Below are 122,614 nucleotides of genomic sequence, written 5' to 3' on the forward strand. Positions count from 1 at the left end.
TTTAAAGATACAGTGTACCCCCATCGGTGTAATAATGAAATTAAATATGTTTCAAACAAGCAACATCTAGTTAGATACAATCTACACTGCCTTGAACCTCCTTGCTAAAATGAAGTTTTTCAGAGAAACTATTGCAGTCGGTGCGCACAACTGAACTAACATCCAAATATGCAAGGCAAAGGATCCTACAATGTCAGAGAGTGATAAAGACTGACGATCTAGTGCTAGAATATCTCACATATGTCATTTCTGTGCACGGATGGGCACAACTGGAGAGCAACTGAATTGTTCAGTACCTTGGAGATGAAATGAAAGTTTGAAATGAGGAAATAATTTGCCAAATCACACTGATCAACATTTCGTTTCCTAATTAGGGAATTAATGACTCCCCTTTTAAGAGTTCTTCGCATGTGACCAAGTAGAAGCGACAAGTTAATTAGCTTTAGCAAATATTTTTTCTTAAATAGGTTTAATTTTCTCAGGCAGGAGTTTAGTGAAAGCATTACTGCTTCTGAAGAAATGTGAAGCTCAGTCGCTGGCAGGATCCTAGTCTGGTTTGCTTGCTGTATTGGAAAGGATTCTAACAGTATTCTTATTTTCAGTTACAATGTAAAAGTATGTTAATCCATCTAAGTCTGTAATTAAAAAGGCAATCTTTTTTCAATTTGAAAACCCTTAATTTATCAATGCGTCAGCTTGTTACTGTGTTAATTTGTTTATGTAGTTATTTTCTTTGTAGCTTGAGAGACTACATATATTTAAAACGATACATTTTCAGTAATACAATATCAATGTCTGACACAAAAACTATATGATCATATCTACAGTGTATCAGGGTGAAAGTGGACAGCTTCTACAATTTTGAAGAGTTAAAACTGGAACAAAAGACAGTTGATTTATATTATTCCATTTTCTGTTATTACTGTATGTATATACATATTGACATAATGTGTGATGCAATGATAAGAGATAACAGCTCTAAAAAGGCAGAAAATAAACACACAACCAAAATGATGAACACCACAGAACAATGTAAAGATGAGAGAAAAGAGCCAAAGCTCAACTCTTGCTCTTAACTAGAATGAAAAATCTTTGTTGTAAAATTTAAGCACAAGAGCACGGTTAGATAAAAATCTTGTCTGTTTGTTCAGGTAATTAAATCTTTTTGAATCATTTGCTTCAAAGGTTACATTGTTGCGTTTAAAGTTTTGCAAAGGTTTGATAATTGATAAAACACATCCTGAATTTTCTCAGTGTGAAGCGTTCTGGGGCCCTTAGAAAATGTCAGGTTTATGAGGTGTGAAGAATCGCTCAGGTGTGAGAAACCATGTGTTAATTTTATTTCTGCTAAAGTTTAAAGTTATCAAAACTACTTACTTTAAATACATAAACTAAAACTGAGGGAGTGTTTTCTCTCACATTTCTTCCTCTTCTGTTTCTACTTGTTTTCTTTCAGTACTGAAAGCCATTAAAAATCAAAGAAAATGCCATACTATTTAAATGCTAATATTTTTTTCAAGTTGAAGAACAAACCACAACTGCAGTTTTTCACAATGTTCGCAAAAACTCCAAATGTTGAATCAAAATCAAATAAGCCACTGTTTAAAGAAATTCTGTGTTCTGTCCTTGGTTGGAGCCTCACTTTTGCTTCATCAACCTCGCAGAACTCATGGCCGAGTCCTTGGGTGGTATGCAGGCTTTAGCCCTTAAATGAGACTGTTCAGCCTAAAAGCCTCTCCTGATGCATACAGCCAATTAGATGAAAATGTCAAGTGGTTTGTGATAGAGGACTATGGCTTCCTACCTGTTCACTGTGTGAGGAGTCAGTCTCTAACCACTGGTTCAGCTTGTTTATTACTGGTGCACTGTTGCTGTTATTTTATTACTAAAACGGTCCATTTTTGTTATGTCAGCTGACCAAACACGTCTTTCATGCGTGCATCACTAATAATACTGTTTGTATTCGAAAATGTACACTTTCCATTCAGCTAGCATACAGTAGATTGACCAAAAATTACAGTAAATATATTTATAATCTTACAAAAGATTTGTATTTTAAATAAATGCTGTTCTTTTGAACTTTATGTTCATTAAAGAATCCTGATAAAAATGTATCATGATGATATCCACACAGAAATTAAGCAGCACAGCTGTTTTCAACACAAATAAATCAAATAAATCAAATACTGACCCGAACATTTGAACAGCAGTGTATTTTTAAGACAGAAGGGATGCTGTGTTGGCCAATTCGGAGGAAGGGTTGTGCTTATCTTTAATTGTATATTAAGTAGCAAATTAATGGATAGTTTTCATAGTGTAGGGAATGGAAGAGAAAGCGTAACTCCCTGGTGGTCCTACTCCTATCAGTTTATTCCTCAATACTGCTGATCACAGGAAAACCAGACTGACTGTTGAATCTGTTGAATCAGCAAATCTAGACCTTCACAATTTGGTTTAATGTTGTAGACGTGTCTGATAACACTTACAACACCTTCAAGGAAACTAATGGGTTTCTCTTTCACACTTAGCTGTGCATGCATGGCCATACAACGACGCATTACTAAATGCTTGAACTCTTTAGTGTGTCATGTCACAGGGTTTGCTGCACTACACAATAGACATTGTGTGTGTTTATGTGCAGGAGGCCGTCAACACACTTCTATGTTGTGTGTGGTTGAGATGTGTGTGTTCCTTACCTTTAAAGGGATAAAAAAAAATTCAATTCTGTTGTCATTTTACTCAACTCCCATGTTGTTCAAAACCTGCATGACTTGCTTTCTTGTGGATCACAAAAGGAATTTTTGAAAAATATCCTGCACACTCTTTCTTATAAATAAAAGCGAATAAGAACTAGGGCTGTAGAAATTTGGCTAAAAAAAACTTTTTCTTAAACTATGTGACCTGTGCTCTATATTACAAGTCTTCTGAAACTATGTTAGAGCTTTGTGTGAGAATGAATGAAATTCAATTCATTATTGCTTGATAAAAGCATGTCACTAGATTGTTTTCAATAATGCTGTCCCGTAGTACAATTAAAGGGTAAGTTCACCCCAAAATGAAAATTAGCCCATGATTTACTCACCCTCAAGGCATTCTAGGTTTGACTTTTTTCTTTCAGACTAATCCAACTGGAGTTATTTTAAAAAATTATCCTAGCTCTTTCAAGCTTTATAATGGCAGTGGGCAGGTGTTTCTGTTAAACAGTTGCACTAACTGTCATACGCGGAAGCCATTCCTGGCGGATGTCGTAGGATGTATGTGTAGCGCATGCACCGCTCATCTTATTGGACTTTATTGGACTTCTGTTGGAATGTTAAACAAAAACACCCGCCCACTTTCATTATAAAGCTAGGAAAAGCCTTACTTTTTAAAATAACTCTAATTGAATTTGTCTGAAAGAAGAAAGTCAAACCTAGGATGCCTTGAGGGTGAGTAAATCATGGTCTAATTTTCATTTTTGGGTGAGCTAACCCTTTAATGTATACCCACATGAGAAAAATTTTCTCTGATAATACTACAGCAATCATAAGTTATAAGCTGTTTAGAATTAAAACTAGCAATGATAGATTCATGAAATAATCATTCAAACAGGTTTTGAAATTGTTCTTGATACAGTATGATTAATTTGGAAAGTTCATTAATAAATCACATAAGTTGTTTATTTTGTTTAAAAATCTTATAAATGTATGAGGTGGCAAGGGGGGCCTTTTACCCCACACACAGGGTAAGAGGCTCACCAGCATGGGGTAAAAAGCACACAATATTGATACAAATACTTTAGCTAAAATAAAAAAAATAAAAAATAAATAAAAAAAATGTTGTTTTTTTTTTAATAATGAAAATACTTGTTTAATGAAAATACTTGTTCAAAAATACTTGTTTACAGCAGTAACAAAAAATATATATTTTATTATATGATATGATTAATAGCATGTTTTTTTAAATGTAATGGTTTCATTCTAAACATAACATATGATATTTACAATGTGAATCTAACAATGCCATGTCAACAAATGAAAAAATCAGCATTACATTAATTATCATGTTAATTATTGTGCCTTTTAGCCCCAAAAGCAGGGGTGCTTTTTACCCGAAATACCATACTTTTACATATTGTTTCGTTATTTAAAAATTGTTGCTTTAATTATCTTAACTAAAAATCATTAAGCAGACTTTTGTCTCAAGATATATTTAAGAATTTGTCTTATTTGATCCCCTGCTGTTTTAGTATGTTTGCCCACTGACAAAGAAATTATTATTTTAATGGTATCATTATTTGAACAGTGAGAGACAGAATAACAACAAAAAAATCCAGAAAAATGCATTTCAAGCTATAAATTGATTTGCATTTTAATGAGTGAATAAGTATTTGACCCCTTTGCAAAACATAACTTAGTACTTAGTGGCCTTGTTGGCAATCACAGAGGTTAGATGTTTCTTGTAGTTGGCCACCAGGTTTTTCTCAGGAGGGATTTTGTCCCACTCCTCTTTGCAGATCCTCTCTAAGTCATTAAGGTTTCGAGGCTGATGTCTGGCAACTCGAACCTTCAGCTCCCTCCACACATTTTCTATGGGATTAAAGTCTGGAGACTGGCTAGGCCACTCCAGGACCTTAATGTGCTTCATCTTGAGCCACTGTTTTGTTGCCTTGGCTGTGTGTTCTGGGTAATTGTCACGCTGAAATACCAATCCACGACCCATTCTCAATGCCCTGGCTGAGGTTCTCACCCAAGATTTGATGGTACATAGCCCTGTCCATCGTCCTTTTGATGCGGTGCAGGTCAAAGGCTGTATTCCTCCTCCTCCACTGGCAGACGGGCCTGTACATGTGCTTTCTTGAGCAGGGGAGGATTTCAGTCCTTCACGGTGTTGTGTTACCAATTGTATTCTTTTTGACTATGGTCCCAGCCGCCTTGAGATCATTGACAAGATCCTCCCATGTAGTTCTGGGCTGATTCCTCACCGTTCTCATGATCACTGACATCCTTGGACAGCTCTTTGGTCTTGGCCATGGTGGAGAGTTTGGAATCTGATTGACTGACTGCTTTCATGGACAAGTGTCTTTTATACAGGTAACAACTGAGATTAGGAACACTCCCCCTTTTATGCCAGTGCTCCTAATTTCAGCTCAGTACCTGTATAAAAGACACCAGGGAGCCAGAAATATTGCTAATTGATAGGAGATCAAATACTTATCAGTAATATTTATACTTATCAGTAATATAACATAATAGTTTTGCATATACTGTGTCAGTCTCAACACAAAGCTCTCATTTGGCTACTGAATCCACTTTTATAATCTTTTCTTTTTATCTTTTTATCATCATTCACTTTAATTATATTAAAAAGACTGGCCAGGATGTTGATTTAGGATGTTAGCCAGCACAGCAAAATAAGTGTGCTTCTTTAAAGCACGACAGAAGATAATTACAACATAATTTAAAATGTACTTTAAAGTAAAGCTTTTAATTTGACATTAAGGGCTTTTTCTAAAAGTCTATTTAAACTTAGACATGAAAGTGTACTCTAAGTACACTTAAGTGGCCTTTTAATTAACATTCTATTATCAAGTACATTAAAAAAAAAATAAATTTAAAGTACACTACAAGTGCACATTCAGTACAATTAAGCTCGCTTCTTTTTTCCACAAGGGAACTCTCCATTATTTTAATATCCAGCAGAGTTTTCGCCACATTTTTGTCTGTATTTGGCACCCAGCCAAACACACAGAACATCTCTCTTCCTTTATGTCACGGGAGGAGATCAAACTCATTGCCAGACACAAGCCAGTGACCCTTATTTGTTAAGATGTGCACTGAAGCCACGAGGCTCCCATCAAGTGAGCAGTGATATGGAAGAGGACCATATTGCCCTTTCACAAGAGAGGAGTCTACCATGAAAATAACACAGCCCTGGCTCATCCAGAAAGACATTATATTCATCTCATTCATATTCTCCTGTTTCTGCCTGAATAGCTTCTCAGTACTGTCCAGACTTCTGTGGCAGAAGCTTACAAGCCAATGACAACACTGGTGAAGTGTGTCAGATGTACATTGGAATGAAAACACTGACAAATTAACCAGGAGAGATTATTTTCTGCACCTAAATTAAAGTGCGTTTTTCTTCAACAAAAGTGCGACATGCTTCGAAAGGTCATTCTAACGTGTCTGTATTAATTTGGACTAGAAATAGCAACCAGATCTCGCAAAGAAAAGGAATCATGGTCTGATAGGCACTGCAGTCAACCAATGTTCGGACATCTTGCACTGTGAAGCTTTAATCTATATTTAATACCGGTCTGGGAATTCTGCCATGAGTGAATAAATCACACAACTTATTAATTGCTCTGTTCTTTTTCCATCTTAAAGTTTTATATGTATACAGTCTGTTTATGCAAGTCCCTGTTTGACATACAGGAAAAAGTGACTGAAATCAAGTGACTTTTTTTTTCACTTCTTCATTCTTGCATCAGTACTGTACAGTATGTGCTGCATATCATCTGTCTACCTGAAATTATTTACACATCATAAGACACTCAGCAGCCTTTGCATAACACACAAAAACATGCAAGCATGCATGTACTGTTTATTTTGTGAGATAATCTCATCAACATTCATTATCTTTAAACAAATTCTGCTCTTTCTATTAGCCGAAAGGTTAACAATGTGCCTCAGAAAAATTATGCTGTAACAGCAGCGAAAATAAACAAATTTAGAACATATCTGTATGCTTATGAGGAAATAAGATGAGGGGCCCCATGTGAGCTCTGTAGGAGTTAAACAATGTCTGATATCATAAGCGCATGGAAGAAACACACAATAGCTCAAATATTGAACAGTATGTTGGGGAGTGATTAAACCTCTCAGGCCTGATTAGTCTGCTGCTCAAATTGTTCCTCTAATGACATGACCTTGGGAAGCCTTTGATTTGCAATAGGAAATAGCATATTACACCATCGCACCAAACAAGCACCTGAAGGTAACACCTTCTTATGAAAGGTTAAGCATTGTTTTGCAATAATGTTGCAATTTTGTTTGATACACATACTGTGATTTTTAACAAAGAATCACTGGCTTTGTATTAGGCTTTAATCACATGTCACTTGAGGTTTGTGTGTGAGTGACTTACTGATTGAAACACTACCGTGTGCTTGTTTGTGGAAGCGGGTTGACTCTGCTTTGCTTTGTTTGGAATTATTTACTTTATTAAAGGAGAAGTCCACTTCCAGAACAACAATTTACAGATAATGTACTCACCCCCTTGTCATCCAAGATGTTAATGTCTTTCTTTCTTTAGTCGTAAAGAAATTATGTTTTTTGAGAAAAAAAAATCAGCATTTTTCCCTGCTATGGTGCTCTGATTTTGAACTTCCAAAAGGCAGTCTAAATGCTTCAAACGATCCCAAATTCGGTTGTAATTCCAGTCGATCCCAGTCGAGGAAGAAGGGTCTTATCTAGCGAAACGATCGGTTATTTACATAAAAAAATACATTTTAAATACTTTTTACTCTCAAACACTCGTCTTGCCTTGCAGTCCTTGAACTCTGTGTACTCTGGACTGTTTTTGTTCCTGTTCGTGACAGTTAGGGTATGTTGAAAATCTCTGTATTTTCCGACAGTATTTTCTCCCTCAACTTCAAAAATCATTTCAAAATCATCCTACATCACTGCAGAAGTTCTGACCCAGTCTTTGCAAAGTGAACATGCAAAAAAGATCAAACACCTTTAACAAAAAAGGTAAAACAGCGATATAGGACGATTTTGAAGTTGAGGGAGAACATGAGATGGGAGTTTTTCGACATACACTAACTGTCACGAACAGGAACAAAAACAGTCCAGGCAGAGTAAGACAAGACGAGCATTTGGCATTAAAAAGTACATAAATTGTATTTTTATGAAAATAACCCATCATTATGTTAGATAAGACCCTTCTTTCTCAGCTGGGATTGTTTACAACCGCATTTGGGATCGTTTGAAGCCGCATTTAAACTGTGTTTTGGAAGTTCAAAATTGGGGCACCATATCAGTCCATTATATGGGGAAAAATGCTGAAATGTTTTCCTCAAAAACATAATTTCTTTACAACTGAAGAAAGAAAGACATGAACATCTTGGATGACAAGGGGGTGAGTACATTGTCTGTAAACTGTTGCTCTGGAAGTGGACTTCTCCTTTAATGTAGAAAAAAAATAGATGAAATTACTGGTAAAGTGAGTAACCCAGCTTCTAAAATGTAATATAGTAATATACTAAAATCTGATGCGAGATTTATAGTCTTTGAACTATATGTCCAAAAGTTTACTCATAGCTCAGTTACTTAGATAAATCATTTATGAGTTATCAGTTATAAAATTTCATGGTGCATGAATATTGTAATGTGATACAATTTAATGCAATATGGTGGAATCCAGAAATCTTAAAAGTTTTCAGAATGCGCATTTGATCAGACACTTTTCATCTTGAATGTTTATAAGATTCCAGGCGAAAATGAGGCAGGTAGTGTGTATTGATTTCAGCAGAGCTGAACACTAACTTTGCAGAGCGTAAAGCATTGAGTGATTTTCATTACAGAGCAGAACTTCTTGCCTTAGCCAGCCAGCACTCCAACCATGAGTGTTTAATTAGAGTGATTCAACATTTCCAACGGCACTTCTTCTTGGTTTACAGTTGAGAGAAAAGGCCACGAAAACACCACTTAAAAGTTGTCGATTGTAAGGAAATGATCATTTGCTTTCAAGACTCTTATTAAATGGAAATAAAACGCAGTAAAATAACACAATATAGTTCCATTATTATGTGGAAAATATGTTAAAAAGTGTAAAAATATGCTGTTGCTGAGAGTTTTTTCAGACTTTTTAAACAAAAAGTGCCCGATGGGAAAATACTACGTTTATTAATCTTATTTCAAAGGTTATCAAAGTGAATTTGCTGGTAATTGTGATACAAAGACAGAAACGCTTTGAATTCTTGTCAGATTAACTATACATTACATTCCTAATAAAGAAGCGTAAAATCTACTGCACTTTTAACCTCGGGATTTTACTATAATAGCAACACTTTACATTATCATAATATTTTTGCATATTTTCTCCATATATCTTGACTATTTTACCTTAATGGCAAAGGAAAATGGTCTCCATCTCCTTGCTTCTGACACAATAACATATAGGTGTTTATTTGAGAAAGCTTTGAAACTACTCCAAACTGTCAAATGACCCACATCAGTAAAAATGAAAACAAACGACAGGGTAAATAACTTCAAATATGAAATACTCTGGCCATATATCTTGAGAGTGGGAGCCCCAATAGCTCAGGTGTGACATTCCGTGGCTGCCAAATGTGAATAATGGCAAACAGAGGAGAATGAACCCTTGATGTATTTGCAGTTCCGCCAGGCCTAGCACGGCACTTTTATTGCCTTCATATTCTCTCCTTTCTGCACACAGAAAGAAAGAAAGACAGGGGTCCCTTTCAGCACTGGAGGGCTACAACACAGCTGGGACCAGGCGAGATGGGAGAAGGGCGTGAACATGAAATGATAAAACCATGTTAACACGTATTCCCTTCCCTTGTAAAACATATAAACTGCTCCTGCCAGCATGAATAAATACACATAAACGCTTATGTTGCAGTTCTCTTTAGAAGCGCTCTGAAACATACAAGCGAGTGAAAAGTGTGCATGCAGTAATTCTGGACACACAAATGGACGAGAGACACATGAAATGAGCCAGTACTCTGTGAAAGCATCTCCAAGAGTAGATCTTATCCAATAATGGGGGAGCATCTGAGAAATCAACAGGCGCTAATAGTTTTTTAATGAGTTTGTGGAATGCACTGGGGCAACTGTGTAATAAAGAACAAAGCCTGTTTAGAGACTCCAGAGCCAAATAATGCATCCAGGCAAAGGTAGCTTTAATGAACAGATGATGAGTGTCAGAGATTAGGGAGGGCAAGTGATAAATGGGGAAATCTGTATTTGTAAAAGGGGTCAAATTAATCTTAATGGATTCATAAAGGAATACACACAAAAAGGGCATGAGGATAGAAATGCAGCTAAAAGCACAGAACTTCTACACTTCACCACGCTTTGTTCTACTGTTTTCTTACCTGGTGGCATTTTGGCTTTCTTTAAACATTCGCTGTTAGATCTGAATGAGCAGCCATCCTTCAGAGAAGAAGTAAAGTCAGCTCAGGGCAGGTTTCTGCAAGGATAAGATAAGTCTGAGAGAAAATAATACAATGCTTCTTCCTTTTTGATATACAACCATTAAGAAACCCATCATGACCAGTCAGATACAGGTCAAGATCATTGAACAGGACTGGCACAGAGTCAGATGTAGATCAAACAAATGTTTCTGCCATCTTTTACTCACCCTCATGTTGTACCAGAACCTGTATGACTTATTTTCTTCTGTGTAACACAAAGGAGTTTTTCTGAAGAAAATAGTCTTTTGAACTCTTTTCAGTGAATCATTTGATACAGTTTATTCATTTATTGTTCTATGATGGAAATAAAGTCATGCAATTGTAGAACTGCATAAAAGTGAGTAAATAACAGTGAACTGCCCCTTTATATTATTACATATTAAAAAAAAATTACAACTGAACAAAAATGCTGGGTTAAAAACAACCATTGCTGGGTTATTTGGCAACCCAGTGCTGGGTAAATATTGGACAGAACACATGCTGGGTTATTTTGACCTAGCTGGTTGGGTTAAATGTCTTTAACCAACATGCTAGGTTGTTATGTTTAAGTCAACTAATGTTTAAAAATTACTATATTGCTGGGTTTAAATGAGATGGAAATTAAAAAACGCACACATAATTACTAAACGCAACAGCAATAATCAAAAGATGAACATTTATTATTAAGCAAGAACACACATGGACAAAAAGATATGACCAAATGAACTCATTTGGATGAATACAGCATTGTTTACAATATTACACATTTAAACTCATTTAACAAGCATTTTACAAATAAAAAATGTACCATTTAAAAGTAACATTTTAATTCAAGTGTATTCAACTGTTCTCTGCAATTTCTTTTCAACAACAAACAGTACAATTTACAAACAGTATTGAGATTAGAGAGCATAATTTATCATAAAATAAATTAAATTCAGTATTATAACAAATAATGTTATGCAAGGCAAAAGGCGTTTTGATCATGCGCATTTAGCTGACTGACATCATCTCTGTATGTTGTGTCATGTAAAATAATACAATGTACAGAACAGTAAAGACTTTATAAATTAAATAATATATACACAAACCTTTATTTCGCTGAAGGACTGCACCAATTACACTGTAAAAACAATTTGTTGAGTCAACTTAAAATAATTTGTAACCTGGCTGCCTTAAAATTTTACATTCAGTCAACTCAAAAAAAAGTTTATTCAACCTGAAATGTTAAATTATACTAAGTGACCACTTAGATATTTTAGTTGAATCAACTTAAAATTTTAAGGCAGCTGGGTTACTTACCCATCTGTTATGTTTAGCAAACACAAATATCTAAGTTGTTACTTAGTACAACTTAACATTTCAAGTTGACTAAACTTATTTCAGTTGACTCAACTTAAAATTTTAAGGCAGCAGGGTAACAAATTATTTTAAGATGACTCAACAAATTGTGTTTTATTTTTTACAGTGTAGGTGGCACAGAGAACCGCTCACTCCTGTAGAAGACGCATAAAGCCTGCAAAAAGCAAAGTTAACTGACTGTAAGAATGAGAAATACGTACTGCTATGTCTGTTCATGACATATTTGATGTGAAATGTCCACTGAGTGGTAATATGAGTGTTCGTTTTTTTCCCAAACATATGGTGTTTTATGTGCCGTTGGTTTTGTACACGTCACCGCAATTGAAATGTCCGTCAAGTGGCATTATAACACTAATGCTCCGTGAAATTTTTTAAATAATGTACTTCTGCACTATACATTAACCTACCCGATAGTATGAACAAAAGCAAATGTGACAAAAACACAATCGCAAGCATGCAAGCTGTCATCTTTCAGCTCTTTCATCATGAGTCATGCTTTTCACAGTATTCGTACCCAAGGATTCCACATCCTAAGTCCAGTTAGATGCCAGCCGAGCTGCCGAGCAAGCTTGTTATGTCAGGAAAGTGAAACATATGGAGCTGTAATCATAACTGCGTATGAAAACAAAAAGTGCTTGCTGTTTTATTGTCTCTAGTGTTCATTTCTGTTGGAAACTGCAGTGATATTATTGGTATGTATTTCACGTCTTGCAAAAGTTCCCACAGGTACATTTTCGTCATGAGATCAGGTTGGAGCAGCGCTGGGTTGTTTTGTCGGATGGAGGTGGAGGGGTGTGTAGTTTCACCTGTCAGCTGTCAACAGCTGGATAACACAAAAACTACACAGCACTGGAAAAACAACCCAGCCAGTGAGCCAAGTCTGTGGTTTTCCCGCAGAATTGGGTTACTTTACTACTGTTGCCGTGGGTTGTCTTTTATGTTTGCGGGTTGAAGCAACCCCAGTAACATTACATATAGCCCCTGAAATGCAAATTTTACTGGGGGAACCCCGCCAAAAAATGTGTATTTTATCCCCTGGAAGGCAACCCTGAACCCAGCATACCACCCAAAAGGCTTAACCCAGCAGTTGGGTAGAAAAAATAACCCAGCATATTTTAGAATGTAACAAGCTGGATGTATATAGAAGTTGAGAATTTTTTCTGCACTTTTATATTTCAGTGGGATTTAGGTTTAATGCAATTCATAGTTTTGATGCAAATGTCACTTCCATTTGCAATATCACTTATTCGCATGTGTCTAGGCTTCAATATCAAGGACAGCAATCAGCAACCCCAACAATATAAGCTGTTCCTACAGCCACCCGCTTTTAAAGCAACATGAGCAAACATGCCAATCCCTGTTCTGTCATTTTTACTTCTATGAAGGCCAGCAGGACTGGCTACATAATGAGACCTGTCTCAACAACATAATAACCACCTCCTTAAGGGTCGAGCATGCCTGACAAAAGCCACTGAGACTACATATTGTATTTTCCAGTTGTCTACTGTTGTAGTTTCAGTATATGAGCTGCTTTCAGATGAAGCATTTTTCTTTTCTTTAACCTCGGCCGAGCATGAAAAGTAAAAAACTGGCAAACAAAAAGTAAACTGCGTAAAAAAAAAGAAAGATTATGGTTCCACTGACAGGTCAAGATCAAGGACATAAGACAACGAAGCAGTAAAATTTTGTTCTCTATTTTGTATACAAACACATAGTAATATTAAAGCAACCATCACAACCAAACCATATTTTCTGTTCTTAGCTGGTTGTAGTGCTGGTTGTAGACCAGCTAAGACCAGCAAACCAGTTGGCTGTTTTAGGATGTTTTTTTTTTTTTTTTTTTCCAGCAGGGAAAATTCACAACTTTTTTAATGTGTCTAAAGCCTGTAGTAGTCAACCTTGCTAACAAAGTAATATCCACACAATTATATTACACTAAAATGCACATCAGGTCAGAAGATATTTATTTCAAGGACAGATGATAAGGCTGATGAAATGTTATTAACATCATTAGGCTGTCTTGGCACACATTTTCTTCCCTCTTCGTTTTTCCCCCCCTAAAGCATAGCTGTAATCGGGGGTGCGGCGGACCAAAAGAACTCCAATTAGAGGTTGCTTTTTGGCTTCCCGTGATTAAATTGAAATGAAAGTGTGAAATGGAAGGTGAAAGCAGGTCAGCTGGGAGGATTAGCACAATGGTGCACAAGGTGAGGTTAAGAGTGCACTTTTAATTACCATAGAGTATCTGCTGTTCGTAGACACACTCTCCTCCCCACCTCCTTCCGTGTTCTTTTCTCTTACTAAACTTTAACTATTTGATACCTTTTTATTCTTTAAGAATGTTCTGACCTTTTGTTCAAAAGTTCAGCACACTTGTCATAATGTGCGGGCTGAGCGGGTCAGCTATGGTGTTAGACGGTCAGGGGTGAAATGAGATTTTTTGGATCTAATAGGCGTGAGTATGCTCTTTAAATGACAAGGAGAAACTCATTGTTTCTTACCTAAGTAAAAGAAAAAAATGCCAGCTACCTGGCTTCCAACAACGACCTGAAATGTTCTGGACTGCACAGAAAAAAATCTGCATTTTATTTTTTAAATATATTATATCCCTCCATTTCTCAGTCCTAAAATATACCATATAGTACGGTTATTTAACATTCAGAAGATTTGAAATTTAGACTGTAAATTTGGATTGGCCACACCATTCAAGAATATCTATGATTTTCGAGTTTTTTCTTTAAAACTTCTTCCTTTGAATTTCAATTCATCCTATTTTTTTCATGCAACAAAGGGGCGAGGCAAGAAGAAGAGTTGTTGCCATGTCGTCAAAACTAGCGGCACATAAAAAAAATCTATTCATATATGAATCGTGCTTCTGTCTTCTAACGATTCTAATGCATTCACAAGTTTCAAAATCAATGTTGTAAAGCAGCAGTTCTTAATGTTGTTTCTCACATCCCCTCTGCTCTGCACACGCTCTGCTCTGCATCTCTGTGTGTGTGTCTCTCTCTCACACACCCCCGCTCGAGCCCTCCTGCCACTTTGAACTCTGACTAAACTGCCCTTTCGGTCCGATCTAGGTGCCCCGGGTTCACAATTTCTGCCAAGGGGGACCCGTGATTGTGCCCTCGTATTATACACTTTATGTGTACAGACAGACAGATATTTTCCAGATAGCTACGAGAAGCGTTAAACATGGACGCAGACGCAGTTGCTGTGGTAGCGAGCAATACTCACTGGCAAACACTTACTGTTACAAAATAAACAATTACTTTACAAAACTGCTACAGTGCAATCATGTATTCTGCTGTATTAAAGCTTTAATCAGGATAAAACCGAAACTGTTATATTAAAAGCTAAAATAAGCAGTAGCATTTACAGACCACAGCGTATCTAAAGGTATGATACAACAACAAACAAAACTGCATACCATTCTGAAACGTCCTGTAAAAGTGGTGCTTGCACAGGTTCTTCTGGTTCAAATTGATAAGCAATACTGACAATGCCATTGTTTACAATACAACCGGACCGCATGTGAGAGGCGTGACGTTTATGAACACGCTCTAGTGGTTTAGCGAATCACAACACACTGGACCTTCTAACCAATCTAAGCCCACTGCGTATTTCTGAGGGAGGGGCTTCACAAAACCTGGAAATCATCCGATCATTTATCAGAGAAGGGATGCGCTTTTTTTAATAACGAAGCGTTAACACGTTAGACTGCACCCCATAAACACAATCACCCCTTTAATAGCGAGAATTGGACTTAAAATAAAGTGTGACTATGACGGTCTACTAAAACTCTAATGACTGGTAGTTGACATGTACACTGTAAAAAATAAAAAACACAATTTGTTGAGTCAGCTTAAAATAATTTGTTTGTGTACAAAACCAACGGCACATAAAACACCATATGTTTGGGAAAAAAACGAACACTCATATTACCACTCAGTGGACATTTCACATCAAATATGTCATGAACAGACATAGCAGTACGTATTTCTCATTCTTACAGTCAGTTAACTTTGCTTTTTGCAGGCTTTATGCGTCTTCTACAGGAGTGAGCGGTTCTCTGTGCCACCTACACTGTAAAAAATAAAACACAATTTGTTGAGTCAGCTTAAAATAATTTGTTACCCTGCTGCCTTAAAATTTTAAGTTCAGTCAACTAAAATAAGTTTAGTCAACTTGAAATGTTAAGTTGTACTAAGTAACAACTTAGACATTTGTGTTTGCTAAACATAACAGATGGGTAAGTAACCCAGCTGCCTTAAAATTTTAAGTTGATTCAAATCAAGTATCTAAGTTGTCACTTAGTATAAGTTAACATTTCAAGTTGAATAAACTTTTTTTGAGTTGACTGAACTTAAAATTTTAAGGCAGCCAGGTTACAAATTATTTTAAGTTGACTCAACAAATTGTTTTTTACAGTGTAGTTGCAAAGTTATAGTTAGCAGAATCTCTAAAATGGAGTATAACCATAAAGTGTTATCCCAATTTAAACTGCAAATGAGCATCCAGTTTGCTGCCTCAATTGAAATTCAACTCTAATTCAGAAAACTCCATTTGAATTTAAAGACATTCCCTTGTTGTCTACCTTGTTGTCTAGTCTGAAAACTGCATTTGTCAGCAAAGAGTTTCCCACTTGGTTGTGGTTGTCTTTTAAATTCTGATCCCACTGTTTGCAAGGAAATCCTCTATGAAATAGAGTTTGATAAGTCTAAAAAAAAAAAAAAGAAAGGAAAAAAGCATATGGTCTTTACCTTCACCTTATTCGCAGTTAACAGCTTCAGGGTGTTTAGCACCTGGTGCCTTGGTCATAAATTATTATCCAGATGTTCCTTCAAATTTCACCCGTCTCCCACTGGCAGCACGATATTTTGGCCGGAGCTAAAGACACAGATGTGTTTGGCCAGTTTGTTTCCTCAGATGATTGCAGTTTCGTTACTTGGCCTTGAATAGGCACAAAGTTCTGTCTTTAGATGCATTAGCTAATTTGCTTCTTAGTGAGATGTGCTGCCCTCCAAGGCATGCATATAAGATAGGTCAAAGGTCACAGTAACTTCCCTTGTCAGGGTTTTCCTCAGGAGAAGAAAAAAAGCTTCATTAATTCAGCAGGTTATCAGTTCCAACCTTTCTCTTTCACTTGTGCTCACTCGTATACACACGCACACACCTTTAAAGTTTTTCCTTTTTTCATGATCTCAGTTTTTTTGTGGAGCTGTGGTGAATATGGCGCTGTCCTTGCCCATGGGCCTCAGGCATGTTTTATTTATGAATCTGATTAAGCCCAGTACAGTGTCTGTACGGGATAGAGATCCATAAAAGCGGTGAAGGAGCAGTGCGCAGCGTAATTCTCTTTCATTATCTGCAGCTGTATAAGAGGGGAGGCTCCTCGCATTTAATTGAGAATAAGAGCCCGCACAATGCTCTTTGAAATTCCCCGCTCAGCTCGCTAAATCAAACTTTTAGTAACATTCAGCGAAGGGCACAGCGTGGTGGTACTTCAGGGGCTGGCATCCAACGCTGCCTTGAAGCCTAGACAAATGTTCTCGTGCTTTTCAGTGAAGTGCTCATTAATATGCCTGAAGGACTATAGGCCCACCAAATGTACAAGTGAGGAATGTTCGACATTCAAAGTGTGCGGCTGATGATGCTTTACCTTTTCTTTGCATTTCATTGTTTAGCCATTCCAAACTCATTGCGCATTGGCTCGGATAAAGACGCAAGACCAACAACGGCTTATGAAGCACCGGCCTGCCCCAGACTACACAGTAATGCATTCTCAGGGGTGCGTACAAAGCACAATGCTCTTTTATAGCTATCATCTGGGTCATTCTGGCTCATCTAAAATAAAGCACTGTGGATTACTGTACAAAGTTAATAGCGTATGGCGGCATCATTTCCTCTTTAGTCATAAAAGCATCCCACCCTGTCACTTACACCCATGTGTCTTACCTTTATTCGGGTCAGTCTGGCAGTCCATCTCCCCTCTTTTCTGAGCTACCGAGTTAGTAGGATGCCATCGGGGGCCCATCAATCGCCAAAACGACAGCTTGAAGGCCCTCCGCAAATAACTGCATGCAGTGGAAGCACTGACAGCCGAGGCGGACGAATATGACAATAATGATTTTATCTACAGCACAGAAAATAAAACTGTCAGACCTATTAGGATTTAAAGCCAGGAGAGAGGGAAGAGAGAGGTAGATACGGAGAAAGAGGTGGAAGAGGAAGAGTGTTGGAAGGCTTGTGAGCTAGAATGGATTTTAATAAAAGAGCCGGACAGCTGGAGTGGATGAGCATTAGTCATGAACAAATGGTGCAGTTTATTTGTGGTAAAGACAATAAAAAAAATACTTGCCTTGGGTATTTCGGATTTTACTAGAAGGGATGTTCGTGATAACTTGTCTCTTGAAAATATTATATGCACAAACTAAATTTCGGAGCTTTCTACGAGCGCTTTTGCTTTTGAAAAGAAAAGTCATTGTCATTGTAATTTATGCAGATTAGTCAACTCAGTTGAAATTAACTAATTTTGTGCGTGAATCAAAGCTTCTCGCTGCCTGATGTTTTAGACTTGGTTTGGGTTCAGTGCCAATGTGTCTTTCTAACAGGTTGTAGACCATTTGGAGACATCTGTGCTTCCACATGCAGCAACATTCTTGGCGCTGAGTGTAAAACTTCCCTCAAGAAAGTTTTGCATTTTGACAATTGCACTGTTTTCTCCTCTGAGGCATTCAATGAAAGGAAAATGATTTTCAATTTCACATACAAAAATAGTTCTAAATAGAAGCAGATCAGGATAATTTTATTTTTATTTTTACATAAAGAACCATGCTTTGAGTGCTATGTAGAACCTTCATTTCTAAAATTAATATTTTTATTTCCCTTTATTTCCCTATTCATTAATGTATACAAATACACTATTCAAAAGATTAGGGCTTCTAAGATTATTTAATGTAATGTTTAAATAAGTCACTTATGCTCACCAAAGCTGCATTTATTCAAATGCTTTATAATATAAAACATAAATAGCTATTTTCTATTTGAATATATTTTCAAATGTTATTGATTCCTGTGTTGGCAAAGCTGAATTTTCAGCAGTCACCAGTGTCACATTGTCTTTCAAAATTATTATATGATGCTTAAGAAACATTTCTTATTATTATCAGTGTTGAAAACAGTTAATGTCAACAGTTTAACATTTAGTTAACAGTGTGAAAACTGTTTTTTTTTTCCAGGATTCTTTAATAAATAGAAAAATATTAAGTGTTAAAGGGGTCATGACATTGTTTTTTTTTATTATTATGTTTTTAATATGTTCCTTGAGGTTTGCTTATAATGTTAATTAAAAAAAATTGCACAAAAAAACCACAAATAAATATGTGGGAAAATTATTATTTTCAACCCTCATTCTGACCCTCTGTCTGAAACAACCTGTTTTAAGGGGCGTGTCATTTTAGGCTTCTCAGTAATCGGCCACTATTATTATTGACTAACGTCATGGGCGTCACTAGGCCATTTTTAGGGGGGGCTATAGCAAGAATTTGTGATCGCCTCAGTCCCCTTTAAATTTCATACGAAAATGGTGGCAGACTTCGGGTCCTTTCCGTCATTCAGCGTGTTCTTCAATCCGCAGACTGCGGTGGTGCAGAGCAAGAAACAAAGAACAAGGTGTGTGTTTATCGATAGATTGTTAAAATATCTGCACCTGTTCAGTTCTTTGTCATAAATACAGTTGATACACAAAATATCAATATCATCTACTGTTTTCACTGCGTTCACCTCTCGTCACACCACAGCTGTTTTCTCCAGCGAAAATTAAAACGATCATGTTGCCTTTTTTATTTGAAAATTTAACTTTCAATATAAAACACATTACAGTGCATGTGGCAAAGAGGTTTGCATACTTGAGCTAAAGAAGAGGGTTGAACTAGAAATGCAAAGAGTAACGTTTTGTGTTTGTAACTACAGTCAACAGGTGCATATGTGTGAGATTAGGAAGACTTGTATTTGGCTTATTTAGTACTCAAATGTTATACCTATCTAGGCAATACAGTGGAATACTGCAATAAATTTAGTAATTCACACTGTGCCTCGTTTACAAAACAACTTGCTCCGAAGTCTGAACAATCCTCTGACACGATCTGGGATGCCATTAAAAAGAAACTATCTACTTGTTCCTTATGCTGGGATCCTTCTGATATCTGTACAAAGATGTGAACGCACCGTTTAAACCAAACAAAACAAAGCGAACATTTTTTTCACTCCATTTGTCCTATTGACGACATAGTTAAAGAACACTCCACTTTTTTTGTAAATAGGCTCATTGTCCAACTCCCCTAGAGTTGGACAATAAGTTGGACAGTTGAGTTTTACCATTTTCGAATCCATTCAGCCGATCTCCAGGTCTGGCGGTAGCACTTTTAGCATAGTTTAGCATAGATCATTGAATCTGATTAGACCGATAGCATCTCGCTCAAAAATGACCATATATAATGACAATATTTTTCCTATTTAAAAATTGACTCTTCTGTAGTTACATCATGTACTAAGACTGATAGAAAATGAAAAGTTGCGATTTTCTAGGCTGATATGGCTAGGAACTATAGCCATATCGACCTAGAAAATCGCAACTTTTCATTTTTCGTCTGTCTTTGTACACGATGTAACTACAGAACAGTCAAGTTTTAAACAGGAAAAATATTGAAACTCTTTGGTCATTTTTGAGTGAGATGCTAACGGTCTAATCAGATTCAATGATCTATGCTAAACTATGCTAAAAGTGCTACCGCCAGACCCGGAGTTCGGCTGAATGGATTTGAAAACGGTAAAACTCCACTGTTTAACTCTAGGGGAGTTGGAAAATGAGCCTATTTTCCAAAAAAAGCAGAGTGTTCCTTTAAGCTTGTGAAAATGTGAATGCACATAAACCATATCCAGTGTAGACAAGATAGCGACAGTGACTGTAATTTCTATTTCAAGCGATGAGCTATTAAGCTACTGAAAGCCAGTGGGCAGGCTATGGTGAGAAGAAGACCTGCACCTGTATGACGTCACCTTGCACCTTGGATCCAAACAAGCCATTTTTGGAGCTTGATTAAATAAATGCTTTGTTTATAATGAGGAGAACACTTTAAGCTATGAAATTTGCAGGATGTTTAAATGGTACAAAGACCTCTTATATGCCAAAAGATCAAGGTAAATTAGATTTTCTCATGCCTTTAATTAATGCTACACATGAGTTTATAATGTTTGTCACAGATCTCTTAATCTCCAATATAAGATAATATAACTTATTATACCTAAAAATTTGAAACCATTCTTCTCAGTTCCAGTGTTGACATAGTTTTTGCATTCTGCTGTTATAGGATTATGGTTATGAAAATACCATTGCCATACACTTTAATTAGACTGAAAGAGCTTCTAATGTTGTTTTAATAATAATTTATGCATGCAGGTGAAGTTAGCAGTCACCGTCAAGATATTACTGAGAGTGTGATCAAAAGGCCTGGCATTTTCTCTGAAGCTCTCACCACCTTTTGGAAGGAAGCGAGGCTGGGAAAACAATGTCATCAGCTCATTTGACTGCACTGGGAAGTATTCATATGCAAACACAGGCTAATACAACCTTTCACTCCATCTCCATCACACCCACCCAGACCAAGATTATCTCTCCTAATCACCTTAACCCTTCGCCTCAACCTACTGTCTGCTTGCATCTAATCTGCCCAAATTAAATCAAATCCTGTCTGGATCACTGTAATGGAGCCTTGAAATTGTGTGCAAATATTCACATTAATAATTCAACTAAATGGTTTGCATTATCCATGAGAAACTGTATGAAATGTAGAGACGTGACAGCATTCGCGTCCTGATTGGAGGGTGTTATTCAAATATACAGGTGCCCCTTCTCGAATATTAGGGCCTTGTTTAATCTTGACAGACCTTTAGCACAATCCACTTGTCATTTCACTTGCCTTTAAATAGTAGTGTTATCCAACCTTCACCCGACTTTCTATCAAAAGACAATAAAACAAACATTAATATTTGAAACAGTTCCTTTTCATAATTCTGTATCCACTTCCGTTTGAATATTCAATAGTATATACATATAAAGACAAGTACATACGATATAATCTTGTTTGTATTGTATTCATTTCTTTAACAAATGTCTTTGAAGTACTGCTTACATGCATGTACTCCACATAAAAAACATAAAATGGTTCCTTTCACTGCATAGAATAACATAAAACCCTTTTTCATCCTTGAGAAATGAATGCAAACATAGATAGGTCTGTAGACACAAACTGTTGCAGAAATGCATAAAAACAACAATTCATCAATTCTATTTATACAGGCTACACCGTTTTATTAGTATTTGAAACTTCCACTTTGCAAATGCAAAATGATGATAAAGGCCTACACACATGAGCACACATAATTGGTACCCTAAGGCCTTATTAATGTCCCAAATATTTAACAAATTAAGTGCATTTTGTGGACATGCAAAACACATGCAAATAGGCTGGCCGTTAGACGCACCCATATTTAAAGCAGGCTTTTGCATATGGTAATACCAGATGCTAGCCATGCAGCTCAGTTCACTAAATCTTCACTAAATCTCACTAAATAGCCAGGGTATGATTTATATTATTTCTAAATGTACAGCAATTGATCAGACCACCCATATTCAGCATTTCTACAACAGTAGCATGGGTATATTTGTAGCAGTAGCCAAAAATACATTGTATGGGTCAAAATTATTGTACTTTTATGCCAAAAATTATTAAGATATTAATTAAGATCATGTTCCATGAAAATATTTTGTAAATTTCCTACTGTAAATGTATCAAAACTTAATTTTTGATTAATATGCATTGCTAAGAACTTCATTTGGACATCTTTAAAGGCAAAATTCTGAATATTTTGCTTTTTTTTGCATCCTCAGATTCCAGATTTTCAAATAGTTGTCCTATCTTAACAAACCATACATCAATGGAAAGCTTATTTATTCAGCTTTCAGATGATTTATAAATCTCAGTTTCAAAAAATGACCCTTATGACTGGTTTTGTGGTCCAGGGTCACATATCACAAAGAAGAAACTAACTTTGTGAGAGTAATTTAATCTGTTTGCACTGCATGAAGGCACACCCCAAATTACACATTCATTAGGGGAGATATGTGAAACAGCAGTGCAATTGCAATTCTCATTAGATGTTAGTAAATCAGCGATATTTTTTGGCACATGCCATCAAGTTTGCGCATGTTTTTATATACTTAACTTATCAGGGCTTCAGGGCCTTTGCATACCCTGAGATGTGACTAGATGGACTATTTTATCAAAGTCTGTGTTTAATTTAAAATCTTACCGTACTGCCATTTGTTCAACCCCGTTTGTATCATTTGCGTTGTATTTTAAAATATTATCAGTCAGAAATTACATTACACAATGTAAAATAATCTGACAAATATGCCACTGTTTTCCAAGGACTGAATATTCAGAAAGCAAAATGGCTTGTGCTTTGTTTCATTACATTTGAAAGAGATAAAGGTACATAGCTTTTCACCCATGATTAAAAAGAACATTTAAGAGATTTATGAAAAACTTGCCATTGCCAGAAAGTTTTAATACGCTTGCAGCTGGCTGTCACTGTCTGACTGTGCAATCTCATTTGAGTTCATTTCAGCACAATAGCCACATTTTCTGTCTTTTCATGAACTCTTAATCTTTCAGTTTTAATAATGCACTAACCTTAGCCATCACTGCTAACAAAGGAGTACATGACAGAATTTTAATATGAAATACCTATCTTTATTTTCATGATTTCTACATATCTATGTTTTTCGCTCTCAATAAACCTGTCTCTCTGTCCCTTAGAAATCAGGTAAGTTCAAATCTGTCTTTTAAAAATGCTTTTCCATTAACCATCTCCTAACAGAAGAATGCAATGTCAAATCAGACAGATGCTCATTAAATTAAAGAGCATTTATGATACAAAAAGTCGTCATCACATTCCTATTTTCTTCTTAATAACAGCTATGAAAGACTTTTAATATTGAAAATGATCTGGCCTTCTGTAATCAAAAACAAGAAAAAATACAGACATAATATTTGCCTTGGATGATAATATCCTTGAACAGCATATTAATAAATCCATGCTGAATTTATAGTAGCCTACCTGATATTCTATACTTATTCTATAGAGCACTGAAACATATTATGTATATAATAAAGATGCTGGTATGATGAAAACGTAAATAAGATGCACTTGATGCCATTGAGAAGCTCAAAACTTTGACCTTGTACGGTTATTTGAGTCTTTTTATTCTCACAAACAAGCAATCGTCTGAATAAGTTCTCATGTATGTTTTTCAGCTGTTGAATTTGAATTATTTAGGACTTGACATTACTGGCCCCAGTTAAAAAACTTAGGATTTATCCTCCAACAAGTTTTTCAAATGGTAATCAGAATCTTTCATTTGGCTGCTATTTGTATTGCTTTCACCAGAGGGATATTATTCTGTTCACTGTGTTGGTCACAGTTTTAGTGCAGATTTAATGAATTTTAATTATTAATTGAATTATGAGTCAAGGTCACGATCAGTTTGAAGTCAATACTATGGACTGTTGTCCTTGTAGTATTTAATGAGTTCTGGCTTCTATACTATGCTTCATCTGATAATGGAATCTCTCTCTCATCTCATAGCTATAGGCTAAATTTCATTACAAAACCACAAGTAAGGCAGAGGCCATCAGAATCTAACAAATATTAGCTTTTTTTTTATGGATCGACCCAAGTGCAAAGGAAGAACGTCTTTTGGTTCACTGTCTTTGGTTTGGCAGTCTCTGGTGGTTTTTATGCAAACACTGAGCGTCTGGTGTCAGGGGACATCAGAGCTCCATACAAACCACCTGTGTTTGGCAGCTCGCTGAAACCATAAATAAATAAGGCTGAGATGAAACGCTAGGAAAAACGAGAGGTTTGGACACACCCTGTCCACACGTGAGTGAGAGAAGGACTGACACTGAATGAAAGAGTGACAGGAGAAGAGTGCAAAGGGATGAGAGATTGAGCGCGCACCCCCTTTGGGTTTTTCCAGTGCTCCTGGGGAAAGACGGTGCAGAGAGAGAAAAGAAAAACACATCACATCAATAGCTCTGTCTGGCCGAGAACTTTCTTTAAGGCAGATCTAAGTGGGCCAACTTTTGTCTCCAATAGTCTGTCCCAGCAGTGAGGCATCTAATGGAACCGAGAGTCACGCTGATCCTATAGACATGAATCAACAGTTTGTATGCTACAGCACAATGGCAGTAATATATGTCTTACGTTTTTGTTTTGTTTTGTTTTTTCCCTGTACCTGCATTCTTGCTTCAAGGCTATTTCTGGCTTTAGAAACAATACGAGTGAGAAGATAAACATATTCACACATTGCAGATAAATCATATGCACTACTAAACACGGGAATTTCAATGCATACTTCTCAGAGCGGGTAATCTTTCATAAAGACAGCATTTCACAAACTCTCTCTCTTTCACACACATACACAAGCCCGTATGCAGAGACCACCACCGCTGTAGCTTATGATGAATGACCTTTTTTTTTCATATTCTGCACTGATTTTTGGCAAAAATCACTACGGGAAAAATCTAAACATAGCACAAACGTTACTTGGAGCAGAAAGTACTACACTCTTATTGGTTTTTGATCACATAGATATGAAAAAGATAGATAGATAGATAGATAGATAGATAGATAGATAGATAGATAGATAGACAGATAGATAGATAGATAGATAGATAGATAGATAGATAGATAGATAGATAGATAGATAGATAGATAGATAGATAGGTTAACATTAAATTTGTACAAACAATTTGTTACTTGTTATGAATGCATACTTATGCATACTTATGCTATGAATGCAGTAATTTTGATAATTTTTTATTTTCTTTTGCTTTTTATCTTATTTTCTCGTTTAATTTAGCTTTTTCTGTCAATATGTAAATTGTATGTTAATCAGTAGGTGGGGCTTATTGTTCAGGAGAGGGAGTGGTTATATGGAGTGGTTGTGCAGCATTTGAAAAATGAAATAAAAAAAATCAGGTTTTAATTTTTTTAAATGGGCAGATTGTAAAAGGGACATCGGATGCAAAATTCACTTTTACATATTGCTCGCATATAAATGTGCAGCGGTGCACATATGTTTTTTTTTTAGTCTAGTTCTCATTTGGTGTGATCCTCACACTGCACATAGTTTGACCTATTAAATACAATTCTAAAAAAAGAAATGAATAATAGTAATATTAATAATAATAATAATATAATTGGACTTTATTTAGTTATTTTTTTTTATAAAATAATAAACAAAATAATAAAAATTAAATAAAATGACAAACATTTTATAGTAAACCTCAAAATAAAATGATAATATTTACCTTTTATATGAATTTTAATCATTTTCAAACCTGAAATTAGCAAGCTTTTATTTTGGCGAGTTGCTGGCAAGTAAGTATACGTGCTCCTGGATTTAGCTTTTTTCCAACTGAAGAGCGTTCAGAAAAGAGCGTCAGTGAATGAAATGTCACATTTTTGCATTGTGCTTTGAAAATGGGAGTGAATGGCCTAGAATTATGCTTTGAGTTCAAATAGAAATCTTATACAGCATTACAGTTTGTCGATCTAAAACGGTAACTGTGCATTAACTGCTGTCAACCATGTCGGTATGCAATTTCACAGAGAATTTCTTATTTTGGTCACACATGTGGACCTACGGACCACTTACGTGCACACCTAAACAGTCTTGATTATCAAGCCGTTTTGGTTTTCTGAGCAGCGTGACATCATATTGCTCAAGCCCCGCCCACAACAACTGACAGACTGTCCCGTATTTGCATATTTCCTCCTTCAGCCAGTTGTACAGTGTCCATTATTTTTTCCGCAGTCAAGCAGCTGTAGTGACTACAGTGTCTCATAAGCAATGCAGGTGTTTTGTAGTTGGGTGTAAAAGTGAACATAAGGCCAGTTTCACATCTAAGCTTGAGCAGCTGCTGTTGTGATGCTGTACACAGGCTTCCAGTGTGATCTCGCATAAGTGTGAAAACAAGCATAAGATTCTTCATGTTCTCCCAACATCAGAGCCACTGAGGATGCACTAGTTTTGGTTTTGATGGTAACGCATCACCTGAGGGGTGGGGTGAGCTGAGCTCATTAACATTTAAAGAGACATGCGTCTATTTCATGAAGACCCCAAATATACCAGAATATAGTTTTCTAGAGAGCGGTCTAATATAGAACTTTGTGACTGACTTCGTGCTTACCAGTTCTGTGCATCTTTCTGTGCAAGCAGATTCAGTGCAGCCCTGCTAATGAGTAACTGCAACAGGCAGTTCAAAAAAAAAGAAGACCTGATGCCGAAAGAGGCTTATCTGGAGGTCATACACATTTCAGTAAGCTTTGATCCCACCGGCCTCAGGAAGATTTTTGACCTCCCGGTCGCGAACCAGAGGAGGGAGCAAATGGAATCGGACACGGGCTTGTCGGAGAAGAGAAAATAAGACACAAGGATTACGGGGAGCCACTGAATGGCTTCGGACGGAGAGTTGGGAATTAAAGGGTAGATAACAATGGAGCGGGTTATTGGGTGTTATCGGCGTGTGAGTGGCATGTCGATTCACAGGCATTCCGGCAGGATGCCAGCCCTTGTCACTCACATCAAGGGCTCAGTGCACTCACAGGAGTAGAGTAAAACAACTTCAGTCACACTACATTCTCTTTCGCTTTGTCTCACTTCCGTCCAGGGTTCACCAGGGTCAATCCTCGGTTGTAATACCTCTCTCTTTTTCATCCCTGCCACAGATAGCTGCTGAGCTGCGGTGCGCAAAGGTGTGGAGATGTTCTCACATCTCTTTGATAAAGGGTAGTGCAGAACATTTAGCACGGTACAGCTACACGCTGCTCCAGATAGCACACCGTTGCCTGAGGAGGAATCAGTCAGAGGGGTTACTTATAGATCCTTACACCTTGATTGACAGAGAATGATGGGACGTGATGTTTTTCCAAAATGCTCATCACCAGACGTGCACTGGACTCTATTTGCTAGTTCCATCTGTACGCAGAAAAAAAAAAGGATGAAAAATCACAAACATCGCACATCTTGCTAGTACTATTCAGCGGTTCAGGAGTGCAAACAATAACAGGTTTTAATCAGAGCTACCCAGCTGTCATTAAGAGTAGCCTTTAAGAGTGCTTGAACAGGTTTTGGAGGCAAAAAGCACACACCTGTGAAAATTGCAAAGCAGGTGTGAACATTAAAAAAAAGTTCAAAGTTCAACCGTATAAACTTTCTCATGTTTGGCAGGTTTCTGAAATGAACTTTGTGGTTTCACAACTGTTTTATTGTTAACTCTATAAGTATTGATCTAAAATACTTTTCCAAAAAAATGACACAACTGTCATTTAAACTACTATGAAGAGAAACTCAAAAAATAATAAAAATTACAATTATTTTATATACTTATTTTTACTATTTATGTATATTTTCCATATTTTATTTTTGTGGCATTGTACAAACACGGCAATGAGGAGTTTTACCTTTACGAGCAACATAAAAAGTGAACTGCCGTGCCATGTCATCTGTAGTTCAACTTTCACAATCACTGAATGTGTTCACTTTTTCACCAATCATATAGCGGCAAAGCCAATCACACGGAAAGTGAAAAGCAGGCAGAAAAGGACAAGAGTGTAATCTAACCAGACCCAAACCGCTGTCCTCTCCTTTCATCCACTGTCTTTCAACTGGACCACGGAGGCCATCCAATCCCCGGCCACAGCAAATTAAGGCAACCACTGGGGTGACCACAGGCCCAAGCATTGTTTTCAAGGAAGAGATATGGAGTTCTTCCATAGCAGGCTAATGAGGAGACAAGGGGGTATGTCTCAAGGAGATGGTTTATTTTATTTTAAGTCATGTTTCTTCTCACAGTAGAATAGGAAATGGCCAGTCAGCGTTTTTGTTGCACTTCAAAAAAATGTATTAGTATTTTTTGTCTTGTATTCAGTAAAATAAATATTTAGAAAAAAGAAGAAAATTGTTTTATATTTTATAAATGTAGCACTTAGTTGTCATTCTCACTGAGTGATGCTTAAACAGATTTAAACAGTTTTAGTCAGAATAAAAAAAAAAAATGGGTGAGAATGGCAACACGTACAGCAAAATACAACCCTGACCCAATAGGTAGATGGAGAGGTAAGATTCAGCTCGTACAGGGATGAAAACAGAAGAGGAATATATGCAGAAATCTTTCCAGACACATTTTCTCTAAGCTCCATTGTAAGATAAGCTGTTCTTTTCTCTGAAACGTGTGCAAAGCTACTGTATTTCTGAAGAGAGAGGGGGAAAATTGCATAAAGAATGAGGGGAAGAGAAAAAAGCATGATAGATGTAGTCGTGTCGGCAATATAAAATATGAAAATCAAAAAGCCTAATCATGCATTATGCAAAATACATAAAAAAAGAGTATTGTGAAGTCTCACACTGCTTTTGGGAGGGACAGGACCAGATATGAAGTCTCATTGCCAACTGCCAGTGACTAAATATAAATATTGCAAAGGCAGAATTATGGAAAATCATGTTGCTGCATGTCATCTGATGACCATTTTGAAGGTTGATGAGCTCCTAATAACATTTTCAACGTCTTTCCACACATCTTATTGAATCTTCCGGACGCCCGCTGCAACAGTGCCTCTCAGTGCATCTCAACTTGGTCTATAGGGTCAGCCTTACATTACTGGCATAATCTCAAAGGAATGCGATTGTAATGGCATGAGCAATCACATACATTATGGATGCCCTGTAAAGCTGTTCCTCCACTGAGTCTGTCAGTTTAGATGACAAATGTGGCACAATCCATCACGTGCCAGACTTTTCTTCCTCATAGGTTGTGCTTGGCTGCCATCAAGTGGTCTGTTAGGTCACTGCCGGTGTCATTTTGCCTCATTAAAACCATAACGTGTGCATCTAAAGATGTGGGTTTGCTTTCGATGAGCTATTTGACACAATTAGTCACTTAGCTATCCCCTCTAACCCTCCTCCTTTGTTTTTTTTCCTGTCTCTTCCATCACCCCGCAAAAACAATCATTCGTCTTTCAAGCCATGGCCCTCAAAGCTAACGTCTCGTTCCTGGGCAACACTCCATCTTTCCCTTGGTAAAACAGCTACATCAGGGTTGGATTCAGGCTACCTCATCAGTTTGTGTTTGTGTGTGTGTGTTGTTCCTCACCGTAATGAATCACGCTAAACTCATAACTGTCAGAGTAGTCAGAGAAACTCATAAAATGGTAATCTGATCTCTAGGAATATGGAGAACTGATGAATGTGAGTCACAGGGTGCTGCTTCGAGTGTTATTTTATCTCCTCTACATGCAAATATAGATTTGCTGGAGGAAAAATTCCCGAAATGTATGTTTGGATACCTGTCTACATTATTTTAGTAATGAAATGAAATGTATGCAAAGGTCAACGGTGGTACTGCTGGTCTGCCAGTTGTAGTTCTCAAACTAATTATTGTCAAAAAAAAAAAAATTAAATATGCGTTAAATAAAAATATGTTTATGTTTAACTAAAGCTAAATTAAGAAGCCTGAGTTCAGCTAAATGTTTACTTGTTCCTCACATTAAAGTGCATTAAGTACAATTAAAATGCACACGTACACTCCTGTCTAAACTTTGGGGTCAGTAAGATTGATTGATTTTTAATAATTGTATTCAGCAAGGATGCATTTTATTTAATTGATCAAAAGTGACAGTAATATTTCATACATACATACTATACTAATATATACATATATATATATATATATATATATATATATATATATATATATATATATATATTATTATTGTTATTATTTTTTTCCAATAAAGTAAGTTTAAAAGAACAGAAAAATGTAAATCTTTTGTAACATTATGAATGTCCCTTTGGTCAATCAAATCAATGCATCCTTGCTGAATTATCAGTGTTAAAAACAGTTGTGCTGCTTAAAATCTTTGTGGTAATCATGCTATGTGACCCTTGACCACAAAACCAGTCATAAGGGTCAATTTAAAAAAAAAAAAAAAAAAGATTAGATGAGATGAGATTTACATATCATACATTATCAGCTGAATAAATAAGCTTTCCATTCATGTATTTGTTAGGAAAATATATGACCGAGATACCAGAGGGTATCTATTTAAATAGAACTTAAATTAGAACTATTTAAATATCTGGAATCTGAGGGTGCAAAAAATCGAAATATTAAGAAAATCGCATTTAAAGTTGTTCAAATTAGGTTCTTAGCAATGCATATTACTGATCAATATTTACATTTTGATACATTTATGGTAGGAAATTTACAAAATATCTTAATGGAACATGATCTTTACTTAATATCCTAGTGATTTTTGGCATAAAAGAAAAATCAGTAATTTTGACCTATACAATGTATTTTTGGCTAATGATACAAATATACCTGCGCTACTTATGATTAGTTTTGTGGTCCAGGGTTTTTACTGTTTTTAACAGAAATGTTTTATGAGCAGCAAATTAGCATATTAGTATGATTCCGTAAGGATCATGTGACACTGAGGACGAAAGTAATGACCACTGAAAATTTAGCCTTGCCATTATAGGAATAAATTACACTTTAAAATATATAAAAAATATTTTTATTGTTTTATTATTTATTTCTTTTTTCTTTTTTTTTTTTTTAATCATTATTGTAATAATAATTCACAATATTACTGTTTTTACTATATTTTTGGTCAAATAAATGTAGACTTGTTGAGCATAAGAGACTTGCTTTAAAAATATCAGTAAGAATCTTACCAACCCCAAACTTCTGAATGATAGTGTATGTCTCATCAATATTCATTACTGTAATGGCTTTTTGCCATAAGCATCATATAAATCTACGTAAATACTTTAATATTGTACTAATAGCATGCTATTTTAAGCCAGGTTTTCATAACATAAAAATGATGAAGTGTCCTCTTTTAAACTTTAATAAATGACTGAAATAATTCATCTTTATGAGTGGATCTGTAAACCACTTTAAAATGAGAGTTGTTTAATCACTATACAATGAGTTCATAATAGACAGTTTGCATAGTGCATTTACTGTGCATCAACGCAAGAACACCTTACCCCGGTCATTGCATGTTGAAATGACAATGTGACTCATGGATCAGATGACTACAGCCTACAGCTGCCCACACTGCCTCTCTTTTAGCTGTCGGGTTGTCTCGTCTCTCCTGTGCCACTTGTCATGAATTGGTCTGGAGAACAGCTGAGCCTTCAGACACTGGGCATATAACAAGAAGCAAAGAAAATTAAGCATTCAAGTGACAGAAACCGGACCACTCAAGCAACAATACCAAAACCAAAGGCAGATGTCACGTTCAGAATACAGCTCTATTTCTGTCAGCGCTGGAAGCTGTTGTTGATGTTCGTTTTTTCATTTTTGGCTCTCAATCAAATCTGAAAACATAATGTGAAAGAGATCTGCAAAGATGGATTAGGGTTTTTTTTGTTTGCTTTGGGGTTTTTTTTGTCTTTGTCTCAATTTTTCCAGCTGGGGACTCTTAAGAGATCTCTCATGAATGCCGAATAGATGGGCGCTCCTTGGAAAAATGGTGTGCTTGTAAACAGATGCAGCACTTATGAGGCCTGGGCCAGGGAAGCGCAAAACGAGAAGTAACATGTCATTATGCAAAAGACGTCTCCTTAGGCTTTGAGCCTCCCCTCTCCTCCGGCTGCCAGCCGCTTAGTGTCTGCTCTCTTGTGTGTCTCTCTCTTTCCTTCTATCTCTTTCTCTTAGCTCAGTGTCTAAAGTTCAGGGATGTTAGCTTCAGCTGTGTCCTCTTAATGTTGTTGGCTGCGCATTATTTCGAGAAGCGGATGCCTTTCATCTCACCCACTCTAAAATGCCCTTTTGGCTCAGAGGCGAATATAAAACGTATCAAAAACATATCAATTAAATATATATTTTTATACATTCACAACTCAAAGCCCATTTAATGCCTAAATAAAAATGATCTGTGCAGTGTATGTTAACCTACGCAGATGTAGGAAAATGTAGTCAATACAACACCCAATGTGGAAATATTTACTGCCATCTGGTTGCTGCAGAAGGTATAGTCCTTGAGCAAAGAGCCTGATTCACTGCTAGTAACTAATGCCCTTGCAGTTTTTCTTTTTATGTGGTATGCAAATGTAAAGTGCTTTTCATTTTACTGTATACTGATGAACAGTATAATTGTACTTTTTTTTAGCTTTCACTCATTCAACAGTTACTGTAAGTAATCAGTTTCAACAAAACATGTTTTTTGGAAAAAATTACAGTGGATCCTCTGCAGTGAATGGTTGCCGTCAGAATGAGAGTCTAAATAACGTTACTGATTATGGACAATATGGATTTTTTTAAGTTATAGTTAAAAATTGGCCATAATGATAGATTTGTTGTTTACGAACATGCAAATTTTCAAATCACAAGACGTTAAAATTATAGGCTGGAGTAGTGTGGATTGTGGATTATAGTTATGTTTTTATCAGCAGTTTGAACTTTGATTCTGATGGCACCCATTCACTGCAGAGCATCCATTGGTGATGTAATCTGTTCACATGAAGAAACAAACTCATCTACATCTTGGATGGCCTGAGGCCTATGCAAATTTTCAGCATATTTTCATTTTTGGGTGAACTATTTTTTTTTTTTTTTTATGATTAAGACACCTTTTAAATATAATTGCATGTTTAACAAAGCAGCCTAAGCAAGGGAATTTATTTATAATACAAACAATAGAAAAAACAATAATGCTGTTATCCTATTTAATTGGCATGCTTTTTAATACACTGTATAAAAAATTAAACCTTATAAAACTGATATGTAAATTTGGCAAATTAAATTTTAATTAAAAAAGATTTTTTCTTTTCAGCCTTGATTTGCTAAAACTTTTTAGTGAAATCTGTTGCATTACTAAATATATTCTGTAAATAAAATACCATTTTATTCCCTTTTAAATTTTAATGTCCACAAATAAGGCAGAAAACAAATGCTACTTTGGAACAGAGGAATAAGTTTAAACATATTAAAATGTCTGCAATTGTAACAATTATCTCAAAGAGCCAAGGTGTTTAGGATTACAGAATTACTTGCCAATGACTCCTCTGTGAGGCTGTAGTAAGAACTAAACAGAGCTTGTGCAAACATTGCAATGCATTATTTATTGATGTGTACATTACAGAACACTGCAAGGGCTTTAGTCTTGAGGGAATAGTGTGGCCGAGCAAACAAATACTCATACAATAGCTGCATAAGTCTTTTCTCTTTTTCTGTCTCCGTTTTTCTTTGTCCCTCCACAGGGACCAAGCTTATGCCCCTTTGTTGGTGGGACAATACAAGCCACAAAGACTACATAATTAGACTTTAAAGGGAGTGCAAATAAAAACAAATAAAGGCAAAGTCTGGGACAGGGCCTTGTGCATTGATGAGTATTGGTCAAGACAAAATGTAAACATGCCAAAGCATTGCACATGACGTCTTGATCATAATGATTGATTTATTTTTCACTTTGCATCTTTTTATTCACATCTGAGGTACCTTGAGCAATCAGCAAATAAGTTGTCCAGTCCTACAGAACACTGAATGCATTCCCCATCACATTTTGCAGCAAACCAGGTTGCAGTAAGTGATCCGCTCAACTGAGAAAGTCAGATTTTACTCCTCAAAGTTACCTGCTGACAAAAACCAGGCACAGAGGAGCTTTACACTCTAAAATGTAGTAAAATAGACACTAAAATCACTGACTGAACCCACCTTGGCCGCTACGTCTTCACCAAACTCACCAAGAAGACATTAAGCATGTTATTGCTTTGTAGTTGTTTAGAAATGTAAGTGTTTAGTGACATTTGGATATGGAGCTGCCTTTAATAAGGTGGGTAACCTACTCTAGCCTTAAATGAGTTATGAATAGTACACCCCTGATTAGATAACCCACGTAAACCAACTGGGGGGCCTGCACTTACATCACAGTTTGGTCAGTTACCAGGATGCTTGTCCACATTAAAGGGCCATGAACTGTGACGTCAGCACAATGTAGATTTTATACCCGGAAGATGAAAATAGTGCAAAAAAGCTCCAAATTAACCAGTTTCCTCCAACAATTAAAATTAAGGGACGTTAACATTGTCATCTATGATGTGACAAACACCTCTGCTAAAATCATGAACCTTTAAAGATAGATGTAAGCAACAGCATGGATTGCATGGTTAATGTACTACTGATTATGTTGTTCTGCTAATTTATGCTGTCTAAACCACGGAAAAAACGTGTGGAAGCTACTAAATTATATAGAGAAGGACTTAGTAGGCAGGAAAGAGCACAATATTTTGACAAGCTAAAGTTAATAAGTGGTAAAGATATGTACGAGCAGTATTAATTAAGATACTGGCCTAATATTTCACCTACCTGACTGGAAATGATAAGAACAAACAATGTTGTGAAGATTCTTGCCCTGGAAATCCTGGTTCAGTTTGGTTAACCACAAACACCTTTCCTCAGACAGTTTTTACACTCTTCTCCTTGATTTGTTATAACATTAGGCAGTCTATATTACTCCAAATGTTTTTCCCGGCCCGACCGATTAGTACAGCCTAAAACATGACTATAACTGAGGTTTTTTAGCAGCAATAATTAGCAAATATGCGAGTTTAGTTCGGTTCAGAGACATTGTTTACATTCAACGCCACTGATTGATGACGCGTCGTAAAACCCTCTATTGTTCAATAAACAAGCAGTTTATACAGAGAAACTTATATTTTAATGTAAGTATGTAAATATTCACAGTTACTTTGTATGTTCTTCCCCACAAATGGATAAATAAACTAAGTCACAGAAGAATTAACACGCGACGCATCTTTAGATAAAAAAAAACATAGTGGTGTTTCCTTCCTGAGTGGATCTATATGCTTTTGAACAAATCGTTTTGACTCACCGAAGGCAGTGGATAAATGTGGAATAGCATAGTCTGCTATCATAGTAATAATGTTTCTACCATTTAAAGATATGTCAGAAGAATTAAAAGTTGTATGGTAATATGTTTTTATGAATTTAACAAGTGACAATATGTTTCTGAATCAGATGGTTTTGAAATACTCGACTGAATGAATGATTTAATCGCCACCTACCGGCGTGGCAATGTAACCTGCAGAAAGTTTCACTGAAATAATCCCACAGCGGGATAAAATAAAAAAGAAATAATAATAAAAAAAAATAATCATGAAATTAAAAAAAGGTTAAACTAAAAATAATAATAAAGAAAAAGACTGAAATAAAACATTTAATAAATAATAATACGTCTGGTATATTTGTACCAATAGCCAAAAATACACTGTATGGGTCAAAATGATCGATTTTTCTTTTGTTCCAAAAATCATTAGGATATTAAGTAAAGATCATGTTCCATGAATATATTTTGTACATTTCCTACCGAAAACATCAAAACTTAATTTTTGATTAGTAATATGCATTGCTAAAAACTTCATTTGGACAACTTTAAATGTGATTTTCTCAATATTTAGATTTTTATTTATTTTTGTATTTTTTTTGCACCCTGTATCTCGGTCAAATATTGTTCTATCCCAACAAACCATGCACCAACGGAATGCTTATTTATTCAGCTTTCAGATTATTTTTCTTTTGTTGTTGTTGTTGTTGTTGTTGTTGTTTGTTTGTTTGTTGTTTTTTTTAATGACCTTCGTGACTTTTTTTTCATATTCCTACTCCAGATTTTAGGGGATCGTAAATAATTGTGGAAAGGATTGAAATGGTTTGATCGGAGGATTAGCGGATGGTGTCAGTCAGCCACTTGAACTCAATCATTTATGTGCACAATATAATCATTTTTTCACCCTAGTGTGAATGTGACTGGTAATACAAACATGCTATTTAAATCTAGTAAGATCATAATCTAGTAAGACTTCCCTGACTGACGTCCCATGTGTTAGAGAAATTGTATGTATCAAATATTTATATTAGACTCTTCAACTTCAACTTTCTGGTATCTACATATGTGCATATGTATAAGTTCATGCATTTTCTGTGCTTGTTAATGTTTTTTTTAATGACCCTGTGACTGGTTTTGTGGTCCAGGGTCACATATTACTTTATTTTTAGGTTGATTGAATTGCTTTATTCTATGCTGTTTCATATCTGTGATATTTCTGAATAGCATGCAATAACAATGGCTCTGCCATTTTTAAGAAACCAGTAGTCTCAAGTTTTTGTGATGCTCTTCTTGAAGTCTGATGGCATTCATATTAAAGGACAAGCCCCCTGTCACAGAGCAGAAAGCACTGGGATTGAATCTCATCTTGTGCTTCATTTTGTTTGTCTCAGAGGACTCTGAATAATGTGTCTCAACCCGTCTGCCTTACTGTGTCACCAGGCCAAAATCCCACAGCTGCCACTCCTCATCGTCTCCTCTCGTTTTCATCAAATGGAACTCGTCTCAGCATCCGGACCCAGACATCACTGGCTTTCATTTATAATTGGTTTTAAGCAGTTGGTCAAATGAAGTGAGAGGTTACATTTCAACAGGCTGACTGGATGTCTTGTGAGATGGGGGAAAGGGTCTTGTCTGAGCATGCAGATTGATGCTACGTTTACATGACGTTCATTGGCAGATGCAGTAATGGTGTAATCAATTATCGCTGACTGGAGCTGTGGATTGAAGTCTTCACACAGGCACGAGAAATGTGTTCCTATTTCTCAAGATGATTATTTGAGCAGCGTTCCAATCACGTTTCTCAATCCGTAAATAAATTTGGTGTGAGACTTGATTTGATCCCAGACAGGAGCATCTCATTTACTTGAATTTAATTCTCTAAAACCTTAAAAAAAGGTTGTCTAACCTGTGGAGGCAAGTAGGTTATGATATGTAGTAATATTTGTTAATATTATTTTCATTTAGAAACTCAACTACCATTGTTATTACTGAACCAAATTTTGCTTTTTCAATAAAGTGTATGGATGTACTTTTCTCTGACAAATCTACATTTAAGAATGGTGCATTCATTATTTAAATGTATTCATTCCAGTACAAAAAATATGGGAAAAGAAGAACAAAGACCTAAGCATCCCTGAGGATAATAGATGAAAATCTGGCAAAATCCTGTTCATTCTTTGATAGCATTAATCTTTAAAGGCGTTACTACATTTTCCTATACAAAGTCGGTATTGCCAGTGTTATTATTGATGTTACGAGGTGACCTCTCCTCAGGCTGTGTTCAGTTTTCTGTGTCTCTCCACATTTGTAGCAGGCAGTTTTATCAGAGTCCCAGCTATGCGCTTCATGTCTGAGATAAGTTGCTCAAAGCACTGAGCCAATTTATGAAAAATTCCCAGTTACAGCCCTCTATGGTTTTACACCAGATTTCGCTCAGTTTTCATCATACTCCAGATTTTAGGGGATTGTAATTGTCGAAAGGATTGAAATGATTTGATCGGAGGATTAGCGGACGGTGTCAGTCAGCCACTTGAACTCAATCATTTATGTGCACAATATAATCATTTTTTCACCCTTTTCACCCACTGCGAATGTGACTGGTAATACAAACATGCTATTTAAATCTAATCAAAATCTAGCAAGACTTCCCTGACTGACGTCCCATGTGTTAGAGAAATTGTATGTATCAAATATTTATATTAGACTCTTCAACTTTCTGGTATCTATTATGTTCATAAGTCTATGTATTTTCTGTGCTAGTTAATGTATATTTACATCTACAGTTGAGGTCAAAAGTTTACATACTCCTTGCAGGATCTGCAATATGTTCATAATAACCAAAATAAGTGGGATCATACAAAACGCATGTTATTTTTTATTTAGTACTGACCTGCATAAAATATTGTTTAGTGATAGGCCTAGTTGTTCATGAGTCCCTTGTTTGTCCTTAGCAGTTAAACTGCCTGCTTTTCTTCAGAAAAATCCTTTAGGTCCCACAAATTCTTTGTCAGCATTTTTGTGTATTTGAACCCTTTCTAACAATGACTGTATGATTTTGAGATCCACCTTTTCACACTGATGGCAACTGAGGGACTTATATGCAACTATTACAGAAACACTCACTGATGCTCCAGAAAGAAAAAATTATGCATTACAGAGCCGTGAAAAAAGTAAAAACTTTTTGAATTAGAAGATCTGGGTAAATTTAACTTATTTTGTCTTCTGGAAAACATGTAAGTATCTTATGTAGCTTCTGAAGGGCAGTACTAAATGAGAAAAATATGATATTTAGGCAAAGTAAGAAAAATGTACACATTTTCATTCCGTTCAAAAGTTTACACCCCTGGTTCTTCATGCATCGTTTTTCCTTCTGGAGCATCACTGAGTGTTTGAACCTTCTGTAATAGTTACATATGAGTCCCTCAGTTCTCCTCAGTGTGAAAAGATGCATCTCAAAATCATACAGTAATTTACTTAATTACAGAATTTGTGGGACCTGAAGGATTTTTCTGAAGAACAGCGGGCAGTTTGACTGTTCGGAACAAACAAGGGATTCATGAACAATTCAAAAAAACAAAAAAACACAGCTGTGGATCATTCAGGTAGCAACACAGTATTAAGAATCAAGTGTATGTAAACTTTTGAACAGGGTCATTTTTATAAATTCAACTATTATTTTCTCATGGACTATATGTAAGCGTCTTTTATGTGAAATATCTTATTCAGGTCAATACTAAATACAAAATAATATGCATTTTTGTATGATCCCTCCTATTTTCATAAAATAATTAACATTTAGCAGATTCTGCAAGGTGTATGTAAACTTTTGACCTAAGCTGTATCAGATATTGATATTAGACTCTTTATCTTCCTGGTTTCTGCATATGTATAAGCTTATACATATGTGCTTTTCTGTGCTAGTTAATGTACATTAAAATGGTATTTATATCTAAATGTCTGATGGGTTGCTCCTTGTGTTGTGTCAACCACATTTTTGTGGTTTATTATTAACTCAAATAAGTAAACTATCAAAAAAGGGCATGTTTGAGCTCCATTCCATTGCATCAAATACAACAAAAGAGAAGAATGGACAATGCACTGCACAGTATTTTTTTGTCACAATTTTTGGGGTTTTTGCCTTTATTTAAAACGACAGTTGGAAGAGACGGGAGACTAGAGCTCGGTTCGCTTGAAGTACCATTGCACTATAATGTCAAAGCAAACTGCTCCCAAATGAGCCATTTTTATTGCTGTACATTGTGGTTTATCTTGGTTCACACTGCTAAATTAAAAACCTGTGGATTCATTTTTTATAACCACAGTAAAAATGAACAAATGTCTCTTTAAATCTAGTATTTATGGGAAAAAGTTGACAACCAGAACAAGGATGGTGTACTGGTGCAGAGGAGTAAATGAAAATAGATTTTTGTTTCTTAGATGAATATGAAATTTTGATTAGGAAACAAATTTAAATCCTAATAGTCGCTTGTTTACTTTGAAGCTGTGCCATATTGACAGACTATCTGGTATTGCAAATCATAGTTTTGATGTCTGGACTCTGTAACCCGAACAACACATATACCAAAATAAGCCTTGGAAAACAGATTTCAGATGTCCAACAACATGTGTCTTTCATTTCATTTTAGCTTATATTTGTTTAAAGAGTTGGCTTATCAACAATGTTCAAAACACTGAGTGAATGGGTTAATTATAACATTAACTTAGATCAATAAATGCTGTACATATACACTGCCCTCCAAAAGTTTGGAAACGCCCTAGAAAAGTGGGGTTTTGGACAATATTGGCATGAATCCTTTTTCATTTGTGATAATTTTGCACTGATAAGGGACAACACAAATCACGAAAACATATTTTATTACATAAACAGTTTATACATAGAAAAAACTTATATTTTTGATTAATAAAAATATCCACCATTAGCAGCTATTACAGCTCTGCACAATCTGGGCCTAAATTCATTGTATTCTAAACTTAACTGGCAATCAATTGTTGAAGCTATTAAGGTGTGCTGACCCAAAAATCTTTTAAAAACCTGGGCCAAGATTAAACCAGTAACCAGGTATCACAGCTGGCAAAGGGGCATGTCTGACTTTGACATGTATATATTGCCATTATTATGTAATCAAAATGAAATTTATTATTGCTGGTCTTCAATGATAATGTCAAGTTACTTTAATGTATTTGCACCAAAAAATGATAAGGATTTATGTTGATATCGTCCAAACCACACTTTGCCAGGGGTGTTTCCAAACTTTTGGAGGGCAGTGTACATACTAAATTATTACACTGTACATTGTTCAGTTTTTGTCAGCAATCAGCGTCCTTTTGGAAAGCTTGCATTTGGTTTAACCAAGAAGCATGAGGAACATAAAATCCACTATATGCCCTTTGTGTAAGCCGACTGCAAAAATCAAAGTGACTTTTTTTATTGATTTTTCTAGTTTGAGTACTTGTTAAACATTTCCTGTTAATCAGGTCACATGTTTAGGTCTTCTGGGGTTTATGATAAAAACAGCAGCATTACTAAAAGCAGCAAAGTCCAAACAGCAGCTGGTTAGTAATATTACAGCAGAGTTTTTATAGCCTGTTTCATGTGCTAGTTTTTTCATGATTTTTGCTTCTGTTACAGCTTATTGACGAAAGAAAACTAGACAGCTGGTGGAACAATATATTGCTTTGTCAAGAAGAGTAAGGTATGTTGTCACAACACTTATTTTTTCTTCAATATTTTCTTTATTAATCTCCCCCAAAAACACTATTTTATAGTTTACATCTTGCTTACCAGGTCATGGGGATTCATCACTCTATAGTGATTCTGCTACTGGTCCTGTGTGCCTCATTGTCCACTTATGGCCAAACAGAAGAAGTAAAGGAGCGTTATAAGAAATTCATCAGGCAGCATGTGTTTGGCACCATGACTGCCCAGAGATGTGACAGCGAGATCCGCACGAGACGCATCACAGGATCCCTAAATGACAACAGCTGCAAAGAAGTCAACACCTTCATACTAGCAAACAACAAACAAGTTAAAGCAGTTTGTACCGGGGGAGGTACTCGACTCCCTGAAAACAGAGACTTGTATATGAGCAACAAGCCATTTCCTGTAGTTACATGCACATTGATTAGTGGAGAGAGACACCCCAAATGTGAATACAGAGGACACAGGTCCACTCGAAAAATTGTTGTGGGGTGTGCTGGCGATTGGCCAACGCATTATGAAGAAGGCGTCATTGTATAGTTTAGCTTTGTATTTACTGTTCCTTTATTAATTGTTCATTTTTATTAACAATGTTATACGTTGTTTACTATTAATCAACTGTTATATAATCATGTCAATAAATAAACTCAGATAATTATTAGCTATTAATGTGCAGTAGCTTATACACTGAGCAGTAATGTGTATGCAGTAGGAAAAATAAAATCTGTTGTGTTTTTAAACTTATTTTGTCATAATTTGTTGAATTTATGCTTAATTCATTATAGTAAAACAACTGTAAAGTAATTTTCTATTCTCAGAAGCATATGCGGTTATAAAATTAGTTTGCTGTTTTTACCCCTTTTGTAGAACAGCACAAGTGTTCATTTAATGAATAAAATGAAATAACATAAAAAGCTTCTTTGAGTTTAACTGTGTACTCTTCAAGTGAAGTAAACATTTTTGTTATCATCTGTGTAGAAAAATGAATAAAATCTCTCTAATAGCCTTAACTATTAGTGCTTACTACTAGCACTTTTTTAAGCTGACAGCACAAATGTGGATATTAAATGATCACATACTGTCACACTGGGGTAGCATGTCTGTAGCTTAGACATCCGATATCAATATCTCCAGTGTAGAAACGTAGTGCTTCCTGCTTATTTACAATCAGGAAACACTTATTAAATATACTAAGTATTTAAAACCAAAAATGGCTAGAGAACCGTCTGTGGTTAATTTCAAGAGATTTTTTTTTAGAATTTAGAATCCGGTTATTCGCGTCTTTTATTTTGTAAAAAATGATAATACTGAACTTCCTGTTTGTGTCGGGAAAGCCAACGCTGGCTTCACGTCGCTTCTAAACGCGGATTCAGACAGACAGCTGCCGCTGCTCACCTTCAAACTAACCATAAATCGCACTTATGAGCTCGACTGATAACCAGAGAACATAAATGGACCAATTTCACCTGAACGCTTCGTCTTAAAGGTCTTGTTACATCACTGTTACGTCTATATCTTTATAAAACAGTGGTGAGGTTGCTAACAGCTGATTGCTAGCTAGAGCTAGTGATCATAACAACTTGAAACAGCAGCATCATTATCATCATCGTCGTCATCTCCTCACATGCCGCTGATCACGAAACGGCTCAGCTCTTCTTCATTTGAGCCATGATACCTCTCTCCTAACGTTACCACTACTGTTAAAATCATAACATAGATCCTACTAGCCTGCTGTGAGCGCTACAGCCAGAATGTCCATTGTCTTGATGTGTTTAGAGAGTCTTAATTTAGTTTTACCTCATTGAGCTGTTGTTTAGTTTTGTGGTTTTGACAGCTGTGAAAATTGTAATTTTGGATTATGACAGATGGATTTACATGGTATTTCTTTGTCTCATAAGTGCGTAATTGATGTTTTTCTTCTTTACAAAGGAGTGAGTGATGATTGTGTGTTGATGCCCAAACAAGAGGATCAGGACAGAGGGAGTGAGTTTATTACCTTCCCTTAGTGGAACTCTCACTGCCCTGGACATGATGGGCCCACGGCGCAAGGTCACCAGGACTCATAGTTTGGGTGGAGGAGCATTTAGCTCTCTTGGACATGAGGAACCTAAAGACTATATCAACGAGCTCTCACATGAGGTGCTCTGCCACATATTCCGGTCAGTACAGCACTCTGACATCCCACCACTAGTTAGCAGATGTATTACCAATGCTGTAATCAACAATTCATTATCCTAGCGATTTATCTTCGTTAGGGTCACTAAGATCCCTGCGATTCTGTTCTCAGTTCCAGAGATTTTTCATAGAGCTGTCATAGGGTACTCAAATTGCAATGTTTTATAAGTCCCTTTCTCCACAGATACTTACCCATGCAGGACATAATGTGTATGGAGTGCCTGTCACGGAAACTGCGGGAGGCGGTGACTCTGTACTTGCGGGTGGTGAAGGTTGTGGACCTTTGTGCCAGCCGGTGGTGGGAGTACATGCCCTCAGGTAGACGACACTCTTTATGCTCAAATTTCAGGACTGACATCTGCTTATATCTAAACCTGGAATAAATGTGTAGTCAGTAGGCATGAATGAACTTGACATAGTAAAACACTTTCTTGGTTCTGCACAAAAGCTCAACAGCTTTCTGCCAGATTATAAAGTTTTTACATCCCTCAAACCTGCGTATTTGTGTAATAAATCATCTATTTATGATTTATTACCTAGTACTCTGTTACATGTAATACTTTTTACCATGCTTAAATCTAGTGGTTGATAATGGTTTATGTTTAGAAATAGAATGCAGTGTGTCCAGTGGCACAGAATTTTCTGTGAAGCTGAATTTTCAACATCATCACAACAGTATGTAGTGTCAAAAGACTAGAAATCATTCTAATATGCTGATCAAGAAACATTTCCCTTTATTATTAGTGTAGAAAACAGTTGTGCTGCTTAGTATTGTTGTGGAAACTGTGATACTTTTTGTTTCCTGGAATCTTTGATGAATAGAAAGTTAAAAAGAAGAACATTTATTTGAAATAATTTTTTGTTACATTATGTCTTTACTGTCACTTTTGATCAATTTAATGCATCATTGCTAAATAAAATTATTAATTTCATTAAAAAAACCTGACCCCAAGATTGGTAGTAAGTGTATATTACCGGTTTAATAATAATTTAATGATGACAAACAAGATATACTCAAACATCACAATAATTTATTTTATTTGAAAAGAAATTATAGAAATTAATACTTTTATTTAGCAAGGATGCTTTAAATTGATCAAAAGTGATGATAAAGACATTTAGAATGTTACAAAAGATTTTATTTCTGATAAATGCTGTTCCTCTGAACTTTCTATTCATCAAAGAAACCTAAAAAATGTTACTTAGCTGTTTTCAACATAATAATAATAATAATAATAATAATAAATGTTTTTGAGCAGCAAATCAGAATATTATAATGATTTCTGAAGGATGATGAGAATGGAGTAATGATGCTAAAAATTCAGCTTCGAAATCAGGAATAAATTACATTTTAAATTATATTTAAACAGAAACAGTTATTTTAAATAGTAAAAAAAAATTGTACTGTTTTGCTGTACTTTGGATCAAATAAATTCAGGCTTGGTGAGCAGAAGAGACTTCTTCAAAAACATTACAAATCTTACTGTTCAAAACCTTTTGACTGGTAGTGTATGTAAACCTTTCCTGAAAAATGGGTGAAGCCAAGAATACCATTCCTAAAGCCTTACAACACTTAAAACACATATTATGAAATGTGACTCATTATGAAATGTCCATTTTTGTCCTTAATTCAGTTGTTTGAATTGATGTGTGTAACTCAGGTTTCACAGACTCCAGTTTCCTCATGCTAATGAAGAAGATGCCTGATTTGGAGCAGCTGTATGGGCTTCATCCACGTTACCTAGAGAGAAGAAGGGTCAGAGGTTATGAGGCCTTCAGTATTCCTGGTGTTCTGGAGGCTCTACAGGCCTGTCCCAACCTTATAGTGAGTCTATGATGTATATGAGATTTTTTTTTGTTTCAGTTTATAGAAATGTTTGTCAATTTGTTTTCAACTACTTTTGGTTTTCTGCACTTACAGGGTGGAGACATCACATTTGGAGCTGGTGGAGGCGATATGGAACTACATGCCTCAGGTTCACATTCTAGGGAAGTTCAGGAACCGAAACGGAGCCTTTCCTATTCCCTCAGAGAACAAACTCACTATTCCAGCTGCAGCTAAAATCCAGACCCTCCATCTAGTCGGTGAGTTTTTTTTTTACTGCTTCCACTGCAAACCATTTTTAATATCATCTTGGTCATCTTGTCACAAACCTTTCTGCTGTCTTTCCTAAAGGTGTCAATGTGCCAGAGATCCCCTGTCTGTCCATGCTCAGGCATCTGTACTTGAAATGGGTGCGCCTCACTAAGCCTCAGCCCTTCAAAGACTTTCTCTGTGTGAATTTGCGTACGTTCGTAATGAGGAACTGCGCCGGTCCCACTAATTCTCTGAAGTATGTGCCTCTCGTCACCGGTCTGGCCTCTGCTCGCAACCTAGAGCAGCTGGAGCTTGTGAGGGTGCCCTTTTTAGGGGGACTGATTCAGCATGTTGTGGAGGATAGCTGGAGGTCAGGTAAGATGAACATTTTGTCAGCTCCTACTAAAACTGCTGAGCGATATATTATAGTATTTTAAAACACAGTCAAAACTTTTTAAAGTTGTCCTTGCTATACCTATTTTTCATCGTATGAAATACCACTATTGTTTTGTCTACATATTTTGAGCAGTAAAGAATTATGCATTGTGCAGAAAGAAAGTCCAGGTCTGTGGCATATTGGCTAAAGTACATCTCTTGTAGGAGGGTTTCGTAATTTGCACACAATTGTATTTGGTGCCTGTAAAAATGCACTTGAAGTGGATCTGGGCTACCTCATCATTACTGCTGCTCGCAGGTAAATCTATGTAAAAACCATGTTAAAGTATCACTGATTCCTCTATAGAATTAGAGTTGTTGACAAAATCTATTTTGATTGTCTAGGTTGCATGAAGTTCGAATCCAGCCTTCCTTAACCAAAGATGGGGTGTTCTCCGCACTGAAAATGGCTGAACTGGAGTTCCCCCAGTTTGAGACTTTGCACCTTGGATATGTTGATGAATTTCTGTTGCAATGTAAGTCAATGTTATAAAACGTCTCTAATTAATTACTCACCCTCAACTCGTTCCAAACCTTTTGTTTATCTTCAAAACTTTTTCTAATGAAGCCTGAGAGATTTCTGTTCCTCCAAAACCTTCAAGTGTTAGATAGTTCATGAAGACATCATAAAATTATGTGCGTGTCAAGCACACACATTTGAGCATGCATTTACCATATTTAATGTGTGTGTTTGTTTACGTCTATTAGGAAGACTTGGATAAAACTAATTCTTATGGATTAAAGAGGCAAGGTTTTGCTTGAATAGACTTTTAATGGAGAAACAGATATGTTGTATGTCTTAATTTGTGTTTTGAAGATTAATAACATTTTTATGGGTTTGGAACAACATTAAGGTCAGTAAATGATGACAGAATTTTGATTTTTGGGTGAACTAACCCTTCATTTACCTGCAATAAACCTTTTCACACAGGTAACATGAGCCATGCTGAGTTAGTCAAATACGGTCTTGCTGACGTGATTGAGAATCCAGGAATCATCACGGACATCGGAATGAAGGCTGTTAATGAGGTGTTTACCTCCATCAAGTATCTAGTTATTTATAACTGTCCACATCTTCACAATCCACACAACTGGATCACAGGTAATGGATCTATCATTATTTATCTATGTGTTTCCTGACTTCATTATGGTACTCAGATTTTTAATTGTTTTTTTAATATACCATTTCTATCAGCATTATCTGGAAGATCCTCAAAAGTTTATTAAAGGAAAAGTCCACTTCCAAAACAAAAATTCACAGATAATGTACTCACCCCCTTGTCATCCGAGTTGTTCATGTCTTTCTTTCTTCAGTCGTAAAGAAATTGTTTTTCGAGGAAAACATGTCAGGATTTTTCTCAATATAGTGGACTGCTATGGTGCCCCGAGTTTGAACTTCCAAAATGCAGTTTAAATGCAGCTTCAAACGATCCTAAATGCACTTGTAAACGATCCCAGCCGAGGAAGAAGGGTCTTATCTAGTGAAACGATTGGTTATTTTCATTAAAAAAAATACTAATTAAATAATTTTTAATCTCAAACGCTCATCTTGTGTTGATCTGCTTCAACTTCAAAAATAATCTCAAAATCATCCTACGTTGCTGCAGAAGTACCAACCCAGTCTTTGCAAAGTGAACATGCAAAGAAGATTAAACACAAAAAAGGTAGAACAGCAATATAGGACGTTTTTGAAGTTGAGGGAGAACAAGAGAAGTGAGTTTTTCGACATACCCTAACTGTCATGAACCGGGAAGTTCAGGCAGAGTAAGACAAGATGAGCGTTTGACATTAAAAAGTATATAAATTGTATTATTTTTAGGAAAATAACCTATCGTTTCACTAGATAAGACCCTTCTTTCTCAGTTGGATCGTTTACAACCACATTTGGGAACATTTGAAGCCGCATTTAAACTGCATTTTGGAAGTTCAAACTCGGGGCACCATAGCACTCCATTATATGGAGAAAAATGCTGAAATGTTTTCCTCAAAAAACATAATTTCTTTTGACTGAAGAAAGAAAGACATGAACATCTTGGATGACAAGGGGGTGAGTATGTTATCTGTACATTTTAGTGTTGTCATGGTACAAAAATTTCAGTATTCGGTACCAGTACCAGTGAAAATCCACGGTTCTCAGTACCAATTTTGGTACCAATCAAAACAAACTAAAACAAAGTTTCGGCTTGGAAGCTGGTATTTTGGGTTGAGGCGATGAAGCATTTGCTGGAATCCACATTTTTCACTGTATAAACTGGCACTTGATCCATACATGTGAAGCAACAGCTCGGTTCAGTTTTCTTGCCTCAGGTGAGTTTTTGTCGTACTACTTCTGCTGCTGAAAAGCATCTGGAACCGTTGTCTGCTTAGGAGCTTGCTTTGGTGGTTCGTGGTCTTTTTCAGCCTGCAGCTGTAAAAGGAAAATATAATATACTTCAGCAAAACAATGGGCTGAGTCTGACCAAATGCAACATTACATTGACACAAGCTAAATGGAACTTTATATATAATATAACTTTTCAGTAAATAACAAACCACTTTTATAATTTAGATAAGATTACTTATATTAATGTTACACAGATGGAAACTGTAGTATTAAAAACACTTTACAAAAAGATTCCATTTAACATGATTTAACGTGTTACAAAGCAATTAATCTTCTTAATTTCAAAATGTATTCATCTTTTTTTTTTTTTTTTTAATTAAAAGTTGTATCTGTTGACATTATTTAACGCACAATGAACAAACATGAACGATCAAGTGTTTGTATAAAGTGACACTCACACACATTAATTAATGTTCACTCACTGTAACTTGATGTTAGATAATATATTAAGTCATATTAATGAACGGTATCTTTTACCAAACTATACAAGACTGTATTTGACTCTACTTTTATTTAGTCAAACTGCGCAAACTATATTTAATAGCCTAGAACTGCTTTTCTGATGGACTGATTTTAGGGACATAAACATTAACCATACATTTGTACTTACGCTAACAATTAACTAAGCAAATGGCAATGTTTATTTAGGGTATAATTTTTATAACAAAAGCTCTAAATAAAATAAAACTTACCTGCTTGAACTCTTTAATTAAATCTGGGTGTCTGTCTTTGAGGTGTTTTATTAAGTTCGATGTATTTCCTCCTTTTGAGAGAAAACTTAATTACACCGTTTGCAGATGGGTTTCTGATGATCTATGATGTTGTCCTTGTCATCAGCCGCAAATACAAAATATTTCCACACGTGGCTCTTTGCTCCTTTCTTTTCAACAAGCGGATTCAGAGCCGCCGCATCAGCCGCCGCATCAGCCGCCGGTCGCCGTGTCTCTGTGCTTTTATGAAGAAGATGCAACTGCGCAGTGTGCACCTTTCGGATAGCGCAGCAAGAACCGGGTTGACCAGGTGCTCGGTACCACTGGTACCTAAGAAAACCTGGTGCCGTAACATTTACATTTTTTTTGTACCTACTTGGTACCGAAGTACCGGGTCTTTTGACAACACTAGTACATTTTTTTTTGTTGAAAGTGGACTTCTGCTTTAAATGTGTATTTTAGTATCAGTTTTTAAATCTGACTAATAAGCTGCTCTTTGTTAAAGACCACTCACGTTGGAGTCGATTGGTGGATCTCACTCTGGTGCGCTGTCATGCTATCAAGCTGGAGTCGTTCAGTCAGTTCATTGAGATGCTTCCCAGCCTGGAATTCATCTCTCTGGACCAGATGTTTCGTGAACCTCCCAAGGTGGGCTGTCAACCCATTAAAACATAGTCGACTAGTCAATATTCATTCAGTACCTAGACCAGGGATGGGCAAATTTGGTCTTGGAGGGCCACTGCCCTACAGAGTTTAGCTTCAAACTTAATCAAACTCAGCTGCCTGTGCCTTGCTAGTGACCTTGAAGACATTGATTAGCTTATTCAGGTTTGTTTAATTGGGGTTGGAGCTAAACTCTGCAGGACAGTTGCCCTCCAGGACTGAAGTTGCCCATCCCTGACCTTGACAATATCACTTCTTAACTATTTGTGATAAACAGACAGTTCATGGTCTTTCCTCTGACATAAACCTTATCACAATATGTATAGTAATCAGAATATGTGTACTTTTGAACAGTAAAGAAATTACAGATATATAATATAGACTATAGAAGATGAAACGTTGTGAGGCATGGTAATTATTAGTTATTTGTTTACCGCAGGGCTGTGCCCGTGTGGGACTCAGTGCAGGCACGGGTATCGGAGTTTCATCTGCCCTGGTCAGCAATCAGAATTCCAACAATGATAATGACAACAATAACAACAACAATCACCAGAACAATAATGACGCAAACATTCCACCAAATAACAACGATGACCGGGTCGAAGATGTGCCTCAGCAACACCATCGTGGCCCAGAGGGTACGCATATACATTACATTTCAAAAGTTTAGTGTCAGAAAGTTTTTGTTTGTTTGTTTGTTTTTAAGAAATTAATACTTTTATTCAGGAAGGATGCATTAAATTAAAGTGACGGTAAAGACATGTATATTTAAAATGATTTTTTTTTTTTTTTTTAAGTAATTTATAGAAGTTTTTTTTCAGAACTGCATGAAAAAACTCAATTACCATTTTTATTTTTTTATTCAGTGGCAGAAATGGGCTTTCATACTCTTCAAACTTTCTATTCATTAAAAAAAGTTAATGATTTTCACAAAAATATTAAGCAGCACTGTTTTTTATTTTAATAATTAGAAATGTTTCTTGAGCACCAAATTAGTGCATTAGATTTCTGAAGGTTTGTGTGACACTGAAGACTGGAGTCATGATGCTGAAAATTCAGCTTTGCCATCAAAGGAATTAAATGGCATTATAACATATTTTCAAATATAAAACGGTTGTAAATGTAATACTATTTCACAGTATTGTTGTTTTTACAGCATTTTGATCAAATCAATGCAGCCTTGGTGTACACGAGACTGCTTTACCAAAATCTTACTGACCGCATACCTTTGAACAGTTGTGTACATCTGTTGTTTGATGATTGTTTGGTTGCTAAAAAGCTTTTAATCCACTTTTCTTCTTGACTTCAATCAGAGATTCCCGATGTTGAGGGCATGGTGGCAGACAACATGGAGCCTGAGCCAGTTCTTGTGGCCTCCAATCCAGAGGAAGAGACCCAGGGTTCCAGCCAGACTAGTAATCCTTCACCTGAACAAGATGAAGAGCAAGCAGGTCTGGAGAAACCTAGCAAATAATGCAAACAGAGTGCATGCATTTGACAATTAGTTGTTAAAATTGCTTTTACTTTCATGATTTAAATCAGGACCTAGTGGAGTTCAAACGTCAGTGAAGAAGCAGTCCGTGGTGGTGTCAGACTCAGACAGTGAGGATGAGTACTGTCCAATCAGGACGCCAGCTGCTGCCCGCTCTCAAGGCCAGTACCCTGAGACAGAATCCCAGGGGAAGAACAGTACAGCTGTGGCTCCACATGGTAGTTCACATTTAAAATAAATCATAAAATCACCACTGCATCAGTTCATAGTGCAAAATGCGCCCTGTCGCTAAATAGTATTAATTTCTAAAATCTTACTGACCCCAGACTTTGAATGTCATTGCATTAAATGATGTCATATTTTTGGTCAATATACATTACTGTTAAGACTTTATCATTTTAATTCATACGTTTCATTTGTACATTTGACTTAAATGACCATAAATTCAGAAATATTATACTTTTGACTACACTAACACTACTGAAAGAGAGCAAACTTGATTCCTGGCTTCTGCTAATACGATTGTTGTGCTGTATTCCGACAGGTAAAGGAAAAACTCCGCTGCGTAGACGTGGTCCACAACCTCAGGAGTTCAGCTGTGAGAAAGGCTGTCAGGTGACCAGCGAGCAGATCAAGGCTGACATGAAAGCGGCCACTGAGACGGCTGAGCGTGGGGCCAGAGACAGAAACAGTGGACCTGGGTCTGCTTCAGGCTATGCTGCCGGCAGCTGTGTTTGCTCTATCCGCTGGAGGGAGGACTCAGCCAATCAGGACGACCAGGGTGGGGCAGGTAGAGGGGAGGATGACATGGTGAGGACTCGCTGCACGTGCAGCAGGTCTCGTCCCGGCTCTGAAAACAGGACTCGTGGTGGCCACGGCCTGCCAGCAGGGGGCGACAACCATAGAGCAGAACGTCACAGCCCAGAGCAGAGAGCAGGAGCAGATGAGATGGAGGACAGGAACTCCAACGCTCCACCCAGGACTCAGAACTCATCTGAGGGTCATAATAACAGGACTGCAGGCCACCAGCAAGGATCAACACAAAGAAGCCCTACAGACGAGTTTCCCAGGAGACCGGTCACTCGTGCCCGCAGCAAACTTTCCTCTGTGCCCCTGGTGTGTGAGTCAGGTAAGACGAGAGCAGAGGTTCCTCACATTGCGGGACGCAATGGAAAAAAGGCACAGTTGGGCAAAGGATCACCCTCGTGGTGTGTCGTTTGTGCATAGCATAAAAGCAGATGGAAGAATGATGGGGGTCTGGATTACTCCACTGCTCTATATTGGCAGTTTTATTGCTGTATATTTCTTTGTGTTCATGACATTTAGATAAAGTGCAACCCTCGTTTTAAGGCCTAGTGAACCTACAGTGCTGAGAAGAATAGCGCATGTAGGAAATTGTGACCCTTGACCACAAAAAAATTCATAAGGGTCCATTTTTTGAAATGTAGATTTATATATCTATACAACTATTTGAAAATCTAGAATCTGAGGGTGCAAAAAAATCCAAATATTGAGAAAATCGCCTTTAAAGTTGTCCAAATCAAGTTCTTAGCAATGCATATTACTAATCAAAAATTAAGTTTTGATATATTTATGGTAGGAAGTTTACAAAATATCTTCATGAAACATGATGTTTACTTAATAATCTAGTGATTTTTGGCATAAAAGAAAAATTGATAATTTTGACCCATACAATGTATTTTTGGCTATTGCTACAAATATACTCTTAAGTGTAAATGAATTTATTTCCGGGATCTTTCATACTTTTTAGCATTAAGTATAAGGTCATTGTGTAACATATTGAATATTGCTATAATTGCTATAATGTTCAAACGGTAGTATACAATATAAAATAACTGTTTATTCATATACACTGCCATCAAAAATCCCCAAAAAACATTACTGTGAAATATTATTTCAGTGTAAAATAACTGTTTTCTATGTGAATATATTTTAAAATGTAATTCATCCCTGTGATGCAAAGCTGAATTTTTAGCATCATTACTCCATTCTTCAGTGACACATGATTTAGAAGTCATGTGAAACTTTTTAATTTCATTTTATTTCGAACAAAACATAATTTAAAACAAACAAATACACATATATAAATGTGTTGCCGCGCCAACAAAAAACATCCCAAAAACTTCATACATTACAAAAAAATAGCAAACACTTAAATTGTTAAAAAAAAAAAAGATTTATATCTTGAATAAATGCTGTTCTTTTTAACTTTTTATTCATCAAAGAACCACAGGTTGCAAAAAAAGTATGAAGCAACACAACTGTTTCCATCACTGATGATAAAAGTAATAAATCAGCATGTTAGAATGATTTCTGAAGGATCGTGTGACACTGAAGACTGGAGTAATGGCTGATGAAAATTCAGCTTTGCATCACAGGAATAAATTATATTTTAAAATATATTAAAACAGAAAACCATTATTTAAAACTGTAATAATATTTCAGAATATAAAACCTTTTCTGTATTTTTGATCAAGTAAATGCACCCTTGATGAGTATGAAGAGAATTCTTTAAAAAACCTTAGAAATCTTACTGAACCCAAACTTTTGAATCGCAGACAGTTAATAGAAATACATTTGACCATCAGTAAGACTTCCATTTCATTTCACTTCACTTCTTGGTATATCCAGAACTACCTAAAGCGAAGCCTCGGGTTGCGGTGAAGAGGAAACGCATGGCAGACAAGTCCACCAGCACCAGTGACCCTGTGACTGAAGACGACCATGTGCAGGTGGGTTCATTTTCTTGTTTCACTCAACTTAATGTTTCTATCATCCACTTTCTTACAAAACACAAATATTTTTCACATTATGCAGGTGCTCAGCCTTAAATCTAAAAACCTGGTGGGAATCACACTTACAAACTGTGGCATCACAGACCTGGTCCTTAAAGAGTGCCCCAAAATGATGTTTGTCCATGGTGAGTTCACAGCAGAACATATTGACATAGGAACCAAACTATATCAGATCCTAATGCGTCATTCGATTCTTTCATCCCAAGCGACACGCTGTAGGGTGCTGAAACACTTGGTGGTAGAAAGTGCCCCCATAGTAAACCGCTTTGATTACGCACAATGTAAAAAGTTGGACATGGAGCAGGTGCTCGACCAGATCTTACGGATGCCGCCGGAAAGAAACCGCATAATCTACATGAGGCCTATGCAGCAGGTCAGTGTTTTTCTTTAGTAGAGTGAGGTTGCCATGGCAGCAACATCAAAGGGTTTTTGAACATTGTGTTGACGTAAGACTTACTATTGTCACATCTGATGAAACGTTGCTGTTGCGTGAGTATACAGTATTACTATTGATTGCATAAGTGCAACATTCAAGAAAGTATAGAAATGCATCTCAGTAGGAATGTAGCTTTTCTTCCCCAGATTTATAATTAAAACAGGGCTCAACAGTAAGTAGACAGCAGCAAGAATGGCCCAGGGCCAGTCTGAGAAAGTTTGCTGACAGTTTTTTGCATTTTAAGAGCATTTTATGTTCATTATTCATGTGCATACATTTTAATGCTTTGCTAACTTAAAGGGATAATTAACCAAAAAATGAAAACTCATTAGAAACCCCCCCATATGTCGTTACAAAACCGTAAGACCTTCGTTCATCTTCAGAATACAAATTAAGATATTTTTGATGAAATCCAAGAGCTTTCTGACCCTGCATAGACAGCAACGCAACTGACATGTTCAAGGCCCAGAAAGGTAGTAAGGACATTGTTAAAATAGTCCATGTGACATCAGTGGTTCAACCATAATGTTATGTAGCTACAAGGATACTTTTTGTGTGCAAAGAAAAAATATCATGTGCATTATGTGCAACTATTTCCCAGCAAATTTACAGTTGAGGTCAAAAGTTTACAGAATCTGCAAAATGTAAATTTTTACCAAAATAAGAGGGATCATACAAAATTCATGTTATTTTTTATTTAGTACTGACCTGAATAAGATATTTCACATAAAAGATATTTACATATAGTCCACAAGAGAAAATAGTTGAATTTATAAAAATGACCCCATTCAAAATTTACATACACTTGTTTCTAAATACCGTGTTATTACCTAAATGATCTACAGCTGTTTTTTGTTTGTTTGTTTGGTGATAGTTGTTAATGAGTCCCTTGCTTGTCCTGGACTGTTAAACTGCCTGCTGTTCTTTAGAAAAATCTTTCACGTCCCACAATTTTTTTGGTTTTTCATCACGTTTCATCATGTTTTGTATTTGGACCCTTTCCAACGATAACTGTATGATTTTGAGATCTATCTTTTCACACTGACAACTGAGGGACTCAGTTGACTATGCAGCTATTACAAAAGGTTCAAACGCTCACAGATGCTTTAGAAGGAAACACAAGAGCCGGGGGGCTGAAAACTTTTGAATTTGAAGATCAGGGAAAATGTAACTTATTTTGTCTTCTAGGAAACATGAAAGTATTTTCTGTAGCTTCTGAGAGAAAGTGCTAAAGGAAAAAATATATTTAGGCCAAGTGTTCAAAAGTTTACAACCCTGTCTCTTAATGCATAGTTTTTCCTTCTGGAGCATCAGTGAGTGTTTGAACCTTCTGTAATAGTTGCATATGAGTCCCTCAGTGTGAAAAGATGGATCTCAAAATCATATAGTCATTGTTGGAAAGGGTTCCAATACACAAAAATGCTGAAAAACCAAAAAGGAAGGATTTTTCTGAAGAACAAGGGACTCGTGAACAACTATCACAAAACAAAAAAACACAGCTGTGGATCATTCATGTAACAACACAGTATTATGAATCAAGCGTATGTAAACTTAAACACGGTCATTTTTATAAATTCAACTATTGTCTTTTGTGGACTGTGTGTAAACATCTTTTACGTGAAATATCTTATTTAGGTCGGTACTAAATAAAAAATAACATGCATTTTGTATGAACCTTCTTTTTTTTGGTAAAATAATCAACATTTTGTAGATTCTGCAGGGGGTATGTAAACTTTTGACCTCAACTGTATACAGAGAGTTTGGGTTTATAAACAGTTACATTGCAGCTTTGTTTTTGAGGTATTTTTAAGCTTGATGTTACAATTATGTTCTTTTCAACATCCAGATTGATTCTCTGGCCCTAGAGAAAAAGCTCTTCAGCGGCCCATATCCATACCACATTGCTATTATCCATGAGTTCAGCAACCCACCCAATGTCAGGAACAAGGTGCGCGTACGTAGCTGGATGGACACCATTGCCAATATTAGCCAGTAAGTGGTCTATGACCCATAGTACAGTACCAAGACTTGCATCAGTAATAAGAATATTTCCATTGTAACCGATTCTGATATAGACCAAGAATAAAAGCTTTGTTTAGCGTTTTAGTGTTTATCATCTTTACAGTGCTGTAATGTTTCATTACATTTTGATTCTTCAAAATTATGCCTGCTTTCCAAATGGCTCATCTGATTCCTGCTTTGTCCACCAGATGGCACTATTTTCTTTTCATGGTGTAGACCCAAAGACTCACAAGCTGTGTTTTTATCCTTTCACAAGAGAACTCATCAAGTATGAATTCTTTCCGGAGGCCACACGGACGGAAGAGGATGTAAAGAAGTATCCCAGCTATCCCTGGGGCCGAGACATCTACACTTTAGAGGGTGAGAGGAAACAGATCAGGGTCCTTCGAGACTAGCTCCAAGTTCCCCTCATTTCCTCTGGAAACACAGTTATAGTATGTGTGAGAGAGAGGAGAGAGAAATTTACAGTATATTTCCCAAATCCCTTACAAAGTTAATCATCCTAATGGATGAGAAAACATTGCAGACTCTCATAATGATGAATCTGCTAGTAAATGTTTATACAATCCCTTTCAGTTTTAAAGAAATAAAAAAGTAATGGCATTCAATCTTTCCCACACTCCCTGTGCTTTAGGAGTAGTAGATGGGGCACCGTATTCGATGATCACAGATTTCCCATGGCTTCGCTCGTTACGGACGGCAGAGCCCAACAGTTACGCCCGATACGACTTTGAGGATGATGAAAGTAGTAAGTAACACACTGTCCATCATGAAATAATGAAGTTGAGGTGTTCATTTTCATCACAATACATTGATTCAAATACAGATTCACTATAACTATAGCACAGTTACACTACTTGTCAAAAGTTTTTGAACAGAAAGATTTTTAATGTTTTTTTTGTTTTGTTTTTTAAACAAGTTTCTTCTGCTCACCAAGCCTGCATTTATTTGATCCAAAGTACAGCAAAAAACGTCAAATTCTGAAATATTTTTACTATTTAAAATAAGAATTTTCTATTTGAATTTTAAAGTGTAATTTATTCCTGTGATTTCAAAGCAAAATTATTTTGCAACATTACTCCAGTCTTTATTGTCATATGACCTTTCAGAAATCATTCTAATATTCTTATTTGCTGTTCAAGAAACTACTGCGTGCGACTCTGAATATATATTTAGGAGCACCAGTCCAACTGACCCGATCAGCATATTCGTGTTTGGGCTGAGGGGAGCTTCAAAGGTTTCGTGTTTTTGCAACGTTGAGTAATGTGTCACAGGCATATCTCATGAATCCTTTCATAAACAAAGTGTAGAGAGAGTGTAAATAAGAGATTCACTGTGCAGTGTAGAGAGCTTTGTTGATTATAGTGAAACTTTGTGAGATCGTGATGAACTAAGATGAGTGACAGCTTTTAATGATTTTTAACGGAATTTGTAAATAAGATACTGATTTATCACAACAGTTAAATAAACAAGAAGTTAATATTAAGTGACTTTGAATTGAATTTTCTGACTATAACACTATTGCCTGATTTTGCTCTGTTTTGTCATCAAAAATAGTTTGAAACAAGTCACAACTGAGCCGCTGCACATCTTCTTTTTGTTTTATTTATGAATTATTCAATTTCAATTTCAATCAATTTCCCATTGATAAAGACAGTCACTTGATTTATTCCTGAATGTATCAGCTGTTCGACCGAATCAAATGAATGAATGATTTAATAATTAAATCAGTGACTTGCCGCCACCTACTGGCAGTTTTCGTTTCATTTTTAAAGCATCCTTTCAGTTATTTATATCATTTAATATTTCTATATTCAAAAGTTTATATTTAAAACATCAATCTCAACATGAATTTATGTATTTGATTACACTCATGCCACCTCTGAGCCTCATTAAACATGAAAATACACCTACAAGCCACTTTTGTGTTCTTCTGTGCCACTTCTGTGATACAAATTAATTTTGTTAATACTGATTTCATTTGATTGGTAACCTATTCTATTTCTACTTGTTCTTATTCTGTTGTTTTAATTAAATTTTTTTAAAAAGCTTATAAAATATAATTTTGAAAAAATTTGACATAAAAGATGACACTTTTAATAAAGTTAGAAAAATGCCATTACAAAGGTAAAAACTAAATTCCCCTGTAAATCACTCTGATTCAAATATGACCTCGTAATGGGAACACTAATTTTTTTATCAGATTTTTTTTTATTATTAATAAGAAGGTGCTCCTGAAATTTTGATTGTGCTTCTAAAAAGAAAAGTGAGCGTAGAGCCCTATGAGTAGTTTTTTTTTTTTTCAGGATTTCTTTTAAATGAATAGAAAGATCCAAATTTCAGCATGCATCTAAAATATAAAGCTTTTGTAACATTATAAACTAATTATAGAAAATAAATTCCGTTTCAGATAAATGCTGTTCTTCTCATCAAAGAAACCTGAAAAAAATCTACTCAGCTGTTTTCAGCTCAAAAATAAATGTAAAATCTGAATGTAAGAATGATTTCTGAAGGATCTTGCGACATTAGTAATGATGCAAAAAATCGCAGGAATAAATGACATTTTACCATTTATTCACACAGAAGACAGCTATTTTAAATAGCAAAAATATTTCAAAATTGTACTGTTCTTGCTGAACTTTGAATCAAATAAATGCAGGCTTGGTGAGCAGAAGAGACTTCTTTAAAGAACATTAAAAATCTTCCTGTTCAAAGACTTTTGACTGGTAGTGTGTATATATAAGTTTGAGCTTGGTTAGATTGTTTAATGTTTTTTTTTTTAAAAATCCTTTCCGTCAGCCACTATTTATGCGCCACGGCGTAAGGGACAGCTCTCGGCCGACATCTGCATGGAGACCATCGGTGAGGAAATCTCAGAGCGACGCCAGACACGTAGGGGTGTTTTCCAGCGTGTGGTGGTCGTCTTCATCCACTACTGCGACGTTCGGGGCGAACCGGTGGATGACGACTACATCTAGAACAATCACTGCTCATCCAGAGCGCCTGGAGAGGGGTGCGGAGAGCTCTTCAGCTCTCTGCCAGGCTCTGACCACCTCTGTGCAAAAACAGAGAGGCATCTTAGACGCAGCCTCGGCGTGGAATCCCAAGACGTTTCCAGTTGCCTTTATGTCCGAGTTGACTTGAAACAGAGAGTGATCGCTTTCAATCAGCCATTGTCTTTTTGTGAGTTCATTCTAGACTAATGAACTGTAGAGTAATGATGTCACCAGGCTGCTTTGCTTGTGTTCATTACATGAAGGATGAATGGCAGCCCTTCCAGGGAGCGGCAGCACATTTACAGTAAAGAGGGGTGAGGGTGTCAGCAGTTGTTTTTGTTGCTGCAGTTGCGCACATGGGAAAAGACATGCAGAGCCATGACAGGTGGCATATGAAATCACTTGTTTGGTTTTTGGTGGAGACAGAAATATTGTTCTTAGTAGAATTTTTTTTTTTTAAACAAACCCAGGCAGAGTCTTTGGCCAATTGGCATGATTTCGCAATGTGTGTCTGCACCAGGCAATAGTGTTGTTTCTTTCTTTGCACCTCATAACTTTTGAGAGACTTTTGTTTTAAAAATTCGTCTTTTATTTTTGTTTTTCTCTCACCTTTTCTCCAGAAATCAGCTTGTGTATTTTTCCATTATTAACGGTGCTGTAAGACAGTTTAACCAGAATCTGGTGAAGAGATTAAATGTTTCGTGGCCCACGAGAGGAACGTGGCAGAATCGGTGAATAAATGTAGCTTGTTTTCCTCCCTGTGGTCCTCATAGAGCTAAAAAAAAAAAAAATAAAATGGGATGAGGGTAAGCTGAGAGTATTTTATGCACAAATGTTTTTTTTAGTCTTTTCCCTTTAGTTAAACCCACATAGTTTTAAATCAGAAGCACAGTGGATAAAGTTGCCAGGCGTATCCCTTATTCGTCTTCAGATGACTTGACGCACATGCTGTTTTCCTCACAAACTCGTTCTCTTCATATAGTTCAGCATCTTCAGAAATGGCCCTGTGCCATTATAACCTATACCAGATATAACAGTTCGTATTTCATGTTTCTGGATGGTTTTGTTCCTCATCCTTGCCTAATCCTTCACATAGTTCCTTAGTTGCATTAGCAATGACAAATGCGAATAATATAAAATACACAATGTGTCTTAACTACCTGCTTGGTGCAGAATGGTTTACCAACTTGTGTTTGTTATGAATGGTACGGATGCTAGAAGAGGATTGTGAGTCCAGGACCTGTTAATGCATGAAAACCACCATGTCGCTGCTCTACTTCATGCTTTTCTGGGTGACCCACTCTGCCATGTTCAAAAGCCAAGAAACTCGATGGATTGAATCTTTGCATTCATGCTGAGCACTGCAGAAACTTGTGTACAAAATTTGTGTACAGATATTCTGTATTTAAATGATTTGTTTTATATGTTTATATAAAAGAATAAATATTTCACTAAAACTGACTGTTATTGTTTTTTCTTGTATTGTGCATTTGTATATAATAAATATAAATAGCACATTTACAGTAAAGAGGGGTGAGGGTGTCAGCAGCTGTTTTTGTTGCTAAAGTTGCACACATAGGAGAAGACATGACAGGTGGCATATGAAATAGCTAAAATTTTCAGCTGAGAAATGATAAAAACACTGATGACCAATCAGAATCCAAACAACTTTTAGTATATAGTGAATCACTGAATAATTCATGCAGTTCATTTGTTCAAAAAAACACAGATGAGCAATTCATTATAGTTATAGTTTATTCAAAACGCTGACACATTTAAAATGAAAACTCTAGGCTTGCAAATTGGCATTATGATACAACTCTATGGTGTATGAAAGGCCGTTTGCGCCACTGGAAAAAAAATAAGTTTATTACGACTTTTTATCTCACAGTTAGGATTTTTCTTTCTCAAAATTGCGTGATACAAACGCGCAATTCTGACTTTTTTCTCAATTCTGAAAAATAATGTTGCAATTCTGAGAAATAAAATCACAATTCAGACTTTTTCTCAGAATTATGACTTTATTTCTCAATATGCGACAAATTTATTTTTTAGAATTGCAAGTTTGTTTTTCAGATTTGCTACTTTATTTCTCAGAATTGCGACATTTTTCAGAATTGTGACTTGATTTCTCAGAATTGCAAAATTATTTCTCAGAATTGTGACATTATTTTTCAGAATTGCGACTTTATTTCTCACAATTGTGACTTTATTTCTCAGAATTGCGACATTATTTTTCAGAATTGCAACATTATTTTTCAGAATTGTGACTTTATTTCCCAGAATTGTGACTTTATTTTTTTAGAATTACATGTTTTTTCAGAATTTTGACTTTATTTCTCAGAATTGCGACTTTATTTCTCAGTATGCAACAATGTTTTTCAGAATTGCAAGTTTATTTCTTAGAATTGTGACTTTTTTCTTGGAATTGCGAGATATAACCTCACAATTGTGAGAAATAAGAATTGCATCAGAACTGCATGATATACTCACAATTGCAAGTTATAAAGTTGCAAATCTGACTTTTTTCTCAAAATTATGTGACAATAAAACTCGTAATTGCGATACACTCACAATTGTGTTACAAAGTCAGAATTGCAAGACGTAAATCACAATTCTGAAAAATAATGTTGCGATTCTGAGAAACAGTCACTGTTCTGAAAAATAAAGTCAGAATTGTGAGATATAATCTCAGACTTTTTTCTCACAAATGGGAGTTTTGCCACAATTCAGAAAAAAAAGTTAGAATTGCGAGATATGAACTTCCATTTCCAAGTCCAGAATAACGACTTTATTTCTCAGAATTGCAACATTATTTTTCAAAATTGCAAGTTTATTTCTCAGAATTGTGATTTTTTTTCTCAGAACTGCGAGATATAAACTCACAATCATGAGAAATAGGAATTGTGTCAGAATTGCGTGATATACTCACAATTTCGAGTTGTAAAGTCAGAATTTTTTTCAGAATTTTTTTCTCAGAATTACATGATATAAAACTTGCAATTGTGAGTTACAATTGAGTTCTCAATTCTGAAAAATAACATCTGAGAAATAAAAAAAAAGTAAGAATTGTGAGTTTATATCTCACAATTCTGACTTTTTCTTGCAATTCTGACTTATTTTTCAGAATTGTGAGATATAAACTTCTAATTACGAGTTATAAAGTCCAATTTTGAGGGGGGAAAATACTGGTATATTCATATATGATGTTATATCTCAGAAAAAATTACAAGATATAAACTCACAATTCTTAAAAAAAATAAAAAATCAGAAATGAGTTTAGATCTCACAATTCTGACTTCATTTCTTAGAATTGTGACTTTATTTTTCAGAATTGCGAGTTTACTTTAGTTCATCTGAGAAAAAAAGTCAGAACTGTGAAATGTAAACTTGAGAAAAAAATGCAAGAAAAAAACAGAATTGTGAGATAAAAACTGACAATTACCTTTTTTTTTTTTTATTCAGTGGCGGAAAAGGCTTCCATAATTGTGCGTAGGTGTGGATGCTAATATAGTTATCATTATAGTTACATAATGAATCATTGAATCACTCATTCATTTTATTCATTCAAAAACATTGAAAAAAAGTAAGTCACTAAATCACAGTTCACAGTTCAAACACACTGATTCATTCAGGACGAAAACACTGATACTATGTTTTGCTTTGGAAATGTTCGCTCACAATATTGTCTCTAAAACGTAAGCACTTGACATTAACTTGTTTAACTGTGTAATTCATATAATTTGCAATTGTGCTGTTCGTCTGAAGGTCAACACTGCAATTCCTCAGCCCCTTCTTAAAGTTAATTTTCTCTGTAAGGTGACCTCTGCTGTATTTTTACACAAAGCTGCATGTGTCTAATTATGCGAGCGAAGTAGCAGTCAGTTTCTCAATTAGTCTGCAATTATAGTGTAACAGTCCCACATCCCTACAGTACAGCAGACGCGTTCATGTAAAATCCATACTCAGACACGGGGCTGCTTTCAATAACCCACTAAGCGAGAGGGGAGTTTGTCTACACAGTTTGCTGTTGTAAATGACCCATTCTGGATTTAGTCTTGTCACATTGTTTACAATGTGTCACTGACACCACAAAGGTGTTTAATGTTTCAGGTCATTTGTCGCTTAACACTGTATAAGCAGGAAGAGGAGAGATTTGTGGTTCGAGCAGAACCCCCTCCTGTACTCAGTTCCTGTCTGAAGGGGCTGGCCAAACCTGCAACATTTCCAGATGAAATCCAGCCAGTTTCACCAAGAGAAATCAATCTCCGTGGTGAAACAGACTTTTTCCTTGTAGGACACAACATGTTAATCGGTTTCGGCTGTCTTGAGCCAAACACGCAAAAGAAGTAAACACAAGTGTGTGGTTTGTGTTGATGTTTTGTCTTTTAATTCTAATAAAACTTTAACAGGAAACATTTTTTTTTAAAGAAATTGCTGAGTAAAGTTGTTGTTGTTTTTTTTGAGAAAGTATTCTTGTAGCTTCATAAAATTAAGGTTGAACCACTGATGTCACATGGACTATTTTAACTATGTCTTTGCTACTTTTCTTGACCTCTAACGTGTCAGTTGCGTTGCTGTCTATGCAGGGTCAGAAAGCTCTCAAATTTAATCAAAAACATGGTTTGGAATGACATGAGCGCGAGTAATTTTTTTATCTGTCTGGACCGCACTTTTACTTTTGTCTCTTGTTGTTGTTCACAGTTCATGTAAACATCATTTCCTGCCTTTGAGGCCCTCCAGAGCCACTTCTCTATTATATTGTTAAAAAAAAATAATCCTCACAAAACAGGCTGCTTTAGACAAGAGAGTCAATTTTACACTGTGACTTACATCGATCATCTGTGCATGGACTGACTGCATGAATCAGTACAGTCAGGTTGCAGCTGGTCTAATTGAGTCTAATTTCCTGATGGAGTTTTTCCTCCTTTGTCCCATTCCAGCTAATTAAACTCCAAGGAGATTTTTTTTTCACCATTATTTGTTTTCCAGCCCCTCACATTCCTTTTCCTTCCTCGGTTAAGGGCAAAAGATGCAAGTGGTTGATGACGTAATGCATTCTCAAAGGGAGGACAAACATCTTAGGGGTTAATGCACCATGTTGAAATGTTAAGAGTCAAAGCCTTATAAAGAGAAAAAACTCCTCCAAGCTGAAAGCTTTATCATCTTCAGAGCCTTTGCAGATAGTTTTCAGAGAAAAGGAAAGTGTAGCTATGCTAGTCTTTATGTAAATAAAGGCCAGTCACGAATGTACAGTCGGATAAAAGTCAGACCACAATAAAAAAAATAATAATAATAATTTACACTAACAGTCAAAAGTTTTTGAGCAGTAAGAATTTTAATGTTTTTAAAGAATTCTCTTCTGCTCACCAAGCCTGCATTTATTTGATCCAAAATGCTGCAGAAGCAGTAATACTGTGAAATATATTTACTATTTAAAATGCTTAAACTGCTTTAAAACTGCTTTCTTTGAATATATTTTGAAATGTAATTTATTCCTGTGATCAAAGCATCATTACTCCAGTCTTCAGTGTCACATGATCCTTCAGAAACCCTTTTATATGCTGATTTGCTGTTCAAGAAACATTTATTATTATTAATTAGTATTAGTATTAGCATTATCATTAATAATAATATTTAAAACTTTACTTTTTCCAGGATTCTTTGATGAACAGAAAGATCCAAAGATCAGTATTTATCTTTTTCATAGATTTTTATAGATTATTTTATATAGAAATGAAAGAAATTAATACTTCAAAAGTGATGATACAGATATTGTGATGTTACAAAATATTTCTATTTCAGATAAATGTTGTTCTTCTGAACTTTCTATTCATCAAAGACACCTTAAAAAATTATATTCAGCTGTTTTCAACAGTAATAATAATAAATGTTTTTTGAGCAGCAAATCAGAATATTAGAATGATTTCTGAAGGATCATGTGACTGGAGTAATAATGCTAAAAATTCAGCTTTCAGGATTAAAATTCAGGATTAAATTCCATTTTAAAATATATTCAAATAGAAAACAGTTATTTTAAATAGTAAAAATATTTTTAAAAATTTACTGTGAGCAGAAGAGATTTCTTAAAATCTTAAAAAAAATCTTACTGTTCAAAAATTTTTGACTGGTAGTGTACATATAAATCAGGAAATGCACAAGTTTTAGGATTCAAACTAAATAAAATAACAAAATGAAGAGAAATGTGTACACACAGTAGAACAACAAAAAAATTAAGTCAACCCCCAAGCTACTGTGTGTGTCTTTTAAATGTTTTAAATGTGTAATTTCTCAAAACTCAAAAGTATTTTTTTTATTCTTATCCCGCAAACCATGAACAGCTATAAAAGTCATAGGAGCTCCAAAAAATGGTTGTGAACATTTCTGTAGCCTACGTTTCTGCCAGTTGCATTAAAATTATATGATGGGGAAAAATAGTATTAATTTAATAAATATTAATTTATATTTATTTAAAGTTATACTATGGCGCTGTTGAATGCTTGAATCTGATTGGCTGACGAGCGTTCTAAGGTGTGCAAGTATTTTTTCCGGGAAACGCACGGCTAAAGTAGTTCCAGCCAAGTCTTTACCGCATTGTCCATATCAGTTCGACCAAACAATTTCAGTTGTTTCCAAGGGTCTTAGCCTACAACAGCAAAAGAATCAAAACCCACAACGACGCTGACCAAGCAAAAAAATATAGTTAAACAATCGGCTAAAAATGCCAAATCATTTCCATGTTTTCCAGAATTACGTTTTATTATGTACGGAAAGCATGCTCTATTTCTCCCACTCAAACACAGGCACATACACATACAGTGCACACACTCACAAAGACAGACATGTGTTGTTAGTTCTACTCTGGAGATTTTATTAGTACAGTGGTTTAGCAACTTAAAAGGAATATGACATTTCTCACTAGCAAGGTAATAACTGAATTAGTCTGCTATCAACTGCTCAGGTCTCCACTGGATGACATGCAGTAAGAACATAAGGACAAAAAGGACAAGGACAAAAAACTGACTAATGTGTTGAAAAACAATATCCGAACTGGTGCTGTCATGATTCCTTGATTCAATTCGTGTAGTCGATTAAAAAAAAAATCCTGGAATGCATTTTGTCCGTGTCCAGACACGGACAAAATGATTTATTTGATATATTTAAGCCCATTTAAAAATCATAATAAAGAATAATGATATTGTGAATTCACAAACGCTACGATTCAATTAAATAAATATATGTGTAAATATGTTAACTGTTCATCGCAATTTAAAATAAAAACCTTCACTCACGTTTTGATGCCCACATATTCAATAAATTACTGTGGCTGTGGGATTTCTATCCTAAAGAAATGGCCAAATATTAAAGATTAATTCAACATTTGAATTGAATATTGTTGAGTAAATATTAATTAATGATTAGTTCATGCAGTAAAGTGTAAAAACAATCGTCAGACCGTTGGTGCTCTCTGCAGGCATTTGTTATAATGCATAATGTGCGTTCTGTTTTTTTTTTTTATATATACATTATGTATTTAAACAGTTTTGTTCAGTTAAAACCGATCTTTCATTGCTATTTTATATTTATTTTAAGTCATTTTAAAGGTTATTGTTCATTTAGGTATATTTTAATTAACACAAAAAATTATAAATATTACATTACTCGATTAATCATCAGAATAATCGACTGATTACTAAAATAATCATTAGTGACAGCTGTAATCTGACTCCGGTCCATTGAATTATTAAAAAATAATGCACACCCGAGGTGTAACGACCACTTATAACCTCTTATTTTCTCATGATATTCTTCAAATTAATTAAATTGTATTAAAAATATATTTTTTTTAAGTTAAAACTAATTTCTAGCACTCTAATCAAATTTGAGAGTAGCGTGACGTAAATATATTTTACAGTAGGTCACATAACTTAACGTGCTGCTTCAGCACAAATAAATGTATTATCACAAGTGGTCTTAGACTTTTGAATCCACTGTACTTAGAAACCCGTAAGATCCAGCGGTGTCAGATGTAGTGTAAACAGTGCTGCAGGACTATATGTAAAGAATGAGAACACCCCACTGGTCTCCATCAAACACAGAGCACAGCTCCAGCTGTCAGACACTGGGAATCTATTGTTCTCCCTTTGCTGATACATCCTGCCATGTGTGCGCGCATGGCTTTTGTCATTTACCTCCCTGGCTACGTGCTAAAGGATGTGCTGAACCTGCTCTGGTGGACGTAAGTACAACCAGATGTGACAGGCCAGTTAAATTAGACACCTTGGCTGGCTCTCTTCCTTCAGGGCATGTGAAGGTAAAGCAAATGAATCTTGAGTGTGCAGAGATAATCCAATGTCTGTCATACAATTATGGCCAAGGAACGGTGATCTACTGCAAGGTATTCCTGCAGTACAGAGAGGTCATTCAGAGGACAGATATGACTCTTATGTGCATTTATAACATTTAGCTTGACTTAGGGAAGGTTAATGGACTTGCTAGAAATGTCCATAAGCCAGTCACAGTAAGTAACTTTATGTAAATGACCGGCAAATGGAGATGTAGATTTGAAATCTTGTTTTCCTGCGATGCTTTTCAATGCCCTTTTTATTTCTAGGTCATTGCTAATGCACTAGCTTTCATAAATCGCCATGCAAGCATCAGAGGATACAAAAATAAACATACATATTATGATATCAAGACTTGTCCTCTTTATCTATTTTGAGTCAATGACCTGCTGTATCCTCTGCAGAGTGGTTCATCTGACCCAGCTCAAATTTTTATGTTTGCAGTGGGCTCTGTGCCATCTCTCCTGATAAAAGGATGCTTTTTAAGAACAAGATTGAGTTGCTTGCCACTGAAATCTCACTGCCTTTTGTCATTACTTATAGGGATCATTTTATACAAATATAAATGGTTTTAGGGGTTCTAGGTAGTTGCTTTTTGACCCGACTGACTTTCACTGTCACTTTTGATCAATGTAAACATCCTTGCTGAATAAAAACATTCATTTCTTTAAAAAAAAAAAAAAAATCTTACTGACCCCAAACTTCTGAGCGGTATATTTGGCGTATATATTCATTGGTATATATACCACCCCCCCCCAATTCTTGTCCGAACATTATTTCATATAACAGGGTAAATTTCAGGATAAATCACATGCTGAAGCTCTTGTAACATCCACTAATTAAAGACACCAGTATGATATTTTTCATGGAAATGGACTGTAAAATTGGTCTCAGAATTTCCAGTTTTTGCAATGGTTTCAAGATGTTACCTGTATTGTTAACTGAAAAGTTCAGAATCAGTCCGTCACAGTTTGTTAACCCAAACAAAAGCCCCCCCCAAAATACACATTAATGTAAACAGTCTTGCAGACTGCATTCATCTTTGTATATTTGAGCTGTGTACAAGTCTCAACGAGTCATCTATCACTAGAACTAAACACGTTGCTCTGTTCTGTGCTGTTAGGGGTGAAAGTCTGTGGCCAAAAACAGAAATCTCAAATTTTTTATTACCCTATATATTCAGTATGGAGTTAAAATCATGCATTTAGTTGAAAAAAAGCTGTATTTATTTGCACAAAAAAATATTTTTCTATAATTTTTTATAGAATTTATAGATTTGATATTTTAAAGCGCATTTTAAATTTATTGACATTAAAAAATAGGTATTGCAAAGTAATTCCTATTTTTTTTTTTTCAATTTTGTTTACAACATGTATTATTTTTGCAATAAAAAAAAATAGCTTTGTTTTTTTAGCTACATACATCATTGTTTTGATTCCATAAAGTGTGTAAAACCCACATATGCATCCAGAGCCGTTATTCAAATATGTGACCCAGGACCACAAAACCAGTCATAAGGGTTCATTTTTCAAAATTGAGATTTATACAACATCTGAAAGCTGAATAAATAAGCTTTCCATTGATGTATGGTTTGTTAGGACAGGACAATATTTGTTTGAGATACAACTATTTGAAAATCTGGAATATGAGGGTGCAAAAAAATCGAAATACTGAGAAAATCGCCTTTAAAGTTGTCCAAATTAAGTTCTTAGCAGTGCACATTACAAATCAAAAAATAAGTTTTGATATATTTACGAGAGGAAATTTACAAAATATCATACAGTGTATCATACAGTGTATTTTTGGCTATTGCTACAAATAAACCCGTGCTACTTAAGAGTGGTTTTGTGGTCCAGGGTCACATATTGTAAAATGAAGAAATCTAGCAAAGAGGGAAATTACACTGCTAGTGCTACGCTCCACTTGTATGACGCTCTCTATTTGGAAGAAAAGAACTCATCAGCCAGGCCATTAACGCTCAGGGCTGCCAAGCCACGAGGCACGGGTTGGCTGCTGTTTTTAAAAGCCCCCGTTTCTCCAAATGTAAACAGAGAATCTTCCCCAAACATTGCCTTTTTAAGACTTCTCAGTGAGAGCTAGGGGGCGACCTCTTCTGCCACTCGCTGCAGCTAATGAAGGACTCGCCGAACAATGGCTCGCGCTGACACCGTGTTGTCACGCTTCTCCACTTCGCTCCTGTCTAAATTTAGTCTTTCCAGAGCATGGGTCTGGAGGAGACAGCCCCTCTAAACATTAGTCTTTTGCAGGCTCCTTTATGGACGAGGGCGAGAAGCGGGATCTAACCCTGATGGACATTTCACAGACAGACCTCACCACCCCCTCGCTCTCTCTTTAGCCATATCCAATCTGCCTCTTTGACCTCCGTGGCTCGACGTGTCCAGGAGGAAAATTCATCTGGCGGCGAGCACGGCCCAAGGTCAAGGCTTTGTCTTGCTTTCCTTTATAATCGCTCTTATCGCTCCTCTCAGCAGATGTCTTGGTCCATTGATGCCGAGACATGGTGTGAATGAATGTCTGGTTTGTGAAGGTCTGCTGCTTAAATGTACATTCTCACAATTAGAGAGAGGTCAGCATATGTAAGACAACACTGAGTATTGCATTAGAATTAAATAAATGCAGAAACACACTTAAAGAATATCAAATCTGACCATCTAAAGACCTCCACAGAAAAACACTAGTTGGCTAATAGATTAATCATTAACACACAAACTCCAGTTTGTCCACGTGGGTGTGTGTGATTTCATTAGCGGACTGTTTGTGTTGCCAGTGGTCAGTATAGTGATGATCTCCAGAGCCATATTGTATTATTAGATAAGAGTTTTGACTAGGCCTGTTACACACACAATGTCCATCATCCTAAAGATGACCACTGCCATTAATCTTTGTGTCATGAAAGCAAAAACATACACCGAGCATATAGAGGAGTCTGGGACTAGCTGTCACATGGGAAAGTTGTCACAGAGGTTGCGTCTCAGTTGTTTTTTAGCGAAATGTCTGTGTATTTGTTGCTCTAGAAGTGGTTTTGTATGTTGGTTTCAATCTATCTGCTTCCTGGACCAAAAACAGGTACATTTTTTGAAATTGAGATTTATACATCATCTGAAAACTGAATAAATACGCTTTTCATTGATGTATGGTTTGTTAGGATAGGACAATATTTGGTTAAGATATGACTATTTGAAAATATTTATATCTAAATATTGAGAAAATCACCTTTAAAGTTGTCCAAATGAAGTTTTTAGCAATGCATATTACTAAACTTAATTTTTGATTTGATATATTTACGGTAGGAAAATTACAAAATATCTTCATGGAACATGATCTTTACTTAACATCCTGATGATTTTTGGCATAAAAGAAAAATTTATCATTTTGACCCATACAGTGTATTTTTGGCTATTGCTACAAATATACCCGTAGTACTTAAGACTGATCCAGGGTCACATTTAGGACATAAAAAATAAAAATTCTGTCCTCCAAATTAAAATGACAGTATCAAGAAGAACTTTTTGGGGTTAACCCAAAGAACCTTTTAGTTCCTAAAAGAACCATTTCAATAAATTAAAGAACCTTTTTCTACTCTAAAAAATGTGTTGGGTAAAATATAGGATGTGGAAATGTTTAACCCAACCTTCTGGGTAATTTTATATAACTATTGCTTTAAAAATTACTATATTTCTAGCTTAAAATGAACCCAAATAGGTTGGAAATGAACATTTATTAATATGTTTAGTAAATGAACATTATTAGGAAGTTGAATAAATAATAATGAAATAACCATTTTTAAATTGCTTATTAATAAATGTTCACCTTTTGATTATTGCTGATGCCTCTAGTAATTATGTGTCTGATTTTTAATTTACAACCTATTTTGGGTTCATTTTAAGCCAGTCATACACTCTTAAAAATAAAGGTTCCAAAAGGGTGTTTTTGCAGTGATGCCATAGAAGAACCATTTTTGGTTCCTCAAAAAACCTCTCAATGAACAGTTCCTAAAAGAGCCATTTTTAAGAATATTTTTAAAATCTAAAGAACCTTTTTCGACTATAAAGAATTTTTTCTGCATTTAAAAGTTTCCATGGATGTTCAAAGTTCTTCATAGAACCACTGATGCCAAAAAAGTGTAGGAGTGTACAGTATTTTTTAAGCAATAGTTGAGTTCAATAAAACTACCCAAAAAGTTGGATTAAAACATTTAACCTAACTGCTGGGTCAAAACAACCCAGTCGCTGGTTTTGTCCATATTTTACCCAGCATTTTTTAGAGTGAAATAACCTTTTGTGCATTGAAAAGATTCCATTCATTTTAAAAGGTTCTTGATGGAACCATTGATGCCAGTAAAGGAGTGTATTTGGTAAACAATGTCTGCTATTACATGTTCTGCAATTGGGGCATGAAAAGTGAAATCTGTATTGTTTTTATCCTAGGCAATAACCGTTTGGGGTGTGTATAATAATCAATAGAGTAAAAAGTGTGACTAGCTCTAGCCTCTTGTACACTGAGACAATGTTTACATTTTGGCTCGATATTCTGATTCATCCAAATTTATTGTGACGTTTATCTGGTTACAGATAAAAGAGCCACCAACAGAGAACGTCTTTGTGTGGAGACCCAGTTTTTGAGCCCAACTGCGATTCTGTCTCCTTCAGAAAAATAAACAAACCTCTTACTCTTTTTTTCTTACCCGCTCTCTCTTTTCTCCATGTGACTTGTATATGATTCCCAGCATTCTGTAAGCAAATGCTTTCCCATATGGGGAAGCGCAATGCTTTTGAGAGGAAGTTAATTATTTTAAATAACTGTGTCTGCGCAGAGCCCGTGTGTTCCCAGGCAGGAATGGCAAGGAGCCCTCTGTTGTTAATGGTTTCCACATGGACTCTCAGAGAGGCCGGCCAAGACTCCAGCACGGGCAGAAATCTCCAAATTTAGAAGAAATATGAAAATTGTCAAACGTGCCTTCCTTAGGCTGAGACAGCGGGCCCGGCCCCCAAGCCTGAGCCCTCCCTCCCCGTCTCTTCTCATCCTCACACACCGCGGGTCACAGCTCGGGGTCACGGGGGCTCTTACACCAGCCAATCAGACGGCTCGGGAGGTTTTCCCTGACATGCCGCTCTGATAGTAAGCCGGCCCCTTGCCTCATATAAGGTAAAAGAAAAGTCTTTGCTCCCCAAGCCGGCCATGCTTCAAAAAGGAGCCTCGCGCCGGGAACCCCCTTCAGACGGTGGAGCGCACAGCGTCCATGGGAACAGAACGGGGACCCCCTCTCTGCATCTCTACCCATCCCGACACCAAACGCCCAGCACCCTCCCACCCAAACACCAATGTGAACGATCCTTCGTCTTCAAGACGCAGACTGCGGTAAGTCTATCTCAACTTATTCTATGTGATACCTTGCACAGCAAATTAATTTGTTGGTTGGTCATCGCTCATGTTGCTCATGAGATACTGAGACATACCAGGCATGTCAAGCTGTCATTGAGAGCAGGGTGACACTGAGCTGATCCAGCTGGCTAAAAACACTCCTCTGATACAGCAAGCGCTGCTTCCCCCTCAGGTACTGAGGACACAGTCAACAAATGTGACTTTCCTTTAGGAGTGTATTTATGAATCAAAGCTCAGTCAGAGCCCACCGATTAAGACAGGGTGGAATTACTCATGAAAACCCAGTTTTATGTTTTCAAACAGTGCTGATGAATCGCAGATGACTTGCATTGTGCTTGCGTGCTGCAGGTTGAGTGTGTGCTAGGGAGTGTAACAGGAGAGTTCACCTGGGGATAGTGAGGAGAAATGTGAAATGACCTCACAGAGCACAGTCTCGAACGCTGGGGAATGTGATCCGGCTGCTGTTTAACTGGCCTTTGAACTTGACTTTGAACTTGAATTCTGTGAAATCAGATGATAAGTTGATATAAAGCATTCCCCGTTTGTTATTCCATCACTGTAGTTTTACTAAACTCCATGTGCATCATTGAACAATTGATCATTATCAGAAAACCTTGTTAAGTCTACAGAATCTGAACGCAATGTCTCCCTACGTTCTCAGACTGCACTAACTTTCCACCATGTGCTGTATCTCCTGTCAATAAGCACATTAGGAAGTTTACCAAATATCTCAGCAGCAGTGTCTAATGAAATTGTACGAACGAGAGAAATGAGGGACAGACCTCCATCCCCCACACTCTCTCCTCCGTTCCTCACGTCCTTTGTTTCTGGAAAGACCCTGTTGCAAATATCAGATGCGGGGGGAGCAGAGGACGAGGAGGAGGAGGAGAGCCAGCAGATGTGGCCAGCTGTTGGTAGGCTCGGGTCAGCATTTAACTTTCCTAGTCCAGGGATGCCACTCCGGTGACCTACTGAAACACACTCTGAGTCGTTCACACGCACACACACACATTCCAACACATTCGAGCTGAATCTTAGCATGCCCATATAAAGTAAAAGACATGTTAATCTACCATTTGAACACATTGCAGAAGGACTGAAAGTCTGCATCAAAAACTTTTTAAAAAAGAGCCGTTACGGCTCATCTTGGTATAACTTTGATTTTTGATGACACTCAATCTGGCTGCATTCAGCGTAAACATGCCATAATGTTTACAGTTGTGTGATTTCAAATCAATAACTTTACTAGCCATCTATTAGCTAAACAACTAATAAATGTTGGTGCATAATAAATGTTTTAAAAATTATTGTAACATTTAATTCTTTATATAGAATTTAAAAAAAAAATGTTCAAATATTTAAATATATATATATATATATATACACTGTATGTTATATTGTATTACTTAGTATTATTTAATCATAATACAGAATATTTAAATTATATTATATAATACAACTCATAATATACATCATGTTAGTTATTGTAGCCCAAAATTGGAAAAAGTTCAAATGTGCGCCAACAGTTCCTCATTAGCTGTGAAACATTTCCTTCGTATGCACATTTGTTTGCCTTATTGTTGCCAGTGCCGCCCATAATCCACTAACTCTCCAAGTTTTACAGTCTAATCTATGGTTACACTGTAAGTCTTATTCTGGATGGATGAACATATGTGTGTTGATGGACAGATGGACCGATTAGATAGAGGGATGGAGGGGGTTATTGAGCTGGAGACAGTGAGGGAGGGAAAGGAAGTGCATTATTTATTTTCTGAGGAGTCAAAAGTCTGGCAGCCATCAGAGCAGAGTGCTTTCACATGACCCTGTGGTGGCCTTGGTGCTTTGGCCTGTCCCCCGCATCACTTGCTCCCCTCCCCGAGCCCCTGGGGACCCCAGTTCCCAGGGTCACTTTCACATGAACAGTGGGAAAAGTGAAAGAAGGGGGGTTAGGTGCTCACCAGGGACTACCCAAAGCCCAAGTGCAAGAGTCCACACAACCTCAGGCCCCCTAAAAACTCACTTGGGACATTTAGGGACTATAGCACACCCCTCGGTTAAGCTCTGAGGTGCTGATAGAGAGCGCTGTTCTGTCTGTCTAGAAGTGTTTTTTCCACATCTACACCACTCCACATTCCAATTACTCGTGTTTAAGGAATGCTTTAGGGGTTTGTCAGTTCCTTTTTGGGCCGTAAAGCGCTCCTGCTGGGCCTTTGGCTTGTAAAAGGGGATGGTGGGTTTTATGATGTTTAGATGTACCTGAGAATGTTAATGATCTCATATCTCTTCGTAAATGCAAATGTTTTCCCTTGCTTTTAAGCTTGTCGAATGAATATTTCACATATGTGACCCTGGACCACAAAACCGGTCTTAAGTTGCAAGGGTATATTTGTAGCAATAGCCAATGATACACTGGCCTAAAATTACCGATTTTTCTTTTATGCCAAAAATCATTAGGATATTAAGATCATGTTCCATTAACATATTTTGTACATTTCCTACCATAAATATATCAGAACTTAATTTTTGATAAGTAATATGCATTGCAAGAACTTTGTTTAAACAACTTCAAAGATGATTTTCTCAATATTTTATTTGGTTTTTTTTGCACCCTCAGATTCCAGATTTTCCTTGTATCTCATCCAAATATTGTCCTATCCTAACAAACCATACATCAATGGAAATCTTATTTATTCAGCTTTCAGCTGATGTATAAATCTCAATTTTAAAAAAATTTACCCTTATGACTGGTTTTGTGGTCCAGAGTCACATTTATTGAAGAAAGATGTGGCATATGAGAATGGCAAAGAACGTTTGAAAGCATCAAGCATAACATTGACCTAAGAAGTAACATGCAAACAAAAAACAATGCATAAATCAGGCTTTCTAGCTTTTGTCTTTTTTGCCAGACTAAATGCCACTACATTGATAACATAATTTCTCAGAACTGAGTTTGAAAAATCTGGCCTTAATATTCTCTCATGCATTTATTTTACCAGAAAAAAAGCAAACTGTGACAATAAAACTTGGTGGATTAGTTGTAAATTATCAAATACGGAGGGGAAACTTAGATTTAACTGGTAGTTTTACTGGAAATCAACATAAAAATTGCATGTTTTTTAAGTAGTCACATTATAAAAAAAAAATAACAATAAAAAACCCTACATGATATATTAGGTATATTAAGTTGTTTGGTAGATTTTATGCTGTTCAGTTAATATTTATTGCATTATTTTAATATTGTGGAAGCTGCCCTTTAAGTAGTCAAATGGTCTTCTAATTAATAATTATGGTGATTATGTTGTCTCCATATTTTTTACGGTAGATTTCTACGAACAGCTGCGCATTTTCATCATTTTTTTTTTTTCATGGTGTATGTAAAATCATTTCTGATCGCAGCAGTCATGGCGTAAACATGGGTTGAATGTGGACTTCTACTGAAGACCTTATGTCCAGAATCATAGCGCAAGTGCCGAGCAGATGATCACAAGCAAACAAACCCCGCAGCATTGTCCTAATTAGACTAAATCTCATTCTAACAATGCGCGCTCACAAATTATAAATGTTTCCCAAAAGAATCTAAAAGTAGATAACAGCTATTAAGTTGGACTTCTATTGGAATGGATGAATGTTTGCATATGTACTTCATGCATAAGCCTGATCTTCAAAAGAGAGATTAGCTTCAAGAGCTAGACAGAGCAGAGAGAGGTAACAGGCGGGGTGCCCTCCCTCCTCCCTCCCCTCCTTCACGTTTCCTGTCGTGATGATTTAAGGAGATGGGGAGAAATGAGAGGGAACCTTAAAAGGCAATGTTTAGGCATGCTCGCGCTCTCCATTATCAAGCCAGAGTCTGTGTCTGTGTAAACACAGCATCTGCCTCATCTGTGGAGGTGAGCGTTTTGGCACTAGCCTGGCCTGTCACTGTACTAACTCTCTCTTTCGCTCTTTCGCCGTATCCCTCCAGCTCTCTCGGTCTGTCCTGATCGCATACACACATTTACACATGCCATTTCCATCAGCCTCATGATTCACTATGCTCTTGTTGCATGATTTAACTATTGTAGTATATAATGATAAATGTACTAAATAGTCATATTTTAGTTTTCACCTCTTGATTATGGCTAGTTTTTTAGTTTTTTGGGGGGGGGTTCTGTTTAGATTTATTACCTTATGCTTTTAAAGTCACAAATACTTCTATAACTTCTAAGATATTTGTCTGTTTCTTTCTTCTTTTTGCCAGAATAAAGGACTTCACCTCTGTTTTAAAAAAATGCTGAATGCTCTGTTGCTAAATAATAAATTGTAAATTATCAAGAAGATTGAGCGAGTGCAGATCCTTTACTTAAATATATATATTGCTGATTGATCGACGCACCCAAGAAAAAAGTTGAGCGCAGTGAATTTGAGTTTTTCCAGAATAAATGCCACCATCTTTTTTTAGAACTGTTTTGGAGAAATCTGCCTCTAATATGTTTGTTATTTTAAGAAAAGAAGATAAAATGCAAAACTGTGACTATAGAACTTGGTTATGTGGTTAACTGTAAATAACCATCACATATGGTGAGAGATTAGATAGGGACTATGCATGTAGTTTTACTGTAAAATAATATTTAAAAAGCATTTTTTAATGTTTCATGTTTAATCAATGCAGGTTTTAAATGTATATTATACACAGAAGTGGAAAATTAAACCAAAAAGTAATGTTTTTTTGTTCTCATATCAGTTTATACTTTTATTTTAGCTTGTATTTGTATTTCGGTCAACAAAAATATACTTAGCTAGCTTAAAGTAATATTAAAGATGTGTACACTATTAGTACGTGACTTTCAAACTGGACATAAAATCATAGTCTTGCCACATTCCCTGTTTGTTTTTTATTGTCTCTGGAACGGTTTGTTTTTTGAACTATTGCAAAAAAACAGCTGGCGTGCTGTGAAGTGTGTAAAGCTGGTAACACTTAGACAATCTTCAGATCAGGACTGTAGACTTCCTCCTAAATGGCCAGACTATGTGTGTGTGTATCAGTGTTCGCAAAAACTGAAGGCCATCTGGTGTGAGTGGAGGTGTGTGAGGTTCACCTCAGCGTACAGCCAAACCGCCAGAACTGCCTCATGCAACACAACATGCCAAGAAATCGGAGACATTCTTTGCATGTCATGCTTGAAATAAGCATTAACATACTTTGGGAGATTTTGAAAAAGTATCTTTACAACAACAAAAAAAAAAAAAATAGGGCATGGGATAACTATTGATTCACATATACAGTCCATTCCCATTGTGAGGCAAATTTAACTCTTGCCTCCCAAGTAGGACAGAGCCTGGGAACTAGAGTTGAACCAACAGGATGTGATGTTTATTATTGGGGCTCACTTATTAGGCAGCAGTTCAGTTCAGAGTTTCTCCACAAGCGTTGAGCCTGGGAGCAGGATGTGTTTGTTGAGTTTTCCTCACATGGAATAATAACTGACACATCCGCTCTATAATATCTCACAGATCTGTCGAAGGCCTATGCAACACACGCTCAGGCAGATTTTCCTCAAAGTCGTGGCTGCCACTAAGTTTTCTGGCTTCTTCTGCACCTTCGGCTCTCTTTTGCCTTTTACGTCAGGCTCCCGCCGACTGTGACTAGAAAAGGGAATGTATGCAGGCAGTACGGCGGAGAGCGACGGGGGAGGGAGGGCACACGGAGCAGTGACAAACTATCTGCTTCCACAATCACTGGCCGTAAGAGGCTGAAAGAGTGAATGTTTATCGAAAGCACAGCTACATTTTCCATTATCCCAAAATAAAATCCCTTCAGAATTCCTTATATGGGCTGAGGGAGATTCCAGAAGGGGGATACGAGACAACCTAAAGCTCTCACTTGACTCAAAAAAAGACTTTGGAATTTTCATGTTGTTTCTCCTCCTTTCCCCCATTTTTGCTTTTAGAAGAGCCTTTCTGCTTTGTAGTCAATTTGATACTCCACAAACTCAATTAAGCGGGATTTGTTGGGATTCTTAGCCTCTTATCAAAGCCGCCTGAGGCGTTCTGAAACCCTATGAGGATGATTGTTGATAAAGTCTTTTCGCACAAAGTCAACTGAGAAATTTGTGGAAAATCACTGATATATGTGTACCTCTTGACTGAGCTGTTACATAGGGTGTTGCACATGATAGAATTAGAAGGCTGACATTATGCTGGAATTGCTGTTTATGAGATCCTATCTTTATCTCTCATTACAGAGTCTGAAGAGGGGGAAACACAACATGGACAGTTGACACACAACATGCTGCAGGTGAGAACATATTCTTGAGATTTTTTTTAATGCTATGGAAGCCTGTTTCCACTGTCGTTTCTGTATAAAAATATTAATAATAAAAGTAATAGCCACTTTCCGTCTCACAATGTGATTTTAAATGTGGCAGTTGTGACTATCTATCCCAAAAAGTAGATTTTATCATTTGTAATTGTGAATTTGACTTTAGATCTTGCAATTGTGACTATATCTCAGAATGTAAATTTTATATCTTATAAGTCTGACTATATCTCACATCTGGGAATTTATGTTTCACAATTTGACTTTAGATCTTGCGATTGTGACTTTATCTCAGAATGTAAATTTTATATTTCATAATTGTGACTATATCTCACATTTGGGACTTTTTTGTGTTTCACAATTTGACTTTATGTCTTGCGATCGTGAATTTATATCTCAGAATGTAAATTTTATATCTCATAATTGTGACTATATCTCACATTTGGGACTTTTTTGTGTTTCACAATTTGACTATGTCTTGCGATCGTGAATTTATATCTCAGAATGTAAAATTTATATCTCATAATTGTGACTATATCTCACATTTGGGACTTTGTGTTTCACAGTTTGACTTTAGATCTTGCGATCGTGACTTTATATCTCAGAATGTAAATTTTATATTTCATAATTGTGACTATATCTCACATTTGGGACTTTGTGTTTCACAATTTGACTATGTCTTGCGATCGTGAATTTATATCTCAGAATGTAAATTTTATATCTCATAATTGTGACTATATCTCACATTTGGGACTTTATTTTTCACAATTTGACTTTAGATCTTGCGATTGTGACTTTATATCTCAGAATGTAAATTTTATATCTCATAATTGTGACTATATCTCACATTTGGGACTTTATGTTTCATAATTTGACTTTAAATTATGCAGTTGTGACTGAAAGTGTGATTTTATATCTCAAAATGAAAATTGTATATCCTGTAATTGTGACAATATATCATATTTATGACTTTAAATATTCCAGTTGTGACGCAGAATGTAAATTTTATATTTTAATATTTTACATCTCATGTTTGTGACATTTGTTGACTTTATATCTCACAATTTTACTTCACATCTTGCAGCTGTGACAATAACTGACAGTGTGACTTTATATCTCAGACTTTTATTTCTTGTATATCTCATAAATGTGACTATATCTTACAATTGTGACACTATTTCATATTTGGGACTTTATGTCTCATAATTTCACTTTAAACCTTGCACTTGTGACTGACAACATGACTTTAAATCCAAAATGTAAATTGTGTATATTATAATTGTGACAATATATCATATTTATGCCTTCATATCTCAATATTTGACTTTAAAGAATGTAACTTTTATCTCTCATAATTATCACTATATCTCACAGTTTGACTTTAAACCTTGCAGTTTACCATCTCTGAATGTCAGTTTTATATTTAAATATTTTACACCTCATAATTGTGACAATATCTGAAATTTTTGGACTTTGGATCTCACAATTTTACTTTACATCTTGCAGTTGTGACTATAACTGACAGTGTGACTTTATATCTCATAAATGTGACTATATCTGACGATTGTGACTATATTTGATCATATTATTGATCATATTTGGGACTTTATGTCTCAAAATTTAACTTTAAATCTTGCACTTGTGATTGACAGTGTGACTTTATATCTTAAAATATAAACGTGTATCTTGTCATTCTGACGGTATATCATATTTGTGACTTCATATCTAAATATTTGACTTTAAATCTCTCAGATGTGATGCAGAATGAAAGTTTTATATCTCATAATTATGACTATATCTCACTATTTGACTTTAAATCTTGCCGTTTACTTTCTCTGAATGTGTCTTACATCTCATAATTGTGACAATATCTGATATTTTTGGACCTTATATCTTACAATTTTACTTTACATCTTGCATTTGTGACTATAACTGACAGTGTGACTTCATATCTCAGACTTTTATTTATTTTATATCTCACAATTGTGACAATGCCTCAGAAAGTTAATTTTATATCTTTTAATTATGACTATATCTCACATTTGGGACTTTATGTGACACAATTTCATTTTAAATCTAGCACTTGTGACTGGCAGCATGACTTTAAATCCTAAAATGTAAATTGTATATCTTGTAATTGTGGCAATACATCATATTTGTGACTTTATATCTCAATATTTGCCTTTAAATCTCTCAATTGTGACTTTATATCCCATAATGTAAGTTTTATATCTCAAAATTATGACGATATCTCACAATTTAACGTTAAATCTTGCAGTTTACTGGCTCTGAATGCAATTTTAACAATGTGACAATATCTGACATTTTTGGACCTTATATCTCAATTTTACTTTACACCCTGCAGTTGTGATTATAACGGACAGTGTGACTTCACATCTCAGACTTTTAAGTTCTTTTATATCTCATAAATGTGGCTATATCTCACAATTGTGACTTTATATCTCAGAATGTAAAATTTATACCCTATAATCGTGACTATATCTCACATTTGGGACTTTATGTCTCACAATTTTCACTTTAAATCTTGCACTTGTGACTGACAGCATGACTTTAAATCCTAAAATGTAAACTGTATATCTTGTAATTGTGACATTTTTTCATATTTGTGACTTCACATCTTAATATTTGATTTTAAATCTCTAGTTGTGATGCAGAATGTAAATTTTTAATTTCATAATTTACTAGATCTCACAATTTGACTAAATTTTGCAGTCTCCAAATGTAAATTTTATATTTTAATATTTTGCATCTCATAATAATTGTGAAAATATCTGACAATTCTGGACCTTATATCTCACAATTTTACTTTACATCTTGCAATTGTAACTACAACTGACAGTGTAACTTTATAACTCAGAATTCAATTACTTTTATATCTAATAAATGTTACCATAACTCAAAATTACATCTTTTGTTACTTTATAGCTCACAATTTCTTCTTTTCTTAAACATCACTTCACAATTAACCTGTACTCTGAAATGGAAACAGGCTTCTATACAATACTTAAAAGAAAGACTAAGTAGCAGTTTTTCCTTTGTTGTACTCAAAAATAGGTCACCGTGCTTCATTTCAGTCTATAAACAGCAACAAAGTGGAGCCAGACATGCATGTCAACCGAGCCCTTGAGTGCTTCTCCAAAGACTCGTACTGTAAACTGTGAACAGTACCTTGTGGATAAGCTGCATATCTGTCTGTTAATGCCTGCTGCCCTCATCTCTCCATAAACCACAGCACTGCTGGAAAAGCCATTAGAGAGAACTGTGTCAGAGTGAGCGAATGATCCTGCATAATCACACTCGCTTCCTGGACGGAGAAGTGAAAACGATCCACAAAATATATAGAAGGAGCGCAAAGGCTTGTCTGTCTGGGTGCTATACAGTAGCATTTTGTGGTTTCCGCACACCGCAGCCTCAGACGGCAGCACATTCAGAGAGCTGACGCCACTGGAGCGAGGATTTTCTGCTATGCAGATGCCAGTGTGGTCTTATCACATGATTGGGAAGGGTTCAGAGTCTTTTAAACTTATTGGAACCATGTCATCCGCTACTTTGAGAAGATAAAACCCACACTTGGCTGGATTCTGACGGGTTTATGAACCTTCTCAGACATCCTGCTTCTTGAAGTATGTGTCGAATCAGCCTGTTTATTCGGCTGGGATTTTATGAGATGAGAAACGAGGACGCCCCCTTCAACCCGGCTTCCCTGCGGACCGGTCTGATTGAGACAGAGGAAGTGGTTGTGTATAAAGGGGCGTGGCTTCGCATTCTGCGGTACGCTGATCTGAGTGACTCAGGGGCACTACAGCAGACGGCCTCATTGATGTTGCCTTTGAACTTGAGTACAGATGTCCACCACAGGAGTAAACATCCTGTTCTATGACCACCGAACTAGCAGAGCCAGTCTGCGCCGTATACCGCCGGGGGCAGAAAAGCGCTGGAAGTCGAAGAGAGCGTGCAGTTGTTTATTCAGTGGATTGGAGTCCCGCAGCTCCAAGGTTTTTCTTGGGTGACGGCCACTTTCAGAGGCAAGAGCTCATGCTAAATATCCCGCTGTCAGGCTGGCAAGCTAGTTTGTGTTTGAATGACAACATAAAGGCTTTCCGTTATCCTGGGTGGCATTCCAAAGCATAGGATCAACTAGGAAGGAAAAGCTGAGAGGTTTGTAGGGAGATCAGGGCATGTAGGTCAAAGCCATTTCCTGCACACCCACAACACTTCCCCCATAAACATCCATGAGCTTGGGCCTAACAAATCCATCCGTCGTATTAATCTCATCAATGTTTAATAATAAAATACTATATAAACACCATGTAATTGAATATTCATCTTCTGCCTCCAATCTTTAGGTTTAATAGCTGCAGGTCAAACCGCTTGGCTGGGTGACAAACCGAGGAATTCATCCAAACCTCTAGTTCCTTATAAGAGACTGAGTCAGCTCCAGTGTAATCAGCAGGACGTAGGAGTTCGTAGTCCATGTTGATCAAAGACGGTAAGATGGGAAACACAAAAGGAGCCCTGAATGATTCATTCCCCCTACAGTCCTCAGGCCCAAGGTGCAGTGCTGCATCTCTGGTCAACTGGGAGTCTGAGATGAAGCACTGTAGCTCGGGAGGAAGGACGCTGCCTGCTAGACCTTGATTTTACATTACAAATTAGAGATTTCTATTGAATAAAATGGCTCCTGCGGCCATTGTTTATCATTGTAGACCAGGTGTTGGTTCTAGGATTGAATGTGCTTCTATTGTTGCCGGTCTTCCGTAACAATGCATCATTTCCCCATCCCCGGGGTCCAGTTTTCCCAGGAATCCCTTGGGCAATCATAAGGGGGATTCCTGGAAATACTGTTCTTGGGGGTGGGGCTGGACAACCGAATTCATTTAATGATATTTTCAACTGTAACTGTTTTATATAATCATGTATTACTATAACCACTGGTTATACACGACGATTCAAAGTTTGGGATCATCATTTTGTAATATTTATTATGCTCAGAATACATTTATTGAATTAAAAATACAGTAAAAACAGTAATATTATGAAATATTATTACAATTTAAAACAACTGTTTTCTAATATACTTTCACATTCCTGTGATGCAAAGCTGCATTTTCAGCGGCCATTTCCAAAATTTTCAATGTCACATGATCCTTCAGAAATCATTCTAATATGCTGATTCGGTGCTCAAGAAATTAATTATTATTATCAATGTTGAAAACAGTTGTGTTGGTTACTATTTTTGTGAAACAGATTTTTTACAGGATTTTTTGATTAATAAAAAGTTTGAAACAGACATCTTTTATAACATTATAAATATTTTTTCTGTCCCTTGATTAATTTAATGTGTCTTTGCTGAATAAGAAAATAAATTTCATTTAAAAAAATCTCCCACAAATTTTTTGTTTATATCACAAATATGAGTTGTATTTTTAAAGATTAATTAAAAGACTAATCAAAAATAAAGGAAATATTATTAGATGTTATTACAATTTAAAACAACTGTTTTCTGATATATTTTAACATGAAATGTAATTTATTCCTGTGATGCAAAGTTGCATTTTCAGCAGTCATTGCCAAAATTTTCAGTGTCACATGATTCTTCAGAAATCATTCTAATATGCTGATTTGGTGCTCAAGAAATGAATTATTATTATCAACGCTGAAAACAGTTGTGTTGGTTACTATTTTTGTGAAACTGATTTTTTCTTACAGGATTTTTGATTAATAAAAAGTTCAAGAGAACAGTGTTTATTTGAAACAGACATCTTTTATAACATTATAAATATCTTTTCTGTCCCTTGATTAATTTAATATGTCTTTGCTGAATAAGAAAATATATTTCATTTAAAAAATCTCCCCCAAACTTTGAATGTTTATATCACAAATATGAGTTATATTTTTAAAGATGAACTAAAAGATTAATCAAAAATAAAGTAACTATTATTAAATGTTATTACAATTTAAAACAACTGTTTTCTAATATATTTTAACATGAAATGTAATTTATTCCTGTGATGCAAAGTTGCATTTTCAGCAGCCATTCCTATAGTCATCTCACATGATCCTTCAGAAATCACTCTGATATTCTGACTTAATGCTCAAGAAATTAATTATTATTATCAACGTTGAAAACAGTTGTGCTAGTTACTATTTTTGTGAGACTGTGATTTTTGATTAATAAAAATCAGTTTATTTGAAACGAAAATGTTTTGTATAGATATAGTCTCTTGGATCAATTTTAATGTGTCTTTGCTAAATAAGAAAATATATTTCATTTAAAAAATCTGCCCGAAGATGTTTGTATCACAAATATAAGTTATATTTTTAAAGATAAACATATTGTATATTATGTTTTGAATACTTTACATGAACTAATGTTGACCTTGTTTACAATGTTTCAATAAAACTACTGTTTATTTATCCAAAAGTGTTGTCAGACTTTTTTTTTTTTTAATGTATATATCCTTATTTAAACAATTATGTACTTAATGTTAATTTCAGCATTTACTAATGCTTTATAAAAATTACAAGTTGTTTGTTAACATTAGATAATGCACTGTAACATGAACAATGAACTGTATTTTTATTACCTAACATTAACAAAGATGAATAAATAGTGTATAAATGTATTGATCATTGTTTGTTCATGTTAGTTAATACATTAGTTTATGATGCCTTATTGTGAAGTGTTACCAATTATGTTTATACTGCTTTGCTAGTTATTATAAAGTCTTTATGACATTTATCATATGACATGAAAAAAACAGCGCCACCTATTAGTGAAAATGTACAGAACATCAAACACAATGTCCACAGGGGGGCGCAGCTTACATTGTAAGGCGTTTCAAAGGAAAACCGCAGCCCACACGTGTTGGCTCAGATTACAGGAATCTTACAAAAGTGTGACTTGAGCTATTTACATTTTTTTTTTTTTCCGTAGAATACCGCTATCACAGCAGTCCTGCTATAGGAAACCACACAATAAACCTTCCATCTGAGTACATGTAAATGAACAAGAATATGAGACCATAATCAGCGACCATTCATTAAATAACGTATTGTTGGTATTGCTTTTTTAATACTGCCATATACACAGATTTGAGCGAACGCTTGTATACAGATGCTCCAGCACCTATGTGCAATGAGTCATTCAGGATTAGGTGGGCGGTAGATGCTCATACATTTATGAGATTTCTTATACTGTTCACCAATGCTGCCACTGAAATGTGTGACACTGTGTGGGAGAAAAAGATATCCACATTTGGCCCTCTGACAAAGATTGAATGCAATTTTATATATTTCTTTTAAATTATAGTAAACAAAAACTGCAAGCAATTGTGATTCAAAACACCTATCACTTTTATGCTATCATCAAGGTCTCCTGAGAGACATCAGTTGCATAAATGTTGATATGGTTTGCTTACTTGCGTGGCGGGGGCAGGGAAAGGCACGAGGATCTGTGCCGAGTTGCACCGTGTCACGTTCAGCCCAACAGCTGCCTGGTGGAATCCAGCTCTGTTGATTCTGAGCCTCCGAATCCACACTGGCAGAGACGCTGATACAAAGACGGCTGTGTGTGCTTCAGACGACAAAGACGGTAAATAAGTGACAGCATATAACCATGTAGCTTCAAGGCTGAAACAAACTTTTCTGCATTTGTCTACGTCTGTGTTATTTTGGGTCGCAGCGCATCTGCGTGAAGCACAGAAACAACAACAGATAGGCCAGAGGTCAAAAATCTTTGGCATACAAAACACACAAGGCCATAAAATGTTATGAATACAATTTGTTATATTTTACTTTTTATTTCATTAAATCTTTCTGAAGTTTATCCACATTTAAGTCTATCTAAATTATTATTATAAATGTTTTTGAGGAGTATAATATGTTGCTTTTTATATTTTATACACCTATGAAATACATACACATTCAAAATTTTGGGATCAGAAAGATGTTTAAAGTCTCTTATTCTCATCAAAGTTTCATTTATTTGATCAAAAATACAGAAAAAATTAATATTATGTAATATAGTAATAATATAGTTTTCTGTATTAATACACTTTAAAATATAATTTATTTCTGTGAAGCAAAGCTGAATTTTCATCAGCCATTTCTCCAGTCTTAAGTGTCACACAATCCTTCAGAAATCATTCTAATATGCTGATTTATTATAAATGTTGGAAACAGATTTGCTGCTTAATATTTTTTTTGTAACCTGTGATATTTTTTTTTTAGGATTCTTTAATTAATAGAAAAGAAAAAAGAACAGCATTTATTTAAAATATAAGTCTTTACTAACACTTTTTATCAATTTAACACATCCTTGCTGAATAAAATTATTAATTTCTTTCAAAGAAAGAAAGGAAGGAAAGAAATTACTGACCCCGAACTTTGAACAATAGCGTTTATTGTTACAAATTATTTCTGTTTTAAATAAATGCTGTTATTTTTAATATTTTATTCATTAAAGAATCCTGAAAAAAGTATCACAGGTTCCAAAAAAATATTTAGCAGCACAACTGTTTTCAACATTGGTAATAAATCAGTATATTACAATGATTTTTAAAAGATCATGTGACACTGAAGACTGGAGTAATTATGCTGAAAATTCAGCTTTTCATCACAGGAATAAATTCTAATTTAAAGTATATTAAAATAGCAATCCACTTTCTTAAATTGCAATAATATTTCACAATATTGCTGTTTTTTCTGTATTTTTAATCAAATAAACAGCCTTGATGAACAGAAAATACTTGTTTAAAAAACATTAAAAATCTCACTGACCCCAAACTTTTAAATGACGGTGTGTACTTATATTACATCTTTGTAAGTTTCATTATATATTTTACTTTTATTTATTTATTTTAAAAAGGTTGGGAAATTAAGAATTATGTATATAATTGCAATACATAGTTGTTTTACAACTAAAAAAATGACCTATAAACATGCTCAGGTCTTTTGTTTGTGGATTGCAGTTTAGCAGTGAAAGTCTGAGTCATGAGTTTTTGCTCAAACAGCATGAAATCTCAAAAGGCTAGTACACGTGTCTAAAAAGCATTAGAGAAACAATACAAAATCCTGTTTCAGAAATGATTATTGTGATCAGCAAGTACACATCAGTACATTTAGCTGAGTGTTGTAACATGTTTAGACATGATTTTGACAGAATGCCTGAACTGAATCAAACATTTAATCAGGTTATGGGCAGATTTTGAAGGTGGAGTTTAGTTACTTTAATATGACCTGTTGTTGTATAAAACACACTGACATGTGATTAAATAAAGTTGACTGTAAATGCTAGCACAAACTCTGACCTACATATAATACAAATCTCTCCATTCTGGCTCAGACATGCACATATGACGCAGAGGAAGAGATCTACAGGGTGGGGAGACTTGCATGGTTGGTAATGCAGTGGAAATGTGAGACACACACACTCACACACACTAACTGATTAATCTGATCATGGCACACCTGGCATGCCAAGGTGTGTTCTTCCTTTTCCTTCCATTTTTCCCATTCAAATGCCAATGTTCCCAAGGCCAAAACGTCTTTAACCATCTGTTTAGCCAAGACCACACACTGCCACTCCATTTGGAGCGAGAATTCCTGTGATTTGCCACATTGTCCACCATGTGCTCGGTAAGAAAAGCAGTATTGAGAGTTCTGTTTGTGCATCTAGTGACACATTACAGAAAAAAACGCTGTTAGGTTAAGCTGCAATTAATCAGTAACCAGTTTGTGTTCTAAAATGTTTTCCAAACATTATATTTTGGTTGTTTTTGTTTTTAAAATCTGAATAAAGTCCACTTAGTGGAACATTGTTTTAAGGTTAGCAAGAGTTTTGCAACTGAAAGAAGTCCACTTCCAAAATATAATGTACTCACCCCCTTGTCATCCAAGATGTTCATGTCTTTCTTACTTCAGTCATAAAAAAAATATGTTTTTTGAGGAAAACATTTCTGCATTTTTCTGCATATAATGGACTGCTATGGTGCCCCGATTTTGAACTTCCAAAAGGCAGTCTAAATGCGGCTTTAAACAATCCCAAATGCGGTTGTAAATGATTCCAGCCGTTTGGCATTAAAAAGTATATAAATAGTATTATTTTTATTAAAATAACAATCTAGATAAGACCATTCTTTCTCGGCTGGGATCATTTACAACCGCATTTGGGATCGTTTGAAGCCGCATTTGAACTGCATTTCGGAAGTTTAAAATCGGGGCACCATATCAGTCCATTATATGGAGAAAAATGCTGAAATGTTTTCCTCAAAAAATATACTTTCTTTAAGACTGAAGAAAGAAAGACATGAAGATCTTGGATGACAAGAGGGTGAGTACATTATATGTGAATCTTTGTTTTGGAAGTGGACTTCTTTAATTTTAACAACAACAACAACAACAACAAAAAAATTTAGTTTCCATAATGTTCATAGAACGTTATTTTAAGGTTAGCATAATGTTCCCGCAACAGTCTTTCACTTGAATTACATTAGCAACTCAACATTCTTAAAAAAAAAAAGTCAAATGTTCCTCTCAACTTAACACCATAGGAATGTTAAGAAAATTCCAGTTTCCAATATTAACTTATTTATCCACCTTGTTTTTCCTGTAAGAGTGGGTGCCATTTGTAAATTTTATGGGTCTATTTTTAGCTGTACAAAACAGCTCGTTTTGCTGTTTGATACTGCTAATTGGTGTGTCTTACCATATTATTTTAATGTATTCTTTTAATTATGAACACATTTGTTTGTAGTGCAAACAGTTTTACCGTTTACTGCATGTTGTTATTCTTCTTGTTATTTCCCAATAGAGGGTTTGCACTTACGTCACAATTTAGTCAGTTACCCGGATATTCGGATGTAAACAACAGCATGGACTGCACGGTTAATGTACTACTGAATACATTGTTCTGCTAATTTATGCTGTCTAAGCCATAAAAAAACATGTGGAAGCTGCTGAATCATAAAGAGAATGACTCAGCAAGCAGGAAAGGGTGCAATATTTTTTAAAACACGATAAAGTTAACAGGTGGTAAAGATACATACAAGCAATAATAATAATTAAGATATTAGCCTAACATTTCACCTACCTGACTGGAAATAATAAGAACAAACACGAATGTTGTCAAAATTCTTGCCCTGGAAATCCTGGTTCAGTTTGGCCAACTACAAATGCCTTTTGTTCCTCAGAGAGTTTTTTGCACTCTTTGATTTGTTATAACTTTTGGCAGTCTATAGTAGGCTACTCCAAATGTTTTTCCCGGTCTGACTGATTAGTACAGCCCAAAACATGACAATAATTGTCCATTTTCAGCAGCAATAATCAGCAAAATATGCAAGTGTCCTTCCGTTCAGTGGCGTTGTTTACATTCAGCGCCGCCAATATGGCTGACTGATGACTCATGGAGAAAACACTGTATTTTTAGCTGTACAAAACATCTTGTTCTGCTGCTTGATATTGCAAATTGGTGTGTCTTACCATATTATTTTAATGTATTGTCTTAATCACGAACATACTGGTTTGTAGTGCAAACAGATTTACCGTTTACTATCAGTACGTTTACAGGGACAACTTAACACGATTAAGACAATACTTACTAGATTCAGAATCTACCATGTAAACAGAGATTTTTGATTACCTTAATTCGGCTAAAGTCATACTCAAAGTAAACACAAATCGAATTAAAACATGTGGAGTATTACTATTTTAGTCGCATTATCAAAGTGCAGTACACACCTTAATCACACTACCGCCATGTAGGACATTTCGCCGCATTTTGCGACAGGATACTCATATGGCAGGGATCATCTGTTTACACAGATAGCATGACAAATAATTAACTGCACTTGAAGCTTTAGTTAAAAATGAAAAACCCAAAACTGTACATGACACCATAACGAATACGAATTATATGTTCATACGTGAAATTCTAGAGGGAAAGTCAGATGGCGTCGCATGGGGAACAATGACGTGTGCCATTAATCGGCCTATAAACGGGAACATGGAAGGAATATTCTAAAATCAACTCATGTAAACACCTTAATCATAATATTGTCTTATTCAGAACAAGATAAATAATTAGATTACTGATGTCCATGTAAACGTAGTCATTGTTATTTTCTCCTATAGCGTCCATAGGCTTATTTCGTTAAAGAATAAGGTGGATAGATTAGTAAATTCCTAAGCGTTATTTGAACTGAATTTTCATTTTCACAACACAACATTCTTGGAACGTTGATCTGTAACATTCCAAAATCTTTTCAAAATTCACAAGGAATCCTACGCGAGAGAATGATCTCATCTCTAGTATGTGAGCACACACCATTAAAAAAAACAATATACATCTATCACCATCTTAAAAACATTTAACAACCAGTCGAATTTCTTTTAAGTGCTCCACAAGCTGTTTAGCTGGTTTCACTATTAACCAGTTTAGTTATTTTCACGATAACATCTCAGGAGGCCTAACACTCACACAATATGCGTATATGCTGGAATTTAAATTGTACGTCGTTACGAAAATTACACTGATTAACCACAAAGTCATGAAAAGTGAACTAAAATCCCAAACTTGATAGTTCGGTCCATTCTTAAGGCCATTAAACGAGCTTAGGGACTATCATGGGCCTTTCATTCTGTGTATGAGGAGTGGCTAATCCTTTAGCATGAATAATTCACACTCACTCACTCGTTCATTCAACATTGTCCTCTGACGGATTCCGCGCTGTGATTAATGCAGCTGAAAGACACCCACTATCTGCGTGTTAAGTACGCATTGCGAAATGTCAAAGCCAATGCCAGGTTAAGATAGGGTGTGTCGGAAATGTGTGAGACGGTGAATGACACCACATGCTGTGGGCATTTCCAGATCTTTGCCGTACTGGGTGTGTCTGAACGTGTAAAGGTGCCTAGTACTTATCATTACAGTTTCATGAGACGCACTAATTAAACATTTGGACGGAATGTTTTGTTATGAAGATTACCTTTTATCTGCCACTTTCTTGTTTCATTTTCGTATGAATTAACTGCATAGCCTAAAGTAAAAGAAGGGTATTACACTGTTTGCTCTGGTATTCTGAATTCCGTTCACACAGCATGAGACTTTCCAGTAATTACATATAGGGTGAACGCAGGGGGTAACTGCAATACAATCCCCTCAGTCGGATAGCTCTGTGTTACAACACATTGATATTATTTCAAATGGATTGGCTTACATTTACCCCTAGTAGTAAGCATACAATTACAGAACCCAGCCCACCAGCTGACGCTGAAACAACAGGATGAAATATGATCTTTTCCTAAAGCGGCCTGTGTGTTACAAAGCCTCATCGAAACCGGTGCAGGGTCTCATTAATGCCACAAGGAGGCGCTTGTGTTTGGCTAGGGAGGATCTAGTATGTGTCACGTCGTTGCCCTGAGGCATACGAGATAAGCATTTCTTTTATTTTAATATTCTGAGCTGTCGCAGTTGGATGTTTGAGCCAAAGTTATAAATATATGGTGTTATAATATTTAAAGGTTTGCGTTACTGTGTCCCTTATGTAAATGTGTCAACAATATGACTTTTACTGTGTTATTCAAGAAATGTTTCTGAACAAATAAACCTAAAATCCAGAATAAACAAAAATGAATCTTGTATTGATTTAATGTGTGTCATTCTCGGTCACTTAAAAAGTAGGAGTGTGTATTATTAGGGTGTGTTCTCAGTAATGTGCAGATGCCCTACAGGAGGCTTGTGTCATGCTGTGTATGGACTGACCACTCCCAGTTCATCCAGTAGTTCTTAGTGAAATTAATCCGTCGTTTGGATGAGATTAAATCTGATGTAAATTCATCTCATGACACGCCGACAGTTTCAAATCCTTAGACGCTTACATCTATATTCAGATATTACATTTTTTTGTTTTCTCCAAATCTTTTATTTCAAGAAGCATGAATGAGGTGATATGAATGTAGCAATTTTGTTGTTACCCTGAAGCTAAATACAAAATTATTTGGTCTACAAGCACAGAATGCATAGAAGACAACAGCAAAATGAATAATGATGAGCAATGGCTTTACATAAACCAATAAAAGGATTTTCTTGGCCAAACTACATTCTGGGGCCATTTTAATGTTTTTTTTTTTTTTTTTTTGACACGATGTGGGGAACTGCCATTAGAAAAACTATTTTAGATTTTTCACATATGGGAATAAAAATAAAATGATGTTTAAAAAAAATCTAAAACATATTTAGTGCAATAAAATTGCTTAAGGTCAATAATCATTGTCCTGTACTTCTAAATATTTTATGGACCCTTTTTACAAAACTGTGATGACGCGTTTCAACGGTCATCATCATCATAAATCCCTTAAAGTTTTATAAATTTGGATTTTTTAAAAAATACGTATGTACATTTATAACACTATACTTTGTATTATATCACCTTTTCATCAAGTTACAAAAAAACTAGTTAAAGCTATGCCAGTGTGTTTCTAATGCAGCGTCTATGGGAGGGACGGTAAATTTGACGTTGTTTTCTCTTCTGACTTCCGATATCAGTCTTTCTCAGTTTTTTTCCTTTGAGTGAAAGTCGTGAAATCACTATCAGGGAGTTTTTCTTTTGTTATTTGAGTAAATGGGAATGCAAAAAATATATTTGTGGTACTCTCCCATTCACTGCTCTCGGATTTTACCCAACTAGGACGACTTCCGCTATGAGAAAGGTCCATCATTTTATTCTTCACGTAAGAGTGGGTGTGGCCGTTCGTAAATTTTATGGGTCTGGCTTCCGGTCTCATTGGCATCCAGCTATTTTTACCTCTACAAAACAGCTTGTTTTGCTGCTTGATATTGCAAATTGGCATTTTACCATGTTATGTTAATGTATTGTCTTAATTATGAGCACACTGGTTTGTAGTGCAGTTTTACTGTTTACTGCACGTTGTTATTCTTCTAATTATTTTCAGGAAGTCTCACCCATATGCTTACTTCTGCCTTAAAGAAAAAGCTGTATAGACATCTAAATATTTAAAAATAAATAAAACCATGTATTTAATTCCTTTGAGACACAGTTTGCCCCTCCCCAAATGTTATGCTTAATGGTACATTCAATGCGCAAAAACGTTTATCTTTTTAAACACTGATTTCATTATGCATTCACACAGGGATATAGAGGAACTGAGTGAGATTAAGTGGTAATGTAGCTTGGATTACATTACACAGCTACAGCAGTACAGTGTATGGTCATGTGACGTTTGACTCACGTGGTGTGTCAGAACTCCTACTCCATAAAGGGAAGAGAGGCCTTCAGCAGAGCCTTCAGTGGGCAATAAGTCATTCATACTTTATGAATGAAGGCCGCCTTTAAATAATACACCAAAGACTACAGAAAGAAAGAATTTAAATAAGCTATTTAAAGTCTAAAAATTCATACCAGACATAAAAGCCCCAAGTTACATTTAAGTTTTAAGTTTAAACTACACATACTGGCACTTTTTGTTAAAACAGGTTTGTGGGCCTTCTCCATTCCCTCCCCCTGTGAGGCAGCAGCTGTTTTGTGCATGTGTTGATCTGTACCCCAGTCCCTTCCCCCCATGTTCATTTCCCTGAAGTGTCTCATTTGAGTCTTTAGACCTGTTCGCAGCACATTTTAAACCACTTTGTCATTTACCTAAGAACAGGCAAATTATGACTATGCTTTGGATTTGAAACACCTAGAGATGACTCATTAAGAAGTCTTACAAAGCTGCTGCCCTGCTCCTGTTCTAAAACCTAAAAGAACGTTTTATTAATACCACATAAAAGCATTAACAATTCAGTGTTGAAAATGTAAAAAGTATTGTGTTTTAGAAAACTGAAGCAGCCATTTTTTTTGTCAATAAGCACATTAACCAATTTCCACACCTGCCATTTAAAGCCATTTTAATATTTACAGATATAAATCCTGGAAATTTAAAACACCACGAGCACCTAGAACTACCCACCACCCCCACAAGAACTGCACAGGAACTGCTTTTCCTGGAATACAGCAATATCTTGAGTTCAATTCCATAAAGATGTCTCTTTAAACACTGGAGACAAAGTCATTCAAAGCTTTACATTTTTTCGAGAACCAAGCATTTCGCTCTGTCATTTTTAAAGCATTTTAATTTTCAAAAACAAAAGTTTGATGCCAGGTTGTGTGGTACTTCAACAATAAATGTGCAGACTAGAGACAGATACCTGAACAAATGGAAAGGGATGGGGGAAAATCTATCAGTAATCCGAGTTATGTGCATTCTCGTAAAATTACAGAGACTGGGACAGCATTTCTGAGAAGTCATTTTAATTTATTCTGACATGCTAAAAGGGAATAAATTACACTTTTATAGAATGTCCAGCTGTAAAGTACTTAAAGCTGGTTCTGAGGGACAGTTTGGAGGCAAGGAAAACAACAAAAAGAAAAGAAAAAGCCAAGTTATCTGTGTGCATTTGTCGTGGCTAAAGGCTGAGGAAAACATAAGAAATCAAACTGCTCTTGCCTCACAAGACCCAAAACTATATAGAAAAGAAACCCTCCAACATTTTCTTTGCAATAAAAAAAAAAGAAAAGGAAATGAGCAAAAGACCGCTACCTAACAGCAGCGAAAAACTGTTGCAGAGAGAAAGTCCCAGAGATATTTTACAAGAGGATCTGCTTCACCACAGGAAGAAGCAACAAAAAACCCTTTCCCCCAAATAATCCATTCAATACAGGGAAAGACAACTCTATAAAACTGAAAAAGTATATTTTTCTGATTAAAAAAAAAAAAACAAAACAAAAAAAAATGATATATATGCATATAAAAATGGTAACGGGAAGGGTGGAGTGAGCACATTTTTCTCTCAAAAACAAAACATTGAGTCTATCATAGCAATTAATCGTACGAATGGTTACTTTCTCAATCAACATGAACATTTTCCAAAGAGAAAAAACCCAGATCAGATGCATACAATTTTCATCTAAGCATTTAACATACAGGTTTAGTTCAGAGTGATGCCTAATTTGTAATGAATATGCTTTTGTGGAGTTTATTCTTTTATTTTTTTAGACTTCAGAATACCAAGTACAATATAGTTAATGCAGCGTTCTAAAGAGAAACCTAGTAGTCACTAGAATGTTTTTTTTTTTTTTAAATCTTCACATTAGAAGCTCTCTAGCACATATCAGCAGGCAGAATCGTAATTACCTTTTTAGAAAAGAAAAACAAAACCCAATGTTTGCCTTTTTAATTATTTGGATACATTTGAAACAAACAAAAAAAAAAAAAAAAAAGATTTAATCTCAGATGTTTCATTTTGCTTGAGGAAAGAAAAAAAAAAAAATTGAAGGACGAAAATGTGTCTCGGATGTCTCCATTCTGACAGAAGAGTGTCTGGGTTTGTGCCACGCTTGGTGACGAGAGGACGATGAGAAGGAAAGGGAGGGGGCCAAAACTGCTCTGATGGGCAACCGAGAATTCAGGAAGGACCCCGAACAGCTTTCCTGAAGGAGAAAACTCGGGAAAATATCTGCATGTGCACAATTATATCCCCATTTTCTACAGTTTTCCATTTGAAAGGAGAAGGGGGCGAAAGTCTCAAGGGACAGGACAATAGAAAAGGCTACAGCTTCCAACTCCAAACCAAGCCTGCTCTCTGTGTGGATATAGTATATACATACCAATATATAGATATATGCGGAGCATCTTATCTATATATACCGATTACATATATAGTATATGGAACAAAAGTTCTTTAACAGGAAAAAGGTTGCCCACAGTGCCTGGCAGGTTCTGGTGAATTTGATCCTAGATGCCGGGGTGTGATTGGAAGGCAAATCCTGCTACGACCACTCTGCTCTGCTTCATTACATTGTCTTAATGCTTAGAAACCTGCAAGACAGGGAGACAGATAGAGAAATAGAGAGGAGAGGGTTAAGAGTTAGCGGCACCGAGCTGAATGGGGTTGAGCTACTGTAATCAATGCGGCCAACCCAGTCAAAGCACTATTCAGTCCTGGAAGAGAGAAAGTGCAAAGTCATCAGTCCCTCTCTGCAGTAAAGTCGAGACTTGCTGCAGAGAATCTCAGAAAAACATTCATGTCATCAAACTCACGGGGGCTCAGAGGGGATAAACACTTTTGCTACAACAGTCCAGAAGGGGTTTGAGGCAGCTAAGACCTTTCCTAACCATGACTGATGCATGTTACTCATTCATACGCTTCTATAGCCGACTGACACCTTAACCAACACAGCTGCTGCACGATCAGCCACCCTACAGTTAAATAAAACCAGCTCAGAGCAAAGCAGCTGTCCCTTCGAGAATCCTTTATGACATTATTCACTAACACAGATACTAGATGACGCTACCAGCCTTAAAAAGCAGCACAATATCCATCTAAAAAGTACCATTTAAAGATATAGTCCATCCAGAAAATTAATTAATGTGCTTCCAAACCTCTATGATGGAAAGCTGGTTAAATTTCAATGCAAGGACAAAAAAAATAAAAAAATGGATACATGTGACACTGGACCACAAAACCAGTCTTACGCAGCATGGGTATATTTGTAGCAGTAGCCAAAAATACATTGTATGGCTCAAAATGTTTCTTTAATGCCAAAAATCATTGGGATATTAAGTACAGATGTTTCATGAATATATTTTGTAAATTTCCTACTGTAAATATATAAAAAAATTCATTTCTGATTAGTAATATCCATTGCTAAGAACCTCATTTGGACAACTTTAAAGGCGATTTTCTCAATATTTAGATTTTTTTTTTGTTTGCACTCTCAGATTCAAGATTTTCAAATAGTTGTATCTCGGCCAGTTATTGTTCTTTCCTAACAAACCACACCAAAAATGAACCCTTATGACTGTTTTTGTGGCCCAGGGTAACATGCATACAAAGATATTTTAAGAAATATATCAGTGTTCCACACAAAAATAGTTACAGGTTTGGAATGACAATTTTAATTTAAGGAGTGAACTATCCCTTTAAGTTAATGTGAATTCAACTAGAGAAAAATGAGACCGATTTGATTTTGAAGCGTAACTGCTAACCTCACAAGCAGCTTCAAGTCATGTACAATCATAATCCTCAACAAAAACAACCTGACAGACCTGTGACGTATGTTGAAATGTTTCCAGCGCAGCACTCTCAACTGTGGTCTGCTTCTAAAAATCAATGCGCTTTTGCCTCAGGCAAACAGAGCACAAAATGAAACAGGATAATATAGACAGGAAAATAAAATCTAAAGAGTTGTTTTAAGACTGCAGTTTCAACATTACTCTTGAAAAATTAATAAACTGATCATGCTTGGAAAGCATAATGTTTACTTGCTTCCTCATGTAAAAATCATATTTGTTTTTTTTAGAATCTAAAAGTAAGATAATAACAGGATTTTTAGATTCAAAAGCCAAGTTGTCGCCCATTTGTGTCACTGCTTGTGTCATTTATAACTAATCCGCAATGGATAGATGATTCAAAACCGGTTGCCAAGTAACTTGATTGTTAGGTTCGAGCTGCTACTACTTGCAGAGTATAGTTACATTTAGCTACCGCAGCCTTGACATTTCTATGGACACCGATGGAACATTTGAGTGAAAAAAGACGACGGGAAGAGGAGAAAATTAAATGCTTGACAAGTCTGCATTCATTGAGTGTGAGGAAGTATGCTGACGCAGCACTCTGAGGACAAATCTCAACAATAATACAGCAGCGCAAGCTGGGTCTCCGTTGTTGCAGAACTAACAAAGTTGCGCCGGTAACCAAGAAACCAACAATCCCCTGCAAATAAAGTTCTTTCAAGCTCAAACACTCCTGAGCGTCACCACTTAAATTCTTGGCTGTGGCTTTTCAGCCGAAGGGATCTTAAAGGGACAGTACTCCATTTCTGAGCCTGCAAGATGCGTAAATCTTCGATCAGATGGCGTTATCACAATCATATCTCTAAGCAGGGGACGCAACCTGGCTTTTGAAGGGGGGATGGGGTGCAATCAAACTAAAACGGCGTGCACGAAGGATTAGGCAAATACTACCTCATCAGCAAATGCTATTCTTAGTTAGTCCAGCCACTTTTAACAGCAGTTGTTCTCAGAGTTAATTCAGGATGAACCTTGAGTGCAAAACAGTCTTCCTGCTTTTCACCAAGCATTTACCAACAAAGAATATGACTTGAACCATGGGATTGAAAAGAAAAGACTCTAAAAGCCATGTATAACGTCACAGAGGAAATAGATCACAAAGCTCAGCTGGGAATATAGCTGCCTGCGTGGGTTGACGCCACACAATCGCTATAATAAACCCACGGTCCTCTGTGGCCATTTAGGCCTAAAGGCAGAAAAAAAAAAAAAAAAACATCTCGTTCATTTGATTATATAGATTACAGCACAAAACGGCTTTAGAATATCAGAACTGCCAGAAATTTATGGAATATATTCTCACAGCCTACAAACAAGGCTATATAAGAAATCCTGCAGACATCACAGAACTGCCGATATGAAATTTAAGACCATTTTAAGCACCAAAAGCAACTTAGAATTATATCAATGTTTAGTAAGAAACACCCAAACTAAACACTGCTGTAGTCCAACTTTAGCAGGGCACTAAAGGACACAGCAGTAGACATGGAGTGACAGCAGCTTTTCCACTTAACTGTGCCCTTCCAAGTGTCAAGCCTTCTCTGCATTAGATGCACAACAGATTTAGACTACATTAAAGCCTACACCATCTGACCAGAACTACTTATCGCTAATGTAGTGTAAAAGAAACTCTATATGCTCATTAACATGCTTTTTAATCGCCAATGGTTCTGGATGAAAAAAAGGCACTCTCGACTCCAAGTCCATATACCTAGAATGGGTTACGCCTTTTGCTGGAAAGCAGATCCACAACTAGAATCACAAAAAATAATCACTGAGTCATCACATGAACATAGAATAACACGACAGTTCCCTTAACACCAAACATATAGAAAAGTACAGTGAGAGTAAATGAAGAGATGTGAAAATGACATGGTCTTGGTTAGTCTGTGGTTAGAAATCACTCCCACGTATCCATGTTTGTACTGAAGAGACCATTATAATCAAGACTAACAAGTGTTAGATCCAGGAACAATGATTGGGAGAAATCTGTCAAATAGAGCATCCCATTTAGAAAGGGGTTAATTTAAAGGGATGGTTATCTGACATTCACAGAAAAGATTATGAAGCCAACCCTTCGTCCCAGAGAAGAATAGACATTTTTTTTTTTTTTTTTTTCAAAGTTAGTAGTCAAATTTCCCAAGGACGTCTTTGCTTTTGCAAGACATACCAATTGAATCTTTTTTTTTTTTTTTTTTTGGAGGGTGTGCATCCTTGAACTAACACCGTTTCTCTGCATTTCATGAATCTTTTGGGGAGCGAATGTTCCAAATCCACTTTTGTTTTTACAAATGCAAGCTAAGCAATTGGTGTCTCTGTTTTTGCGCTGAAAACGTCGCTTGGCTGTTTGCTACTAACCTTTCATGTTACTCTTGGGTTTGTCAGTTTGCTTGCCTGTGGGGGTTTGTGCCTGTTGCCCCTGTCCCCCTGAGGAGGCCGCTTGCTGTGCTGCTTTCTGCTTCAGCATGGTCCAGTCAAATGTGTAGTCATACTGGTGGTTCAGAGTCCTGAAAGTGAAAGTGATCAAACGGGAGTGAGTATACCAATACAAACCAAATGAAGTTAGATACCACAAGTGGAAAACAAAAAATAAACATGAGAAGTCCACAACTGGCAAGATTTTCTACTAGGTAAAATTAACCTCAGCCTGGTAACAAAGCTGTGAAAAACAAGTTGTGACTAGGGAGTGTTTTGGTGTTTCTGGGCCAGTTGGGAGTGTTGAGGTAAAGCAAGAAATTGTCAGGCACCTGAAAAGAATGCGGAAAAGCTGACGCAGGTACATGTAGTCAGGTGCCTCTTCAAACCGCAACCCACGACAGTAGTTCAGGTACATGGCAAACTCTGCTGGGAACCCCTGAGGAAAGAGCCAGATGCATGTTATGAAAGAACAAAATTACCAAGCTCCATAAATTATGTCAACCTGACCAGCTATTTTTTAAGGTGAGGAAATGAACAAAAAGAAAGTTTTTTTATATCCTATTATAATAATGCTAGTAGGAAAAAGACACTCATGCAGGCACTCATGCAGGCTAGAACAGAACAGCCTGGTGAACAGGGCTGTCAAACTAACAATTATTTTGGTAATCAAGTAATTTGCAGATTATTCTAACGATTAATCGGGTAACTGGATTTTTTTTTTTTTATAAAAATAGACCTAAGTGAACAATAGCCTTTAAAATGTCTCAAAATACATATAACAGCAATGAGGCAATAATCAGTTCAAATAAAGTATCAAAAGCAAATAATCATATGGTTGAGGGCAGAGGATGCCAATGGCCTGACGATTGTTTTTACACTTCACTGTGCAATCTAATCCTTATATAAAATAGCCGCTGTAATTTCTTGAATATATGGGCATCAAAACGTGTGAACTCCGAGTGAAGGTTTAAACATTTATTTTGAAATCGCGATGAGCAGTTAGCATACTCAAAGATATTGTCGTATTCTCCTGTGTTTTCATAGGTTTATAAATGATTTATAGAGATGCACCGATCGACAGGCCAGGGACTGGAATTAGCTGATTTTCAGCATGACCTGCCGATTCAGAGCCGGTCCGTTTTGACATCACACTTATTATGGCGACTGATAATGTATTTGTGTCGTGCCAGATGAGGTTTGCACAGCCTGAGTGAGAAACTCATGCAGAAATGAAAACAAATGAGTGCAACAACACTCACAGAAAGTTATAGATGCATACTACAGTTAAAGAAATTTTTATGATACAATATTCAGGTACGCAACATTGCACAATCAAAATGTTTCATCGCGACTGCAATGAGATTTTATAAAATAGTGGTTCAATAAAGAAGTTGTTAAAATTAAGTAACTGACATTTTAGACACAATATTGACTGTTTTTTCCTCAATTTAGTTGTCGAAAATAGTTCCAGTTCAGAAATAGTTCAGAACTGCTGTATCTCTGTGTAACACAGCAGTGTTTCGTTACTGAATGAATCCACGTTTTTGAATGAATCGAATGAGTCAATGATTCAGTAACCCATTCATAAAAGACAGTCACTTGCCTCGTTTCTGACTGAATCAGCCGTTTGAAAATATGTTGAATGACTGACTAAATTATTCACTTAAAAGAGTCATGTGCCATCACCTACTGGTGGTTTGGTTTGACAAAGCATCTACATTTTCCTAACATTTCTTATTTGTATTTTTAAAAAGATACTTAAAACATGAATCTTAAATTCTTTATGCATTCGAAATTTTGCAGTGTAAATGCATTTATAGCACCTCGGCTTCATCAAACAGTCTGTGTAAATACATCTAATGCCACTTCAGATGCAGCTTCTGTGTTTCCTGCAGTGGAAAGATGGAGTTTTTTGACAATTTAAGAAACATGGTGGGAAATGACATCTGTTTTGTTATACACAACAACTCCTTTTCAGATCATTGTTATTTCTACCACTTTCCAGTTACAGAGCACTTTATTCTGTAACTTTGTGCAGACTGGGGCAACTGTATTGTTTAATCATTTTTTATTTGGTAAACTTTTTTTGCATTTAAATAAAGTACAATTTTTTTGTATATGCTGTCAATTATAGCTCTTAGAAAAGAAATCAGAATCGGCAAAAATCGGTATCGGCAGGTCACACTTTCGAAAATTGCAATCGGTGCATCTCTAATGATTTACCTTACAAATCTGATAAAATAGCACACATTGCGTTCCCAGATGAATGTTATAATAAACCCAAACAACATGCAGAGATGGAGTTTGATACTCTCCACATTTGTGTAGCAGCATTTACAGTGAACGGAGCCACTCTGATACACACGTACATAACCTACATGCATGTAAATAAAGTGCATATATTAAACATTTATTTAATTGAATCGTAGTGTTTGTGAATTTTTAACAGCATACAACTTTATTATGATTTTTAAATGGGTTTAATATGTGGAATGTGCCACTTCCGGTATTTTGCCGATTACTCGACAATCTATTTTTTTTTTTTTAATCTAATACTCTAATAGAATCAAGGAATTGTTGCAGCCCTAGTGATAGACACAGGATGGGAGGTTTATTCTTATAAGCAACTGGATGTTTTTACATAGTTTCCTGACACACAAAATTTAAACATTTATATTCCCAAAAACACACAAAAAGAAGCTATGCAAAAAAGGTGTACAAGCATCTCATTGATATAGTTAGTATTGAATGTTCTGGAGATAACTAATTTGAATACTCATGGAGCCTGGGAATTATCATCACAACCTTTATACTGAGCAGAGGTTTTATAGCATGCATGCGTGCAGACCTTTGAAAAGCCTTACTGTGAGGATGTAGAATTTCACATACCTTACACAAGACCTCGACAGGGGTCGACATCTTTTTCTCACTAATCTTCTCATACTTCTGTTTCTTTGTGGCAGCCTGTGGGCAAAAATGAAAACGTTACACACTATGATCTGGTACTAGGCTGTTTATCAGTGTGCAATCCCACAGTGCTGGGGGCCATAAATAACACAGCTGAAAGAAGATTTACAGCACTTTTTTAGGCACCACCTGTTGGCCCGTTTCATACTGCCTAAGAACTTTAAGTTCATTCTTTTAAGGTTTTTCACTCCACATTAATAAATAAGGTAATATTCATTAACCTTATGGAGTAATCTCAACATTATGGATGTATTCTAAACATCCATACTTAATATAACCTGCATTCAAACCACACAGAGCAGAAAAGTTACTGGCATGCTTTTCGAAAATTAACCTATAAAATATATATATATATATATATATATATATATATATATATATATATATATATATATATATATATATATATATATATATATATATATACATACACACATACACATATATATATATATATATATATATATATATATATATATATATATATATACATATACATATATATATATATATATATATATATATATATATGTGTATGTATATATCAGTATCTCACTAAGTTCATTCAACAAATCTTAGACATGCTGTGCGATCCCATCTAAAAGTCCAGCCATAAGGATCAAGCCTGTGCATTATCTGTACTGCTTACCTTCAGTCCCTGCCATGGCAGGCTGGTTCTGTTGAAGTACATCAGCACGTATCCTAGCGACTCCATGTCATCTCGACGACTGTTAAAATGAAATAAAGGATTAAAATCAAGCCAGAAGGCCTCTAAACAGAGGGCAGATCTTTATTTAAATAAAAAAAATAAAAAAAAAAAAAATAGTGCATAGAATATGAGTGGGTTTGATTGAGTAAACTATCCCTAAATTAACTGACTGACCACTGACATGCCACTCATTTGGTAAAGGGCAAGCAAGCACAGCCCAATCAATCACTTAAGGTCGCAAAATGCCACGATCAAGAATTTATGGAGCTGCTTGTTATTGTAAAAGACTTGAGAACTATGTGTTCAGTAAACCATTACAAATGCTATCATCAGAAAAATTTGACTGAAATTTGTAACATGGATTGGAGCACAATGAGCAAAAACTGAATCAACAATTTGTGTCGAAGTGCTCACCTCTGCTCGATGCCCAAATGTGCGTTGATGCTAGCATAGCGAGCTGTGCCTGTGAGATTTTTGTCTTCTCTGTAGGGTATGTGCTGTCGTGTCCTGTTGTCTCGGTATTTCTTGGCCAGACCAAAGTCGATGAGGAACAACTATACAAATAAATTAAAAAGAAGCACAAACACAGACATTTCATTTTCAAAACTGACCATAAACATGAAAGAAAACTTGAGACACAAATTCATTTTTCATTTTCTTCCAACTTCCTCCTGTGAGCTGTCTGACCTATTACCTGGACCTCAGAACAAAAAACAATGCATCCAGCGTCTGCAATCAATGAAGCGATAGGGTCAGAGTCTACAACGCAAATGAAGCTTACTGGGAAAGGAAACACACCCTTAATCCAAGCAGAGATGCAAGAGTTAACTCTAAGAGCCTGTCATTGACTGAAATATCATTCTCATTAATGGAAAGCCACTCAAATCCTGTCCCACACACACATACACACACACCTACAGGCCACAGCCCAGCAAGAACGCCTCACCCAACTGGTTTTTCACTGAGGCAGCAGCCATATTGTAACATATCCACTCAGCCATGCTACTGTTTGCTTGGTTCAAGCAGGGATTTGAAACGTATTTCCTCTTGTCAAGACAATTAGTTACGCCAACCATGCAATTCCACTTAGACCCTTCCATTAGAGGTCAAGTCAGGAGAAAAGAGCTACAATCAAAGCGCACCAGAAATCTTATGATTTACCTGTTGTCCAACAACTGCTCTTTTAAGATGCATAAAACACACTGCAGCAAGGATGCCTTAAAAGAGCAGTTCTCTTCCAGAACAAAAAAATTTTACAGATACTCACCCCCTTGTCATTCCAAGATGTTAATGTCTTTCTTTATTCTGTCAAAAATTATGTTTTGATTTCTCTCCATATAATGGATTCTATGGTGCCCCGAGTTTGAACTTCCAAAATGCAGTTTAAATGCAGCTTCAAAGGGCTCTAAATGATTGGTATGCCAAAAAAAAAAAAAAAAAAAAAAAAAAAACTCCCATCTCATTTTGTAACTCAACTTCAAAATCGTCCTACATTGCAGCAGAATTACCAACCCAGTGTTTACAAAGTGAACATGCAAAGAAGGTCAAATGCCCTTTACAAAAAAAGATAATACAGCGATTTAGGACGATTTTGAAGTTTTTCAACATACCCTAACTGTCATGAACCGGAATACACAGTTCACGCAGAGCTAGACAAGGTTAAAAAGTATATAAATTGTATATAAATTGGAGATAAGACCCTTCTTCCAAGGCTGGGATCATTTAGAGCCCTTTGAAGCTGCATTTAAACTGCATTTTGGAAGTTCAAACTCGTGGGCACCATAGAAGTCCATTATGGAGAGAAATCCTGAAATGTTTTCCTAAAACAACAATTTCTTTACTGAAAAATGAAAGAAAGACAAAAACATCTTGGATGACAATGAAGTGAGTAAATTATCTGTAAAATTGTGTTCTGGAAGTGAACTACTCCTTTAAAGAGCACGTCCCAGCACAATCTTTAACGATAAAGAGGAAGCATTAAATAAGAAGTGGTTTTCTGGCCAAACTGATTTAAACATTTTCAAATTATGTAAGAGCCCTTCTCCTCTGAAATAGCCGGAGGTACAAGTACTTGGCCATCACTGTAAAAACCCACGCAAACATTTAATATTTTGCTATTTTAACTTCCTGTCAGTGCTCTGAAGATGACTGCAAATAGCTGTGATGCCAACAATTTTTCACTTCAGAAGCTGAGTACCAAAAGTTACTTCCCATTTTGTTAGGCTGAACTGAACCTTTAAATAAAAATGAGCACATCTCAACACAAAAACATGCAACAGTTTAAAAACCAAGTGTTTAAAATGTCAACCCTGTCAATAACAGGCCACAATTTTCACATGGCTTGTTGTGCAGTTGGTTGCAACCAACATTCCAACAACATGTTCCAACGATAGATGGCTGGCTTGGGAAAACAAGCCTCAGTGTCACAAAGTGCTGCTGATGAACTGAAAGATGCGTTCTGCAGCAAGAACAAGCACCCAATGCAGTGAAACTAGGCCAATCAAATTATTCTGTCAAAAGTCGTTGATTAGAAGTCACAGTAGAGCACTGGGCTTTGTCTAACTGCAACAAGTCTTTACATAGAAAACTGTGAATTCTCCTACACCAAACACGCCAATACGAAAATAAAGTGGGGAAAAAAAAAAAAAAAAAAAAAAAAAAAAAAAATGACAAGTGAAAATCCTCTGTTAAAATTTTAGAACTGACTAGGACTGAGAACAATCTGCTACTTCTTCCCGAAGTGACAAGTCCTTCACCCGCCTGTACAGAGATCCCCTCAATCTGGATTAGGAGTTAAATCTCTAGTTCTGTTTAGCATGTGTGTCTGGTTTAATGCCAACAAACGTTAATGGTTATTGTTGAAAATCAAAATTAAATAGGAAAAAGAACTCCAAAAGGCACAGAAAAAAAAAAATAAATCAAAAGAATTTTGGGCGATTATTAGGAGGTGGTTGTGGTTTCAGACCTGGTTTAATCCTGAGAAAGATGGGTCCTGAGAAGAACTAACAGCCAAGCTTCTTTTCCTCTTCCCCACTGGAGATTCTAAACACTGAACAGACAATAGAGGGTGCAGTGCATCAAACAGTATTGCTGACAACCGCACACGGCCAGCGCAGACAGGCAACACCAAGGCTCAGAAAAAGAACGCGAGGAGGAGCAGAGGGAGGGGAAGAGAAAGCCTAAGGCAATCCTTCATCCACCAGCAAGCGTCCTAGCTCAAACTCAGAGGAGGCTCTGCTAATGGCAGACGTCTTCCCATAAGCCCAGGCTCAGATACTAGCTGATAGTTGTTGTTTTTTTCAGACCGTATAATGCAGGGCCCGCTTGCCTCGTCGGTTCTCGAGCCATAGAGGCAAACTGTACATGGCACCTCTGGCCGCCCAACCCAGTGATCTTCCTCTCATCTATACCAATTGTTCCCAAGCCTGATTCTCTTTTTTGACTTTGCCAAGGCTTTATCCATAAACATTCGACAGCATTTAACGCTAGCTGTGCCATACGGTGTTTAACAGCTAAGCCCACCTCGGCGTGAGGCTAACAAGACAAATGGCACAACTAGGGTTAAGAAGGGCAAACTCTAAAGGCCATTCACTACAATGGGCACTTGTTTTAAAATTAGGCATGAGAAGCTTTGAGAAATGCAACCAACCAAAACTCAGCCCCGCCCCTTTAACAGTCCTGTGAAGGATAAATATTGCATTTCGTGTTTGACAGATCATCGGACCACCTACAGTAAGGAAGAGGCTAGAATACTTTGGCGTGCGGAGAGGCCAAATCAGGTAGGGATGAAGCTCTGAAGAACAAAACAACAAAAAAGCGTGCAGTTTAAGAGGTGCATGAATTAACCTGCATGTTATTGCAAAAACAGTTTTAGTTTAGTTACAAAAGACAAGATGGGACAGCTTCGGTGGAAGTGACATTGGAGATTTTAATACAGCAGCCCAGGGTAAAGCAACAAAACAAGCCATTAGTTAACAATGGTGCCGAGCTGAGTACGGTTATCCGCAATGTGACAGGAGAGTGGGGGACTGTGTGAGGAGAATATGTCAGACTTGAAGTACAGAGGAATATTTGGAGCTGAACTTAAGTAAATCTAAAAAAAAATATCACTGCACGAAGCATTAACAATTGCCTCTCAAACACATTTTTAGACTGACTCATGTGGAACTGATGTCACCTGTTGGCCTGCACCATTCTTGGTCAAGACATCTACAAGTTTTACTCTAAAAACGTTTTACTGGGGGCTGGATCAAGAGTGGTAATGATCGTATGAGATGTAAGCAGAGAGCAGTGAATAATGCGAGAGAATAAGCCTTATGGTTCCTCACCGAAAGAGCGGGCTTGCGAAGCAATAGCTAAATCAGATCTTCCCGTCGGCTGAGTTCACTGCACTTCTTAACTACGATTTTTTTTTGTCCAGGGTGGATGTCGACAGCTACACATCCAAAAGCAGAGCGTGTGCATCCAGAGTTTTAGTGAAAAAGGTGACAATTTCATGTGTATGTATCAAAATAAAAGCTTGAGGCTGGCATTCACACAGACACACAATGGTAAACATTTATTCCAGACAGCACTGCCAAAAATGGTAATACAGGCTTCACTCAAGTACCAAAAAGTACCAGAATTTGTAGTGGAAACTGATCTGAACTGTTAGACGACCATCAGAGCTTGTACTCGTAAGTCATTGTTTTATTTTGCACATGATGCTTTAACTTTGCCAAATGTTGCCTGTCTGCAAGGGCTCAAAATTACGAGTTATCTGAAACAAAATACAAATCAGGCAACTTCTGTACATTTGAATAGAGAGAAATAAAACAGTGCAAAGCACTTCAAAGGCTCCTAGTCCAAGGGAGAAATAAAAATAATAATAAAATAAAAAAATAAAAAAACACAACCACAAGTCACATATCATGCACAAGTTCCATTTGAGGAGTGAAAGACATACAATCCATGTTCACAGATGTCCACAGCCCAACCGTCAGGTGATTCTCAAACCATTGAGAAGTTAAGCTGTAAACATCGTGTCTAAGGACTCAATGCGGTTTTAATTATCTGCTCCTATGATTTCCCACCAAATATTCTTTGTAGAACCCAGCCATCCCAAATCATCAGAACAACATCGAAACGTAACTATCACAGGCCCTCAAGCCAGTGTTCGTCCATGAGAACGTCTCAATGTAACAGAAACCTTAGTGATCTGCAGTTTTATTCGCAGTCAATCCTCCATGTCAATTTTAAATCTTTAACTTGACTGTCTTTCTCACAAAAATAGGGAAATGGTGGAAGTTTACCTTATTACAGTGACGGCCAATACCCATTAAAAAGTTGTCTGGCTTGATATCTCTGTGGATGAAATTTTTTGTGTGCACATACTCGATTCTGCTGATCATCTGTGGAAGCAAAACAACCAGGTTAGCACCACAGGACCACTCAATTTTTTGAGTTTGCTATTACAAGCCAAAATTAACCATTCATTACCTGATCTGCAAGCATTAGGACAGTTTTCATTGTGAATCTGCGGGAACAGAAGTTAAAGAGATCCTCCAGACTTGGCCCCAGCAGGTCCATCACTAGGACATTATAGTCCTTTTCTTGGCCATACCACCTGAAAAACAGCACCACATAATTGATGACGACTCAAGATTGCATGGCAATTATTACAAAAGCATGAAAACAAAAGCTGTGCTTCTTTGATGCATGACACTTTGCTCAAGTTTACAAGATGAGATTTTATCACAAGCGAATTACAATTAAATTAAAAGACTATTAAAACTGAAGATAGCTGACTAAGTTATACTGAGCCAATAAAGCATGAAGCTTATCAGTTAAGGAAGTGTCGGAGTTACATGGCACACCCTGTGAACAATGGCATCCAATATATCCAGCTTGGTGACTTGACTGCATTTACAGTCCACAGTAACTATAGAACATGTGTTAGACCAGCCACTCCAGACACATTTTTCCGGAGTGGATGACCAAAAAAAAAATTAAAGCAATGCTAAATTGTTTACGTTACGTACAAAATCAATTAGGTGGCTCCCGCAAATATTCTAACTTTGACAAGCAGGACTCAGATACACAGCTTAGCAGGTGGAGGTTCAAAAGAGTTGCACATTTAGTGAACACATTGCTACAGCAGTCGCCAAGCAACCACCATGCTAGAGAGTCCCCTAAACAAAGAGGTATTGTGGAGACACAAGGTGCAGCAGTAGACTAGTGTGCATTCGGTCATCTGTGCCAGAAAACCAACATCTACTATTTCACAAAGACAATAGAAAATGTACTTTGAACCACAAACGGGCTCCTAATCCTTGTAATGGTTATAATGCGGAAGCAACCACATCCATGCTAAATGCTGGTGTAAAAACTTTTGTTGGTATTCAGTTTTAGGCCTTTTGGTGTAAACTCACAATTATGTAAGTCTTAGCGACATATTGTAGAGTACAAAAGCACCAGCAGTAATAATGAACAAAAAAAGTTGTTAACATTTTCCCACGAGTTAAAACCAAAAATACTATAAATGTAAACTATGAAACCAACCCCAAAAAACTCATGTTTCACAAATATACCCACATTTACAATGCTTACAGAAACTCATATCAACAGCAATCTCATGCTTACGGAAACTACAGCCTTCTCTGTGGGATACTCATTTCCTCTTTTCAAAGCAAAACTACGGGAAACGCTGAACAAAACAGTGTAGTTTGCCTGAACATGTTAACTTTAATAAACCACCTTGTATTTAGTCACACAGAGGTGTTGGTGTAAATGTGTATATATTTAAATAAAGTGAGTAGACACTTTCCTGTGATTGAGCTTACATAAAAGACTTTGAAGAGCACACAAAGCTCTTTTCTTTCATTAGCAAAGGCAGTGAGTGGTTTTAGGGAGTGTGGGGGAGGGAGATCTTGTATGGCAGGTTTTCCAAGCTCTAGTAACCAGCAAGTGAAACCAGTACTTTTACGCATCTTTTCTATCGGAAACTTCAATTCATTCACTACAAAACAGTTCAAGCCAAAGTGGGGCAGAAAGACGAGAAATGCACAACCATTTTTTCTTTGAGGTAGTTAATAACACATGCTTTTTCCGCATTCAATCCAGTAATTACACATAACCTAAATTACACATATCTTAAAAGCAGTAGCGTTAAACTAGAAGGGAGTTTAATATGCTGCTATACTTTTTAGTTATAACTCATGGCTGCATCTGGTCTCGTCCTTAAAGTGTTTGGTAAATCCATCCATCCATGCCTGGAGTTACCCAACTGGTAACTGCACAGGGTTAAATAACTAGCTAAGGTCTAAGAGTTCAGATTTCTAATCGGCCAAGCTGCTGTCAGCATGAGATGCCACAGAAATGGACACCTGTAATGGCAGTTCATTGACGGCGAAGGCAGGGTATTCGTATTTATACTAATATTACCAAGGGAAACCTTCTGACAGCTGGATTAGTTTACTAAATCATGCACTACAATCTACAATAAAACTAAATAAGCAACAAAAATTATTGCTGAAGCAGCATTTATTTAAAAAAAAAAAAAAAAAAAAAAAAACGATTAGGTTTAGAGCAAACAATTAGGTTTTAAATGTTGCAAGAAATTAGGTGTGGTCACATTTACCGCTGTCTGGTGAAATTTCACAGGCAAATTCGATCATTTCAACAGAAATACAACCGATCAGGAATCTCACGTGAGGACGAAACATTTCCCTAACCAGATTAGGCTCAGGTAGGCCATGCGCCTCATAAATAAAATGTTGATATAAATATAATATATATAAATAGAAACAGAATTTCTAATAGAAATACAATGTTACAGATCATTTTTTTGTCACATGTAGCAGCTAGAACATTTTTGCGCCAGCATGTCATGCGTCTTTTCCACCATCTACCAACACAGAATACTTTATACCTGTGGGAAACACTGAGATATGTAAAAAAAAAAAATGTATAATAAACCAGCAAAGTTAACTTTTAATACATAATCATAGTAATTCAGGTAGATACAGCCAAGAGTCGAGGTTCATAATATTTATAAAAAAAAAACAAAAAAGAAAAACAAAGAATTATGTCAGGTGGCGAAGTTAATTAAACATGAACATAACTAAATCATTGCTTTTAGTTTCAAGTTTTATCTGATACACAACATGTCTGGGATTGGTAACCTTCTCACATAAAGCTACAGTGTAATAAAATCTAATATGTACGGTGCAATAAAAACGGTTTAAGTTTTAATACCAAGTCATAAACCAGCCTAAGCCATTTTTTTCCAAGAACAAGGGTTGAAATTGCTTAATACATAAAAGCCTACAAACATAACTGCATTGGAAAATAAAGATAAATACACTATTTCAACCACTAACACTTTAACCTGTAGAGTTATAAAATATGTATAACGTTATTTACATTCAAATCAGAAAACATACGTGACAACCTCTACATTTTTCGTGAGAAACGAAAACGGGGACTACGTTTTATTTCAACGTGCATCCAGAATCAGTTATTGAAAGCTTTCTCATAAATGGTTAGCTCTTTTACACAATTACAAATGTGGTTATATAAAACAAACTAGCTCTTTAAAGATTTTTTGACACGAATAGCTGCCCTCGTACGGCTCAGTCACCTTGAGAAGAGAGCAGCAGTCTCACTAGGCCCTGAAACTTGTTTTCCCTCATCCGCCATTTTCTGATCGAGAGGGAGGACATGTTGAACAAACACAACAAAAGAGCAGCGGCCATTTCCCACTCGAACCTTACTCATTACTCAGCAACGCACAAACACACACTTCGTGATCAAATCTTATTCATTAAACTATCTTATAATACAGTATACAGAACACGTAACGTCGTTGAAGACATTTTAAAAAGCGGTTCTTTCATAGAAACGCTAACGCTAATGAACGGGCTAACGTTAGTTAGCCTGTCTAGCCTATCATCAGTGTAAAACTACACATATTAGACCATCCAATTCTCATATGTGTATATAATAAATTAACGATCTATTACGATAAGTATTATGCGTAGTTGACGTGTACTTTGTAACGTTACTCGACCCGTTGCTTTCGATCTTGCGCTAGGCTATAAACCAGATCAAACTAGTCCAGCTAGCCCATCTAAACAAAATCCTTTATAATTTCACCTACAATAAGACATCTTTACTCACCTGATGTGTGGGATTCCGACTCCTCCCTGGAGAATTTTGTACAACTTGCTTTCATATAGAAGTTGAGGGTGTCTGGCTTTCTGTGATTCCAATTTCACAGCTACCTCCTGAAAATATTCAAAATTAAGATCGTTGTTTAAAAAAATATATATATATATACACAAGTCACTGAATATTGGTTTATTAATTGATGCTACACCATCCTTTCTTTCTTAATCTATTCAAATCTACCAAAACATAGTTATATGTTTAGGTCAAATATTACAATATGGTAAACATTCAAAGCTGTACAGGCTATATTTTTCGATGACCGTATGAATTACGTCCTGGTAATCAGATGTGACGAGCTGGATCTATGTATAACCCCCTCAATCTTCTTATCCCAGCACATTTATCAAACATCCATTTCATCTTTACCTCTCCATTTGTGATGTTGATTGCCAAATAAATGTCACCAAAGGATCCAGATCCGATTTTCCGTACGAGCTTGTATTTCCCACCGACTATGAACTCGGCTTTAGAGCCACTGCTGCTGGCCATGTCCTAAAATCCGAGAAGTACTCTGAAACTGTGTGAACGGGTGAGGCTTTCAGGCTGCTCTCTTCTTCAGTCCAGTAGAAACAATGCTAGCTAGCCTAAAAACGAGTCTTCCTCACTAGCGGTGTCCTTAACAACTCACAACGACGAAAATGAGATGATAACGGACATTGGTTTCAACAGGAGATTACTCGTCTCGACATCTACGTGAAAACAAGACTATTTCCCCTGAGGTTGAGGCTGTTTTTTCTCTTGAGCAATTCCCCGAATAGCTGACTAGCAGCTTAGCCTGAAAGGACACGGAGGAGTCGATGTCCTCGACGCTCTCTTCGAAACACCTCTCTCTGAGGGGCGATTTTTCTTCTTAAAGACGCGCTTTCCAGCTTATTCGACCGCACATCAAGGCAAACGACGTTTTAACTTTGAAGAAATTATGTGAGTCGCTGCTTTCTTTTCAAAGCGCAACCCACTCACTTCGCCATCTTGTCCGTCTCTAGATGAACAGATTCTGCTGATCTGAGGAGAGGAGCGAGACCGCGCTAAAGCGCGCCGCCGCGGGCAGGGGAGGGGTTCACGCGTGATGTCAGCGAGGCTGCGGGAACGCGAATGGCGAAAAACGCGAGGGCGCGCATGTTTTTCAAAAAAAAAACATTTCAGGATTTCTCTCCATATAGTGGACCTCTATGGTGCCCCCGAGTTTGAACTTCCAAAATAATATTTAAATGCAGCTTCAAATGGCTCTAATAGGTCTTATCTAGCTAAACGATTGGTCATTTTCTTTAACAAAATAAAATAAATAAAATACAGTTTACATACTTTTTAACCTCAAATGCTCCTCTTGTCTAGCTCTGCGTGAACTCTGTGCATTCCGGTTCATTACGGTTAGGGTATGTCGAAAAACTCCCATCTCAGTTTTTCTTTCAACTTCAAAACATTTTTGTAAAGGTCGTTTGATCTTTGCACGCTCACTTTGTAACACTGGGTCAGTACTTCTGCAGCGATGTAGGACGATTCGTGTCAGTATGTAGCCTAATACTGACATTAATAAATCAAATGACACTGCTCACTCCTGTTACTATTACTCAGTTACTATATATAAGTATAGGATATATGAGTATATGAGTAACAGGACTGAAAGTAACAGAATTGAGATTTTAGGATAAAATGAGCAAATATATATAATCTAGCCACAAGGAGTACGTGGTAATATTATGAGTATACTCAGCAAATTATAGTGGTTCACCAGAGAGTTGTATTTTTAAATAAACAATTAAGAAATAATTTAGGTAACTGGAAAGACGCTGTTACAATATAATCAAATATACAGAAAAGAAAATAAACCACATTCTTTCAGTCATTTTATTGCCTTAAGAAGATCCAGATGTTGTAATATTATGTTGAAAATGTCTTGGGGAATTTTTTAGTTTTTTAGTTTAGGGTAACAGGACTGAGTGAAAACCTGTGGACATGACTAAAATGTGTATTTTATCTAAAATATTATAGATTGGGACATGGAGGTACACAAAAAAGCAAAATAATGTTAAAATGTAGCGTTAGACACTGGGAACATGTACAAATGCTGTATTTTCAGTGTTTTAGTGTTTTTTTTTTTAATTAAATATTTTAAATTTGCAGTTAGATTAATGCGCAGGACTAATATGCTTATAGAAAAACAGTATTTTATAGCTCATTTTTATGCATGTTTGTACATAATGTCCTGGGTACATAAATGGCAACCATTCGGTGGAATGGCCCATAAACAGTTCGCACAGACTTGATACGTTCAAAATTTACACATCTCGCGATGACTGTGCACGGGAACGCGCCTCGATGACCTCCGCTTCATGGTTCACTGATGCCACCTAGTGAGATCTTGCCATTAAGGCATAGTTCACCACAAAAGTAAATATAGTCATCATGTGCTCACCCTCATGATTTTTCAACCCTGTATGACTTCTTTTTTCCATAACACAAAAGGAGATTTTAAGACACTATGGTATTTTGCTTTCTTATATGGAACAAAAGATTTAATTTAAACAATAATGTTTACTTGACTGTCCTTAACATTCTGCCATCTCTCCAAAAGGAAGGCAGTCATAAGGTTTGGAACAACATTGGGGTGAGTAAATGATTTTGAACGAACTATCCCTTTAAAGGTTTCTCTCAATCAAGATACTGCACACGTCCCTCTTAATTATAGTTTTAGTTGTGTTTGACTACTCATCAAACTGATGAATTATTACCCAATCTCTTGATGGAATGTTTCATGACAAGATGGACAACATAAGATTTACTTATCATAACTTAGCATAAAAACAATGTTTAGAAAACAAAAGCATCCCAAATTGAAAAGAGGCCATTAACAAAATTAAGCAAAGAGGTATGACTAGGACAACCCATGCAGATTTTGAAAACAAGACTGTACATGTATAAACAGTAGTGTTGTGATATATTAAATCAATTTAAAATATATTTTAAAATGTATTCCTGTGGCGGCAAAGTTAATTTTTTAGCAGCTAATACTACAGTGTCACATGATTTTTTAAGAATTATTCTAACATGCTGATTTGGCACCCAAGAAACTTTTCTTATTATTAACAATGCTGAGTTGTGATGCTTAATATTTGCAAACAGTGATACATTTATTTCTGGATTATTTGATGAATACAAAGTATAAAAAGAACAGCATTTATTTGAAATAGAAATATTTTGTAACATTTTAAGTGTTGTTACTGTAACCTTTAATCAGTTTAATATCCTTGCTGAATGAACGTCAGCAAGGATATTAAATTGCAACCCCAAATTGATAGGAGGCAATCTGCAAAACAGAGCAAATTATCAATTACTACATATGTGAAGCCCATGCAGATTATGTAAACAAGGCATTTGCTGACTATTAAAACAATTACAGGCAACAAGCCATCGTTTTCTGCAGCAAACATTTTGTGATTTAATGAAGCTAGACATCATGTTTGTAAAATGAGACCTTTATTTAGACTTGTGATCTTTCAGCTTTGCTCCTCTCATGGACAAGAGGGACTTTATGCTTGTAAGAAGAGCTGGGTGGTGACTGATTACATGTAGTTTGGATTATGTAATCAGATTCAAAAAAATAAGTTGTCTACTTGTAATTAGATTAAAGTACATTTTAAAATACTCATACTCATACTACAGTTACTTTTTTATGGATTACACGATTACATTCACACAATAGCAATAAACTATTCATAATGTATCAATTCTACCAAATTTCTCTTTTACATGTCTTAAATTGTCCTCTCTGATATATCCTACTGCTTATATACTGTACATTCAGAAAGTCTTACAGTTTTGTGGACATTCACACAAAGACCAGTCATTATTCACACACATTTTTATTTTTATTTAATTGATCTGTAGGTAAATGAACCATGTATTTCTGTCTTTGGAAGGGTTTTGTCTTCCAAAGACATTCAAATGCACAAATTCACAAACTTTTTTGCCATATGATCCTCTTTCACCTAATATATTTACTTGAAGTACCCCTGAGATTTTTTGAATACATATTTTATTAATTAAGTATCATATTTGTATGCTCCGTGGTTCTCTGACATTGGTAATGGTCCATGACATAAAGGTAAATAAATAAAATATTACATTTTTAGTACGTTTTTTTATTTTGATTGGTTTTTAAATGATTCATTTTCATTTAGCGTTTTTATGAATTCATTATTAGCTTTTCATTAAACTCATAAACCCCCTGCAGTTCTTTCACAAACCCTAGTTTGAAAAACCTTCCTGTAAAATAATGTTTAATGCACTTTATGTTGTTAATAACAAATGGAACAGCCAATATTTACTTACTCTTTGTATTTTTATGTCAATATTGTACTTTGTACAATTATACTGTTTAAATCAATATGATAAACGAGGTTAGGTCAAAAGTAATATAAAGTTGTCCGATTATATTAAAGTCTGTGATGTAATGGATTACGTTGCAAAAGTACAGTTTTTGTCATGTAAATTGGAATCAATAACAGATTAAAATTTGTACATAATCTAGAACTGCTAGTAAGTGTGGATTTTATTGCTATTTCTGTTTAATAAAAACCCGGGATAAATAGTAAGAAGCAGAAGCAATTTCTTCAGGATGCCCTTTGTTGACAAAGACTTTTAACCTAAAACCACAAATAAATGACGTTAGTCCCATATGCCCTTAGTCATTGTTTGTGGACCATTACCTGAATGTCACCCATCAGGTTCTTTCTGGGTAGGCAGAAACAATGAGAGGGAGGGAGGAGTGTTGGTTCATTTCAAAAGCTATATAACTACAGGGCCCCAGATACTAAGATACACCTGCTGAGTTTCCCACTCTCGACTCATACGACGACAGCAACCATGAAGCTGGCTATCCTGATCTGCGTTTCTGTTCTCTTCTACCTTTCTGGTAAGATTCAAATTTGGCAATTTAAGGTACATAAATACAATGAAATGTGGATATTATGTCATAATTATCTTAAATAATTAAAATCAAATCCAGATTGATACTTAGTCAAACTACTATTGTTGTTTAACAAACATCATGTGACACTGACGTGTCATAATAAGCATTTTTGAGATACACAGTGTTTGTTTTTTGAAATTATTTTATGCTTTCTGGAAAAATCCACACATGGTAAGGTTACAGCTCACAAGATTAAACTTTTGTTCTTTAGAGCCATTATTCCCTGACCCAGACAGACCCATTTTTTGATATTTTGGAATGGGTTCATGTTGTAGAGATCAATGATAACTGACATATGACACTGATGAGAACTGAGACACTGCATAGTGGGTCATACTTTTTGTTGTTTTTAGGAAAAAAACAAACAAAAACACACACACACACACACACACACACACACACAAAAACAGAATCCATGAATTGTTGTTATAAGGTTAGGTCTTCTTTATCCAGCTTGATTCTCTGACCAGAGCCTATTTTGAAGTATTGTACGGACATAAATCCCTTTATTCAATGCAGATATACTCAAGAACATAAAAGGATGTTGCAATGACTGAAATGTAAATTCCTGTTTTTGAAATGATCATAACAAAGGAGAGAAAATAGAAGCGCAAATATGTAAAGTACCTAGAAGCTATTCAGACATACAATAGGTTGAAAAGAAAGTACAAAACTTGCTTAGCCACTTTTTTTTATCTAAGACCTGTTTGGAATTTCAACAGGGAAAACCTTAGTGCCTTTCCTGGTTTATTTTTAACAATAATCTAAATTTTTCACTGTTTCCACAGTGGCAGAAGCACAGGAGAGTGAGGTAAGTTAGAGTAAAACCACTAATTTTAAAAGTTACCAGATGTTGCAATAACTATTTCACCTTTTTTCATGCAGCTTAAAAAAATGAAGTCTCTTATGCTCACCAAGGTTGCATTTATTTGATCAAAATACAGTAAAAACAATACAAACATGAAAAAAAAAAAAAAATCGAATTCATTCTAATATGATGATTTGGTGATAATTTAAAGTCCCCATAAAATCAAAGTTTTTTTGGCTTTTAGTATAAATATGATAGCCTTACGGTTATCTATAAGGTAGTGTGCTCGAAAACAATGACAAAATTCGCGTTTACAAGATAAAAGCATTTAAAACGTACAGTCTCTCACTTCCGCCAATATGGATCAATGATTTTGATGACATCACGCTGCACTTCAGGTTCTCATCAAACGTTCTCATCAATATTTTCCTGTTTTAGTTGAAATTACGTCACCACAAAGAATAACGCTACGTGTTTCAAAGCACTTCAATGGACCTTTAATAATTTAAAACAAATCTTAAGACATTTCTTATTTTTATCAGTGTTAAAAACAGTTGTGCTGTTTAAGATTTATGTGTGAACCGTGATACATTGTTTTCAAGGTTCTTTGATGAATAGAATTTTTTAGCATTTATTTGAAATCGAAATCTTTTGTGACATTATAAATGTTTTTACTGTCACATTTGATCAATTTAATGCATCCTTGTCTTTAAAAATAAATCCTACAGACCGTAAACTTTTAAACAGTAGTTTATAATCAAGTAAATGGAGGTAAAGTGTCATTATATTTGGTTTGATTGTTGAATCTCTCTGACATCTTCATAATAGAACAACGTTCCTGAATTTGGATGTACTCGTGAGTACAATCCAGTTTGTGGAGACGATGGACTCACATACTCCAATGAGTGTATGCTGCACTGGGAGAACAAGTACGTGAGCTGAACATTTGTGTAATGTAAATTCAACGTTTTGAGAAAGCTGGGGCAACACATGTGAGAATCCCAGGCTAAGCCCAGATGTCAGTTATTTACAAAGCTCCCAAGGTTTAGTAAACAGCCATGTTTTCATTATGAGGACAAAGTATGTATTATACAAAAAGCACAAGGCATAGTAAACATTTTTGACAGCAATTCAAACAGTATTTGTGCCTCTTCTAACACGTCTTCTCTGTTTAGGGTTCGTAACAAGAACGTCAGCCTTAAGCACGCAGGACGGTGTGAGGATGAAAACAAGTGAGCCTGAACTCACTGCTGTTACATCAATGGCATCCAAACTGGCCTTTAGTTTAGATACTACACCAACAACCAGCATGATTTTCTGTCATACATTAATCAGTATCATGTAAGGACATATGCTATTGGAACTTTATCAGACACTGCTTTGTCAATATGTAATCTAATGCAATAAAACAGTGAAGCATTTGAGAACTCTATTTTATTAATAAATTATAATTAAAAACTGTAATTTAAAATAAATCACATTTAGAATCAAAATTTTCTCTTTTTCTTCATAATTATGACATAAAAATGACAACAGCAGAATTTTGTAGCACATGTGAGAATTGTTTGTTTAAATACTTAAAATATTTGAATATGTGGGTGAATGCATGTTTACTTTTTGTTTGCGTCATTCAAAAATACATTAAAAATTCAATGTATACATACACTGACTTGAACATATATTTTCTATGATGTACATGTTTTTGTTTTCTAAAATGTAATTCATTTGGACATTTTTGAGGAGCATAAAAAAAAAAATATTGGGGTGTCCTTATATTATGATCATCTTATAACATTAAAAAGCTGATTTAAAGCAAATAAAAAACGTAACATATAAACCTAATAAATATGATATTTGTGAAAGAAATACCACATAAGAACATTTCTTAAAATGTTGCCAAATATGTTTAGGAGTTTTCCTTTTTTTGTGGTGAATACATTTTAAATTACGTATTTGCTCTTTTAATTATGTGAACATTATCAAAATTCTAGCAATATTGCAGTATGTTTTTTTTTTTATTCAGATTTTAATTTTAATTACATTTTACATTACATTTTCTATTCAATTTTATAATTACACTACCAGTGAAAAGTTTTTGAACAGAATGATTTGAAATGTTTTTGCTCACCAAGCCTGCATTTATTTGATCCAAAATACAGCAAAAGCTGTAATATTGTGAAATATTTTTACCATTTAAAATAACTTTTCTATTTAAATATATATTTTAAAACGTAAGTTATTCTTGTGATCAAAGCTACAGTTTCAGTTTGATCATGTCACATGATCCTTTAAAAAAATCATTCTAATATGCTGATATGCAGTTCAAGAAACATTTATTATTATTATTATTATTATTATTATATTATTATTTGAGTACATTTATTCCAGGATTCTTTGGTGAATAGAAAGATTCAAAGATCACGTTTATCTGAAATAAAAAGACAATATAGAAACAGAAAAAAAATTATACACCACACCATTTGTAAGCTTGGAGTCAGTATATATTATATATATTATATAGAAGTTAATACTTTTATTTAGCAAGGATACTTTAAATTGATCAAAAGTGATGATAAAGACATTATAATGTCACAAAAGTTCTAGATAAATGCTGGTCTTCTGAACTTTCTATTCATCAAAGAAACCTGACAAAATTCTACTCAGCTATTTTTAACAATAATAAATGTTTTGAGCAGCACATCAGAATATTAGAATGATTTCTGAAAGATCATGTGACTGGCGTAATAATGCTAAAAATTCAGCTTTGAAATCACAGGAATATACTGTATTACATTTTAAAATATATTCAAATAAATATATTTCA

General features: G+C 35.9%; 4 protein-coding genes and 3 long non-coding RNA genes across 11 annotated transcripts; 4 read left to right on the plus strand and 3 right to left on the minus strand.

The window, feature by feature from the left end:
- Nucleotides 1-9,072: 9,072 nt before the first annotated feature.
- On the minus strand, nucleotides 9,073-17,649 carry LOC127176390 (uncharacterized). Its single transcript, XR_007829088.1, has 3 exons — nucleotides 17,504-17,649; nucleotides 10,106-10,200; nucleotides 9,073-9,434 (listed from the first exon to the last, which is right to left on the minus strand). It is a non-coding gene; the product is annotated as an uncharacterized LOC127176390 (long non-coding RNA).
- A 23,425-nt stretch (nucleotides 17,650-41,074) lies between these two features.
- On the plus strand, nucleotides 41,075-42,056 carry rnasel3 (ribonuclease like 3). Its single transcript, XM_051127158.1, has 3 exons — nucleotides 41,075-41,167; nucleotides 41,244-41,307; nucleotides 41,400-42,056. Exon 3 carries the CDS (start codon nucleotides 41,403-41,405, stop codon nucleotides 41,850-41,852), a length of 450 nt encoding a protein of 149 aa, XP_050983115.1. The 5' UTR covers nucleotides 41,075-41,167; nucleotides 41,244-41,307; nucleotides 41,400-41,402; the 3' UTR covers nucleotides 41,853-42,056.
- A 589-nt stretch (nucleotides 42,057-42,645) lies between these two features.
- fbxo38 (F-box protein 38) lies at nucleotides 42,646-60,756 on the plus strand. Its single transcript, XM_051127894.1, has 21 exons — nucleotides 42,646-42,798; nucleotides 43,242-43,471; nucleotides 43,672-43,805; nucleotides 45,149-45,313; nucleotides 45,408-45,572; nucleotides 45,664-45,939; nucleotides 46,165-46,258; nucleotides 46,345-46,475; nucleotides 46,931-47,101; nucleotides 49,598-49,740; nucleotides 50,195-50,393; nucleotides 51,069-51,206; nucleotides 51,298-51,465; nucleotides 51,792-52,376; nucleotides 53,900-54,000; nucleotides 54,086-54,188; nucleotides 54,270-54,436; nucleotides 56,346-56,491; nucleotides 56,778-56,881; nucleotides 57,156-57,269; nucleotides 59,321-60,756. Exons 2-21 carry the CDS (start codon nucleotides 43,341-43,343, stop codon nucleotides 59,497-59,499), a joined length of 3,414 nt encoding a protein of 1,137 aa, XP_050983851.1. The 5' UTR covers nucleotides 42,646-42,798; nucleotides 43,242-43,340; the 3' UTR covers nucleotides 59,500-60,756.
- Nucleotides 60,757-73,053: 12,297 nt separating this feature from the next.
- LOC127176493 (uncharacterized) lies at nucleotides 73,054-84,737 on the plus strand. Of its 2 annotated transcripts, none has more exons than XR_007829108.1 (3): nucleotides 73,054-73,241; nucleotides 79,487-79,539; nucleotides 82,636-84,737. It is a non-coding gene; the product is annotated as an uncharacterized LOC127176493 (long non-coding RNA). The 2 variants fall into 2 exon arrangements; XR_007829107.1 differs by having other exon boundaries at nucleotides 83,928-84,737.
- Nucleotides 84,738-85,840: 1,103 nt separating this feature from the next.
- LOC127176494 (uncharacterized) lies at nucleotides 85,841-92,830 on the minus strand. Its single transcript, XR_007829109.1, has 3 exons — nucleotides 92,273-92,830; nucleotides 87,003-87,157; nucleotides 85,841-86,812 (listed from the first exon to the last, which is right to left on the minus strand). It is a non-coding gene; the product is annotated as an uncharacterized LOC127176494 (long non-coding RNA).
- Nucleotides 92,831-95,874: 3,044 nt separating this feature from the next.
- On the minus strand, nucleotides 95,875-115,040 carry csnk1a1 (casein kinase 1, alpha 1). Of its 4 annotated transcripts, none has more exons than XM_051127162.1 (11): nucleotides 114,380-115,040; nucleotides 113,963-114,069; nucleotides 110,282-110,408; nucleotides 110,095-110,193; nucleotides 107,769-107,852; nucleotides 105,218-105,357; nucleotides 104,744-104,822; nucleotides 104,017-104,091; nucleotides 101,457-101,563; nucleotides 101,068-101,216; nucleotides 95,875-97,458 (listed from the first exon to the last, which is right to left on the minus strand). In XM_051127162.1, the coding sequence occupies exons 1-11, from the start codon at nucleotides 114,500-114,502 to the stop codon at nucleotides 97,451-97,453; spliced, it is 1,098 nt and encodes a 365-aa protein (XP_050983119.1). In that variant the 5' UTR covers nucleotides 114,503-115,040; the 3' UTR covers nucleotides 95,875-97,450. The 4 variants fall into 4 exon arrangements, with proteins under 4 accessions (XP_050983119.1, XP_050983121.1, XP_050983122.1 ...); XM_051127164.1 differs by having other exon boundaries at nucleotides 101,104-101,216; nucleotides 114,380-115,039; XM_051127165.1 differs by lacking the exon at nucleotides 107,769-107,852 and having other exon boundaries at nucleotides 114,380-115,038.
- Nucleotides 115,041-118,764: 3,724 nt separating this feature from the next.
- si:ch211-195b11.3 (uncharacterized protein LOC100334344 homolog) lies at nucleotides 118,765-121,211 on the plus strand. Its single transcript, XM_051128010.1, has 4 exons — nucleotides 118,765-118,925; nucleotides 119,771-119,793; nucleotides 120,619-120,719; nucleotides 120,966-121,211. The coding sequence occupies exons 1-4, from the start codon at nucleotides 118,877-118,879 to the stop codon at nucleotides 121,024-121,026; spliced, it is 234 nt and encodes a 77-aa protein (XP_050983967.1). The 5' UTR covers nucleotides 118,765-118,876; the 3' UTR covers nucleotides 121,027-121,211.
- The last annotated feature ends 1,403 nt before the right edge of the window (nucleotides 121,212-122,614 follow it).

Source organism: Labeo rohita, chromosome 14 (genome assembly GCF_022985175.1).
Source record: "Labeo rohita strain BAU-BD-2019 chromosome 14, IGBB_LRoh.1.0, whole genome shotgun sequence".
Taxonomy (NCBI): domain Eukaryota; kingdom Metazoa; phylum Chordata; class Actinopteri; order Cypriniformes; family Cyprinidae; genus Labeo; species Labeo rohita.

Coding starts and splice junctions, on each gene's coding strand:
- rnasel3 (XM_051127158.1), top strand. CDS start 41,403: ATGGGGATTCATCACTCTATAGTGATTCTGCTACTGGTCCTGTGTGCC.
- si:ch211-195b11.3 (XM_051128010.1), top strand. CDS start 118,877: ATGAAGCTGGCTATCCTGATCTGCGTTTCTGTTCTCTTCTACCTTTCT. Junction 118,926..119,770: donor TGTTCTCTTCTACCTTTCTG/GTAAGATTCAAA, acceptor CTGTTTCCACAG/TGGCAGAAGCACAGGAGAGT. Junction 119,794..120,618: donor CAGAAGCACAGGAGAGTGAG/GTAAGTTAGAGT, acceptor TCTTCATAATAG/AACAACGTTCCTGAATTTGG.
- fbxo38 (XM_051127894.1), top strand. CDS start 43,341: ATGATGGGCCCACGGCGCAAGGTCACCAGGACTCATAGTTTGGGTGGA. Junction 46,259..46,344: donor ATCATTACTGCTGCTCGCAG/GTAAATCTATGT, acceptor TTGATTGTCTAG/GTTGCATGAAGTTCGAATCC. Junction 54,189..54,269: donor CAAAATGATGTTTGTCCATG/GTGAGTTCACAG, acceptor TTTCATCCCAAG/CGACACGCTGTAGGGTGCTG.
- csnk1a1 (XM_051127162.1), bottom strand. CDS start 114,502: ATGGCCAGCAGCAGTGGCTCTAAAGCCGAGTTCATAGTCGGTGGGAAA. Junction 110,194..110,281: donor TCCTAATGCTTGCAGATCAG/GTAATGAATGGT, acceptor TTGCTTCCACAG/ATGATCAGCAGAATCGAGTA. Junction 101,564..104,016: donor CTGTCGAGGTCTTGTGTAAG/GTATGTGAAATT, acceptor CTCTTTCCTCAG/GGGTTCCCAGCAGAGTTTGC.